The 144179-nt window shown below is 41.9% G+C and overlaps 8 protein-coding genes across 8 annotated transcripts; 3 read left to right on the top strand and 5 right to left on the bottom strand.

Moving 5' to 3' along the window:
* Positions 1 to 14405: 14405 nt before the first annotated feature.
* On the bottom strand, positions 14406 to 20053 carry LOC139421596 (toll-like receptor 13). Its single transcript, XM_071172648.1, has one exon. It carries the CDS (start codon positions 19681 to 19683, stop codon positions 16831 to 16833), a length of 2853 nt encoding a protein of 950 aa, XP_071028749.1. The 5' UTR covers positions 19684 to 20053; the 3' UTR covers positions 14406 to 16830.
* Positions 20054 to 27882: 7829 nt separating this feature from the next.
* LOC139421595 (toll-like receptor 13) lies at positions 27883 to 32579 on the top strand. The gene has a single exon (XM_071172646.1). It carries the CDS (start codon positions 28253 to 28255, stop codon positions 31145 to 31147), a length of 2895 nt encoding a protein of 964 aa, XP_071028747.1. The 5' UTR covers positions 27883 to 28252; the 3' UTR covers positions 31148 to 32579.
* An 8574-nt stretch (positions 32580 to 41153) lies between these two features.
* On the bottom strand, positions 41154 to 44658 carry LOC139421594 (toll-like receptor 13). The gene has a single exon (XM_071172645.1). The coding sequence runs from the start codon at positions 44308 to 44310 to the stop codon at positions 41416 to 41418; it is 2895 nt and encodes a 964-aa protein (XP_071028746.1). The 5' UTR covers positions 44311 to 44658; the 3' UTR covers positions 41154 to 41415.
* Positions 44659 to 58160: 13502 nt separating this feature from the next.
* On the top strand, positions 58161 to 59486 carry LOC139422587 (toll-like receptor 13). The gene is made up of 2 exons (XM_071173730.1): positions 58161 to 59069; positions 59151 to 59486. Exons 1-2 carry the CDS (start codon positions 58161 to 58163, stop codon positions 59484 to 59486), a joined length of 1245 nt encoding a protein of 414 aa, XP_071029831.1.
* A 3779-nt stretch (positions 59487 to 63265) lies between these two features.
* LOC139422586 (toll-like receptor 13) lies at positions 63266 to 79021 on the bottom strand. Its single transcript, XM_071173729.1, has 3 exons — positions 78545 to 79021; positions 64514 to 64933; positions 63266 to 64285 (listed from the first exon to the last, which is right to left on the bottom strand). Exons 1-3 carry the CDS (start codon positions 79019 to 79021, stop codon positions 63266 to 63268), a joined length of 1917 nt encoding a protein of 638 aa, XP_071029830.1.
* Positions 79022 to 92362: 13341 nt separating this feature from the next.
* Positions 92363 to 94173, bottom strand: LOC139422585 (toll-like receptor 13). Its single transcript, XM_071173727.1, has 2 exons — positions 93265 to 94173; positions 92363 to 93183 (listed from the first exon to the last, which is right to left on the bottom strand). Exons 1-2 carry the CDS (start codon positions 94171 to 94173, stop codon positions 92848 to 92850), a joined length of 1245 nt encoding a protein of 414 aa, XP_071029828.1. The 3' UTR covers positions 92363 to 92847.
* A 14787-nt stretch (positions 94174 to 108960) lies between these two features.
* On the top strand, positions 108961 to 110286 carry LOC139422584 (toll-like receptor 13). The gene is made up of 2 exons (XM_071173726.1): positions 108961 to 109869; positions 109951 to 110286. Exons 1-2 carry the CDS (start codon positions 108961 to 108963, stop codon positions 110284 to 110286), a joined length of 1245 nt encoding a protein of 414 aa, XP_071029827.1.
* Positions 110287 to 112318: 2032 nt separating this feature from the next.
* Positions 112319 to 117683, bottom strand: LOC139422344 (toll-like receptor 13). The gene has a single exon (XM_071173545.1). The coding sequence runs from the start codon at positions 117311 to 117313 to the stop codon at positions 114215 to 114217; it is 3099 nt and encodes a 1032-aa protein (XP_071029646.1). The 5' UTR covers positions 117314 to 117683; the 3' UTR covers positions 112319 to 114214.
* Positions 117684 to 144179: the final 26496 nt, after the last annotated feature.

Raw genomic sequence — 144179 nt, 5'->3', positions numbered from 1 at the left:
TACGGGTCTGGGCCATGTTACGGGTCTGAGCCATGTTACGGGTCTGGGCCATGTTACGAGTCTGAGCCATGTTACGGGTCTGAGCCATGTTACGGGTCTGGGCCATGTTACGGGTCTGAGCCATGTTACGGGTCTGAGCCATGTTACGGGTCTGAGCCATGTTACGAGTCTGCGCCATGTTACGGGTCTGAGCCATGTTACGGGTCTGAGCCATGTTACGGGTCTGAGCCATGTTACGGGTCTGAGCCATGTTACGGGTCTGAGCCATGTTACGGGTCTGAGCCATGTTACGGGTCTGAGCCATGTTACGGGGAAATGGGATGCGGGGGAGAGGGAGATTTATTTTTAATGCAGCCTAGTGCTGTTTCAATACACCTAGCTTCCACATAGGGGAGAAATTCAGAGAAATGTGTGTAGCACCTTATAACAGACAGATTTTGACAGGTGGCGTCAGTCGACTCTTAAGGATTCTCAACGGGCTTAGATGGCTCCTTCTCAAAATGTGAAACTAGGGAAGTCAACACATCAACACCATCAACACCAAACAACTCACAGACAGGTAACATGGGCCTCGACGAATGGGAGGAAAAAGCAACAGAAGACAGATGAAGGTCTTTTCTACTGTATCTGTGATCACCGTGACCTAGATACAACAACTCTCCTGTGACAACAAAGAGATTAGATAGATGGTATAGGCTTAAAGTATGATTCCTATCCATAACAGTCTTATCCCACTGAACTAAACTAAAGTATGATTCCTATCCATGACAGTCTTATCCCACTGAACTAAAGTTTGATTCCTATCCATGACAGTCTTATCCCACTAAACTAAAGTATGATTCCTATCCATGACAGTCTTATCCCACTGAACTAAAGTATGATTCCTATCCATGACAGTCTTATCCCACTGAACTAAAGTATGATTCCTATCCATGACAGTCTTATCCCACTAAACTAAAGTATGATTCCTATCCATGACAGTCTTATCCCACTGAACTAAACTAAAGTATGATTCCTATCCCCATGACAGTCTTATCCCACTGAACTAAACTAAAGTTTGATTCCTATCCATGACAGTCTTATCCCACTAAACTAAAGTAGGATTTCTGTCCATGACAGTCTTATCCCACTGAACTAAACTAAAGTATGATTCCTATCCATGACAGTCTTATCCCACTGAACTAAAGTTTGATTCCTATCCATGACAGTCTTATCCCACTGAAATAAAGTATGATTCCTATCCATGACAGTCTTATCCCACTGAACTAAAGTTTGATTCCTATCCATGACAGTCTTATCCCACTAAACTAAAGTATGATTCCTATCCATGACAGTCTTATCCCACTGAACTAAAGTATGATTCCTATCCATGACAGTCTTATCCCACTGAACTAAAGTATGATTCCTATCCATGACAGTCTTATCCCACTAAACTAAAGTATGATTCCTATCCATGACAGTCTTATCCCACTGAACTAAACTAAAGTATGATTCCTATCCCCATGACAGTCTTATCCCACTGAACTAAACTAAAGTTTGATTTCTATCCATGACAGTCTTATCCCACTAAACTAAAGTAGGATTTCTGTCCATGACAGTCTTATCCCACTGAACTAAACTAAAGTATGATTCCTATCCATGACAGTCTTATCCCACTGAACTAAACTAAAGTTTGATTCCTATCCAAGACAGTCTTATCCCACTGAACTAAAGTTTGATTCCTATCCATGACAGTCTTATCCCACTGAAATAAAGTATGATTCCTATCCATGACAGTCTTATCCCACTGAACTAAAGTTTGATTCCTATCCATGACAGTCTTATCCCACTGAACTAAAGTTTGATTCCTATCCATGACAGTCTTATCCCACTGAACAAAAGTTTGATTCCTATCCATGACAGTCTTATCCCACTGAACAAAAGTTGGATTCCTATCCATGACAGTCTTATCCCACTAAACTAAAGTTTGATTCCTATCCATGACAGTCTTATCCCACTAAACTAAAGTGTGATTCCTATCCATGACAGTCTTATCCCACTGAACTAAAGTTTGATTCCTATCCATGACAGTCTTATCCCACTGAACTAAAGTATGATTGCTATCCATGACAGTCTTATCCCACTGAACTAAACTAACGTATGATTCCTATCCATGACAGTCTTATCCCACTGAACTAAACTAAAGTATGATTCCTATCCATGACAGTCTTATCCCACTGAACTAAAGTATGATTCCTATCCATGACAGTCTTATCCCACTGAAATAAAATTTGATTCCTATCCATGACAGTCTTATCCCACTGAACTAAAGTATGATTCCTATCCATGACAGTCTTATCCCACTGAACTAAAGTATGATTCCTATCCATGACAGCCTTATCCCCCTAAACTAAAGTTTGATTCCTATCCATGACAGTCTTATCCCACTGAACTAAAGTATGATTCCTATCCCCATGACAGTCTTATCCCACTGAACTAAAGTTTGATTCCTATCCATGACAGTCTTATCCCACTGAACTAAAGTTTGATTCCTATCCATGACAGTCTTATCCCACTGAACAAAAGTTTGATTCCTATCCATGACAGTCTTATCCCACTGAACAAAAGTTGGATTCCTATCCATGACAGTCTTATCCCACTAAACTAAAGTTTGATTCCTATCCATGACAGTCTTATCCCACTAAACTAAAGTGTGATTCCTATCCATGACAGTCTTATCCCACTGAACTAAAGTTTGATTCCTATCCATGACAGTCTTATCCCACTGAACTAAAGTATGATTGCTATCCATGACAGTCTTATCCCACTGAACTAAACTAACGTATGATTCCTATCCATGACAGTCTTATCCCACTGAACTAAACTAAAGTATGATTCCTATCCATGACAGTCTTATCCCACTGAACTAAAGTATGATTCCTATCCATGACAGTCTTATCCCACTGAAATAAAATTTGATTCCTATCCATGACAGTCTTATCCCACTGAACTAAAGTATGATTCCTATCCATGACAGTCTTATCCCACTGAACTAAAGTATGATTCCTATCCATGACAGCCTTATCCCCCTAAACTAAAGTTTGATTCCTATCCATGACAGTCTTATCCCACTGAACTAAAGTATGATTCCTATCCCCATGACAGTCTTATCCCACTGAACTAAAGTTTGATTCCTATCCATGACAGTCTTATCCCACTGAACTAAACTAAAGTATGATTCCTATCCATGACAGTCTTATCCCACTGAACTAAACTAAAGTATGATTCCTATCCATGACAGTCTTATCCCACTCAACTAAACTAAAGTTTGATTCCTATCCATGACAGTCTTATCCCACTGAACTAAACTAAAGTTTGATTCCTATCCATGACAGTCTTATCCCACTGAACTAAACTAAAGTATGATTCCTAATGATGACAGTCTTATCCCACTGAACTAAAGTTTGATTCTTATCGATGACAGTCTTATCCCACTGAACTAAAGTTTGATTCCTATCCATGCCAGTCTTATCCCACTGAACTAAACTAAAGTATGATTCCTATCCATGACAGTCTTATCCCACTGAACTAAACTAAAGTTTGATTCCTATCCATGACAGTCTTATCCCACTAAACTAAAGTTTGATTCCTATCCATGACAGTCTTATCCCACTGAACTAAAGTATGAGTCCTATCCATGACAGTCTTATCCCACTGAACTAAAGTTTGATTCCTATCCATGACAGTCTTATCCCACTAAACTAAAGTTTGATTCCTATCCATGACAGTCTTATCCCACTGAACTAAATTATGAGTCCTATCCATGACAGTCTTATCCCACTCAACTAAAGTTTGATTCCTATCCATGCCAGTCTTATCCCACTGAACTAAAGTTTGATCCTATCCATGACAGTCTTATCCCACTGAACTAAACTAAAGTAGGATTTCTATCCATGACAGTCTTATCCCACTGAACTAAACTAAAGTATGATTCCTATCCATGACAGTCTTATCCCACTGAACTAAACTAAAGTTTGAGTCCTATCCATGACAGTCTTATCCCACTGAACTAAAGTATGATTCCTATCCATGACAGTCTTATCCCACTGAACTAAAGTATGATCCTGGTCTCCTGAGTGGCGCAGTGGTCTAAGACACTGCATCTCAGTGCAAGGGGCTTCACTGCCGTACCTGGTTTGAGTCCAGGCTGCATCACATCTGGAGTTTGCAATGCTGTCATCAAGGCAAAGGGTGGCTATTTGACGAAACTCAAATATATTTTGATTTTTTTTTGTTATTTCGTAGATTTGATGTCTTCACTATTATTCCACAATGTAGAAAATAGTAAAAATAAAGAATAACCCTTGAATGAGTATGTGATCTAAAACGTTTGACCGGTAGTGTAGATCTGTTAATGATATAGATCTGTTAATGATATAGATCTGTTAATGATATAGATCTGTTAATGATATAGAGCTGTTAATGATATAGATCTGTTAATGATATAGAGCTGTTAATGATATAGATCTGTTAATGATATAGATCTGTTAATGATATAGATCTGTTAATGATATAGATCTGTTAATGACAGGGTGGATGATAGGGCGATCTGTTAATGATATAGATATGTTAATTATATTTATATGTTAATGATATAGATATGTTAATTATATATATATATGTTAGTGATATAGAGCTGTTAATGAAATATATATTTTAATGATATAGATATGTTAGTGATATAGATGTGTTTATGATATAGATCTGTTATTGTCTACAGTGGTCATTTTATTTGAAATACTTTTAGCTGTGCTTTAGTGGGCTGGCATGGCTTGATGGAAACAATGGAATAGTCCCCAAAAGAGCAACCCATGCCTATCGGACACAACAGATAGGCTCAATCAAACACTCAAAGTATTTGAAAGAAAAGTTATGCTTTTTGAACCCACATCTGTATCCTACAAAACCTCCCCGTCCAGCTTGGTTTGAAAGGGAGGAAGGGAGGGTAGGAGGGAAGGAGCAAGAACCGAGAGAGAGAGAGAGAAGGAGGGGAATGGATAGAGAGAGGGATGGAGGAGAACAGAAAGAGAGAGAGAAGGAGGGGAATGGAGAGAGAGAGAGGGAAGGAGGGGAATGGAGAGAGAGAGAGGGAAGGAGTAGAACAGAAAGAGAGGGAAGGAGGGGAACGGAGAGAGAGAGGGAAGGAGGGGAACAGAGAGAGAGAGAAGGAGGGGAACGGAGAGAGAGAGAAGGAGGGGAATGGAGAGAGAGAGAGGGAAGGAGGAGAACAGAAAGAGAGAGGGAAGGAGGGGAACGGAGAGAGAGAGGGATGGAGGAGAACAGAAAGAGAGAGGGAAGGAGGGGAACGGAGAGAGAGGGAAGGAGGGGAATGGAGAGAGAGAGGGAAGGAGGGGGACAGAGAGAGAGGGATGGAGGAGAACAGAAAGAGAAAGGGATGGAGGAGAACAGAAAGAGAGAGGGATGAAGGAGAACAGAAAGAGAGAGGGATGGAGGAGAACAGAAAGAGAGAGTGAAGGAGGAGAACAGAGAGAGAGAGAGGGATGGAGGAGAACAGAAAGAGAGAGGGATGGAGGAGAACAGAAAGAGAGAGGGAAGGAGGGGAACGGAAAGAGAGAGGGAAGAAGGGGAACGGAGAGAGAGAGGGATGGAGGAGAACAGAAAGAGAGGGAAGGAAGGGAACGGAGAGAGAGAGGGAAGGAGGGGAACAGAGAGAGAGAGGGATGGAGGAGAACAGAAAGAGAGAGGGATGGAGGAGAACAGAAAGAGAGAGGGAAGGAGGGGAACGGAGAGAGAGGGAAGGAGGAGAACGGAGAGAGAGAGGGAAGGAGGGGAACGGAGAGAGAGAGGGATGGAGGAGAACAGAAAGAGAGGGAAGGAGGGGAACGGAGAGAGAGAGGGAAGGATTGGAATGGAGAGAGAGAGGGATGGAGGAGAACAGAAAGAGAGAGGGAAGGAGGGGAACAGAAAGACAGAAGGAAAGAGGGGAACAGAGAACGAGACAGGAGGGGAACTGAGAGAAACCATGGTAACTCTTGGAATTTGGCAGCATGCCTTCAGATGGAGTAAGACTGGGAGTAGTAAGAGGGGAGGAGGAAGGAGGGAGGAGGGAGTAGGGGAGGATGGAGGAGGGAGGAGGGGAGGAAGGAGTAGGGTAGGAAGGAAGGAGGGAAGTGGGGAGGAGGGAGGATGGATGGGAGAACGGAAGAGGGAGGATGGGCAGAAGGAAGATGGGAGGAGGGAGGAGGGATTGGAGCCCATTGAGTTTCCTCTTAAGGTTTGACCCTTTTTTCCCCCAATTTTTGCCTAAAACGACATAACAAAATCTAACTGCCTGTAGTTCAGGCCCTGAAGCAAGGATATGCATATTCTTGGTATCATTTGAAAGGAAACACTTTGACGTTTGTGGAAATTTGAAAGGAATGTAGAAGAATATAACACATTCGATCTGGTAAAAGATAATACAAAGAAAAAAAAAACGTTTTTTTGATTTTTTTTGGTAAAATCATTATTGAAATGCAAGAGAAAGTCCATAATGTATTATTCCAGCCCAGCTGAAATTTAGAATCTGGCCACTATATTGCAGCAGTGTACGTGCAAAGTTTTAGACTGATCCAATGAACCATTGCATTTCAGTTCAAGCTTTTGTGTCAAGACTGCCCAAATGTGCCTAATTTGTTTATTAATAACTTTTCATGTTCAAAACTGTGCACCCTCTTCAAACAATAGCATGGTATTATTTCACTGTAATTGCTACTGTAAATTGGACAGTCCATTTAGATTAACAACAATTTAAGCTTTCTGCCAATATCAAATATGTCTATGTCCTGGGAAACGTTCTTGTTACTTCCAACCTCATGCTAATCGCATTAGCCTACGTTAGCTCAACCGTCCCGCAGGGGACCCACCAATCCTTTATTTTAAGAATGTATTCATTATGTTCACAATCTAAGAATGAGAAAACATAACATTTAAGGCTCATGAAGCCTTTGCTAAACCTTTATATCAAATCAAATTAAAAATCATATTTGTCACATGCGTCGAATACAACAGGTAGACCTTACAGTGAAATGCTGAATACAACAGGTGTAGTAGACCTTACAGTGAAATGCTGAATACAACAGGTGTAGTAGACCTTACAGTGAAATGCTGAATACAACAGGTAGACCTTACAGTGAAATGCTGAATACAACAGGTAGACCTTACAGTGAAATGCTGAATACAACAGGTAGACCTTACAGTGAAATGCTGAATACAACAGGTAGACCTTACAGTGAAATGCTTACTTAACGGCTGTATAGATGCTTCATAAATCATTCATTACCAATTATCATGCTATATAAAGGTGGCAAAAGGGTTGAATTCATTTGTCTTATTATGAACTTCCATCAATCCAGAGTGTGATGGAACACAGTCACAGAGGTGAGGAGGAGTTGTCATTGTGATCAGAACTCTGCAAACATAGTTCTATTTCTCTGTCAACATGTTTGGAACCTCTTTGTCGTGGATACACATTCCGTTGACAACAACAACAGAAAGAACAACAACCAAACAAGAGCTACATCCTGAGATACAAAATGCAACAAAACATAAGCTATATATAGTGTGCTGTTTTGGGGCCAAGGTCCAACCCTGTCAGAAGAAAACAGAGAACGGACATGTGGAATATTCCAGGGGAAGATAGGGGATTCCACTGTCTGGTGAATACGAATACGAGATGAACAGAGAGTAGAGAGGCATCTTGGGAAATCTGCCTGCTTGTCTCTGGCATGGCTTTAATTTCCCTTTAATCCCATGCGGAGATGTTAAACAACCAGATGCATCATCAGATTCAAGTCCTTGAAGGCCTGAAATTATCCCGGTGTATTCATCCCAAATTGCCCTATTGGCCCTGGTCAAAAGTAGTGCACTATATAGGGAATAGGGTGTCATTCTGGTCAAAAGTATTTCACTACATAGGGAATAGTGTGCCATTGGTAACGCTCACTGTGTTAAGTGTTTGGGTTGCTCCAGCCACATATGAATATTATCTGCTAGGACTTTAGTTGTTACTGTAAGACATTGATTGGTACGGTGTCCATATTAGGAAAGCCTAACTTCTGCTGAGACCGTCCCAGCAAGACAAAGGAGCTGATTGTGGGCTACAGGAAACATTCACAGTGACGGGGTTGTAGTGGAGCGGGTCGAGAGCTTCAAGTTCTTCTGTGTCCACATCACTAAAGATCTGTCATGGTCCAAACACACCAACAGGTTGTTAAGAGGGTACGACAATGCCTCATCCCCCTCAGGAGGCTGAAAAAATTGGCACGGGCCCTCAGATGCCCAAAAAGGTTCTACAGCTGCATCATTGAGAGCATCTTGTCTGGCTGCATCACTGCATCTGACCGCAAGGCGCTACAGAGGGTAGTGAGTACAGCCCAGTGAGGGTAGTGCGTACGGCCCAGTGAGGGTAGTGCGTACAGCCCAGTGAGGGTAGTGCGTACGGCCCAGTGAAGGTAGTGCGTACGGCCCAGTGAGGGTAGTGCGTACGGCCCAGTGAGGGTAGTGCGTACGGCCCAGTGAGGGTAGTGATTACGACCCAGTGAGGGTAGTGAGTACAGCCCAGTGAGGGTAGTGTTATGACCCAGTGAGGGTAGTGCGTACGGCCCAGTGAGGGTAGTGAGTACAGCCCAGTGAGGGTAGTGCGTACGGCCCAGTGAGGGTAGTGATTACGACCTAGTGAGGGTATTGAGTACAGCCCAGTGAGGGTAGTATTGACGACCCAGTGAGGGTAGTGCGTACGGCCCAGTGAGGGTAGTGATTACGACGCAGTGAGGGTAGTGAGTACGGCCCAGTGAGGGTAGTGCGTACGGCCCAGTGAGGGTAGTGCGTACGGCCCAGTGAGGGTAGTGCGTACGGCCCAGTGAGGGTAGTGAGTACGGCCCAGTGAGGGTAGTGAGTACGGCCCAGTGAGGGTAGTGCGTACCGCCCAGTGAGGGTAGTGCGTACCGCCCAGTGAGGGTAGTGCGTACGGCCCAGTGAGGGTAGTGCGTACCGCCCAGTGAGGGTAGTGCGTACCGCCCAGTGAGGGTAGTGCGTACCGCCCAGTGAGGGTAGTGCGTACCGCCCAGTGAGGGTAGTGCGTACCGCCCAGTGAGCGTAGTGCGTACTGCCCAGTGAGGGTAGTGATTACGGCCCAGTGAGGGTAGTGCGTACGGCCCAGTGAGGGTAGTGCGTACGGCCCAGTGAGGGTAGGGCGTACGGCCCAGTGAGGGTAGTGATTACGACCCAGTGAGGGTAGTGCGTACGGCCCAGTGAGGGTAGTGATTACGACCCAGTGAGGGTAGTGATTACGGAACCAGTGAGGGTAGTGATTACGACCCAGTGAGGGTAGTGCGTACGGCCCAGTGAGGGTAGTGATTACGACCCAGTGAGGGTAGTGATTACGGAACCAGTGAGGGTAGGGAGTACGGCCCAGTGAGGGTAGTGCGTACGGCACATAGAGGGGAGGTGATAAACAGGGGATGAGTGAGTCCAGGTGATCAGAGCAGGGAACTGACACATAGAGGGGAGGTAATAAACAGGTGATGACTGAGTCCAGGTGATCAGAGCAGGGAACTGACACATAGAGGGGAGGTAATAAACAGGTGATGAGTCCAGGTGATCAGAGCAGGGAACTGACACATGGAGGGGAGGTAATAAACAGGTGATGACTGAGTCCAGGTGATCCGAGCAAGGAACTGACACATAGAGGGGAGGTAATAAACAGGTGATGAGTGAGTCCAGGTGATCAGAGCAGGGAACTGACACATAGAGGGGAGGTAATAAACAGGTGATGAGTCCAGGTGATCAGAGCAGGGAACTGACACATAGAGGAGAGGTGATAAACAGGTGATAAACAGGTGATGAGTCCAGGTGATCAGAGCAGGGAACTGACACATAGAGGAGAGGTGATAAACAGGTGATGAGTCCAGGTGATCAGAGCAGGGAACTGACACATAGAGGAGAGGTGATAAACAGGTGATGAGTCCAGGTGATCAGAGCAGGGAACTGACACATAGAGGAGAGGTGATAAACAGGTGATTAGTGAGTCCAGGTGATCAGAGCAGGGAACTGACACATAGAGGAGAGGTGATAAACAGGTGATGAGTGAGACCAGGTGATCAGAGCAGGGAACTGACACATAGAGGAGAGGTGATAAACAGGTGATGAGTCCAGGTGATCAGAGCAGGGAACTGACTCATAGAGGAGAGGTGATAAACAGGTGATGAGTGAGTCCAGGTGATCAGAGCAGGGAACTGACACATGGAGGGGAGGTAATAAACAGGTGATGAGTGAGTCCAGGTGAGTCCAATATCGCTGACACGTGTGACGAGGGAAGGCAGGTGTGCGTAATGCAGAGCAGCCTGGTGCTCATGAGCGCCAGGGGGGAAGAGCGGGAGAATGTTTGAGACAAGGGGCTGTAGTCCTCTTCAGAGCCCTGTGACATGCCTCTATAATGACATTATTACTCTGGGGCTGTAGTCAAATCAAATCAAATCAAATTTTATTTGTCACATACACATGGTTAGCAGATGTTAATGCGAGTGTAGCGAAATGCTTGTGCTTCTAGTTCCGACAATGCAGTAATAACCAACAAGTAATCTAACTAACAATTTCAAAACTACTGTCTTGTACACAGTGTAAGGGGATAAAGAATATGTACATAAGGACATATGAATGAGTGATGGTACAGAGCAGCATAGGCAAGATACAGTAGATGGTATCGAGTACAGTATATACATATGAGATGAGTATGTAAACAAAGTGGCATAGTTAAAGTGGCTAGTGATACATGTATTACATAAGGATACAGTCGATGATATAGAGTACAGTATATACGTATGCATATGAGATGAATAATGTAGGGTAAGTAACATTATATAAGGTAGCATTGTTTAAAGTGGCTAGTGATATATTTACATCATTTCCCATCAATTCCCATTATTAAAGTGGCTGGAGTTGAGTCAGTGTCAGTGTGTTGGCAGCAGCCACTCAATGTTAGTGGTGGCTGTTTAACAGTCTGATGGCCTTGAGATAGAAGCTGTTTTTCAGTCTCTCGGTCCCAGCTTTGATGCACCTGTACTGACCTCGCCTTCTGGATGATAGCGGGGTGAACAGGCAGTGGCTCGGGTGGTTGATGTCCTTGATGATCTTTATGGCCTTCCTGTGACATCGGGTGGTGTAGGTGTCCTGGAGGGCAGGTAGTTTGCCCCCGGTGATGCGTTGTGCAGACCTCACCACCCTCTGGAGAGCCTTACGGTTGAGGGCGGAGCAGTTGCCGTACCAGGCGGTGATACAGCCCGCCAGGATGCTCTCGATTGTGCATCTGTAGAAGTTAGTGAGTGCTTTTGGTGACAAGCCGAATTTCTTCAGCCTCCTGAGGTTGAAGAGGCGCTGCTGCGCCTTCTTCACAATGCTGTCTGTGTGAGTGGACCAATTCAGTTTGTCTGTGATGTGTATGCCGAGGAACTTAAAACTTGCTACCCTTTCCACTACTGTTCCATCGATGGGGATAGGGGGGTGTTCCCTCTGCTGTTTCCTGAAGTCCACAATCATCTCCTTAGTTTTGTTGACGTTGAGTGTGAGGTTATTTTCCTGACACCACACTCCGAGGGCCCTCAACTCCTCCCTGTAGGCCGTCTCGTCGTTGTTGGTAATCAAGCCTACCACTGTTGTGTCGTCCGCAAACTTGATGATTGAGTTGGAGGCGTGCGTGGCCACGCAGTCGTGGGTGAACAGGGAGTACAGGAGAGGGCTCAGAACGCACCCTTGTGGGGCCCCAGTGTTGAGGATCAGCGGGGAGGAGATGTTGTTGCCTACCCTCACCACCTGGGGGCGGCCCGTCAGGAAGTCCAGTACCCAGTTGCACAGGGCGGGGTCGAGACCCAGGGTCTCGAGCTTGATGACGAGCTTGGAGGGTACTATGGTGTTGAATGCCGAGCTGTAGTCAATGAACAGCATTCTCACATAGGTATTCCTCTTGTCCAGATGGGTTAGGGCGTTGTGCAGTGTGGTTGAGATTGCATCGTCTGTGTACCTAATTGGGCGGTAAGCAAATTGGAGTGGGTCTAGAGTGTCAGGTAGGGTGGAGGTGATATGGTCCTTGACTAGTCTCTCAAAGCACTTCATGATGACGGAAGTGAGTGCTACGGGGCGGTAGTCGTTTAGCTCAGTTACCTTAGCTTTCTTGGGAACAGGAACAATGGTGGCCCTCTTGAAGCATGTGGGAACAGCAGACTGGTATAGGGATTGATTGAATATGTCCGTAAACACACCGGCCAGCTGGTCTGCGCATGCTCTGAGGGCGCGGCTGGGGATGCCGTCTGGGCCTGCAGCCTTGCGAGGGTTAACACGTTTAAATGTCTTACTCACCTCGGCTGCAGTGAAGGAGAGACCGCATGTTTTCGTTGCAGGCCGTGTCAGTGGCACTGTATTGTCCTCAAAGCGGGCAAAACAGTTATTTAGTCTGCCTGGGAGCAGGACATCCTGGTCCGTGACTGGGCTGGATTTCTTCCTGTAGTCCGTGATTGACTGTAGACCCTGCCACATTATAGAGCCCTGTGACATGCCTCTATAATGACATTATTACTCTGGGGCTGTAGTCCTCTTCAGAGCCCTGTGACATGCCTCTATAATGACATTATTACTCTGGGGCTGTAGTCCTCTTCAGAGCCCTGTGACATGCCTCTATAATGACATTATTACTCTGGGGCTGTAGTCCTCTTCAGAGCCCTGTGACATGCCTCTATAATGACATTATTACTCTGGGACTGTAGTCCTCTTCAGAGCATTGAGAGTACACTACTGTACTCACTAAAAGCTATCTCTTCCACTCTGGTTAGATATCCTACTGTACTCACTAAAAGCTATCTCTCCCACTCTGGTTAGATATCCTACTGTACTCACTAAAAGCTATCTCTCCCACTCTGGTTAGATATCCTACTGTACTCACTAAAAGCTATCTCTCCCACTCTGGTTAGATATCCTACTGTACTCACTAAAAGCTATCTCTCCCACTCTGGTTGGATATCCTACGGTACTCACTAAAAGCCATCTCTCCCACTCTGGTTAGATATCCTACGGTACTCACTAAAAGCTATCTCTCCCACTCTGGTTAGATAGCTTTTAGTGAGTACAGTAGGATATCTCTCCCACTCTGGTTAGATATCCTACGGTACTCACTAAAAGCTATCTCTCCCACTCTGGTTAGATATCCTACTGTACTCACTAAAAGCTATCTCTTCCACTCTGGTTAGATACCCTACTGTACTCACTAAAAGCTATCTCTCCCACTCTGGTTAGATATCCTACTGTACTCACTAAAAGCTATCTCTTCCACTCTGGTTAGATACCCTACTGTACTCACTAAAAGCTATCTCTTCCACTCTATAGGAATGTACAGTAAGACAGAGCTACACTGTGTGGTTGAAAACACAGCAGAAGTCTTGTGATTTCTCTTCCTCCCCCTCACCTCTGTAATCCAACCCAACCAGGAAGCTCAGACATCTCCAGTCTCCTCCCCCCTGGCTTTCCCTGTGACAATGTCATATTTGTGTACCCCCCTGCTCTCTATGGAGCCCATAGTCAGTTTGATAATGACTGGGACCCCGGTGGGATTATAAACTGGTCTGTCTGCTGTCTGTATGGGACCTTCACCTACTTCATCCTTGACCTGTTCAGAAGACCTTGGGAGGTCTTGACCTTTGACCTAGAGAGATGTTCTCTCACACATTGGGTTTGTACCCTGATCTTCTTCATTTTTTTTTCATCCCCCCCCCATACCCCCCACATACGACCTGCGGAATAGTTACAGGGAAGTGAAATGTGCCAATTGGAAGCTGTGGATGATGATCATCCCCCCCACATACCATCATGGCCACCTAATCATCCACAGCTTCCAATTGGCACATTTCACTTCCCTGTAACTATTCCGCAGGTCGTTGCTGTAAAGGAGAATGTGTTCTCAGTCAACGTACCCGCTAAAATAAGGGTAAAATAAAATAAAAGCTTAGACCTCAAGCAGCAGAATTCTTCAGGTCTCAGTCGAGGTTACCACCGGTGAAAACCTGACCTTTAGCTGGAGGGATGATGCTTATCTGTGACTATAACTGATAAGGCTGGAGTCTCCATCATACACCATGATAATGGAGGTTAACCAGACATATCAGGCTTACTCTGTGGTCTACTGTAGTCAGAGCATTGATAGCCTGGGCAAGCTGCTGAAAGCTGGCCTCAGTTAGAGACAGTTATCTGTTCTGCATGTGTCAGATCTAAGAACTTATAGAATAGAGAATATGGAGGCATTCTAGAATAGAACAATACAATGAGTTATTCTAATGCAGGGATGCTCTTTATTTAAAAACACAAACACAAGCCAGTTTCCAACGTTTCGGCTGTATGTCTTTATCAAAAGCATAAACAGTAATGAAATAACACAACAAAAGTAGGTTTCCTCCAACTCACAACTGTCCAGAAAGGGGTGCCCCTCCCCACACCCATGAGTTAAGACATGTATCAAATACATGTGTGGTGAACTATATACAGGCTACACTCAAGCAGCACCTTTATCAAAACAACAAGCAACTACATTTTGTTAAACTGCTAGCAACACATTTAGATAAAGAACAAGCAACATATTTAGCTATACAACTAGAAACACATTTAGTTAAAGAAATAGCAACTACATTTCTATACAGAACTCTTTGATCGATGTTGAAATTTAAATCACTGCGTCGTGGTCATTAATAACAGGTTCATGGTCATTGGTCATTAATATATTGTCATTAATAACAGGTTCATGGTCATTGGTCATTAATATATTGTCATTAATAACTGGTTCATGGTCATTGGTCATTAATGTATTGTCATTAATAACTGGTTCATGGTCATTGGTCATTAATATATTGTCAATAATAACTGGTTCATGGTCATTGGTCATTATTATATTGTCATTAATAACTGCTTCATGGTCATTGGTCATTAATATATTGTCATTAATAACTGCTTCATGGTCATTGGTCATTAATATATTGTCATTAATAACTGCTTCATGGTCATTGGTCATTAATGTATTGTCATTAATAACTGGTTCATGGTCATTGGTCATTAATATATTGTCATTAATAACTGCTTCATGGTCATTGGTCATTAATATATTGTCATTAATAACTGGTTCATGGTCATTGGTCATTAATGTATTGTCATTAATAACTAGTTCATGGTCATTGGTCATTAATATATTGTCATTAATAACTGCTTCATGGTCATTGGTCATTAATATATTGTCATTAATAACTGGTTCATGGTCATTGGTCATTAATATATTGTCATTAATAACTGGTTCATGGTCATTGGTCATTAATATATTGCCATTAATAACTGCTTCATGGTCATTGGTCATTAATATATTGTCATTAATAACTGCTTCATGGTCATTGGTCAATAATGTATTGTCATTAATAACTGGTTCATGGTCATTGGTCATTAATGTATTGTCATTAATAACTGCTTCATGGTCATTGGTCATTAATGTATTGTCATTAATAACTGGTTCATGGTCATTGGTCATTAATATATTGTCATTAATAACTGCTTCATGGTCATTGGTCATTAATATATTGTCATTAATAACTGCTTCATGGTCATTGGTCATTAATATATTGTCATTAATAACTGCTTCATGGTCATTGGTCATTCATGTATTGTCATTAATAACTGCTTCATGGTTATTGGTCATTAATGTATTGTCATTAATAACTGCTTCATGGTCATTGGTCAATAATGTATTGTCATTAATAACTGCTTCATGGTCATTGGTCAATAATGTATTGTCATTAATAACTGCTTCATGGTCATTGGTCATTAATGTATTGTCATTAATAACTGCTTCATGGTCATTGGTCATTAATATATTGTCATTAATAACTTGTTCATGGTCATTGGTCATTAATATATTGTCATTAATAACTGGTTCATGGTCATTAGTCGTTAATGTATTGTCATTAATAACTGCTTCATGGTCATTGGTCATTAATATATTGTCATTAATAACTGCTTCATGGTCATTGGTCAATAATGTATTGTCATTAATAACTGCTTAATGGTCATTGGTCAATAATGTATTGTCATTAATAACTGCTTCATGGTCATTGGTCATTAATGTATTGTCATTAATAACTGCTTCATGGTCATTGGTCAATAATATATTGTCATTAATAACTGCTTCATGGTCATTGGTCAATAATGTATTGTCATTAATAACTGCTTCATGGTCATTGGTCATTAATGTATTGTCATTAATAACTGCTTCATGGTCATTGGTCAATAATATATTGTCATTAATAACTGGTTCATGGTCATTGGTCATGTATAGTTATTCACAGCAGCGTAAAGTAGTTGTTATCTGAAGTAAAACAGAGACAGAGCTAAACCCCTTTGTCAGTTCCTCTTAGCAACACATTTCCAAACAAAGACATGGGTCAGCGATTAGGTGTTGAAAAATACAAACAGAATCTGTTCAAACGTGAGGAAGTAAAAAAAAATGCATTGAATGTTTTTCTAAGAAGTTGAAACAGGATTATTTCAGAAGAATCATAAAAAGTACACTCCAGGTAGAATATTTAAAAGGACTTCACCAGGATTGTCAAAACAAATCACAAATAGTGGTTGACATTTGTACGGAGTACTTTAAACGACAAATGCCATACCTCAACATATGTGTCAACATTACATCTGCACTAACACAATGTCCCACATTAACCTCTGATGACACATTTCAGTCCAGAATGTCTCACAGTACATCAACCTCTGACCTCACGTTTCAGACAGAGGTTTCAGTTTAGCCCACAGTCTGTCCCAGAATGCCTGGTGCTGAAGGGGGTCCTGGGGCCAGTCCAGATAAGTCCTGGTTTTCAGCAGGCGAGCCAGCCTGTGGTGGGCAGACAGACGGCGAGGGGGGATCTTCTCAAGGAAGACCAGGAGGAGGATGTCCCTTTGTTCCACCTGCAGCCTGTAGGTGGCCAGCTTCATCTCCAGAGAGCACCAGTTACTGCGTAGGTAGTGGCGGCTGACTAGGCAGAGAGTGTGGCGGCTCCGGTAGAGGCTGTCTGTGATGTTCTCCACAATGTCCTTCCCCAGCTGGAAGTCCCTGCTGTGCAGACAGAGGCGCAGGAAAGGAGGACCCCTCTGCTCCAGGTTAGGTAGCAGCTCCTCCACCACCCAGCGCTCGTCCTTCCCGCTATAGGAGACAAACACATCGTAGTGGTAGCGCCCCCTGGTGTTGGATCGCATGTCCTCCGACAGCCAGCCAAGTGTGATGTTATGGACGAACACCACCAGCATGAAGAACAGGACTCCCAGGCCAGTCGCAGCAAAGAGCACAAAGCCAACCTCTGTTGTGCAGTTGGCTTCTGTGTACTTGACAAAATTAGGTGTGTCTATTCCATTGTCCGACAAGCATATCAAGTCTTCCAAAGCATACATAACGGGACTAGTATACGGAGTAAGCATGATGACTTCAACCTGCCTGCACCCCTTTGCCCATGTAATGAGCCAAGCATTGTCACAACTGCAAAACATCTGTAAATTATCAAATGTCAAAAGCTTAAGACTAGAGAGAGGTTCAGTAAAGCTGTAGAATACATTATAAATGTTCTCTATATGCAAATACACTCTTTTCAAAGATTTCAAGTCTTTAGTTAAACTCCCCTCTAAAGAGTAAATCCTGCAGTTGTCAAGTTCCAGAACCTCCAGTTTGGTCAAGTTGTGAAAAATGATGTCGGCAGAAAGCTGTATTAAAAGATCCACCTGTCGTAGAGTCAGTTTCCTCAGGTGAATCAGCTGATTAATTGATGTTAAATCAACCCTTTTAGCTGAAAGCTTCGATCTGTAGTCAAATGTCTCCACAGACGTGAAGTACTTTCCCATGAATTCAGATCCACAAAGGAATTCTTCAGCATCAGCATGAAGATGGGTTACAGACTGAAAGAAAGGTCTGTCACAGTCCTGAAATGACACCGTCTGGCCTTTGAGCTGGAGACTCAGGTTCTGTTTAGATGTGATGTTACTGCCGATAGTCAACTGCATTGGCCTCATAGCTGAACTAATGTACAGATGAGTCAGCTGACTCAGAATGCCACCAAATATAAGTGTCAGATTCAGCTTGATCACAGGTTCTGTTAGTGGATTGTGCACTTGCCCGAGAAACACTTGTCTAAGAGACATGAGGTGTGTGAAAGACATTGCCTCAATGTTGTGAATAAGTGGATTGTTCCTGAGGTCTAACCATGTCAAACTATGTAAACCATAAAATGTGTTTGCATTTATCTGTGTTATCTTATTACTTGTAATGTCCAAGGACTCCAGATTTGTCAATCCCAGGAAAGCAAAGTCTTCAATGTTTGAAATTAAATTCTGTGTCAAGTCCAGATCCTGCAGTTTAACAAGACAGCTAAATTGTTTTGCAAAAAGCATTTGAATATTGATGAACAAAGTGAGTTTTGTTAACCATGTGATTGGTTGTTTTTGGAATGAGCAAATCTCAGGGTTTTTATCTCTCAGGAAATCTATGTCTAATTGGTTAAGGTTTTTGAGACTGGAAATAAAATTCCATTCCAAATTGGGAGAAGGATGGACGGATCCAAGTCCACTTAAATACATATATTCTAGCCCAGTGCACAATTCAACACTGGACATGGAGAGGCTGCTTGTATTGAAATTGTTTACAAATATTTTCTTGATTGAAAGCAAAAACACTACATTACAGATACTTTCAATATCAATGACATTGATCCCAGAGCAACTGAAATCCTGGATTTGTTTAATCCCAGACAGGGGAAGGTCCAGTAGGACTTCCTGGCTGAAAACCCCTGTTAACATTGTGAGGTTCTGGAGCCAAGCCAGTGCACCTTCCTCTATATGTGTTATTTCACCAAATGAGAAGTCAGAGAATGCTAGATTGTTAAAAACAGGTTTCATGCTTTCGTTGGTTATTAAAAAGGAGCAGTTTGATTGGTTTATCGATTGTATCTCTGGTGCTTCTATTTTTAGCTCTACAAGTGACTTTATATTCATTATTCTGCATAGTATCTCTGACAAATCATCTACACAGGGTTCAATAATGATGAATCTTTGTAACTGAGGGATGCCATGGAAAACATCTGGGGACATTGCTGTTAACCTGTAACCCTGTATGGTCAAATCACATAACTTAACTAGATCTATGAATGTATGGGGCCCAATATGACAATCACAGCACCCAGAGCCTGTTCCCCATTTATCTATCAAGTACATATGTTGCAGATTTAGAAGGTGACTGTTCCCAGATGGAAGAATTTGAGTAAAACAGCCATCAATGTACAGGTACTCCAGATCCTGAAACTGAGAGAAAAAGCCCAGAGACATGGATCTATTTTCACCATGTGTCATAGATATGCAGAGGGTATTGATATTAGGGGGAAGTCCAAGTAGATCCTCCTCGATGGCTGTGACATCTTGACAGGCAGCAGTGTAACGTTCTGCATGATGAGGTATGTGGCTGCAGATCCAGGTGGGAAAGTGTTCCAAGTCTTCACTACTGTCATAAATCTGGCATTTAGGATGCATCCATCCACTAGAACTCTGAATCCACAGGAACAGGACGGCAGGGTGGGAAAACATAGATCTCATCTCTTCCAACGTCAGTCAAATCTACTGAGATAATTGTCAGAATAGTTTGGTTCTGGTGGATATCTCTAGGACGTTGGTTTGATACAGTAAAACCCTTATGAACGCTGTAAACAGTATGGAGTCTCTGGTCTTCTTGTTGTTTGTCAGATGGGTTCCTCCTTGGTAACTAACAGCAGTTCATACCTTTTGGTTGTTCCAGTGTTCTTCCCTTTCACCCTGCAGTTGAATTGTATCTCAAGGTAACAGGAGTAAATATTTAATGGTTAGTTTGGTTCCAAAAGTAAAGAAACTATAAAATGTCCCACAGACAATGAAGAAATGAATGCAGAGCTGCAACGTGTTCTCTGACCGCCACAGTTGATGTCTGCGTAGATACAAGGACCAGCATCCTGTTTGTACAGCACAGTAACACTGTATGTAAAACAGCTTGTGAAAGTCTATTTTGACCTGTTTTACATATCTCTCTTTCAGTTCCTGAAAACAAAAAAACTGTCTATAAAAAATGACAATTGACACGAAGGACCTGTTGGGACGGGATAGATTTCAGAAGACTGATTAGACTCATTCAAACGTCTGTAGATTGTAATGAAAAATGAATTGGATTACAGCACTTCTTAATTATTAATGAATTATCTAGTAGATATAAATATCAAAAGAGGAAGTGGGTAACTTCTTTAATGACGTTGTGCTGTTGACATTATTATTATTACTCTGGGGCTGTAGTCCTCTTCAGAGCCCTGTGACATGCCTCTATAATGTGGCATTATTACTCTATGGGCTGTAGTCCTCTTCAGAGCTCTGTGACATGCCTCTATAATGACATTATTACTCTGGGGCTGTAGTCCTCTTCAGAGCCCTGTGACATGCTTCTATAATGACATTATTACTCTGGGGCTGTAGTCCTCTTCAGAGCCCTGTCACATGCCTCTATAATGACATTATTACTCTGGGGCTGTAGTCCTCTTCAGAGCCCTGTGACATGCATCTATAATGACATTATTATTCTGGGGCTGCATGCTTTGTTCCACTCTTATTAGATATCCTACTGTACTCACTATCCTACTGTACTCCTCCTACTGTTTCAAATACATGTGTAATGAATCATATACAGGCAACACTCAAGCAACACATTTATTTGAACAACTTCCAACAAATGTTGCTCAAAATCTAGCAACACATTGAGCTGAACAACTAGCAAATACATTTAGTTAAACAACTAGCAACATATTTAGTTAATTAAAACTTCTTCGGGATCGGTGTCCCTTTATTGGCTAAAAGCTAAATTGCACCTAGCAACTGCATGCAACTACATGTAGTTAAACAACTAGCAACTGCATTTAGTTAAACAACTAGCAACTGCATTTAGTTAAACAACTAGCAACTGCATTTAGTTAAACAACTAGCAACACATTTAGTTAAACACCTAGCAACTACATTTAGTTAAACAACTAGCAACTACATTTAGTTAAACAACTAGCAACTACATTTAGTTAAACAACTAGCAACTGCATTTAGTTAAACAACTAGCAACTGTGTTTAGTTAAACAACTAGCAACTGCATTTAGTTAAACAACTAGCAACACATTTAGTTAAACACCTAGCAACTACATTTAGTTACATAACTAGCAACACATTTAGTTAAACACCTAGCAACTACATTTAGTTAAACAACTAGCAACTACATTTAGTTAAACAGCTAATAACTACACTTCTGTACAAATCTTGTTGATCCATGTTTAAATAAAAATTGCTTCGTGGTCGTTAATGTATTGTCATTAATAACTGGTTCATGGTCATTAGTCGTTAATGTATTGTCATTAATAACTGGTTCATTGTCATTGGTCGTTAATGTATTGTCTTTCACAGCAGCTGTTATCTGAAATAAAACAGATATTCACAAAATCCCACCCTTTTTCAGTTCCTCTTAGTAACATATATACAGTTGAAGTCGAAAGTTTACATACACTTAGGTTGGAATCATTAAAACTAGTTTTACAACCACTTCACAAATTTCTTGTTAATTAACCAATTATAGTTGTATCAAGTTGGTTAGGACATCTACCTTTTGCAGGACACAAGTAATTTGTTTCCAGACAGATTATTTCACTTATAATTCACTGTATCACAATTCCAGTGGGTCAGAAGTTTACATATACTAAGTTGACTGTGCCTATAAACAGCTTGGAAAATTCCAGAAAATGATGTCATGACTTTAGAAGCTAAATTACATTATTTGAGTCTATTGGAGGTGTACCTGTGGATGTATTTCAAGGCCTACCTTACTTAAACTCAGTGCCTCTTTGCTTGACATCATGGGAAAATCAAAAGATGTCAACCAAGACCTCAGAAAAAAAGTGTAGTCCTCCACAAGTCTGGTTCATCCTTGGGAGCAATTCCCAAACACCTGAAGGTGCCATGTTCATCTGTACAAACAATAGTACTGTCACAATCGTCGTCAAGGAAATGACCGGACCAAGGTGCAGGTTGGTGAGCGTAAATTTTTCTTTATTTTAAAGAATGTTGCCAACAAAACAATAAACAACAAAACGAACGTGAAGCTCCGTAAGGCAATACATGCATTCAACGAAGACAACAACCCACAAATGAGAAAAGGAAAAAAGACTGCCTAAGTATGATTCCCACTCAGAGACAACGAGAGACAGCTGCCCCTGATTGAGAATCATACCTGGCCAAAAAAAAAGATCCAGAAAGCATAGACATTCCCAACCGAGTCACAGCCTGACCAAACAAACATAGAGAATAAAAGGATCTCTACGGTCAGGGCGTGACAAATATGAGAGTATAAACAACATGGGACCACGCAGTCGTCATATGGCTCAGGAAGGAGATGCGTTCTGTCTCCTAGAGATGAACGTACTTTGGTGAGAAGAGTGCAAATCAATCCCAGAACAACAGCAAAGGACCTTGTGAAGATGCTGGAAGAAACAGGTACAAAAGTATCTACATCCACAGTAAAATGAGCCTTATCTCAACATATCATGAAAGGCCGCTCAGCAAGGAAAAAGCCACTGCTCAAAAACTCCCTTAAAAAACAGACTAGTTTGCAACTGCACACATGGACGAAGATCGTACTTTTTGGAGAAATGTCCTCTGGTCTGATGAAACAAAAATAGAACTGTTTGACCATAATGACCATCGTCATGTTTGGAGGAAAAAGGGGGAGGCTTGCAAGCCGAAGAACACCACCCCTACTGTGAAGCACCAGGGTGGCAGCATCATGATGTGCGGGTGCTTTGCTGCAGGAGGGACTGGTGCACTTCACAAAATAGATGACATCATGAGGTAGGAAAATTATGTGGATATATTCAAGCAACATCTCAAGACATCAGTCAGGAAGTTATAGCTTGGGCTTCCAAACGGACAATGACCCCAAGCATACTTCCAAAGTTGTGGCAAAATGACTTAAGGACAACCAAGTCAAGGTATTGGAGTGGCCATCACAAAGTCTTGACCTCAACCCTATAGAAAATGCGTGGGCAGAACTGAAAAAGCGTGTGCGAGCAAGGAGGCCTACAAACTCAACTCAGTTACACAAGCTCTGTCAGGAGGAATGGGCCAACACTCACCCAACTTATTGTGGGAAGCTTGTGGAAGGCTACCCGAACCATTTGACCCAAGTGAAACAAGTTAAAGGCAATGCTACCAAATACTAATTGAGTGAATGTAAACTTCTGACCCACTGGGAATGTGATGAAAGAAATAAAAGCTGCAATAAATCATTCTCTCTACTATTATTCTGACATTTCACATTCTTAAAATAAAGTTGTTATCCTAACTGACCTAAAACAGGGAATTATTACTGGGATTAAATCTCAGGAATTGTGAAAACTGAGTTTAAATGTAATTGGCTAAGGTGTTTGTAAACTTCCGACTTCAAATGTACATGCAAAGATTTGTGTTAGCGATTAGGTGTTGAAAAATACAAAAAGGATCTGATAAACAAATGTGGAAGAAAAAAATGTATAGGCTTTTTTCTAAGTAATTTAAATATAATTAATTCTAAATAAGATGTAATTAAGATGTAATTTAAAGATGTAAAATGTAATCTATGTAATTTAAATAGGATTATTTCGTTTTAATTTAAATCTGAATATTTCTAAGTAGTTGAAAAATTATTATTTCTAAGTAATTTCAAATGAATCAGAAAAAAATACACTCCCTATAAAGCATTTAAAAGGACTTCATCAGATTTGTCAGAACAAATCTCAAATACTAGTAGACATTTTGAACGACAAATATAATTCCGCAACATATGTGACCGAACTGCTTGATTCGGTCTTATGTAACAAGTTATGCTAAAACAGGGACCTGTGAAATATAGCATTTAACTTAGCTTAGCAATTTAGCATTTAACTTAAAAACAGAAACAGAAGCCAGTTTCCATATTTAGGTTGGATGCCATGGTCAAGAGCATAAACAATTACCAAATCAAATCAAACTTTTACTTACAAGCCCTTAACCAGCAGTGCAGTTCAAGAAGAGTTAAGAAAATATTTACCAAATAAACTGTAGTTTCTTACAATTTTATGGGCTTTCCTCTGACACCACCTATTATATAGGTCCTGCATTGCAGGAAGCTTGGCCGAAGTGATGTTCTGGGCCATACGCACTACCCTCTGTAGCGCCTTACGGTCAGATGCCAAGCAGTTGCCATATCAGGCGGTGATACAACCGGTCATGATGCTTTCGATGGTGCAGCTGTAGAACTAAAATTGGGGACCTATGCAAAATCTTTTCAGTCTCCAGAAGGGGAATATGTTTTGTCGTGCCCTCTTCACGACTGTCTTGGTGTATTTGGACCATGATAGTTTGTTTGCAATGTGGACATCAAGGAACTTGAAACTCTCGACCCGCTCCACTACAGCCCAGTTGATTTTAATGGGGGCCTGTTCAGCCCGCCTTTTCCTGTAGTCCACGATCAGCTCTGTTGTCTTGCTCACATTAAGGGAGAGGTTGTTTTCATGGCACCACACTGCCAGTTATCTTACCTCCTCCCTATAATCTGTCTCATTGGTGGTGAACACGTCCTGGTAATCCATCTGCCCCCGCAGCTTTGTGAATGTTGACCTGTTTAAAGGTCTTGCTCACATTGGCTACAGAGAGCGTTATCACAAAGTCATCCAAAACAGCTGGTGCTCTTGTGGATGCTTCAGTGCTGCTTTCCACGATGCATTTAGCTCATCTGGTAGGTTCCCTGGGCTCACTGGCTTTCCCTTTGTAGTCCGTAATAGTTTTCAAGCCCTGCCACATCCGACGAGCATCTTTTCTTGTTTGATGGTTCGGCTGAGGACATAGCAAGATTTCTTATAGGCGTCCGGAGTAGTATCCCGCTCCTTGAAAGCAGCAGCTCTAGCCTTTAGCTCAGTGCGGATGTTGCCTGTAATCCATGGTTTCTGGTTTGGATATGTACGGACGGTCATCTTGGGGACGACATTGTCGATGCACTTATTGATGAAGCCGATGACTGAGGTGTTATACTATTCAATGCCATAGGATGAATCCCGGAACATGTTCCAGTTTTTGCTAACAAAACAGTCCTGAAGCGTAGCATATATAGCCATATACAGTGCCTTGCGAAAGTATTCGGCCCCCTTGAACTTTGCGACCTTTTGCCACATTTCAGGCTTCAAACATAAAGATATAAAACTGTATTTTTTTGTGAAGAATCACAAGTGGGACACAATCATGAAGTGGAACGACATTTATTGGATATTTCAAACTTTTTTAACAAATCAAAAACTGAAAAATTGGGCGTGCAAAATAATTCAGCCCCCTTAAGTTAATACTTTGTAGCGCCACCTTTTGCTGCGATTACAGCTGTAAGTCGCTTGGGGTATGTCTCTATCAGTTTTGCACATCGAGAGACTGACATTTTTTCCCATTCCTCCTTGCAAAACAGCTCGAGCTCAGTGAGGTTGGATGGAGAGCATTTGTGAACAGCCGTTTTCAGTTCTTTCCACAGATTCTCGATTGGATTCAGGTCTGGACTTTGACTTGGCCATTCTAACACCTGGATATGTTTATTTTTGAACCATTCCATTGTAGATTTTGCTTTATGTTGTGGATCATTGTCTTGTTGGAAGACAAATCTCCGTCCCAGTCTCAGGTCTTTTGCAGACTCCATCAGGTTTTCTTCCAGAATGGTCCTGTATTTGGCTCCATCCATCTTCCCATCAATTTTAACCATCTTCCCTGTCCCTGCTGAAGAAAAGCAGGCCCAAACCATGATGCTGCCACCACCATGTTTGACAGTGGGGATGGTGTGTTCAGCTGTGTTGCTTTTACGCCAAACATAACATTTTGCATTGTTGCCAAAAAGTTCAATTTTGGTTTCATCTGACCAGAGCACCTTCTTCCACATGTTTGGTTTGTCTCCCAGGTGGCTTGTGGCAAACTTTAAACAACACTTTTTATGGATATCTTTAAGAAATGGCTTTCTTCTTGCCACTCTTCCATAAAGGCCAGATTTGTGCAATATACGACTGATTGTTGTCCTATGGACAGAGTCTCCCACCTCAGCTGTAGATCTCTGCAGTTCATCCAGAGTGATCATGGGCCTCTTGGCTGCATCTCTGATCAGTCTTCTCCTTGTATGATCTGAAAGTTTAGAGGGACGGCCAGGTCTTGGTAGATTTGCAGTGGTCTGATACTCCTTCCAATTCAATATTATCGCTTGCACAGTGCTCCTTGGGATGTTTAAAGCTTGGGAAATATTTTTGTATCCAAATCCGGCTTTAAACTTCTTCACAACAGTATCTCGGACCTGCCTGGTGTGTTCCTTGTTCTTCATGATGCTCTCTGCGCTTTTGACGGACCTCTGAGACTATCACAGTGCAGGTGCATTTATACGGAGACTTGATTACACACAGGTGGATTGTATTTATCATCATTAGTCATTTAGGTCAACATTGGATCATTCAGAGATCCTCACTGAACTTCTGGAGAGAGTTTGCTGCACTGAAAGTAAAGGGGCTGAAAATTTTGCACGCCCAATTTTTCAGTTTTTGATTTGTTAAAAAAGTTTGAAATATCCAATAAATGTCGTTCCACTTCATGATTGTGTCCCACTTGTTGTTGATTCTTCACACAAAAATACAGTTTTATATCTTTATGTTTGAAGCCTGAAATGTGGCAAAAGGTCGCAAAGTTCAAGGGGGCCGAATACTTTCGCAAGGCACTGTATGTCAAATGAAGGGCGTGGGAGAGCTTAGTACTCATCTCTGTGTGTGGAGTAGAAGTGGTACTTGAAATGTTTTCTCCTTGTTGTGACATGCTGGTAAAGATTTGGTAAAACTGATTTAAGTTTGCCTGCATTTTTTTAAATTTTATTTTACCTTTATTTAACTAGGCAAGAGTAATAATGTCATTATAGAAGCATGTCACAGGGCATTGAAGAGGACTACAGCTCCAGAGTAATAATGTCATTATAGAGGCATGTCACAGGGCTCTGAAGAGGACTACAGCCCCAGAGTAATAATGTCATTATAGAGGCATGTCACAGGGCTCTGAAGAGGACTACACCCCCAGAGTAATAATGTCATTATAGAGGCATGTCACAGGGCTCTGAAGAGGACTACAGCCCAAGAGTAATAATGTCATTATAGAGGCATGTCACAGGGCTCTGAAGAGGACTACAGCCCCAGAGTAATAATGTCATTATAGAAGCATGTCACAGGGCTCTGAAGAGGACTACAGCCCCAGAGTAATAATGTCATTATAGAGGCATGTCACAGGGCTCTGAAGAGGACTACAGCCCATAGAGTAATAATGTCATTATAGAGGCATGTCACAGGGCTCTGAAGAGGACTACAGCCAATAGAGTAACAGTAATAATAATAATAATTATAATAATGTCAACAGCACAACGTCATTAAAGAAGTTACCCACTTCCTCTTTTGATATTTATATCTACTAGAGAATTCATTAATAATTAAGAAGTGCTGTAATCCAATTCATTTTTCATTACAATCTACAGACGTTTGAATGAGTCTAATCAGTCTTCTGAAATCTATCCCGTCCCAACAGGTCCTTCGTGTCAATTGTCATTTTTTATAGACAGTATTTTTGTTTTCAGGAACTGAAAGAGAGATATGTAAAACAGGTCAAAATAGACTTTCACAAGCTGTTTTACATACAGTGTTACTGTGCTGTACAAACAGGATGCTGGTCCTTGTATCTACGCAGACATCAACTGTGGCGGTCAGAGAACACGTTGCAGCTCTGCATTCATTTCTTCATTGTCTGTGGGACATTTTATAGTTTCTTTACTTTTGGAACCAAACTAACCATTAAATATTTACTCCGGTTACCTTGAGATACAATTCAACTGCAGGGTGAAAGGGAAGAACACTGGAACAACCAAAAGGTATGAACTTCTGTTAGTTACCAAGGAGGAACCCATCTGACAAACAACAAGAAGACCAGAGACTCCATACTGTTTACAGCGTTCATAAGGGTTTTACTGTATCAAACCAACGTCCTACAGATATCCACCAGAACCAAACTATTCTGACAATTATCTCAGTAGATTTGACTGACGTTGGAAGAGATGAGATCTATGTTTTCCCACCCTGCCGTCCTGTTCCTGTGGATTCAGAGTTCTAGTGGATGGATGCATCCTAAATGCCAGATTTATGACAGTAGTGAAGACTTGGAACACTTTCCCACCTGGATCTGCAGCCACATACCTCATCATGCAGAACGTTACACTGCTGCCTGTCAAGATGTCACAGCCATCGAGGAGGATCTACTTGGACTTCCCCCTAATATCAATACCCTCTGCATATTTATGACACATGGTGAAAATAGATCCATGTCTCTGGGCTTTTTCTCTCAGTTTCAGGATCTGGAGTACCTGTGCATTAAGGGCTGTTTTACTCAAATCCTTCCATCTGGGAACAGTCACCTTCCAAATCTGCAACATATGTACTTAAGTAATTGGGGAATGGACTATGATTGCTGTGAATGTCATATTGGGCCCCATACATTCAGAGATCTCGTCAACCTAAGTTATTTGACTCTTTGGAGTTATAGACTGTCAGCAATGGCCCCGGATGTTTTTCATGGCATTCCTCTGTTACAAAGTCTCATCATTAGGGAACCCTATTTAGAGGATTTGTCAGAGATAGCATGCAGAATAATCAATATTAAGTCACTGGTTAGGTTATATGTAGACGCAACAAACATACAATCGTTAAACATTTCAAACTGCTCCGTCTTAAACACCAACGAAAGCATGACACCTGTTTTTATAAATCTAGCGAGGATTGACTTATCATTTGGTGAAATAACACATATAGAGGAAGGTTCACTGGCTTGGCTCCAGAACCTCACAAGGTTAACAGGGGTTTTCAGCCAGGAAGTCCTACTGGACCTTCCCCTGTCTGGGATTAAACAAATCCAGGACTTCAGTTGCTATGGGATCAATGTCATTGATATTGAAAGTATCTGTAATGTAGTGTTTTTGCTTTCAATCAAGAAATTATTTGTAAACAATGCCAATACAAGCAGCCTCTCTATGTCCAGTGTTGAATTGTGCACTGGGCTAGAATATATGTATTTAAGTGTACCTTTGTCTTTCCATCCTACTACCCATTTGGAATGGAATTTTATTTCCAGTCTTGAAAACCTTAATCAATTAAAAATAGACGGCCTGGAAGACAACAGACTAGATATTTGCTCTTTCCAAAAACAACCAATAACATGGTTAACAAAATTCACTTTAGGGTTGAAAAATCTAATGCCTTTTGCTAAACAATTTATCTGTCTTGTTAAACTGCAGTATCTGGATATTAAACATAATTTAATTTCAAACATTGAAGACTTTGCTTTCCTGGGATTAACGAATCTGGAGTCCTTAGACATTACAAGTAATAAGATAACACAGATAAATGCAAACACTTTTTATGGTTTACATAGTTTGACATGGTTAGACCTCAGGAACAATCCACTTATTCACAACATAGAGGCAATGTCTTTCACACACCTCATGTCTCTTAGACAAGTGTTTCTCGGGCAAGTGCACAACCCACTAACAGAACCTGTGATCAAGCTGAATCTGACACTTATATTTGGTGGCATTCTGAGTCAACTGACTCATCTGTACATTAGTTCAGCTATGAGGCCAATGCAGTTGACTATCGGCAGTAACATCACATCTAAACAGAACCTGAGTCTCCAGCTCAAAGGCCAGACGGTGTCATTTCAGGACTGTGACAGACCTTTCTTTCAGTCTGTAACCCATCTTCATGCTGATGCTGAAGAATTCCTTTGTGGATCTGAATTCATGGGAAAGTACTTCACGTCTGTGGAGACATTTGACTACAGATCGAAGCTTTCAGCTAAAAGGGTTGATTTAACATCAATTAATCAGCTGATTCACCTGAGGAAACTGACTCTACGACAGGTGGATCTTTTAATACAGCGTTCTGCCGACATCATTTTTCACAACTTGACCAAACTGGAGGATCTGGAACTTGACAACTGCAGGATTTACTCTTTAGAGGGGAGTTTAACTAAAGACTTGAAATCTTTGAAAAGAGTGTATTTGCATATAGAGAACATTTATAATGTATTCTATAGCTTTACTGAACCTCTCTCTAGTCTTAAGCATTTGACATTTGATAATTTACAGATGTTTTGCAGTTGTGACAATGCTTGGCTCATTACATGGGCAAAGGGGTGCATGCAGGTTGAAGTGATCATGCTTGGTCCGTATGCTAAAACCGGTATGTATGCTTTGGAGGACTTGATATGCTTGTCGGACAATGGAATAGACACACCTAATTTTGTCAGGTACACAGAAGCAAACTGCACAACCGAGGTTGGCTTTGTGCTCTTTGTTGCGACTGGCCTGGGAGTCCTGTTCTTCATGCTGGTGGTGTTGGTCCATAACCTGGCCGGCCCCTACCTCCTCCCCCTCTACCACATCACCCTTGGCTGGCTGTTAGAAGCCATGCGATCCAACACCAGGGGGCGCTACCACTACGATGCGTTTGTCTCCTATAGCGGGAAGGACGAGCGCTGGGTGGTGGAGGAGCTGCTTCCCAATCTGGAGCAGAGGGGTCCTCCTTTCCTGCGCCTCTGTCTGCACAGCAGGGACTTCCAGCTGGGGAAGGACATTGTGGAGAACATCACAGACAGCCTCTACCGGAGCCGCCACACTCTCTGCCTAGTCAGCCGTCACTACCTACGCAGTAACTGGTGCTCTCTGGAGATGAAGCTGGCCACCTACAGGCTGCAGCTGGAGCAAAGGGACATCCTCCTCCTGGTCTTCCTGGAGAAGATCCCCCCTCGCCGGCTTTCTGCCCACCACAGGCTGGCTCGCCTGCTGAAAACCAGGACTTATCTGGACTGGCCCCAGGACCCCCTTCAGCACCAGGCATTCTGGGACAGACTGTGGGCTAAACTGAAACCTCAGACTGAGCTTGAGATCAGAGGTTGATGTTGAACCTTGTGGACTGAAGCTAGACATCAGCTGTTGATGTAGAACCTTGTGAACTGAAAAGTGACATCAGAGGTTGATGTAGAACCTTGTGGTACTGAAGCATGAGATCAGCGGTTGATGTAGAACCTTGTGGACTGAAATGTGACATCAGAGGTTGATGTAGAACCTTGGGTATAGAAATTTGACCAGAGGTTGATGTAGGACTGTGTAGACTGAATTGTGTCTTCAGAGGTTGATGTAGAACCTTGTGGACTGAAATGTGACATGAGAAGATGATGTTTAACCTTGTGGACTGAAATGTGACATGCAATGTTGACACATATGTTGAGCTGTTGAATTTGTTGTTAAAAGTCCTCCGTACAAAATGTCTACCGCTGTTTGAAATTTGTTTTGTCAATTCCTTTTAAATGCTCTGTCTGGAGTGTACTTTTTGCGATTCATCTGAAATTACTTTTAATAGCCTTATTTAAATTGCTCATAAAAAAGCCTAAACATTTTATAAATTCCCTAAATTTTATCAGATCCTATTTGTATTTTTAAACACCTAATTGCTAACACATATCTTTGTTTGTATTGTATTGTATTGTTGCTAAGAGGAACTGAAAAAGGGTGTGACTACTGTGTACTGAAGTGAATGACTAAACATACATACAACATGTCCAATGACCATGAAGCAGTTATTAATGACTATACATGAATGACCAATGACCATGAAGCAGTTATTAATGACTATACATGAATGACCAATGACCATGAAGCAGTTATTAATGACTATACATGAATGTCCAATTACCATGAAGCAGTTATTAATGACTATACATGAATGACCAATGACCATGAACCAGTTATTAATGACTAAACATAAATGACCAATGACCATGAACCAGTTATTAATGACTATACATGAATGACCACGATGCAGATATTTTATTTGAACATCGATCGAAGAGATTTGTACAGAAACGTTGTTGCAAGTTGTTTACCAAAATGTTGTTGCTAGTTGTTTAACTAAATGTTGTTGCAAGTGTTTTAACTAAATGTGTTTGCTATTTGTTTACTAAAATGTAATTGCTAGTTGTTTAACTAAATGTTGTTGCTATTTGTTTACCAAAATGTTGTTGCTAGTTGTTTAGCTAAATGTAGTTGCTAGTTGTATAACTAAATGTAGTTGCTAGTTGATTAGCTAAATGTGTTGCTAGTTGTTTAACTAACGGTGTTGCTTGAGTGTAGCCTGTATATATGGTTCATGGCACATATATTTGATACATTTCCCCTTTCTGGACAATGAAGTAATTTCTGCGCAATATTGGAGGTAACATAGTTTTATTGAATTATTTCATTATTGTTTATGCTTTTGATAAAGACATACAGCCGTAACGTTGGAAACTGGCTTGTGTTTGTGTTTTTAAATAAAGAGCATCCCTGCATTAGAATAGCTCATTGTATTGTTCTATTCTAGAATGCCTCCATATTCTCTATTCTATAAGTTCTTAGATCTTACACATGCAGAACAGAACTGTCTAACTGAGGCCAGCTTTCAGCAGCTTGACCAGGCTATCAATGCTCTGACTACAGTAGACCACAGAGTAAGCCTGATGTGTCTGGTTAACCTCCATTATCATGGTGTATGATGGAGACTCCAGCATTATCAGTTCTAGTCACAGATAAGCATCATCCCTCCAGCTAAAGGTCAGGTCTTCCCCGGTGGTAACCTTTTCCGACCCCTGAAGAATTCTGCTGCTTGAGGCCTACAGTAGGCTTGAGTTGTGTTTTTATTTAACACTTATTTTACCGGGTAAGTTGACAGAGAACACATTCTCCTTTAAATCAACAACCTGGGGAATAGTTACCAGGGAGAGGATTGATGAGCTTGGTACGATTAGGTGGCCTTCATGGTACGAATGTGGTATGGGATGCAAGGGGGTATGGGATGAAGGGTGGTATGGGATGCAGGGTGTAATGGGATGCAAGGGGGTATGGGATGAAGGGTGGTATGGGATGCAGGGTGGTATGGGATGCAAGGGGGTATGGGATGAAGGGTGGTATGGGATGCAGGGTGGTATGGGATGCAAGGGGGTATGGGATGAAGGGTGGTATGGGATGCAGGGTGGTATGGGATGAAGGGTGTAATGGGATGCAGGGTGGTATGGGATGAAGGGTGTAATGGGATGCAGGGTGGTATGGGATAGAGGGTGTGGATTGCAGGGTGGTATGGGATGAAGGGTGGTATGGGATGAAGGGGGTAATGGGATGCAGGGTGGTATGGGATGAAGGGTGTAATGGGGGTGGTATGGGATGCAGGGTGGTATGGGATGAAGGGTGGTATGGGATGCAGGGTGGTATGGGATGAAGGGTGTGGATTGAAGGGTGGTATGGGATACAGGGTTATATGGGATATAGGTTGATATGGGATGCAGGGTGTGGATTGAAGGCTGGTATGGGATGCAGGGTTATATGGGATATAGGTTGATATGGGATGCAGGGTGTGGATTGAAGGCTGGTATGGGATGCAGGGTGTGGATTGAAGGCTGGTATGGGATGCAGGGTGTGGATTGAAGGGTGTAATGGGATGAAGGGTGTAATGGGATGAAGGGTGTAATGGGATGAAGGGTGGTATGGGATGCAGGGTGTGGATTGAAGGGTGGTATGGGATGCAGGGTTATATGGGATATAGGTTGATATGGGATGCAGGGTGTGGATTGAAGGGTGGTATGGGATACAGGGTTATATGGGATATAGGGTGGTATGGGATGCAGGGTGTGGATTGAAGGGTGGTATGGGATGCATCGTGTGGATTGAAGGCTGGTATGGGATGCAGGGTGTGGATTGAAGGGTGATATGGGATGCAGGGTGTGGATTGAAGGGTGGTATGGGATGCAGGGTGTGGATTGAAGGGTGGTATGGGATACAGGGTTATATTTGATATAGGTTGATATGGGATGCAGGGTGTGGATTGAAGGGTGGTATGGGATGCAGGGTGGTATGGGATATAGGTTGATATGGGATGCAGGGTGTGGATTGAAGGGTGGTATGGGATACAGGGTTATATGGGATATAGGTTGATATGGGATGCAGGGTGTGGATTGAAGGGTGTTATGGGATACAGGGTTATATGGGATATAGGTTGATATGGGATGCAGGGTGTGGATTGAAGGGTGGTATGGGATGCAGGGTGGTTTTCTGCAGGCAACAAATGAAGGAGACCAGGGTTCAAACCCAATGGCTGAAAGAACATCTCTCTAGGTCAAAGGTCAAGGCCTCCCAAGATCTTCTGAACAGGTCAAGGATGAAGTAGGTGAAGGTCCCATACAGACAGCAGACAGACCAGTTTATAATCCTACCGGGGTCCCAGTCATTATCAAACTGACTATGGGCTCCATAGAGAGAAGGGGGGTACACAAATATGACATTGTCACAGGGAAAGCCAGGGGGGAGGAGACTGGAGATGTCTGAGCTTCCTGGTTGGGTTGGATTACAGAGGTGAGGGGGAGGAAGAAGAATCACAAGACTTCTGCTTTGTTTTCAACCACACAGTGTAGCTCTGTCGTACTGTACATTCCTATAGAGTGGAAGAGATAGCTTTTAGTGAGTACAGTAGGATATCTAACCAGAGTGGAAGAGATAGCTTTTAGTGAGTACAGTAGGATATATAACCAGAGTGGAAGAGATAGCTTTTAGTGAGTACAGTAAGATATATAACCAGAGTGGAAGAGATAGCTTTTAGTGAGTACCGTAGGATATCTAACCAGAGTGGAAGAGATAGCTTTTAGTGAGTACCGTAGGATATATAACCAGAGTGGGTTCTCAAAGCATGCAGCCCCAGAGTAATAATGTCATTATAGAGATATGTCACAGGGCTCTGAAGGGGACTACAGCCCCAGAGTGATAATGTAATTATAGAAGCATGTCACAGGGCTCTGAAGAGGACTACAGCCCCAGAGTAATAATGTCATTATAGAAGCATGTCACAGGGCTCTGAAGAGGACTACATCCCCAGAGTAATAATGTCATTATAGAGGCATGTCACAGGGCTCTGAAGAGGACTACAGCCCCAGAGTAATAATGTAATTATAGAGGCATGTCACAGGGCTCTGAAGAGGACTACAGCCCCAGAGTAATAATGTCATTATAGAGGCATGTCACAGGGCTCTGAAGAGGACTACAGCCCCAGAGTAATAACGTCATTATAGAGGCATGTCACAGGGCTCTGAAGAGGACTACAGCCCCAGAGTAATAATGTCATTATAGAGGCATGTCACAGGGCTCTGAAGAGGACTACAGCCCCAGAGTAATAATGTCATTATAGAGGCATGCCACAGGGCTCTGAAGAGGACTACAGCTCCAGAGTAATAATGTCATTATAGAGGCATGTCACAGGGCTCTGAAGAGGACTACAGCCAATAGAGTAACAGTAATAATAATAATAATAATGTAAACATCAGAACGTCATTAAAGAAGTTACCCACTTCCTCTTTTGATATTTACATTTACTAGAGAATTCTATAAAGAAAAAAACTAAATTAAGTGCTGTACTCCAATTTATATTTTATTACAATCTACAGATATTTTAGTGAGACTCATGTATCTTTTGAAATCTGTCACATGCAATAAAGTCGTTCATGTCAATAGTATTTTTTACAGACTGAATGTTTCATTTCAGGAACTGAAAGAAAGACGTAAAAACATGCCAAAATAAACTTTCACGAGCTGTTAAACATACTAGTTGCTGTTAAACATACTAGTAGCTGTTAAACATACTAGTAGCTGTTAAACATACTAGTAGCTGTTAAACACACTAGTAGCTGTTAAACATACTAGTTAGTAGCTGTTAAACACACTAGTAGCTGTTAAACATACTAGTAGCTGTTAAACACACTAGTAGCTGTTAAACATACTAGTTAGTAGCTGTTAAACACACTAGTAGCTGTTAAACACACTAGTAGCTGTTAAACATAGTAGTAGCTGTTAAACATACTAGTAGCTGTTAAACATACTAGTTGCTGTTAAACATACTAGTTGCTGTTAAACATACTAGTTGCTGTTAAACATACTAGTAGCTGTTAAACATACTAGTTGCTGTTAAACACACTAGTAGCTGTTAAACATACTAGTTGCTGTTAAACACACTAGTTGCTGTTAAACATACTAGTTGCTGTTAAACATACTAGTTGCTGTTAAACACACTAGTTGCTGTTAAACATACTAGTTGCTGTTAAACATACTAGTTGCTGTTAAACATACTAGTTGCTGTTAAACATACTAGTTGCTGTTAAACATACTAGTAGCTGTTAAACATACTAGTTGCTGTTAAACACACTAGTTGCTGTTAAACACACTAGTTGCTGTTAAACACACTAGTTGCTGTTAAACACACTAGTTGCTGTTAAACATACTAGTTGCTGTTAAACATACTAGTTGCTGTTAAACACACTAGTAGCTGTTAAACATACTAGTTGCTGTTAAACACACTAGTTGCTGTTAAACATACTAGTAGCTGTTAATCACACTAGTTGCTGTTACACATACTAGTAGCTGTTAAACACACTAGTTGCTGTTAAACATACTAGTTGCTGTTAAACACACTAGTTGCTGTTAAACACACTAGTTGCTGTTAAACATACTAGTTTCTGTTAAACACACTAGTTGCTGTTAAACATACTAGTTGCTGTTAAACATACTAGTTGCTGTTAAACATACTAGTTTCTGTTAAACACACTAGTTGCTGTTAAACACACTAGTTGCTGTTAAACATACTAGTTGCTGTTAAACATACTAGTTGCTGTTAAACACACTAGTAGCTGTTAAACATACTAGTAGCTGTTAAACACACTAGTAGCTGTTAAACACACTAGTTGCTGTTAAACATACTAGTAGCTGTTAAACATACTAGTTGCTGTTAAACATACTAGTAGCTGTTAAACACACTAGTAGCTGTTAAACATACTAGTAGCTGTTAAACATACTAGTTGCTGTTAAACATACCAGTTGCTGTTAAACATACTAGTTGCTGTTAAACACACTAGTAGCTGTTAAACATACTAGTTGCTGTTAAACACACTAGTTGCTGTTAAACATACTAGTTGCTGTTAAACATACTAGTTGCTGTTAAACACACTAGTTGCTGTTAAACATACTAGTTGCTGTTAAACATACTAGTAGCTGTTAAACATACTAGTTGCAGTTAAACACACTAGTTGCTGTTAAACATACTAGTTGCTGTTAAACATACTAGTAGCTGTTAAACATACTAGTAGCTGTTAAACATACTAGTTGCTGTTAAACATACTAGTAGCTGTTAAACATACTAGTTGCTGTTAAACACACTAGTTGCTGTTAAACACACTAGTTGCTGTTAAACACACTAGTTGCTGTTAAACACACTAGTTGCTGTTAAACATACTAGTTGCTGTTAAACATACTAGTTGCTGTTAAACACACTAGTAGCTGTTAAACATACTAGTTGCTGTTAAACACACTAGTTGCTGTTAAACATACTAGTAGCTGTTAAACACACTAGTTGCTGTTAAACATACTAGTAGCTGTTAAACACACTAGTTGCTGTTAAACATACTAGTTGCTGTTAAACACACTAGTTGCTGTTAAACATACTAGTTGCTGTTAAACATACTAGTTTCTGTTAAACATACTAGTTGCTGTTAAACACACTAGTAGCTGTTAAACATACTAGTTGCTGTTAAACACACTAGTAGCTGTTAAACACACTAGTTGCTGTTAAACATACTAGTAGCTGTTAAACACACTAGTAGCTGTTAAACACACTAGTTGCTGTTAAACATACTAGTTGCTGTTAAACACACTAGTTGCTGTTAAACACACTAGTAGCTGTTAAACATACTAGTAGCTGTTAAACATACTAGTAGCTGTTAAACATACTAGTTGCTGTTAAACATACTAGTTGCTGTTAAACATACTAGTTGCTGTTAAACATACTAGTAGCTGTTAAACACACTAGTAGCTGTTAAACATACTAGTTGCTGTTAAACACACTAGTTGCTGTTAAACATACTAGTTGCTGTTAAACACACTAGTTGCTGTTAAACATACTAGTTGCTGTTAAACATACTAGTAGCTGTTAAACATACTAGTTGCTGTTAAACATACTAGTTGCTAGGTTACCAACTCAATCTTTTGTTATTTGTTTAAGAAATGTTTTTGCTAGTTGTTTAACTGAAGTAGTTGCTAGTTGTTTAACTCAATATAGCTGGTAGTTATTTAACTAAATATCATTGCTAGTTGTTTAACTCAATATAGCTGGTAGTTATTTAACTAAATGTAATTGCAAGTTATTTAACTAAATGTGTTGCTGGTTGTTTGACTAAGTATGTTGCTAATTGTTTAATTGTTTAATTGTTTGGGTGGCAGGTAGCCTAGTGGTTAGAGAGTTGGGCCAGTAACCGAAAGGCATTTAGGATGCATCCATCCACTTGATGTCACGACTCCGACCGAAGGTGGCTCCCCTTCAGGGCCGGCTTACTAGCTGCTTCCAGTGTTCTTCCCTTTCACCCTGCAGTTGAATTGTATCTCAAGTTAACCGGAGTAAATATGTAATGGTTAGTTTGGTTCCAAAAGTAAAGTAACAATAAACTGTTCCATGGTCATTGAAGAAATGGATGCAGAGCTAAAGAAAATATTTACCAGGTAGACTAAAATAAAAAGTAATAATTAAAAGTAACACAATTAGAATAACAATAATGAGGTTATATACAGGGGCACCGGTACTGAGTCAGTGTGCTGGGGCACCGGTACCGAGTCAGTGTGCGGGGCTACAGGTACTGAGTCAGTGTGCAGGGATACAGGTACTGAGTCAGTGTGCGGGGGTACAGGTACTTAGTCAGTGTGTGGGGTACTGGTACTGAGTCAGTGTGCAGGGGTACAGGTACTGAGTCAGTGTGCAGGGGTACAGGTACTTAGTCAGTGTGTGGGGGTATAGGTAATGAGTCATCAGTGTGCTGGGTACAGGTACTGAGTCAGTGTGCAGGGGTACAGGTACTGAGTCAGTGTGCGGGGCTACAGGTACTGAGTCAGTGTGCGAGGGTACAGGTACTTAGTCAGTGTGTGGGGTACAGGTACTGAGTCAGTGTGCAGGGGTACACGTACTGAGTCAGTGTGCGGGGGTACAGGTACTGAGTCAGTGTGTGGGGGTACAGGTACTTAGTCAGTGTGCAGGGGTACAGGTACTGAGTCAGTGTGCAGGGGTACAGGTACTGAGTCAGTGTGTGGGGGTATAGGTAATGAGTCATCAGTGTGCTGGGTACAGGTACTGAGTCAGTGTGCAGGGTTGCAGGTACTGAGTCAGTGTGCAGGGTTACAGGTACTGAGTCAGTGTGTGGGGGTACAGGTACTTAGTCAGTGTGTGGGGTACTGGTACTGAGTCAGTGTGCAGGGGTACAGGTACTGAGTCAGTGTGCAGGGGTACAGGTACTGAGTCAGTGTTTGGGGGTACAGGTACTGAGTCAGTGTGCAGGGGTATAGGTAATGAGTCGTCAGTGTGCGGGGTACAGGTACTGAGTCAGTGTGCAGAGTTACAGGTACTGAGTCAGTGTTTGGGGGTACAGGTAATGAGTCAGTGTGCAGGGGTAGTGGTACTGAGTCAGTTTTCACGGTTACAGGTTAGTTGAGGTTATTTGTACATGTAGGACTTATCATACGAGTAGAGGTGTTAACCCCGATATCCTGGCTATATTTCTAATCTGGACCTCATACCGTCATGACCATCTAACTCTCCCCAGCTTTGGCTCATCCCTCCTCTCCCCTGTAACTATTCCCCAGGTTGTTAATGTAAATGAAGATGTGTTCTCTGTCAAAATACCTGGTAAAATAAAGATGAAATTAAAACTGAACTCAAGCCTAGGACTCTAGTAGAATAATTCTTCAGGTCTCAGGCAAGGTTACCACCGGGGAAGACCTGACCTTTAGCTGGAGGGATGATGCTTATCTGTGACTAGAACTGATAATGCTGGAGTCTCCATCATACACCATGATAATGGAGGTTAACCAGACATATCAGGCTTACTCTGTGGTCTACTGTAGTCAGAGCATTGATAGCCTGGGCAAGCTGCTGAAAGCTGGCCTCAGTTAGAGACAGTTATCTGTTCTGCATGTGTCAGATCTAAGAACTTATAGAATAGAGAATATGGAGGCATTCTAGAATAGAACAATACAATGAGTTATTCTAATGCAGGGATGCTCTTTATTTAAAAACACAAACACAAGCCAGTTTCCAACGTTACGGCTGTATGTCTTTACCAAAAGCATAAACAATAATGAAATAACACAACAAAAGTAGGTTTCCTCCAATATTGCGCAGAAATTACTTCATTGTCCAGAAAGGGGAAATGTATCAAATATATGTGCCATGAACCATATACAGGCTACACTCAAGCAACACCGTTAGTTAAACAACTAGCAACACATTTAGTTAAACACCTAGCAACTACATTTAGGTAAACAAATAGAAACTACAATTGGTTAAAGAAATAGCAACTACATTTAATTAAACAACTAGCAACACATTTAGTTAAACAACTAGCAGCTAGATTTAGTTATACAACTAGCAGCTACATTTAGTTAAACAACTAGCATCTACAAAATGTTAAACAACTAGCAACTACCTTTAGTTAAACAGCTAAAAGATACATTTAGTTAAACAACTAGCAACACATTGAGTTAAACATCTAGCTACTGCATTTTAGTTAAACAACTAACAACACAAATAGGATCTGATAAAATTTTGGGAATTAACGTTTTTTTGGGGCTTTTTTATGAGCAATTTAAATAAGGCTATTAAAAGTAATTTCAGATTAATCACAAAAAGTAAACTCCAGACAGAGCATTTAAAAGGAATTGACACAACAAATTTCAAACAGTGGTAGACATTTTGTACGGAGGACTTTCAACAACAAATTCAACAGCTCAACATATGTGTCAACAATGCATGTCACATTTCAGTCCACAAGGTTCTACATCAACTTATGATGTCACATTTCAGTCCACAAGGTTAAACATCATCTTCTCATGTCACATTTCAGTCCACAAGGTCCTACATCAACCTCTGAAGACACAATTCAGTCTACACAGTCCTACATCAACCTCTGAAGTCAAATTTCTATACCCAAGGTTCTACATCAACCTCTGATCTCATGCTTCAGTCCACAAGGTTCAACATCAACCTCTGATGTCACATTTAGGTCCACAAGATTCTGCATCAACCTCTGATCTCATGCTTCAGTCCACAGGGTTCTACATCAACCTCTGATCTCATGCTCAGTCGGAGGTTTCAGTTTAGCCCACAGTCTGTCCCAGAATGCCTGGTGCTGATGGGGGTCTTGGGGCCAGTCCAGATAAGTCCTGGTTTTCAGCAGGCGAGCCAGCCTGTGGTGGGCAGAAAGCCGGCGAGGGGGGATCTTCTCAAGGAAGACCAGGAGGAGAATGTCCCTTTGCTCCAGCTGCAGCCTGTAGGTGGCCAGCTTCATCTCCAGAGAGCACCAGGTACTGTGTAGGTAGTGGCGGCTGACTAGACAGAGGGTGTGGCGGCTCCGGTAGAGGCTGTCTGTGATGTTCTCCACAATGTCCTTCCCCAGCTGGAAGTCCCTGCTGTGCAGACAGAGGCGCAGGAAAGGAGGACCCCTCTGCTCCAGATTGGGAAGCAGCTCCTCCACCACCCAGCGCTCGTCCTTCCCGCTGTAGGAGACAAACGCATCATAGTGGTAGCGCCCCCTGGTGTTGGATCGCATGGCTTCTAATAGCCAGCCAAGGGTTATGTGGTAGAGGGGGAGGAGGTAGGGGCCGGCCAGGTTATGGACCAACACCACCAGCATGAAGAACAGGACTCCCAGGCCAGTCGCAACAAAGAGCACAAAGCCAACCTCTGTTGTGCAGTTGGCTTCTGTGTACCTGACAAAATAAGGTGTGTCTATTCCATTGTCCGACAAGCATATCAAGTCCTCCAAAGCATACATACCGGTTTTAGAATACGAACCAAGCATGATCACTTCAACCTGCCTGCACCCCTTTGCCCATGTAATGAGCCAAGCATTGTCACAACTGCAAAACATCTGTAAATTATTAAACGTCAAATGCTTAAGACTAGAGAGAGGTTCAGTAAAGCTATAGAATACATTATAAATGTTCTCTATATGCAAATACACTCTTTTCAAAGATTTCAAGTCTTTAGTTAAACTCCCCTCTAAAGAGTAAATCCTGCAGTTGTCAAGTTCCAGATCCTCCAGTTTGGTCAAGTTGTGAAACATGATGTCGGCAGAACGCTGTATTAAAAGATCCACCTGTCGTAGAGTCAGTTTCCTCAGGTGAATCAGCTGATTAATTGATGTTAAATCAACCCTTTTAGCTGAAAGCTTCGATCTGTAGTCAAATGTCTCCACAGACGTGAAGTACTTTCCCATGAATTCAGATCCACAAAGGAATTCTTCAGCATCAGCATGAAGATGGGTTACAGACTGAAAGAAAGGTCTGTCACAGTCCTGAAATGACACCGTCTGGCCTTTGAGCTGGAGACTCAGGTTCTGTTTAGATGTGATGTTACTGCCGATAGTCAACTGCATTGGCCTCATAGCTGAACTAATGTACAGACGAGTCAGTTGACTCAGAATTCCACCAAATATAAGTGTCAGATTCAGATTGATCACAGGTTCTGTTAGTGGATTGTGCACTTGCCCGAGAAACACTTGTCTAAGAGACATGAGGTGTGCGAAAGACATTGCCTCAATGTTGTGAATAAGTGGATTGTTCCTGAGGTCTAACCATGTCAAACTATGTAAACCATAAAATGTGTTTGCATTTATCTGTGTTATCTTATTACTTGTAATGTCTAAGGACTCCAGATTTGTCAATCCCAGGAAAGCAAAGTCTTCAATGTTTGAAATTAAATTATGTTTAATATCCAGATACTGCAGCTTAACAAGACAGATAAATTGTTTAGCAAAAAGCATTTGATTTTTCAACCCTAAAGTGAGATTTGTTAACCATGTAATTGGTTGTTTTTGGAAGGAGCAAATATCAAGTCTGTTGTCTTCCAGGCCGACTATGTTTAATTGATTAAGGTTTTTGAGACTGGAAATAAAATGCCAATCCAAATGGGTAGTAGGATGGAAAGACAAAGGTACACTTAAATACATATATTCTAGCCCAGTGCACAATTCAATACTGGACATAGAGAGGCTGCTTGCATTGAAATTGTTTACTAATATTTTCTTGATTGAAAGCAAAAACACTACATTACAGATACTTTCAATATCAATGACATTGATCCCAGAGCAACTGAGGACCTGGATTTGTTTTATCCCAGACAGGGGAAGGTCCAGTAGGACTTCCTGGCTGAAATCCCCTGTTAATCTTGTGAGGTTCTGGAGCCAAGCCAGTGAACCTTCCTCTATATGTGTTATTTCATCAAATGATAACGCAACACTTGCTAGATTTATAAAAACAGGTGTCATGCTTTCATTGGTGTTTAAGACAGAGCAGTTTGAAATGTTTAACGATCGTATGTTTGCTGCGTCTACATATAACCTAACAAGTGATTTAATATTCATAATTCTGCATGCTATCTCTGACAAATCCTCTAAACAGGGGTCCCTAATGATGAGACTTTGTAACAGAGGAATGCCATGGAAAACATCCGGGGACATTGCTGGTAGTCTATAACTCCAAAGAGTCAAATGACTCAGCTTGACGAGATCTCTGAATGTATGGGGCCCAATATGACAATCACAGCAATCGGAGTCCATTTCCCATTTACCTAAGTACATATGTTGCAGATTTGGAAGGTAACTATTTGCAGTTGGAAGGATTTGAGTAAAACAGCCATCAATGTACAGGTACTCCAGATCCTGAAACTGAGAGAAAAAGCCCAGAGACATGGATCTATTTTCACCATGTGTCATATATATGCAGAGGGTATTGATATTAGGGGGAAGTCCAAGTAGATCCTCCTCGATGGCTGTGACATCTTGACAGGCAGCAGTGTAACGTTCTGCATGATGAGGTATGTGGCTGCAGATCCAGGTGGGAAAGTGTTCCAAGTCTTCACTACTGTCATAAATCTGGCATTTAGGATGCATCCATCCACTAGAACTCTGAATCCACAGGAACAGGACGGCAGGGTGGGAAAACATAGATCTCATCTCTTCCAACGTCAGTCAAATCTACTGAGATAATTGTCAGAATAGTTTGGTTCCGGTGGATCTCTGTAGGACGTTGGTTTGATACAGTAAAACCCTTATGAACGCTGTAAACAGTATGGAGTCTCTGGTCTTCTTGTTGTTTGTCAGATGGGTTCCTCCTTGGTAACTAACAGCAGTTCATACCTTTTGGTTGTTCCAGTGTTCTTCCCTTTCACCCTTCAGTTGAGTTGTATCTCAAGGTAACAGGAGTAAATATTTAATGGTTAGTTTGGTTCCAAAAGTAAAGAAACAATAAAATGTTCCACAGACAATGAAGAAATGAATGCAGAGCTGCAACACAGTTGATGTCTGAATGTGTCCGAGGAGCAGCATCCTGTTTGTACAGCACAGTCACACAGTATGTTAAACAGCTTGTGAAAGTCTATTTTTACCTGTTTTTTCTTTCAGTTCCTGAAAAGAAACTTACAGTCAATAAAAATACAATTGACATGAAGGACCTGTTTGGACATGATAGATTACAGAAGAACGTTGAGTCTCACTAAAACATCAGCAGATTGTAATGAAATATGAATTAGAGTACAGTACCTCATTTTAGTATTACTTTATTGAATTCTCTTGGACATGTAAATATAAATATCAAATGAGGAGGTGGGTATTGTAAGGGTTTTCCTCGTCCTCTTCATCTGTAGAGGAGAGGCGAGAAGGACCAATGCTCAGCGTGGTAAGTGTCCATGGTTTTTTAATAAGAGAAAACTCAAAACATGAACACACTACAAAACAATAAACGTTGCAAAACCCAAAAACAGTCCTATCTGGTGCAGAGAACACAAAGACAGGAAACAACCACCAACAAAACCCAACACAAAACAGGCTACCTAAATATGGTTCCCAATCAGAGACAATGACTAACACCTGCCTCTGATTGAGAACCATATCAGGCCATACATAGAAACGGACAAACTAGACACACAACATAGAATGCCCACCCAGCTCACGTCCTGTCCTGACCAACACTAAAATAAGGAAAACACACAACTATGGTCAGAACCTGACAGGTATACTCGTTAATGTATTTGTGCTGTTGACATTATTAATTATAATTTTAACATTTTAATTATTATTAGTTGTATTACTCTGGGGCTGAAGTCCTCTCCAAAGCCCTGTGACATGCCTCTATAATGACATTATTACTCTGGGGCTGAAGTCCTCTCCAAAGCCCTGTGACATGCCTCTATAATTACATTATTACTCTGGGGCTGTAGTCCTCTCCAAAGCCCTGTGATATGCCTCTATAATGACATTATTACTCTGGGGCTGAAGTCCTCTCCAAAGCCCTGTGATATGCCTCTATAATGGCATTATTACTCTGGGGCTGAAGTCCTCTCCAAAGCCCTGTGATATGCCTCTATAATGACATTATTACTCTGGGGCTGAAGTCCTCTCCAAAGCCCTGTGATATGCCTCTATAATGACATTATTACTCTGGGGCTGTAGTCCTCTCCAAAGCCCTGTGATATGCCTCTATAATGACATTATTACTCTGGGGCTGAAGTCCTCTTCAGAGCCCTGTGACATGCCTCTATAATTACATTATTACTATGGGGCTGAAGTCCTCTTCAGGGCCCTGTGACATGCCTCTATAATGACATTATTACTCTGGGGCTGAAGTCCTCTCCAAAGCCCTGTGACATGCCTCTATAATGACATTATTACTCTGGGGCTGAAGTCCTCTCCAAAGCCCTGTGATATGCCTCTATAATGGCATTATTACTCTGGGGCTGTAGTCCTCCTCAGAGCCCTGTGACATGCCTCTATAATGACATTATTACTCTGGGGCTGAAGTCCTCTCCAAAGCCCTGTGATATGCCTCTATAATGGCATTATTACTCTGGGGCTGTTGTCCTCCTCAGAGCCCTGTGACATGCCTCTATAATGACATTATTACTCGTGGGCTGTAGTCCTCATCAGAGACCAAGGCTCTATAATGACATCATTACTCTGGGGCTGTAGTCCTCTTCAGAGCCCTGTGACATGCCTCTATAATGACATTATTACTCTGGGGCTGTTGTCCTCTTCAGAGCCCATGCTTCTAGAATGACATTATTACTCTGGGACTGTAGTTATCAGACCTGAGGATAAGACCCAGATGAAGACAGTTAAGAATAATAAACGGTTATTACAAAAACAGGCGGCAGGCAAACGACAGGTCAAGGGCGGGCAGAGGTCAGTAATCCAGGGCAGAGTCCGTAAGGTTCAGAACTGCAGGCAGGCTGGGGATCAGTCTTGTTCTAAGCACTGGCAGTGAAGGCGGCGACGAACGCGGAGACGTCAGGGACCATGGTGTGACCCCAAAAGCGTTGTCGCACAAAGGCCAGGGTCTCACGGGAACCAGGGTGACAGGCAAGCCTGGAGGAACGAGCCCATTCCAGGACCGTGGAGCGGGCAGCATCTGAGGTAGGAGGATTGGTCTCTGGGTCCGAGGGTGTAGATGTGGGGCTAGAGGCATGAAAGTGTGTCCAGGAGATGGTGAATTTGAACCGGCCCACTGAGCTTGCCTGGAGTTGAGACGCTTGGCGATGCGAAAATATTCCAGGTTCTTGTGGTCCGTCCACACTATGAACGGACGTTCCGCCCCCTCTAACCAGTGTCTCCTCTCCTCTAATGCCATCTTCACCGCATGCAGTTCTCGATTCCACACATCATAATTCCCCTCTGTGGCGTAAAGACGATGGGAGAGGAATGCGCATGGATGTAGTTTAAGGCCCAGGGCAGAATGCTGGGACAGGACGGCCAGCACTCTCGCATCCGAGGCGTCTACCTCCACCACAAGCTGACGGGACGGATCCGGTTGGATCAATATGGGAGGGTTGGTGGAGAGGTGCTTAATGTGAACGGGACCTTGGAAGAGGTGGGTGCTCTTACCTTTCCTGGATCCATCTGCACAGTCCCAGCAGCTTTCACATATCCAAGGAAGGAGATGGTAGAGTGATGGGAATCACATTTTTCAGGTTTGACAAAAAGCTGGTTCTTCATGAGATGCTGGAGGACCTGTCGGACGTGGAAAACGTGTTCTTGAGCTGAGCGGGAAAAGACGAACACAAACCAGTTCAACATGTCATGGAGAACATCATTAACCAAGGCCTGCAACACAGCAGGAGCATTGGTCAGACCGAATGGCATCACCAGGTATTCATAGTGTCTGCTAGCAGTGTTGAAGGCTGTTTCAATCAATCAATCAAATGTATGTATTTATAAAGTCCATTTTACATCAGCCTATGTCACAAAGTGCTATACAGAAACCCAGCATAAAACCAGAAACTGCAAGCAACGCAGATGTAGAATCACGGTGGCTAGGAAAAACTCCCAAGAAAGGCAGGAACATAGGAAGAAACCTAGAGAGGAACCAGGCTCTGAGTGGTGGCCAGTCCTCTTCTGGCTGTGCCGGGTGGAGACTATAACAGTGCATGTCCAAGATGTTCAAGCGTTCATAGATGAGCAGCAGGGTCAAATAATAATAATAATAATCACAGTGGTTGTTGGAGGGTGCATCAGGTCAGCACCTCAGGAGTAAAATGTCAGTTGGTTTCTCATAGCCGATCATTCAGATTTAGAGACAGCAGGTGCGGTAGGTAGAGAGATAGTCGAAAACAGCAGGTTCGTGACAGGGTAGTACATCAGGTGAACAGGTCAGGGTTCCATAGACACAGGCAGAACAGTTGAAACTGGAGCAGCAGCACGGCCAGGTTAATTTGGGACAGCAAGGAGTCATCATGCCAGGTAATCCTGAGGCATGGTCCTAGGGCTCAGGTCCTCTGAGAGAAAGAGAGAATTAGAGAGGGGCTAATAAAAACCTCTTTATGGCCAGGGTGTGACAACAGCTGGTGCGCGATGTCTAATATTAAAGAAGTCTCGAGAACAGCGGTGTCTGGTAAGACATGGGGCGGAGGACTATGTCTTTTTGCAAATAACAGGTGGTGTTGCACGATATCGAAGGAAGTCTCGAGCTATTGCCCGCCTGAGGTAGAGTACCTTAAAGTAAGCTGTAGACTACACTATCTACCAAGATAGTTCTCATCTATATTGTTTATAGCCGTCTATTTACCACCACAGACCGATGCTGGCACTAAGACTGCACTCAACCAACTCTATAAGGCCATAAGCAAACAAGAAAATGCTCACCCAGGAGCGGCGCTCCTAGTGGCAGGGGACATTAATGCAGGCAAACTTAAATCAGTTTTACCTAATCTTTACCAGCATGTCACATGTGCAACAAGAGGAAATCAATTCAAGACCATTTTTACTCCACACACAGAGATGCGTACTAAGCTCTCCCCAGCCCTCCATTTGGCATATATGACAATAAGTCTATCCTCCTGATTCCTGCATACAAGCAAAAACTAAAGCAGGAAGCACCAGTGACTCGCTCAATACGGAAGTGGTCAGATGACGCGGATGCTACGCTTCAGGACTGTTTTGCTAGCAAAAACTGGAACATGTTACAGGATTCATCCAATGACATTCAAAAGTATACCACCTCAGTCATCGGCTTCATCAATAAGTGCATCGACAATGTCGTCCCCACAGTGACCGCACGTACATATCCAAACCAGAAACCATGGATTACAGGCAACATCCGCACCGAGCTAAAGGCTAGAGCTGCTGCTTTCAAGGAGCGGGACACTAATCTGACCGCCTTTAAGAAATCTTGCTATGCCCTCAGCCGAACCATCAAACAAGAAAAGATGCTCGTCTGATGTGGCAGGGCTTGAAAACTATTACGGACTACAAAGGGAAAGCCAGTGAGCCCAGGGAACCTACCAGATGAGTTAAATGCATTGTGGAAAGCAGCACTGAAGCATCCACAAGAGCACCAGCTGTTTTGGATGACTGTGATAACGCTCTCGGTAGCCAGTGTGAGCAAGACCTCTAAATATGCTAGCTGTTTAACTAAATGTAGTTGCTAGTAGTTTAACTAAATGTGTTGCTAGATTTTGAACAACATTTGTTGCTAGTTGTTGAAATAAATGTGTTGCTTGAGTGTTGCCTGTATATGGTTCATTACACATGTATTTGATACCGTAGGAGTATAGTAGGATAGTGAGTACAGTAGGATATCTAACAAGAGTGGAGCAAAGCATGCAGCCCAGAGTAATAATGTCATTATTGAGGCATGTCACAGGGCTCTGAAGAGGACTACAGCCCCAGAGTAATAATGTCATTATAGAGGCATGTCACAGGGCTCTGAAGAGGACTACAGGCCCAGAGTAATAATGTCATTATAGAGGCATGTCACAGGGCTCTGAAGAGGACTACAGCCCCAGAGTAATAATGGCATTATAGAGGCATGTCACAGGGCTCTGAAGAGGACTTCAGGCCCAGAGTAATAATGTCATTATAGAGGCATGTCACAGGGCTCTGAAGAGGACTACAGACCCCAGAGTAATAATGTCATTATAGAGGCATGTCACAGGGCTCTGAAGAGGACTTCAGGCCCAGAGTAATAATGTAATTATAGAGGCATGTCACAGGGCTCTGAAGAGGACTTCAGGCCCAGAGTAATAATGTCATTATAGAGGCATGTCACAGGGCTCTGAAGAGGACTACAGTCCCAGAGTAATAATGTCTTTATAGAGGCATGTCACAGGGCTCTGAAGAGGACTACAGCCCCAGAGTAATAATGTCATTATAGAGGCATGTCACATGGCTCTGAAGAGGACTACAGCCCATAGAGTAATAATGTCATTATAGAGGCATGTCACAGGGCTCTGAAGAGGACTACAGCCCATAGAGTAATAATGTCATTATAGAGGCATGTCACAGGGCTCTGAAGAGGACTACAGCCCCAGAGTAATAATGTCATTATAGAGGCATGTCACAGGGCTCTGAAGAGGACTACAGCCCCAGAGTAATAATGTCATTATAGAGGCATGTCACAGGGCTCTGAAGAGGACTACAGCCCCAGAGTAATAATGTAATTAGAGAGGCATGTCACAGGGCTCTGAAGAGGACTACAGCCCCAGAGTAATAATGTAATTAGAGAGGCATGTCACAGGGCTCTGAAGAGGACTACAGCCCCAGAGTAATAATGTCATTATAGAGGCATGTCACAGGGCTCTGAAGAGGACTACAGCCCCAGAGTAATAATGTCATTATAGAGGCATGTCACAGGGCTCTGAAGAGGACTTCAGCCCCAGAGTAATAATGTCATTATAGAGGCATGTCACAGGGCTCTGAAGAGGACTACAGCCCCAGAGTAATAATGTCATTATAGAGGCATGTCACAGGGCTCTGAAGAGGACTACAGCCCCAGAGTAATAATGTAATTAGAGAGGCATGTCACAGGGCTCTGAAGAGGACTACAGCCCCAGAGTAATAATGTCATTATAGAGGCATGTCACAGGGCTCTGAAGAGGACTACAGCCCCAGAGTAATAATGTCATTATAGAGGCATGTCACAGGGCTCTGAAGAGGACTACAGCCCCAGAGTAATAATGTCATTATAGAGGCATGTCACAGGGCTCTGAAGAGGACTACAGCCCCAGAGTAATAATGTAATTATAGAGGCATGTCACAGGGCTCTGAAGAGGACTACAGCCCCAGAGTAATAATGTCATTATAGAGGCATGTCACAGGGCTCTGAAGAGGACTACAGCCCATAGAGTAATAATGTAATTATAGAGGCATGTCACAGGGCTCTGAAGAGGACTACAGCCCCAGAGTAATAATGTAATTATAGAGGCATGTCACAGGGCTCTGAAGAGGACTACAGCCCATAGAGTAATAATGTAATTATAGAGGCATGTCACAGGGCTCTGAAGAGGACTTCAGCCCCAGAGTAATAATGTCATTATAGAGGCATGTCACAGGGCTCTGAAGAGGACTACAGCCCCAGAGTAATAATGTCATTATAGAGGCATGTCACAGGGCTCTGAAGAGGACTACAGCCCATAGAGTAATAATGTCATTATAGAGGCATGTCACAGGGCTCTGAAGAGGACTACAGCCCCAGAGTAATAATGTCATTATAGAGGCATGTCACAGGGCTCTGAAGAGGACTACAGCCCATAGAGTAATAATGTCATTATAGAGGCATGTCACAGGGCTCTGAAGAGGACTACAGCCCCAGAGTAATAATGTCATTATAGAGGCATGTCACAGGGCTCTGAAGAGGACTACAGCCCCAGAGTAATAATGTCATTATAGAGGCATGTCACAGGGCTCTGAAGAGGACTACAGCCCAGAGTAATAATGTAATTATAGAGGCATGTCACAGGGCTCTGAAGAGGACTTCAGCCCCAGAGTAATAATGTCATTATAGAGGCATGTCACAGGGCTCTGAAGAGGACTACAGCCCCAGAGTAATAATGTCATTATAGAGGCATGTCACAGGGCTCTGAAGAGGACTACAGGCCCAGAGTAATAATGTCATTATAGAGGCATGTCACAGGGCTCTGAAGAGGACTTCAGGCCCAGAGTAATAATGTCATTATAGAGGCAAGTCACAGGGCTCTGAAGAGGACTTCAGGCCCAGAGTAATAATGTCATTATAGAGGCATGTCACAGGGCTCTGAAGAGGACTACAGCCCCAGAGTAATAATGTCATTATAGAGGCATGTCACAGGGCTCTGAAGAGGACTTCAGCCCCAGAGTAATAATGTCATTATAGAGGCATGTCACAGGGCTCTGAAGAGGACTACAGCCCATAGAGTAATAATGTAATTATAGAGGCATGTCACAGGGCTCTGAAGAGGACTACAGCCCCAGAGTAATAATGTCATTATAGAGGCATGTCACAGGGCTCTGAAGAGGACTACAGCCCCAGAGTAATAATGTCATTATAGAGGCATGTCACAGGGCTCTGAAGAGGACTACAGCCCCAGAGTAATAATGTAATTATAGAGGCATGTCACAGGGCTCTGAAGAGGACTACAGCCCCAGAGTAATAATGTCATTATAGAGGCATGTCACAGGGCTCTGAAGAGGACTACAGCCCCAGAGTAATAATGTAATTATAGAGGCATGTCACAGGGCTCTGAAGAGGACTTCAGCCCCAGAGTAATAATGTCATTATAGAGGCATGTCACAGGGCTCTGAAGAGGACTTCAGCCCCAGAGTAATAATGTCATTATAGAGGCATGTCACAGGGCTCTGAAGAGGACTTCAGCCCCAGAGTAATAATGTCATTATAGAGGCATGTCACAGGGCTCTGAAGAGGACTTCAGCCCCAGAGTAATAATGTCATTATAGAGGCATGTCACAGGGCCCTGAAGAGGACTTCAGCCCCATAGTAATAATGTAATTATAGAGGCATGTCACAGGGCCCTGAAGAGGACTTCAGCCCCAGAGTAATAATGTCATTATAGAGGCATGTCACAGGGCTCTGAAGAGGACTTCAGCCCCAGAGTAATAATGTCATTATAGAGGCATGTCACAGGGCTCTGAAGAGGACTTCAGCCCCAGAGTAATAATGTCATTATAGAGGCATGTCACAGGGCCCTGAAGAGGACTTCAGCCCCATAGTAATAATGTAATTATAGAGGCATGTCACAGGGCCCTGAAGAGGACTTCAGCCCCAGAGTAATAATGTCATTATAGAGGCATGTCACAGGGCTCTGAAGAGGACTACAGCCCCAGAGTAATAATGTAATTATAGAGGCATGTCACAGGGCCCTGAAGAGGACTTCAGCCCCAGAGTAATAATGTCATTATAGAGGCATGTCACAGGGCTCTGAAGAGGACTACAGCCCCAGAGTAATAATGTCATTATAGAGGCATGTCACAGGGCTCTGAAGAGGACTTCAGCCCCAGAGTAATAATGTCATTATAGAGGCATATCACAGGGCCCTGAAGAGGACTTCAGCCCCAGAGTAATAATGTAATTATAGAGGCATGTCACAGGGCTCTGAAGAGGACTTCAGCCCCAGAGTAATAATGTCATTATAGAGGCATATCACAGGGCCCTGAAGAGGACTTCAGCCCCAGAGTAATAATGCCATTATAGAGGCATATCACAGGGCTTTGGAGAGGACTTCAGCCCCAGAGTAATAATGTCATTACAGAGGCATGTCACAGGGCTCTGAGGAGGACAACAGCCCCAGAGTAATAATGCCATTATAGAGGCATATCACAGGGCTTTGGAGAGGACTTCAGCCCCAGAGTAATAATGTCATTACAGAGGCATGTCACAGGGCTCTGAGGAGGACAACAGCCCCAGAGTAATAATGTCATTATAGAGGCATGTCACAGGGCCCTGAAGAGGACTTCAGCCCCAGAGTAATAATGTCATTATAGAGGCATGTCACAGGGCTCTGAAGAGGACTTCAGCCCCAGAGTAATAATGTCATTATAGAGGCATGTCACAGGGCTCTGAAGAGGACTTCAGCCCCAGAGTAATAATGTCATTATAGAGGCATGTCACAGGGCCCTGAAGAGGACTTCAGCCCCATAGTAATAATGTAATTATAGAGGCATGTCACAGGGCTCTGAAGAGGACTTCAGCCCCAGAGTAATAATGTCATTATAGAGGCATATCACAGGGCCCTGAAGAGGACTTCAGCCCCAGAGTAATAATGTAATTATAGAGGCATGTCACAGGGCTCTGAAGAGGACTTCAGCCCCAGAGTAATAATGTCATTATAGAGGCATATCACAGGGCCCTGAAGAGGACTTCAGCCCCAGAGTAATAATGCCATTATAGAGGCATATCACAGGGCTTTGGAGAGGACTTCAGCCCCAGAGTAATAATGTCATTACAGAGGCATGTCACAGGGCTCTGAGGAGGACAACAGCCCCAGAGTAATAATGCCATTATAGAGGCATATCACAGGGCTTTGGAGAGGACTTCAGCCCCAGAGTAATAATGTCATTACAGAGGCATGTCACAGGGCTCTGAGGAGGACAACAGCCCCAGAGTAATAATGCCATTATAGAGGCATGTCACAGGGCCCTGAAGAGGACTTCAGCCCCAGAGTAATAATGCCATTATAGAGGCATGTCACAGGGCCCTGAAGAGGACTTCAGCCCCAGAGTAATAATGTCATTATAGAGGCATGTCACAGGGCTCTGAAGAGGACTACAGCCCCAGAGTAATAATGTCATTATAGAGGCATATCACAGGGCTTTGAAGAGGACTTCAGCCCCAGAGTAATAATGTCATTATAGAGCCTTGGTCTCTGATGAGGACTACAGCCCACGAGTAATAATGTCATTATAGAGGCATGTCACAGGGCTCTGAGGAGGACTACAGCCCCAGAGTAATAATGTCATTATAGAGGCATATCACAGGGCCCTGAAGAGGACTTCAGCCCCAGAGTAATAATGTCATTATAGAGGCATGTCACAGGGCTCTGAGGAGGACTACAGCCCCAGAGTAATAATGCCATTATAGAGGCATATCACAGGGCTTTGGAGAGGACTTCAGCCCCAGAGTAATAATGTCATTATAGAGGCATGTCACAGGGCTCTGAAGAGGACTACAGCCCCAGAGTAATAATGTCATTATAGAGGCATGTCACAGGGCCCTGAAGAGGACTTCAGCCCCAGAGTAATAATGTCATTATAGAGGCATGTCACAGGGCTCTGAAGAGGACTACAGCCCCAGAGTAATAATGTCATTATAGAGGCATGTCACAGGGCTCTGAAGAGGACTTCAGCCCCAGAGTAATAATGTCATTATAGAGGCATGTCACAGGGCTCTGAAGAGGACTTCAGCCCCAGAGTAATAATGTCATTATAGAGGCATGTCACAGGGCTCTGAAGAGGACTTCAGCCCCAGAGTAATAATGTCATTATAGAGGCATGTCACAGGGCCCTGAAGAGGACTTCAGCCCCATAGTAATAATGTAATTATAGAGGCATGTCACAGGGCTCTGAAGAGGACTTCAGCCCCAGAGTAATAATGTCATTATAGAAGCATATCACAGGGCCCTGAAGAGGACTTCAGCCCCAGAGTAATAATGTAATTATAGAGGCATGTCACAGGGCTCTGAAGAGGACTACAGCCCCAGAGTAATAATGTCATTATAGAGGCATATCACAGGGCTTTGGAGAGGACTTCAGCCCCAGAGTAATAATGTAATTATAGAGGCATGTCACAGGGCTTTGGAGAGGACTTCAGCCCCAGAGTAATACAACTAATAATAATTAAAATGTTAAAATTATAATTAATAATGTCAACAGCACAAATACATTAACGAGTATACCTGTCAGGTTCTGACCATAGTTGTGTGTTTTCCTTATTTTAGTGTTGGTCAGGACAGGACGTGAGCTGGGTGGGCATTCTATGTTGTGTGTCTAGTTTGTCCGTTTCTATGTATGGCCTGATATGGTTCTCAATCAGAGGCAGGTGTTAGTCATTGTCTCTGATTGGGAACCATATTTAGGTAGCCTGTTTTGTGTTGGGTTTTGTTGGTGGTTGTTTCCTGTCTTTGTGTTCTCTGCACCAGATAGGACTGTTTTTGGGTTTTGCAACGTTTATTGTTTTGTAGTGTGTTCATGTTTTGAGTTTTCTCTTATTAAAAAACCATGGACACTTACCACGCTGAGCATTGGTCCTTCTCGCCTCTCCTCTACAGATGAAGAGGACGAGGAAAACCCTTACAATACCCACCTCCTCATTTGATATTTATATTTACATGTCCAAGAGAATTCAATAAAGTAATACTAAAATGAAGTACTGTACTCTAATTCATATTTCATTACAATCTGTGTATGTTTTAGTGAGACTCAACGCTCTTCTTTAATCTATCATGTCCAAACAGGTCCTTCCTGTCAATTGTATTTTTATTGACTATAAGTTTATTTTCAGGAACTGAAAGAGAGACATGAAAAAACATGTAAAAATAGAGTTTCACAAGCTGTTTAACATACTGTGTGACTGTGCTGTACAAACAGTATTCTGCTCCTCGGACACATTCAGACATCAACTGTGGCGGTCAGAGAACACGTTGCAGCTCTGCATTCATTTCTTCATTGTCTGTGGGACATTTGATTGTTTCTTTACATTTGGAACCAAACTAACCATTAAATATTTACTCCTGTTACCTTGAGATACAATTCAACTGCAGGGTGAAAGGGAAGAACATTGGAACAACCAAAATGTATGAACTGCTGTTAGTTACCAAGGAGGAACCCATCTGACAAACAACAAGAAGACGAGAGACTCCATACTGTTTACAGCGTTCATAAGGGTTTTACTGTATCAAACCAACGTCCTACAGAGATCCACCAGAACCAAACTATTCTGACAATTATCTCAGTAGATTTGACTGACGTTGGAAGAGATGAGATCTATGTTTTCCCACCCTGCCGTCCTGTTCCTGTGGATTCAGAGTTCTAGTGGATGGATGCATCCTAAATGCCAGATTTATGACAGTAGTGAAGACTTGGAACACTTTCCCACCTGGATCTGCAGCCACATACCTCATCATGCAGAACGTTACACTGCTGCCTGTCAAGATGTCACAGCCATCGAGGAGGATCTACTTGGACTTCCCCCTAATATCAATACCCTCTGCATATTTATGACACATGGTGAAAATAGATCCATGTCTCTGGGCTTTTTCTCTCAGTTTCAGGATCTGGAGTACCTGTACATTAAGGGCTGTTTTACTCAAATCCTTCCATCTGGGAACAGTCACCTTCCAAATCTGCAACATATGTACTTAAGTAATTGGGGAATGGACTATGATTGCTGTGATTGTCATATTGGGCCCCATACATTCAGAGATCTCGTCAACCTAAGTCATTTGATTCTTTGGAGTTATAGACTGTCAGCAATGTCCCCGGATGTTTTCCATGGCATTCCTCTGTTACAAAGTCTCATCATTAGGGAACCCTGTTTAGAGGATTTGTCAGAGATAGCATGCAGAATAATGAATATTAAGTCACTTGTTAGGTTATATGTAGACGCACCAAACATACAATCGTTAATCATTTCAAACTGCTCTGTCTTAAACACCAACGAAAGCATGACACCTGTTTTTATAAATCTAGCGAGGGTTGACTTATCATTTGGTGAAATAACACATATAGAGGAAGGTTCACTGGCTTGGCTCCAGAACCTCACAAGGTTAACAGGGGCTTTCAGCCAGGAAGTCCTACTGGACCTTCCCCTGTCTGGGATTAAACAAATCCAGGACTTCAGTTGCTCTGGGATCAATGTCATTGATATTGAAAGTATCTGTAATGTAGTGTTTTTGTTTTCAATCAAGAAAATATTTGTAAACAATTTCAATACAAGCAGCCTCTCTATGTCCAGTGTTGAATTGTGCACTGGGCTAGAATATATGTATTTAAGTGTACCTTTGTCTTTCCATCCTACTACCCATTTGGATTGGCATTTTATTTCCAGTCTCAAAAACCTTAGTCAATTAAACATAGTCGGCCTGGAAGACAACAGACTTGATATTTGCTCCTTCCAAAAACAACCAATAACATGGTTAACAAATCTCACTTTAGGGTTGAAAAATCAAATGCTTTTTGCTAAACAATTTATCTGTCTTGTTAAGCTCCTGTATCTGGATATAAAATATAATTTAATTTCAAACATTGAAGACTTTGCTTTCCTGGGATTGACAAATCTGGAGTCCTTAGACATTACAAGGAATAAGATAACACAGATAAATGCAAACACATTTTATGGTTTACATAGTTTGACATGGTTAGACCTCAGGAACAATCCACTTATTCACAACATTGAGGCAATGTCTTTCACACACCTCATGTCTCTTAGACAAGTGTTTCTCGGGCAAGTGCACAACCCACTAACAGAACCTGTGATCAAGCTGAATCTGACACTTATATTTGGTGGAATTCTGAGTCAGCTGACTCATCTGTACATTAGTTCAGCTATGAGGCCAATGCAGTTGACTATCGGCAGTAACATCACATCTAAACAGAACCTGAGTCTCCAGCTCAAAGGCCAGACGGTGTCATTTCAGGACTGTGACAGACCTTTCTTTCAGTCTGTAACCCATCTTCATGCTGATGCTGAAGAATTCCTTTGTGGATCTGAATTCATGGGAAAGTACTTCACGTCTGTGGAGACATTTGACTACAGATTGAAGCTTTCAGCTAAAAGGGTTGATTTAACATCAATTAATCAGCTGATTCACCTGAGGAAACTGACTCTACGACAGGTGGATCTTTTAATACAGCATTCTGCCGACATCATTTTTCACAACTTGACCAAACTGGAGGATCTGGAACTTGACAACTGCAGGATTTACTCTTTAGAGGGGAGTTTAACTAAAGACTTGAAATCTTTGAAAACGTTGTATTTGCATATAGAGAACATTTATAATGTATTCTACAGCTTTACTGAACCTCTCTCTAGCCTTAAGCTTTTGACATTTGATAATTTACAGATGTTTTGCAGTTGTGACAATGCTTGGCTCATTACATGGGCAAAGGGGTGCAGGCAGGTTGAAGTGATCATGCTTGGTCCGTATGCTAAAACCGGTATGTATGCTTTGGAGGACTTGATATGCTTGTCGGACAATGGAATAGAAACACCTAATTTTGTCAAGTACACAGAAGCCAACTGCACAACCGAGGTTGGCTTTGTGCTCTTTGTTGCGACTGGCCTGGGAGTCCTGTTCTTCATGCTATTGGTGTTGGTCCATATTCTGGCCGGCCCCTACCTCCTCCCCCTCTACCACATCACCCTTGGCTGGCTGTTAGAAGCCATGCGATCCAACACCAGGGGGCGCTACCACTACGATGCGTTTGTCTCCTATAGCGGGAAGGACGAGCGCTGGGTGGTGGAGGAGCTGCTACCTAATCTGGAGCAGAGGGGTCCTCCTTTCCTGCGCCTCTGTCTGCACAGCAGGGACTTCCAGCTGGGGAAGGACATTGTGGAGAACATCACAGACAGCCTCTACCGGAGCCGCCACACCCTCTGCCTAGTCAGCCGCCACTACCTACGCAGTAACTGGTGCTCTCTGGAGATGAAGCTGGCCACCTACAGGCTGCAGCTGGAGCAAAGGGACATCCTTCTTCTGGTCTTCCTGGAGAAGATCCCCCCTCGCCGGCTTTCTGCCCACCACAGGCTGGCTCGCCTACTGAAAACCAGGACTTATCTGGACTGGCCCCAGGACCCCCTTCAGCACCAGGCATTCTGGGACAGACTGTGGGCTAAACTGAAACCTCAGACTGAGCTTGAGATCAGAGGTTGATGTTGAACCTTGTGCTTATGAAGACGCAATGTTGACACATATGTTGAGGTATTGAATTTGTCGTTAAAATTCCTCTTTACAAAATGTCTTCCAGAATTTGTGATGTGTTTAGACAATTCTAATGAAGTCATTTTAAATGCTCTGTACTTTTCTGATTCATCTTCAACTAATATGTATATGTATTCCTATTTAAATTACATAGAAATAATCATAGTTAAATTACTTCAAAATAACCCTTTTTACATTTCATAAAATAATAGTATTTAAATGACATTTTTTTACTTCTACGAATTTTATGATATCCTTTTTGTACTTTTTTTATCACCTAATCGCTAACACATGTCTTTGCCTGTATATTTCTTGCCAAGAGTCACTGAAAAAGGGTGTGAACGACAATACATGAATGAATGAAACACATACAATGAAATACATGAATGAATGACCATGAAGCAGTAATTAATGATAATATGTGAATGACCACAAAGCAGTTACTTTATTTCAATATTGATCAAAGAGCTTTGTACTGAAATGTCCTTTTCAGTTATTTAACTAAATGTAGTTGCTAGTTGTTTAGCTAAATGTAGTTGCTAGTTGTTTAACTAAATGTAGTTGCTAGTTGTTTAACTAAATGTAGTTGCTAGTTGTTTAACTAAATGTAGTTGCTAGTTGTATAACTAAATGTAGTTGCTAGTTGTTTAGCTAAATGTGTTGCTAGTTGTTTAACTAAGGGTGTTGCTTGAGTGTAGCCTGTATATATGGTTCATGGCACATATATTTGATACATTTCCCCTTTCTGGACAATGAAGTAATTTCTGCGCAATATTGGAGGTAACATAGTTTTATTGAATTATTTCTTTACTGTTTATGCTTTTGATAAAGACATACAGCCGAAATGTTGGAAACTGTCTTCTGTTTGTGTTTTAAATAAAGAGCATCCCTGCATTAGAATAACTCATTGTATTGTTCTATTCTAGAATGCCTCCATATTCTCTATTCTATAAGTTCTTAGATCTGACACATGCAGAACAGATAACTGTCTCTAACTGAGGCCAGCTTTCAGCAGCTTGACCAGGCTATCAATGCTCTGACTACAGTAGACCACAGAGTAAGCCTGATATGTCTGGTTAACCTCCATTATCATGGTGTATGATGGAGACTCCAGCATTATCAGTTCTAGTCACAGATAAGCATCATCCCTCCAGCTAAAGGTCAGGTCTTCCCCGGTGGTAACCTTGCCTGAGACCTGAAGAATTATCCTACTAGAGTCCTAGGCTTGAGTTCTGTTTTAATTTCATCTTTATTTTACCAGGTATTTTGACAGAGAACACATCTTAATTTACATTAACAACCTAGGGAATAGTTACAGGGGAGAGGAGGGATGAGCCAAAGCTGGGGAGAGTTAGATGGTCATGACGGTATGAGGTCCAGATTAGAAATATAGCCAGGACATCGGGGTTAACACCTCTACTCGTATGATAAGTCCTACATGTACAAATAACCTCAACTAACCTGTACCCCTGCACACTGACTCAGTACCTGTAACCCTAGACACTGATGACTCATTACCTATACCCCTGCACACTGACTCAGTACTCAGGACTCTAGACTCTAAATTAAAACAGAACTCAAGCCTAGGACTCTAGTAGGATAATTCTTCAGGTCTCAGTCGAGGTTACCACCGGGGAAGACCTGACCTTTAGCTGGAGGGATGATGCTTATCTGTGACTAGAACTGATAATGCTGGAGTCTCCATCATACACCATGATAATGGAGGTTAACCAGACACATCAGGCTTACTCTGTGGTCTACTGTAGTCAGAGCATTGATAGCCTGGACAAGCTGCTGAAAGCTGGCCTCAGTTAGAGACAGTTATCTGTTCTGCATGTGTCAGATCTAAGAACTTATAGAATAGAGAATATGGAGGCATTCTAGAATAGAACAATACAATGAGTTATTCTAATGCAGGGATGCTCTTTATTTAAAACACAAACAGAAGACAGTTTCCAACATTTCGGATGAAAGCCTTTATCAAAAGCATAAACAGTAATGAAATAATTCAATAAAACTATGTTACCTCCAATATTGCGCAGAAATGACTTCATTGTCCAGAAAGGGGTACACCTCCCCACTCCCATGAGTTAAGAAATGTATCAAATATATGTGCAATGAACCATATACAGGCTACACTCAAGCAACACCGTTAGTTAAACAACTAGCAACACATTTAGCTAAACAACTAGCAACCCATTCAGTTAAAAAACTAGCAACACATTAAGTTAAACAACTAGCAACACATTTAGTTAAACACCTAGCAACACATTTAGCTAAACAACTAGCAACCCATTCAGTTAAAAAACTAGCAACACATTAAGTTAAACAACTAGCAACACATTTAGTTAAACACCTAGCAACACATTTAGTTAAACACCTAACAACTACATTTAGGTAAACAAATAGAAACTACAATTGGTTAAAGAAATAGCAACTGCATTTAATTAAACAACAAGCAACACATTTAGTTAAACAACTAACAACTAGATTTAGTTATACAACTAGCATCTTCAAAATGTTAAACAACTAGCTACCTTTAGTTAAACAGCTAAAAGATACATTTAGTTAACAACTAGCAACTACATTTAGTTGAACAAATAGCAACACATTTATTTAAACACATAGCAACATGATTTAGCTAAACAACTCACAATTAGATTTAGTTAAAAAACTTCAACACATTGAGTTAAACATCTAGCTACTGTATGTTAGTTAAACAACTAACAACACATTTAGTTAAACAACTAACAACACATTTAGTTAAACAACTAACAACACATTTAGCTAAACAACTAGCAACTACATTTTGGTAAACAAATAGCAAACACATTTAGTTAAAACACTTGCAACAACATTTAGTTAAACAACTAGCAACAACATTTCTGTACAAATATCTTCGATCGATGTTCAAATAAAATATCTGCATCGTGGTCATTAATAACTGCTTCATGGTCATTGGTCATTCATGTATAGTCATTAATAACTGCTTCATGGTCATTGGTCAATCATGTATAGTCATTAATAACTGCTTCATGGTCATTGGTCATTCATGTATAGTCATTAATAACTGCTTCATGGTCATTGGACATTCATGTTTTGTCATTCACTTCAGTACACAGTAGTCACACCCTTTTTCAGTTCCTCTTAGCAACAAATGTACAAACAAAGATATGTGTTAGCAATTAGGTGTTTAAAAATACAAATAGGATATATACAATTTTGGGAATTTAAAAAATGTTTAGGCTTTTTTATGAGCAATTTAAATAAGGCTATTAAAAGTAATTTCAGATGAATCGCAAAAAGTACACTCCAGACAGAGCATTTAAAAGGAATTGACAAGACAAACTTCAAACAGCGGTAGACATTTTGTACGGAGGACTTTTAACAACAAATTCAACAGCTCAACATATGTGTCAACATTGCATCTGCAATAACACAAGGTTCTACATCAACCTCTGATGTCACATTTCAGTCCACAAGGTTCTACATCAACCTCTGATGTCACATTTCAGTCCACAAGGTTCTACATCAACATCTGATGTCACGTTTCAGTCCACAAGGTTCTACATCAAAATCTTATGTCACATTTCAGTCCACAAGGTTCTACATCAACCTCTGATGTCACATTTCAGTCCACAAGGTTCTACATCAAAATCTGATGTCACATTTCAGTCCACAAGGTTCTACATCAACTTATGATGTCACATTTCTATACCCAAGGTTCTACATCAACATCTGATCTCATGCTCAGTCTGAGGTTTCAGTTTAGCCCACAGTCTGTCCCAGAATGCCTGGTGCTGAAGGGGGTCCTGGGGCCAGTCCAGATAAGTCCTGGTTTTCAGCAGGCGAGCCAGCCTGTGGTGGGCAGACAGACGGCGAGGGGGGATCTTCTCAAGGAAGACCAGGAGGAGGATGTCCCTTTGCTCCAGCTGCAGCCTGTAGGTGGCCAGCTTCATCTCCAGAGAGCACCAGTTACTGCGTAGGTAGTGGCGGCTGACTAGGCAGAGGGTGTGGCGGCTCCGGTAGAGGCTGTCTGTGATGTTCTCCACAATGTCCTTCCCCAGTTGGAAGTCCCTGCTGTGCAGACAGAGGCGCAGGAAAGGAGGACCCCTCTGCTCCAGGTTAGGTAGCAGCTCCTCCACCACCCAGCGCTCGTCCTTCCCGCTATAGGAGACAAACGCATCGTAATGGTAGCGCCCCCTGGTGTTGGATCGCATGGCTTCTAACAGCCAGCCAAGGGTGATGTGGTAGAGGGGGAGGAGGTAGGGGCCGGCCAGGTTATGGACCAACACCACCAGCATGAAGAACAGGACTCCCAGGCCAGTCGCAACAAAGAGCACAAAGCCAACCTCGGTTGTGCAGTTGGCTTCTGTGTACCTGACAAAATTAGGTGTGTCTATTCCATTGTCCGACAAGCATATCAAGTCCTCCAAAGCATACATAACGGGACTAGTATACGGAGTAAGCATGATCACTTCAACCTGCCTGTACCCCTTTGCCCATGTAATGAGCCAAGCATTGTCACAACTGCAAAAGATCTGGATCTGAGGAAGTATCAAATACTTAAGGCTAGAGAGAGGTTCAGTAAAGCTGTAGAATACATTATAAATGTTCTCTATATGAAAATACAATATTTTCAAAGATTTTAAGTCTTTAGTTAAACTCCCCTCTAAAGAGTAAATCCTGCAGTGGTACATTTCCAGAACCTCCAGTTTGGTCAAGTTGTGAAAAATGATGTCGGCAGAACGCTGTATTAAAAGATCCACCTGTCGTAGAGTCAGTTTCCTCAGGTGAATCAGCTGATTAATTGATGTTAAATCAACCCTTTTAGCTGAAAGCTTTGATCTGTAGTCAAATGTCTCCACAGACGTGAAGTACTTTCCCATGAATTCAGATCCACAAAGGAATTCTTCAGCATCAGCATGAAGATGGGTTACAGACTGAAAGAAAGGTCTGTCACAGTCCTGAAATGACACCGTCTGGCCTTTGAGCTGGAGACTCAGATTCTGTTTAGATGTGATGTTACTGCCAATAGTCAACTGCATTGGCCTCATAGCTGAACTAATGTACAGATGAGTCAGTTGACTCACAATTCCACCAAATATAAGTGTCAGATTCAGCTTGATCACAGGTTCTGTTAGTGGGTTGTGCACTTGCCCGAGAAACACTTGTCTAAGAGACATGAGGTGTGTGAAAGACATTGCCTCAATGTTGTGAATAAGTGGATTGTTCCTGAGGTCTAACCATGTCAAACTATGTAAACCATAAAATGTGTTTGCATTTATCTGTGTTATCTTATTTCTTGTAATGTCCAAGGACTCCAGATTTGTCAATCCCAGGAAAGCAAAGTCTTCAATGTTTGAAATTAAATTCTGTTTTATATCGAGATACAGGAGCTTAACAAGACAGCTAAATTGTTTAGCAAAAAGCATGTGTAGCTTGTTCAACCTTAAAGTCAGTTTTGTCAGTTGTAAACCATAAAATGTGTTTGTATTTATCTGTGTTATCTTATTTCTTGAAATGTCTAAGGATTTCAGATTTGTTAATCCCATGAAAGCAAAGTCGTCAATGTTTGAAATTGAATTATCTGCTAAATCTAAATACTGTAGGTTAACAAGACAGATAAATTGTTTAGCAAAAAGCATCTGTATATTGTTCAACCCTAAAGTCAGTTTTGTTAACCATGTTATTGGTTGTTTTTGGAAGGAGCAAATATCAAGTCTGTTGTCTTCTAGGCCGGCTATTGTTAATTGGTTAAGGTTTTTTAGACTGGAAATAAAATGCCAATCCAAATATGGAGTAGAACAGAAAATGCCATGTAAATACATATATTCTAGCCCAATGCACAATTCAACACTGGACATAGAGAGGCTGCTTGTATTGAAATTGTTTACAAATAATTTCTTGATTGAAAACAAAATAACTACATTACAGATACTTTCAATATCTATTTCATTGCTACCATAGCAACTGAAGTCCTGTATCTGCTGAATCCCAGACAGGGGAAGGTCCAGTAGGACTTCCTGGCTGAAAGCCCCTGTTAACATTGTGAGGTTCTGGAGCCAAGCCAGTGAACCTTCCTCTATATGTGTTATTTCACCAAATGAGACGTCAGAGAATGCTAGATTGTTAAAAACAGGTTTCATGCTTTCGTTGGTTATTGAAATGGAGCAGTTTGATTGGTTTATCGATTGTATCTCTGGTGCTTCTATTTTTAGCTCTATAAGTGACTTTATATTCATTATTCTGCATTGTATCTCTGACAAATCCTCTAAACAGGGTTCCCTAATGATGAGACTTTGTAACAGAGGAATGCCATGGAAAACATCTGGGGACATTGCTGATAGTCGATAACCCCATATGGTCAAATGACTCAGCTTGACTAAATCTCTGAATGTATGAGGCCCAAAATGACAATCACAGCACCCAAAGCCCAATCCATCCAAATGTAAATACTGCAGATTTGGAAGGTGGCTTTTCCCAATTGGAAGGATTTTAGTAAAACAGCCCTTAATGCACAGGTACTCCAGATCCTGAAACTGAGAGAAAAAGCCCAGAGACATGGATCTATTTTCACCATGTGTCATAGATATGCAGAGGGTATTGATATTAGGGGGAAGTCCAAGTAGATCCTCCTCGATGGCTGTGACATCTTGACAGGCAGCTGTGTAACATTCTGCATGATGAGGTAGTTGGCTGCAGATCCAGGTGGGAATGTGTCCCAAGTCTTCACTACTGTCATAAATCTGGCATTTAGGATGCATCCATCCACTAGAACTCTGAATCCACAGGAACAGGACGGCAGGGTGGGAAAACATAGATCTCATCTCTTCCAACGTCAGTCAAATCTACTGAGATAATTGTCAGAATAGTTTGGTTCCGGTGGATATCTCTAGGATGTTGGTTTGATACAGTAAAACCCTTATGAACGCTGTAAACAGTATGGAGTCTCTGGTCTTCTTGTTGTTTGTCAGATGGGTTCCTCCTTGGTAACTAACAGCAGTTCATACCTTTTGGTTGTTCCAGTGTTCTTCCCTTTCACCCTGCAGTTGAGTTGTATCTCAAGGTAACAGGAGTAAATATTTAATGGTTAGTTTGGTTCCAAAAGTAAAGAAACTATAAAATGTCCCACAGACAATGAAGAAATGAATGCAGAGCTGCAACGTGTTCTCTGACCGCCACAGTTGATGTCTGCGTAGATACAAGGACCAGCATCCTGTTTGTACAGCACAGTAACACTGTATGTAAAACAGCTTGTGAAAGTCTATTTTTACCTGTTTTACATATCTCTCTTTCAGTTCCTGAAAACAAAAATACTGTCTATAAAAAATGACAATTGACACAAAGGACCTGTTGGGACGGGATAGATTTCAGAAGACTGATTAGACTCATTCAAACGTCTGTAGATTGCAATGAAAAAGGAATTGGATTACAGCACATCTTAATTATTAATGAATTCTCTAGTAGATATAAATATCAAAAGAGGAAGTGGGTAACTTCTTTAATGACGTTGTGCTGTTGACATTATTATTATTACTCTGGGGCTGTAGTCCTCTTCAGAGCCCTGTGACATGCCTCTACAATGACATTATTACACTGGGGCTGTAGTCCTCTTCAGAGCCCTGTGACATGCCTCTATAATGTGGCATTATTACTCTATGGGCTGTAGTCCTCTTCAGAGCTCTGTGACATGCTTCTATAATGACATTATTACTCTGGGGCTGTAGTCCTCTTCAGAGCCCTGTCACATGCCTCTATAATGACATTATTACTCTGGGGCTGTAGTCCTCTTCAATGCCCTGTGACATGCCTCTATAATGACATTATTATTCTGGGGCAGCATGCTTTGTTCCACTCTTATTAGATATTCTACTGTACTCACTATCCTACTGTACTCCTCCTACTGTTTCAAATACATGTGTAATGAATCATATACAGGCAACACTCAAGCAACACATTTATTTGAACAACTTCCAACAAATGTTGCTCAAAATCTAGCAACACATTGAGCTGAACAACTAGCAAATACATTTAGTTAAACAACTAGCAACATATTTAGTTAATTAAAACTTCTTCGGGATCGGTGTCCCTTTATTGGCTAAAAGCTAAATTGCACCTAGCAACTGCATGCAACTACATGTAGTTGAACATCTAGCAACTGCATTTAGTTAAACAACTAGCAACTACATTTAGTTAAACAACTAGCAACTACATTTAGTTAAACAACTAGCAACTGCATTTTGTTAAACAACTAGCAACTGTGTTTAGTTAAACAACTAGCAACTGCATTTAGTTAAACAACTAGCAACTACATTTAGTTAAACAACTAGCAACTGCATTTTGTTAAACAACTAGCAACTGTGTTTAGTTAAACAACTAGCAACACATTTAGTTAAACACCTAGCAACTACATTTAGTTACATAACTAGCAACACATTTAGTTAAACACCTAGCAACTACATTTAGTTAAACAACTAGCAACTACATTTAGTTAAATAACTAGCAACACATTTAGTTAAACACCTAGCAACACATTTAGTTAAACAGCTAATAACTACACTTCTGTACAAATCTTGTTGATCCATGTTTAAATAAAAATTGCTTCGTGGTCGTTCATGTATTGTCATTAATAACTGGTTCATTGTCATTGGTCGTTAATGTATTGTCTTTCACAGCAGCATACAGTAGCTGTTATCTGAAATAAAACAGATATTCACAAAATCACACCCTTTTTCAGTTCCTCTTAGTAACATATATACAGTTGAAGTCGAAAGTTTACATACACTTATGTTGGAATCATTAAAACTCGTTTTACAACCACTTCACAAATTTCTTGTTAATTAACCAACTATAGTTTTATCAAGTTGGTTACGACATCTACCTTTTGCATGACACAAGTAATTTGTTTCCAGATAGATTATTTCACTTATAATTCACTGTATCACAATTCCAGTGGGTCAGAAGTTTACATACACTAAGATGACTGTGCCTTTAAACAGCTTGGCAAATTCCAGAAAATTATGTCATGACTTTAGAAGCTAAATTACATTATTTGAGTCTATTGGAGGTGTACCTGTGGATGTATTTCAAGGCCTACCTTAAACTCAGTGCCTCTTTGCTTGACATCATGGGATAATCTAAAGATGTCAACCAAGACCTCAGAAAAAAACTGTAGTCCTCCACAAGTCTGGTTCATCCTTGGGAGCAATTCCCAAACACCTGAAGGTGCCATGTTCATCTGTACAAACAATAGTACTGTCACAATCGTCGTCAAGGAAATGACCGGACCAAGGTGCAGTGTGGTGAGCGTAAATGTTTCTTTATTTTTGAAAGAATGTCGCCAAAAAAACAGTGAACAACAAAACGAACGTGAAGCTCCGTAAGGCAATACATGCATTCAACGAAGACAACAACCCACAAATGAGAAAAGGAAAAAAGGCTGCCTAAGTATGATTCCCACTCAGACACAACGATAGACAGCTGTCCCTGATTGAGAATCATACCTGGTCAAAAACAAAGAACCAGAAAGCATAGACTTTCCCAACCGAGTCACACCCTGACCAAACAAACAGAGAATAAAAGCATCTCTACGGTCAGGGCGTGACAAGTATGAGAGTATAAACAACATGGGACCACGCAGCCGTCATATGGCTCAGGAAGGAGATGCGTTCTGTCTCCTAGAGATGAACGTACTTTGGTGAGAAGAGTGCAAATCAATCCCAGAACAACTGCAAAGGACCTTGTGAAGATGCTGTAGGAAACAGGTACAAAAGTATCTATATCCACAGTAAAATGAGCCTTATCTCAACATATCATCAAAGGCCGCTCAGCAAGGAAAAAGCCACTGCTCAAAAACTCCCATAAAAAACAGACTACAGTTTGCAACTGCACACATGGACGAAGATCGTACTTTTTGGAGAAATGTCCTCTGGTCTGATGAAACAAAAATAGAACTGTTTGACCATAATGACCATCGTCATGTTTGGAGGAAAAAGGGGGAGTCTTGCAAGCCAAAGAACACCACCTCTACTGTGAAGCACCGGGGTGGCAGCATCATGATGTGCGGGTGCTTTGCTGCAGGAGGGACAGGTGCACTTCACAAAATAGATGACATCATGAGGTAGGAAAATTATGTGGATATTTTGAAGCAACATCTCAAGACATCAGTCAGGAAGTTAGAGCTTGGTCGCAAATGGGTCTTCCAAATGGACAATGACCCCAAGCATACTTCCAAAGTTGTGGCAAAATGGCTTAAGGACAACAAAGTCAAGGTATTGGAGTGGCCATCACTAAGCCTTGACCTCAACCCTATAGAAAATGTGTGGGCAGAACTGAAAAAGCGTCTGCGAGCAAGGAGGCCATACAAACCTGACTCAGTTACACCAGCTCTGTCAAGAGGAATGGGCCAAAATTCACCCAACTTATTGTGGGAAACTTGTGGAATGCTACCCAAAACATTTGACTCAAGTGAAACAATTTAAAGGCAATGCTACCAAATACTAATTGAGTGAATGTAAACTTCTGACCCACTGGGAATGTGATGAAAGAAATAAAAGCTGAAATAAATCATTCTCTCTACTATTATTCTGACATTTCACATTCTTAAAATAAAGTTGTTATCCAACTGACCTAAAACAGGGAATTGTTACTGGGATTAAATCTCAGGAATTGTGAAAACTGAGTTTAAATGTATTTGGCTAAGGTGTTTGTAAACTTCCGACTTCAAATGTATATGCAAAGATTTGTGTTAGCGATTAGGTGTTGAAAAATACAAAAAGGATCTGATAAACAAATGTGGAAGAAAAAAATGTATATATTCTAAATAAAATGTAATTTAAAGATGTAATCTATGTAATTTAAATATGATTATTTATAAGTAATTTAAATAGGATTATTTCTTTGTAATTTAAATCTGAATATTTCTAAGTAGTTGAAAAATGATTATTTCTAAGTAATTTCAAATGAATCAGAAAAAAATACACTCCCTATAAAGCATTTAAAAGGACTTCATCAGATTTGTCAAAACAAATGTAACGACGTTCGTCTGTAGAAGGAGAAGCGGACCAAAAAGCAGCGTGGTGGTTACTCATGTTTCTTTAATGGAAAATGAACGATACATGAAATAACTTAACTCTACAAAACAACAAACGGAACGTGAAAAACCTATACAGCCTATCCTGTGACAACAAACACAGGGACAGGAACAATCACCCACAAACACACAGTGAAACCCAGGCTACCTAAGAATGATTCTCAATCAGAGACAACTAATGACACCTGCCTCTGATTGAGAACCATACTAGGCCGAAAACATAGAAATGCCCCAAAACATAGAAAAACAAACATAGACTGCCCACCCAACTCACGCCCTGACCATACTAAATAAATACAAAACAACGAAAATCAAGGTCAGAACGTGACAACAAATCTCAAAGACTAGTAGACATTTTGAACGACAAATTCAATACCTCAACAAATGTGACCGAACTGCTTGATTCGGTCTTATGTAACAAGTTATGCTAAAACAGGGACCTGTGAAATATAGCATTTAACTTAAAAACAGAAACAGAAGCCAGTTTCCATATTTCGTTTGGATGCCTTGGTCAAGAGCATAAACAATTAAAACAATTGATCTCATCCCGTCAGTAGAGGATGCCTGGATATTTTTTTTAAATGCCTTCCTAACCATCTTAAATAAACATGCCCCATTCAAGAAATTTAGAACCAGGAACAGATATAGCCCTTGGTTCTCCCCAGACCTGACTGCCCTTAACCAACACAAAAACATCCTATGGCGTTCTGCATTAGCATCGAACAGCCCCCGTGATATGCAGCTGTTCAGGGAAGCTAGAAACCATTATACACAGGCAGTTAGAAAAGCCAAGGCTAGCTTTTTCAAGCAGAAATTTGATTCCTGCAACACTAACTCAAAAAAGTTCTGGGACACTGTAAAGTCCATGGAGAATAAGAACACCTCCTCCCAGCTGCCCACTCCACTGAAGATAGGAAACACCGTCACCACTGATAAATCCACCATAATTGAGAATTTCAATAACATTTTTCTACGGCTGGCCATGCTTTCCACCTGGCTACTCCTACCCCGGTCAACAGCACTGCACCCCCAACAGCAACTCGCCCAAGCCTTCCCCATTTCTCCTTCTCCCAAATCCATTCAGCTGATGTTCTGAAAGAGCTGCAAAATCTGGACCCCTACAAATCAGCCGGGCTAGACAATCTGGACCCTTTCTTTCTAAAATTATCTGCCGAAATTGCTGCCACCCCTATTACTAGCCTGTTCAACCTCTCTTTCGTGTCGTCTGAGATTCCCAAAGATTGGAAAGCAGCTGCGGTCATCCCCCTCTTCAAAGGGGGGGACACTCTTGACCCAAACTGCTACAGACCTATATCTATCCTACCATGCCTTTCTAAGGTCTTCGAAAGCCAAGTCAACAAACAGATACCGACCATTTCGAATCTCACCATACCTTCTCTGCTATGCAATCTGGTTTCAGAGCTGGTCATGGGTGCACCTCAGCCACGCTCAAGGTCCTAAACGATATCTTAACCGCCATCGATAAGAAACATTACTGTGCAGCCGTATTCATTGATCTGGCCAAGTCTTTCGACTCTGTCAATCACCACATCCTCATCGGCAGACTCGACAGCCTTGGTTTCTCAAATGATTGCCTCGCCTGGTTCACCAACTACTTCTCTGATAGAGTTCAGTGTGTCAAATCGGAGGGTCTGCTGTCCGGACCTCTGGCAGTCTCTATGGGGGTGCCACAGGGTTCAATTCTTGGACCGACTCTCTTCTCTGTATACATCAATGAGGTCGCTCTTGCTGCTGGTGAGTCTCTGATCCACCTCTACGCAGACGACACCATTCTGTATACTTCCGGCCCTTCTTTGGACACTGTGTTAACAACCCTCCAGGCAAGCTTCAATGCCATACAACTCTCCTTCTGTGGCCTCCAATTGCTCTTAAATACAAGTAAAACTAAATGCATGCTCTTCAACCGATCGCTACCTGCACCTACCCGCCTGTCCAACATCACTAGTCTGGACGGCTACGACTTAGAATACGTGGACAACTACAAATACTTAGGTGTCTGGTTAGACTGTAAACTCTCCTTCCAGAGAACATCAAACATCTCCAATCCAAAGTTAAATCTAGAATTGGCTTCCTATTTCACAACAAAGCATCCTTCACTCATGCTGCCAAACATACCCTTGTAAAACTGACCATCCTACCAATCCTCGACTTTGGCGATGTCATTTACAAAATAGCCTCCAAAACCCTACTCAACAAATTGGATGCAGTCTATCACAGTGCAATCCGTTTTGTCACCAAAGCCCCATATACAACCCACCATTGCGACCTGTACGCTCTCGTTGGCTGGCCCTCGCTTCATACTCGTCGCCAAACCCACTGGCTCCATGTCATCTACAAGACCCTGCTAGGTAAAGTCCCCCCTTATCTCAGCTCGCTGGTCACCATAGCATCTCCCACCTGTAGCACACGCTCCAGTAGGTATATCTCACTAGTCACCCCCAAAACCAATTCTTTCTTTGGCCGCCTCTCCTTCCAGTTCTCTGCTGCCAATGACTGGAACAAACTACAAAAATCTCTGAAACTGGAAACACTTATCTCCCTCACTAGCTTTAAGCACCAACTGTCAGAGCAGCTCACAGATTACTGCACCTGTACATAGCCCACCTATAATTTAGCCCAAACAACTACCTCTTTCCCAACTGTATTTAATTAATTTATTTATTTTGCTCCTTTGCACCCCATTATTTTTATTTCTACTTTGCACATTCTTCCATTGCAAAACGACCATTCCAGTGTTTTACTTGCTATATTGTATTTACTTTGCCACCATGGCCTTTTTTGCCTTTACCTCCCTTCTCACCTCATTTGCTCACATTGTATATAGACTTGTTTATACTGTATTATTGACTGTATGTTTGTTTTACTCCATGTGTAACTCTGTGTCGTTGTATCTGTCGAACTGCTTTGCTTTATCTTGGCCAGGTCGCAATTGTAAATGAGAACTTGTTCTCAACTTGCCTACCTGGTTAAATAAAGGTAAAATAAAAAAAATAAAAAAATGCTTACCGTGAAATGCTTTACTTACAAGCCCTTAACCAACAGTGTAGACTTTACAGTGAAACGCTTACTTACCAGCCCTTAACTAACAGTATAGACCTTACCGTGAAATGCTTTACTTACAAGCCCTTAACCAACAGTGTAGACCTTACCGTGAAATGTTTTACTTACAAGCCCTTAACCAACAGTGTAGACCTTACCGTGAAATGCTTACTTACAAGCCCTTAACCAACACTGTAGACCTTACCGTAAAATGCTTACTTACAAGCCCTTAACCAACAGTGTAGACCTTACCGTGAAATGCTTTTACTTACAAGCCCTTAACCAACAGTGCAGTTCAAGAAGAGTTAAGAAAATATTTACCAAATAAACTGTAGTCTCTTACAATTCTATGGGATTTCATCTATTATATAGGTCCTGCATTGCAGGAAGCTTGGCCGAAGTGATGTACTGGGCCATACGCACTACCCTCTGTAGCGCCTTACGATCAGATGCCAAGCAGTTGCCATATCAGGCGGTGATACAACCGGTCATGATGCTTTCGATGGTGCAGCTGTAGAACTAAAATTGGGGACCTATGCAAAATCTTTTCAGTCTCCAGAAGGGGAATAGGTTTTGTCGTGCCCTCTTCACGACTGTCTTGGTGTATTTGGACCATGATAGTTTGTTTGCAATGTGGACATCAAGGAACTTGAAACTCTCGACCCGCTCCACTACAGCCCAGTTGATTTTAATGGGGGCCTGTTCGGCCCGCCTTTTCCTGTAGTCCACGATCAGCGCCGTTGTCTTGCTCACATTAAGGGAGAGGTTGTTTTCCTGGCATCACACTGCCAGTTATCTTACCTCCTCCCTATAGGCTGTCTCATTGTTGGTGATCAGGCCTACCACTGTTGTTTCATCAGTAAACTTAATTGTGTTGTAGTCATGTTTTCCACGCAGTCGTGGGTGAACAGGGAGTACAGGAGGGGACTGCGGATGTTGCCTGTAATCCATGGTTTCTGGTTTGGATATGTACATACGTTCATCTTGGGGACGACATTGTCAATGCACTTATTGATGAAGCCGATGACTGAGGTGTTATACTATTCAATGCCATAGGATGAATCCCGGAACATGTTCCAGTTTTTGCTAACAAAACAGTCCTCAAGCGTAGCATATATGGCCATATATGCCAAATGGAGGGCGAGGGAGAGCTTAGTACTCATCTCCGTGTTTGGAGTAGAAGTGGTACTTGACATGTTTTCCATGCACATTTGACATGTTGGTAAAGGTTTGGTAAAACTGATATAATTTGCCTGCATTTTTAACATTTATTTTACCTTTATTTAACTAGGCAAGAGTAATAATGTCATTATAGAGGCATGTCACAGGGCTCTGAAGAGGACTACAGTCCCAGAGTAATAATGTCATCATAGAGGCATGTCACAGGGCTCTGAAGAGGACTACAGCCCCAAAGTAATAATGTCATTATAGAGGCATGTCACAGGGCTCTGAAGAGGGCTACAGTCCCAGACTAATAATATTAATATAAATAATAATATCAACAGCACAAATTCATTAAATAGGTTACCCACTTCCTATTTTTATATGTAAATGTACTAGAGAATTAACAAAAGTTATTGAAAAATTAGGTCTTGTCTCCAATTCATCCATCCTTCATTACTATCTGCAACTATTTTAGTGAAACTCATGTCTTCTGAAACCTCTCGTACAAACAGCATGTTTCATTGTTTAGCGGAACTGAAAGAGAGAGAGATGTGAAAATAATCAGCTTGTGAAAGTCTAATGGAGTGTCACTGTGCAAAACAAACAGGATGCTGCTCCTCCAATGTGTGCAGACATCAACTGTGACGGTGTCACGTCCTGACCTTAGTTCCTTTTTTATGTCTCTATTTTAGTTTGGTCAGGGTGTGAGTTGGGGTGGGCATTCTAGGTTTTGTAGTCTAGGTTTTGTATTTCTTTGTTTGGCCTGGTATGGTTCCCTCTCTGATTGAGACCCATACTTAAGCAGCCTGTTTTCCCACTATGGGTTGTGGGTAGTTGTTTTCTGTCTCTGCACCAGACAGAACTGTTTCGTGTTGGTCTATTTTTTGTTATTTTGTCTTAGTGTTCTGAGTTAAAATATATATGAAAATGGACACTTACCACGCTGCATATTGGTCCGATACTTTATATATCATCAGAAGAGGAAGACAGCCGTTACAGACGGTCAGAGAACACGTTGCAACAACGTTGCATTCATTCTTTCATTGTCTGTGTGACATTTTATAGTTTCTTTACTTTTGGAACCAAACTAACCATTAAATATTTACTCCTGTTACCTTGAGATACAATTCAACTGCAGGGTGAAAGGGAAGAACACTGGAACAACCAAAAGGTATGAACTGCTGTTAGTTACCAAGGAGGAACCCATCTGACAAACAACAACAAGAAGGGAGATGCCTGAAGAGAGATTTGCAGCATTCACAATGGTGTTATTGTATCAAACCAACGTTCTAGAGATGTCAACCGGAACCAAACTATTATGACAGGTCTCAGTAGATTTGACTGATGTTGGGAGAGAAAAGAGTTACAGTTGAAGTCTGAAGTTTACATGCACCTTAGCCAAATACTTTTAAACTCAGTTTTTCACAATATTTGACATTTAATCCTCATAAAAATCCCCTGTCTTACGTCAGTTAGGATCACCACTTTATTTTAAGAATGTGAAATGTCAGAATAATAGTAGAGAGAATGATTTATTTCAGCTTGTATTTCTTTCATCACATTCCCAGTGGGTCAGAAGTTAACATACACTCAATTAGTATTTGGTAGCATTGCTTTTAACTTGTTTAATGTGGGTTAAACATTTCGGGTAGCCTTCCACAAGCTTTTCACAGTACGTTGGGTGAATTTTGGCCCATTCCTCCTGACAGACCTGGTGTAACTGGCACACGCTTATTCAGTTCTGCCCACAAATTTTCTATAGAATTGAGGTCAAGACTTTGTGATGGCCACTCCAATACCTTGACTTTGTTGTCCTTAAGCCGTTTTGCCACAACTTTGGAAGTATGCTTGGGGTCATTGTCCATTTGGAAGACCCATTTGTGACCAAGCTATAACTTCCTGACTGATGTCTTGAGATGTTGCTTGAATATATCCACATACTTTTCCTACCTCATTTTGTGAAGTGCACCAGTCCCTCCTGCAGCAAAGCACCCACACAACATGATGCTGCCACCCCCGGTGCTTCACAGTTGGGACGGTGTTCTTCGGCTTGTAAGCCTCCCCCTTTTTCCTCCAAACATGCCGATGGTCATTATGGCCAAACAGTTCTGTTTTCATTTCATCAGACCAGAGGACATTTCTCCAAAGTGTACGATCTTTGTCCCCATGTGCAGTAGCAAACTGTAGTCTGGCATTTTTATGGTGGTTTTGGAGCAGTGACTTCTTCCTTGCTGAGTGGCCTTTCAGGTTTTGTCGATATAGGACTTGTTTTACTGTGGATATAGATACTTTTGTACCTGTTTCCTCCAACATCTTCACAAGGTCCTTTGCTGTTGGTCTGGGATTGATTTAAACTTTTCGCACCAAAGTATCTCTAGGAGACAGAATGCGTCTCCTTCCTGAGCGGTATATGACAGCTGCGTGGTCCCATGGTGTTTATATTTGCGTAATATTGTTTGAACAGATGAACGTGGTACCTTCAGGCGTTTGGAAATTGCTCCCAAAGATGAGCGAGAATTGTGGAGGTCTACAATTTTTTTCTGAGGTCTTGGCTGATAGCTTTTTTTCCCCCCCTGATTTCAAGCAAAGAGGCACTCAATTTGAAGGTAGGCCTTGAAAGACATCCACAGGTACACCTCCAATTGACTCAAATGATGTCAACTAGCCTATCAGAAGATTCTAAAGCCATGACATCATTTTCTGGAATTTTCCAAGCTGTTTAAAGGCACAGTCAACTTAGTGTATGTAAACTTCTGACCCATTGGAATTGTGATACAGTGAATTATAAGTGAAATAAGCTGTCTGTAAACAATTTTTTTTTTAATTACTTGTGTCATGCACAAAGTAGATGTCCTAACCGACTTGCCAAAACAATAGTTTGTTAACAAGAAATTTGTGGAGTGGTTGAAAAATGAGTTTTAACAACTCCAACATAAGTGTATGTAAACTTCTGACTTCAACTGTAAATGAGGAAGAAGAACCAGACACATTTTTGAAAAACAGTCTATGACAAGGATGGTGGTGTTACCAGAGGATTCAGGAAGGTCTGTGATGAACTCAACAGCTATGTGGGACAAGGGTCTGTGAGGGTTTGGCAAAGGTTGAAGCTTACCGGAAAGGAGATGACGAGGGCTTTTGGTTTGTGCACAGACTGGACAGTATGTAATCCCTTACGTCGGATGCTAGTGAGGACCACCAGAATTTACAGGCTAGAAAGTTAAGTGGTTTGTGTAATGCCCGGATGTCCTAACCCCAAGGACGTGACTCATTGCATCAGTTGGAGTTTAACAGCTGCTGGTATGTAACTCTTCCCAGCTGGTTTCTCAGGAGGAGCTGGGTCTGAGGTTAGGGCTTCTTGTATGGCAGAGTGAACCTCCCACTCTACTGGTCCCATAATGCAAGAGGAATGAATAATATGTGTAGGCTCTGAATTACTGGTCAGAAGGTCAATCTGGCAGCAGGGAGCACCAGCTTTTATGTTTTTCTTTCTAGGGATGTAAGTAGCATGAAAATGGAAGCGTGTGAAGAAGAGAGCCCAGCAGGCTTGTCTGAGTGTTTAACCTCTTTGCCCTCTGATATATTCCAGATCACGATGATTTGTAAGGACGAGAAAGGGATAGAAGGAGAAGGCACAGGGATGTGATTTTGGTGGTGTTCCCACCCGCTGAGAGAGTATGTCTCCTATTCCTACTGCAGAGGAATCCACCTCCAGGGTGAAAGGAAGGGTCTGATCAGGTTGGCAGAGGACAGGAGCTGAGGTGAAGAGGCGTTTCAAGTTGTTGAAAGCAGTCATGGAGGTATCAGTCCATTGAAGGGACTGGGTCTTTTGGCTGGTAAGGGCAGTGAGGGGTGCGGCAATAGAACTGAAGATCTGAATGAACTGGCGATAGTAGTTGGAGAACCCAATGAAATGTTGGAGTTCCTTAATGGTGGTGGGTTTGGGCCAGTTACTGACAGAGGTGACTTCACTAACGGCCCCTCCAGGTGTCAGTACGAAACCGTGGAACTTTACAGAGGTTACATGGAAGGTGCTCTTTTCAGTCTTAACTTTAAGGTTATGGTCAAGGAGCCGTTGAAGAAACTTTTGCACATGCTGTATGTGTTCCTTCAGGGAGTGGGAGTAAATCACAATGTCATCAATGTAGACAATGAGAAAGCGGTTGATCATATCCTGGAAACCTTGTTCATAATGGATTGGAAGATGGCAGTGGTGTTAGTAAGGCCATGACCGGGTATTCGTAGTGCCCTCGTGCGGTGATAAAGACAGTCTTCCATTCGTCGGCCTTCACGTATACGGACAAGGTTTTATGCACTTTGCAGGTCGAGTTTTGTATAGATGTTGGCTCGGCCCATTTATTCAAGGGTTGCTGGGATCAGAGGAAGAGGGAAACGGTTCTTGACGTCATTCAGGGAACGATAATCAATACATGGACGGAGACCACCGTCCTTTTTTTCCAACGAAGACGAATCTGACCGCAGCCGTGGAAGAAGAACGAATGAAATCGTTTGAGTGTTTCATCAATGTAGTTCTCCATTGCCTAATTTTCCGGGATAGATAGGGGGTAAACACAGCCCTTCGGTGGGGACGCTCCAGGGAGTAAGTCAATAGCACAGTCTCCTGGGCGATGTGGTGGCAGAGTAGAGGCCTTGATTTAGATGTTGCTGTCCTGGAGGAATTCAGATGGTATGGTGGGTGGCACTGCAGAGGCAGAGTCCTCAATGGTGGTGGCTCTGCAGGGTAGGCTGAGACAACTGCCGAAGTAGGTAGAAGACCAGGACAGTAGTTCACCTTGTCTCCACGAGTTGGCAAGGTCGTGACGACAAAGCCAGGGGTGTATGAGGATGAGTGGCTGTTTGAGGAATGAGAGTTTAGGGAGTTGAATGGTTTCGGTGTGTAAGACCCGGCTCTGCAGGGTGACGCTCTGTGTCAGGTGTGTAATGAGGCCTGTGCCCAATTGCTGCCCGTCCAGGGTGTTAATCCTTAAACGATTGGTGACAGGTGTTAGATCAATGTCAAGCTCTTGTACTAGCTGGAGATTGCTAAAATGACCTGCTGCTCCAGAATCTATCAAGCCCTCTATGTACTTAGTAACCCCCTTCACGGTTATCAATACTGGGATGGAGAATTGCTTCTGGGAGATGTTTAGAAATAAGGACACGCCTACCTTCATGGCAGCGGAGGGACACTTCTCATCTCTCCGTGGGAGGCGAACAGGGCAATGGCTGAGTAGATGATCTTTCCCTCCACAGTATAGGCAGAGCCCTTCTTGGATCCTCCTTTGACGTTCGATACACGGGAAGGGAGCATGGCCCAACTGCATGGGCTCTGGAAGACTTGGATGGGATGACGGAATCATGGAAAGGGACGTTTTTGGGTTCCTGGGTGGCAGAGTTCTTCGGCGGTCGGCCAATGAGGTGGTCGATTGAGATGGACATGCGAATATATTGATTTAAATCCTGAAGATCACCTCTACAGTCCAGCTCTGCCTTAAGTTCCCTGTTGAGCCCTCTTTGGTAGACGATAAGTAAATCAGCCTCACTCCATCCACTCCCTGCAGCCATGGTGCGGAACATCAGGGCATACTTGGCAGCTGAATGGCGTTCTTGTTGACGTTCTATGAGGAGGTCTCCGGAAGGAGAGTGATCAAATACCTCTTTGAAAAGGGTGTGGAAATGGGTCTCGGATCCGAGTTCTGTGCTGTAGGCAGTCCATATGGCAGTGGCCCAATCCAGGGCTTTGCCTGTGAGTAGAGACAACAAAATCTACCCTGCTCTTGTCGGTGGTGAAGTTAGTGGGGTTGTGCTCAATGTAATAATAATTTTAATTTAATTTTAAGAATAATTTTGCACGCCCAATTTTTCAGTTTTTGGTTTGTTAAAAAAGTTTGAAATATCCAATAAATGTCGTTCCACTTCATGATTGTGTCCCACTTGTTCTTGATTCTTCACAAAAAAATACAGTTTTATATCTTTATGTTTGAAGCCTGAAATGTGGCAAAAGGTCGCAAAGTTCAAGGGGGCCAAATACTTTCGCAAGGCACTGTATTTGCTGCATTGCATCAGAAATCCATGACATTTCCCAGGTGAACCGTCATATTTTCCAGGCATGGATATGAATGAAGGAGGGCTATGGGTTACAATACCTGTCATGGGAGGAGTAGGGATGGCAGATTTTCTCCATACGCTCCTCTTGCTGGGTTACGCGCGGCTGTAACTCCGCTGAATCCATTCCATATTAAAGTGAGGTATTCTGTAACATATACTCAGGGAGAAAAAGGTGTAGATTCACGCACAGAGCACAGCAGGTGTTTATTTTGCCTTTGCAGAAGGCAGGAATCGTGGGCACAGGCTGGCAATGGTCACACACAGGTAGGCAAACAGATAAGTGAATCAAAACTTGGACTGAAGGCTATAACTGGTTCTCACAAACGAGCTAGGAAAAGGCTTAGTAGAGTCAAAACCAACAATACCTCACAAAGGCACAAACAGAATGAACTGAACTAAATAAGGAGCTGATGACACCAGGTGAGTAACTAACACAGGTGAAATCAATGAACAAAAATGAACATAAAGAAACAGGGCTCCGTTCAAGAACACAACCAAACAGAACACGGGGTTGACTATGAAAATAAATACAGAACCTTACAGTATATTTGAGTTTAATGTTTGTTTGTTCTCGCTCTTTTTCTCGCATGGAATAGCCTTAATTTCTCAGAACAAAAATAAAATGATGAATTTCAGAAGAAAGGTCTTTGTTTCTGGCCATTTTGAGGCTGTAATCGATCCCACAAATGCTGATGCTCCAGATACTCAACTAGTCTAAAGAAGGCCAGTTTTATTGCTTCTTTAATCAGAACAATAGTTTTCAGCTGTGCTAACGTAATTGAAAAGGGTTTTCTAATGATCAATTAGCCTTTTAAAATGAAAAACTTGGACTAGCTAACACAATGTGCCATTGGAACCCAGGAGTGATGGTTGCTGATAATGGGCCTCTGTATGCCTATGTAGATATTCCAAAAATCTGCAGTTTCCAGCTAAAATAGTCATTTACAACATTACAATATTGACACTGTATTTCTGATCAATTTGATGTTATTTTAATGGACAAAAAATGTGCTTTTCTTCCAAAAAACAAGGACAGTTCTAAGTAACCCCAAACTTTTGAATCTTATAGTCTATTGCTCTTACAGAATTTCCTACGTGGGCGAGGATATTGGGATTTGAATCAAAGCCTACTGGATGATAACTTTTCTTTAACTAGGACTGAATCATTTATAACTGACTTTTTCCGACATAACATAGGTACAGCAGATCCCCTTATTATAGGGGACACTTTTAAATGTGCCTCCAGAGGCCATGCAATTCACTACTCACCTATTAAAGAAAAGCAATTTAGGTCAAAAGAGTCCATATTAAAACCTCTTAGGGATCAGCAACTTTTTTTAAATTGTCGCCTAAATTCTAACTGACTTTAGCTCATCTAATGGCCAAAATCTTAATTTCACCTTGGCTAGAATAATACATTCTCTTGCATTTCAAAGATGATGGTACAAAGAAAATGCAAAAGAACGGTTGTACTTTCTTTTACCAGATCTACAGTGTTGTATTCTCCTACACATTTCCACAAACTTCAAAGTGTTTCCTATCAAATGGTGTCAAGAATATGCAACAGGCAGTTAGATTTGGGTATATCAGTTTAGGGGAAATGGAAAAAATGGGTCCGATCGCTTGAACTAAATGTGTTGCTAGTTGTTTAACTAAATGTGTTGCTAGTTGTTTAACTAAATGTAGTTGCTAGTTGTTTAACTAAATGTAGTTGCTAGTTGTTTAATAACTAAATGTGTTGCTAGTTGTTTAACTAAATGTGTTGCTAGTTGTATAACTAAATGTGTTGCTAGTTGTTTAATAACTAAATGTGTTGCTAGTTGTTTAACTAGATGTAATTCCTAGTTGTTTAACTAAATGTCTTGCTATTCGTTTAACTAAATGTGTTGCTAGTTGTTTAACTAAATGTGTTGCTTGAGTGTTGCCTGAATATGGCTTATTACACGTGTATTTGATACAGGTTGAGGAGTACATTAGGATAGTGAGTACAGTAGAGTATCTAACAAAGTAGAACCGATAGCTTTTAGTGAGTACAGTAGAATATCTAACAAAGTAGAACCGATAGCTTTTAGTGAGTAGAGTAAGATATCTAACCACAGTGGAACAAAGCATGCAGCCCCAGAGTAATAATGTCATTATAGAGGCATGTCACAGGGCATTGAAGAGGACTACAGCCCCAGAGTAATAATGTAATTATAGAGGCATGTCACAGGGCTCTGAAGAGGACTACAGCCCCAGAATAATAATGTCATTATAGAGGCATGTCACAGGGCTCTGAAGGGGACTACAGCCCCAGAGTAATAATGTCATTATAGAGGCATGTCACAGGGCATTGAAGAGGACTACAGCCCCAGTGTAATAATGTCATTATAGAGGCATGTCACAGGGCATTGAAGAGGACTACAGCCCCAGTGTAATAATGTCATTATAGAGGCATGTCACAGGGCATTGAAGAGGACTACAGCCCCAGTGTAATAATGTCATTATAGAGGCATGTCACAGGGCTCTGAAGAGGACTACAGCCCCAGAGTAATAATGTCATTATAGAGGCATGTCACAGGGCTCTGAAGAGGACTACAGCCCCAGAGTAATAATGTCATTATAGAGGCATGTCACAGGGCTCTGAAGAGGACTACAGCCAATAGAGTAACAGTAATAATAATAATAATAATGTCAACATCACAACGTCATTAAAGAAGTTACCCACTTCCTCTTTTGATATTTACATTTACTAGAGAATTCTATAAAGAAAAAAACTAAATTAAGTACTGTACTCCAATTTATATTTTATTACAATCTACAGATGTTTTAGTGAGACTCGTGTATCTTTTGAAATCTGTCACATGCAATAAAGTCTTTCATGTCAATAGTATTTTTTACAGACTGAATGTTTCATTTCAGGAACAACATTTCACGAGCTGTTAAACATACTAGTTGCTGTTAAACATACTAGTGGCTGTTAAACATACTAGTAGCTGTTAAACATACTAGTAGCTGTTAAACACACTAGTAGCTGTTAAACACACTAGTAGCTGTTAAACACACTAGTTGCTGTTAAACATACTAGTTGCTGTTAAACATACTAGTAGCTGTTAAACATACTAGTTGCTGTTAAACACACTAGTTGCTGTTAAACATACTAGTTGCTGTTAAACATACTAGTTGCTGTTAAACACACTAGTTGCTGTTAAACATACTAGTAGCTGTTAAACATACTAGTTGCTGTTAAACACACTAGTTGCTGTTAAACATACTAGTTGCTGTTAAACATACTAGTTGCTGTTAAACACACTAGTTGCTGTTAAACATACTAGTTGCTGTTAAACATACTAGTAGCTGTTAAACATACTAGTTGCTGTTAAACACACTAGTTGCTGTTAAACATACTAGTTGCTGTTAAACATACTAGTAGCTGTTAAACATACTAGTAGCTGTTAAACATACTAGTTGCTGTTAAACACACTAGTTGCTGTTAAACACACTAGTTGCTGTTAAACACACTAGTTGCTGTTAAACATACTAGTTGCTGTTAAACATACTAGTTGCTGTTAAACACACTAGTAGCTGTTAAACATACTAGTTGCTGTTAAACACACTAGTTGCTGTTAAACATACTAGTTGCTGTTAAACATACTAGTTGCTGTTAAACACACTAGTTGCTGTTAAACATACTAGTTGCTGTTAAACATACTAGTTGCTGTTAAACACACTAGTTGCTGTTAAACATACTAGTAGCTGTTAAACAAACTAGTAGCTGTTAAACATACTAGTTGCTGTTAAACATACTAGTTGCTGTTAAACATACTAGTTGCTGTTAAACATACTAGTAGCTGTTAAAAATACTAGTAGCTGTTAAACATACTAGTTGCTGTTAAACATACTAGTAGCTGTTAAACATACTAGTTGCTGTTAAACATACTAGTTGCTGTTAAACACACTAGTTGCTGTTAAACATACTAGTTGCTGTTAAACATACTAGTTGCTGTTAAACACACTAGTTGCTGTTAAACACACTAGTTGCTGTTAAACACACTAGTTGCTGTTAAACACACTAGTAGCTGTTAAACATACTAGTAGCTGTTAAACACACTAGTAGCTGTTAAACACACTAGTTGCTGTTAAACATACTAGTTGCTGTTAAACATACTAGTAGCTGTTAAACATACTAGTTGCTGTTAAACACACTAGTTGCTGTTAAACATACTAGTTGCTGTTAAACATACTAGTTGCTGTTAAACACACTAGTTGCTGTTAAACATACTAGTAGCTGTTAAACATACTAGTTGCTGTTAAACACACTAGTAGCTGTTAAACATACTAGTTGCTGTTAAACACACTAGTTGCTGTTAAACATACTAGTTGCTGTTAAACATACTAGTTGCTGTTAAACACACTAGTTGCTGTTAAACATACTAGTTGCTGTTAAACATACTAGTAGCTGTTAAACATACTAGTTGCTGTTAAACACACTAGTTGCTGTTAAACATACTAGTTGCTGTTAAACATACTAGTAGCTGTTAAACATACTAATAGCTGTTAAACATACTAGTTGCTGTTAAACACACTAGTTGCTGTTAAACACACTAGTTGCTGTTAAACACACTAGTTGCTGTTAAACATACTAGTTGCTGTTAAACATACTAGTTGCTGTTAAACACACTAGTAGCTGTTAAACATACTAGTTGCTGTTAAACACACTAGTTGCTGTTAAACATACTAGTTGCTGTTAAACATACTAGTTGCTGTTAAACACACTAGTTGCTGTTAAACATACTAGTTGCTGTTAAACATACTAGTTGCTGTTAAACATACTAGTTGCTGTTAAACATACTAGTAGCTGTTAAACATACTAGTAGCTGTTAAACATACTAGTAGCTGTTAAACACACTAGTAGCTGTTAAACATACTAGTTAGTAGCTGTTAAACACACTAGTAGCTGTTAAACACACTAGTAGCTGTTAAACACACTAGTAGCTGTTAAACACACTAGTAGCTGTTAAACATAGTAGTAGCTGTTAAACACACTAGTAGCTGTTAAACATACTAGTGTTAAACACACTAGTAGCTGTTAAACACACTAGTTGCTGTTAAACATACTAGTAGCTGTTAAACATACTAGTTGCTGTTAAACATACTAGTTGCTGTTAAACATACTAGTTGCTGTTAAACATACTAGTTGCTGTTAAACATACTAGTTTCTGTTAAACATACTAGTTGCTGTTAAACATACTAGTAGCTGTTAAACATACTAGTTGCTGTTAAACATACTAGTAGCTGTTAAACACACTAGTAGCTGTTAAACATACTAGTTAGTAGCTGTTAAACACACTAGTAGCTGTTAAACACACTAGTAGCTGTTAAACACACTAGTAGCTGTTAAACACACTAGTAGCTGTTAAACATAGTAGTAGCTGTTAAACACACTAGTAGCTGTTAAACATACTAGTAGCTGTTAAACATACTAGTGTTAAACACACTAGTAGCTGTTAAACACACTAGTTGCTGTTAAACATACTAGTAGCTGTTAAACATACTAGTTGCTGTTAAACACACTAGTTGCTGTTAAACATACTAGTTGCTGTTAAACATACTAGTTGCTGTTAAACACACTAGTTGCTGTTAAACATACTAGTTGCTTTTAAATACACTAGTAGCTGTTAAACATACTAGTTGCTGTTAAACATACTAGTAGCTGTTAAACAAACTAGTAGCTGTTAAACATACTAGTTGCTGTTAAACATACTAGTTGCTGTTAAACATACTAGTTGCTGTTAAACATACTAGTAGCTGTTAAACATACTAGTAGCTGTTAAACATACTAGTTGCTGTTAAACATACTAGTAGCTGTTAAACATACTAGTAGCTGTTAAACATACTAGTTGCTGTTAAACACACTAGTAGCTGTTAAACATACTAGTTGCTGTTAAACACACTAGTTGCTGTTAAACATACTAGTTGCTGTTAAACATACTAGTTGCTGTTAAACACACTAGTTGCTGTTAAACATACTAGTTGCTGTTAAACATACTAGTAGCTGTTAAACATACTCGTTGCTGTTAAACACACTAGTTGCTGTTAAACATACTAGTGTTAAACACACTAGTAGCTGTTAAACACACTAGTTGCTGTTAAACATACTAGTAGCTGTTAAACATACTAGTTGCTGTTAAACATACTAGTAGCTGTTAAACACACTAGTTGCTGTTAAACATACTAGTTGCTGTTAAACATACTAGTTGCTGTTAAACATACTAGTTGCTGTTAAACATACTAGTAGCTGTTAAACACACTAGTAGCTGTTAAACATACTAGTAGCTGTTAAACACACTAGTAGCTGTTAAACATACTAGTTAGTAGCTGTTAAACACACTAGTAGCTGTTAAACATACTAGTAGCTGTTAAACACACTAGTAGCTGTTAAACATACTAGTAGCTGTTAAACATACTAGTAGCTGTTAAACATACTAGTAGCTGTTAAACACACTAGTAGCTGTTAAACACACTAGTAGATGTTAAACACACTAGTAGCTGTTAAACATAGTAGTAGCTGTTAAACACACTAGTAGCTGTTAAACATACTAGTAGCTGTTAAACATACTAGTGTTAAACACACTAGTAGCTGTTAAACACACTAGTCGCTGTTAAACACACTAGTAGCTGTTAAACATACTAGTTGCTGTTAAACATACTAGTAGCTGTTAAACATACTAGTTGCTGTTGAACACACTAGTTGCTGTTAAACACACTAGTTGCTGTTAAACACACTAGTTGCTGTTAAACACACTAGTTGCTGTTAAACATACTAGTTGCTGTTAAAAATACTAGTTGCTGTTAAACACACTAGTAGCTGTTAAACATACTAGTTGCTGTTAAACACACTAGTTGCTGTTAAACACACTAGTTGCTGTTAAACACACTAGTTGCTGTTAAACACACTAGTAGCTGTTAAACACACTAGTTGCTGTTAAACATACTAGTAGCTGTTAAACACACTAGTTGCTGTTAAACATACTAGTAGCTGTTAAACATACTAGTTGCTGTTAAACATACTAGTTGCTGTTAAACATACTAGTTGCTGTTAAACATACTAGTAGCTGTTAAACATACTAGTAGCTGTTAAACATACTAGTAGCTGTTAAACACACTAGTAGCTGTTAAACATAGTAGTAGCTGTTAAACACACTAGTAGCTGTTAAACATACTAGTAGCTGTTAAACATACTAGTGTTAAACACACTAGTAGCTGTTAAACACACTAGTTGCTGTTAAACATACTAGTAGCTGTTAAACACACTAGTCGCTGTTAAACACACTAGTAGCTGTTAAACATACTAGTTGCTGTTAAACATACTAGTTGCTGTTAAACATACTAGTTGCTGTTAAACATACTAGTAGCTGTTAAACATACTAGTTGCTGTTAAACACACTAGTTGCTGTTAAACATACTAGTTGCTGTTAAACATACTAGTAGCTGTTAAACATACTAGTTGCTGTTAAACATACTAGTAGCTGTTAAACATACTAGTTGCTGTTAAACACACTAGTTGCTGTTAAACACACTAGTTGCTGTTAAACACACTAGTTGCTGTTAAACACACTAGTTGCTGTTAAACATACTAGTTGCTGTTAAACATACTAGTTGCTGTTAAACACACTAGTAGCTGTTAAACATACTAGTTGCTGTTAAACACACTAGTTGCTGTTAAACATACTAGTAGCTGTTAAACACACTAGTTGCTGTTAAACATACTAGTAGCTGTTAAACACACTAGTTGCTGTTAAACATACTAGTTGCTGTTAAACACTCTAGTTGCTGTTAAACATACTAGTTGCTGTTAAACATACTAGTTTCTGTTAAACACACTAGTTGCTGTTAAACACACTAGTTGCTGTTAAACATACTAGTTGCTGTTAAACATACTAGTTGCTGTTAAACACACTAGTAGCTGTTAAACATACTAGTTGCTGTTAAACATACTAGTTGCTGTTAAACATACTAGTAGCTGTTAAACATACTAGTAGCTGTTAAACATACTAGTTGCTGTTAAACATACTAGTTGCTGTTAAACATACTAGTAGCTGTTAAACATACTAGTAGCTGTTAAACATACTAGTTGCTGTTAAACATACTAGTTGCTGTTAAACATACTAGTTGCTGTTAAACACACTAGTTGCTGTTAAACATACTAGTTGCTGTTAAACATACTAGTAGCTGTTAAACATACTAGTTGCTGTTAAACATACTAGTAGCTGTTAAACATACTAGTTGCTGTTAAACACACTAGTAGCTGTTAAACATACTAGTTGCTGTTAAACACACTAGTTGCTGTTAAACATACTAGTTGCTGTTAAACATACTAGTTGCTGTTAAACACACTAGTTGCTGTTAAACATACTAGTTGCTGTTAAACACACTAGTTGCTGTTAAACATACTAGTTGCTGTTAAACATACTAGTAGCTGTTAAACATACTAGTTGCTGTTAAACATACTAGTAGCTGTTAAACATACTAGTTGCTGTTAAACACACTAGTTGCTGTTAAACACACTAGTTGCTGTTAAACACACTAGTTGCTGTTAAACACACTAGTTGCTGTTAAACATACTAGTTGCTGTTAAACATACTAGTTGCTGTTAAACATACTAGTTGCTGTTAAACACACTAGTTGCTGTTAAACATACTAGTTGCTGTTAAACACACTAGTTGCTGTTAAACATACTAGTTGCTGTTAAACATACTAGTTTCTGTTAAACACACTAGTTGCTGTTAAACACACTAGTTGCTGTTAAACATACTAGTTGCTGTTAAACATACTAGTTGCTAGGTTACCAACTCAATCTTTTGTTATTTGTTTAAGAAATGTTTTTGCTATTAAATTACATCTTGTTTATTTTTGTTTAGCTAAATGTAGTTGCTAGTTGTTTAGCTAAATGTAGTTGCTAGTTGTTTAGCTAAATGTAGTTGCTAGTTGTTTAACTAAATGTAGTTGCTAGTTGTATAGCTAAATGTAGTTGCTAGTTGTTTAACTAAATGTGTTGCTAGTTGTTTAACTAAATATCATTGCTAGTTGTTTAACTAAATGTAGTTGCTAGTTGTTTAACTCAATATAGCTGGTAGTTATTTAACTAAATGTAATTGCAAGTTATTTAACTAAATGTGTTGCTAGTGATTTTACTAAATGTGTTGCTAGTTGTTTAACTAAATGTAGCTGGTAGTTATTTAACTAAATGTGTTGCTAGTTATTTAACTAAATGTGTTGCTGGTTGTTTGACTAAGTATGTTGCTAATTGTTTAATTGTTTAATTGTTTGGGTGGCAGGTAGCCTAGTGGTTAGAGAGTTGGGCCAGTAACCGAAAGGCATTTAGGATGCATCCATCCACTTGATGTCACGACTCCGACCGAAGGTGGCTCCCCTTCAGGGCCGGCTTACTAGCTGCTTCCAGTGTTCTTGCCTTTCACCCTGCAGTTGAATTGTATCTCAAGTTAACCGGAGTAAATATGTAATGGTTAGTTTGGTTCCAAAAGTAAAGTAACAATAAACTGTTCCATGGTCATTGAAGAAATGGATGCAGAGCTAAAGAAAATATTTACCAGGTAGACTAAAATAAAAAGTAATAATTAAAAGTAACACAATTAGAATAACAATAATGAGGTTATATACAGGGGCACCGGTACCGAGTCAGTGTGCTGGGGCACCGGTACCGAGTCAGTGTGCTGGGGTACAGGTACTGAGTCAGTGTGCAGGGGTACAGGTACTGAGTCAGTGTGCAGGGGTACAGGTACTGAGTCAGTGTGCAGGGGTACAGGTACTGAGTCAGTGTGCGGGGGTACAGGTACTGAGTCAGTGTGCAGGGGTACAGGTACTGAGTCAGTGTGCGGGGCTACAGGTACTGAGTCAGTGTGCGAGGGTACAGGTACTTAGTCAGTGTGTGGGGTACAGGTACTGAGTCAGTGTGCAGGGGTACAGGTACTGAGTCAGTGTGCGGGGGTACAGGTACTGAGTCAGTGTGTGGGGGTACAGGTACTTAGTCAGTGTGCAGGGGTACAGGTACTGAGTCAGTGTGCAGGGGTACAGGTACTGAGTCAGTGTGTGGGGGTATAGGTAATGAGTCATCAGTGTGCTGGGTACAGGTACTGAGTCAGTGTGCAGGGGTAGAGGTACTGAGTCAGTTTTCACGGTTACAGGTTAGTTGAGGTTATTTGTACATGTAGGACTTATCATACGAGTAGAGGTGTTAACCCCGATATCCTGGCTATATTTCTAATCTGGACCTCATACCGTCATGACCATCTAACTCTCCCCAGCTTTGGCTCATCCCTCCTCTCCCCTGTAACTATTCCCCAGGTTGTTAATGTAAATGAAGATGTGTTCTCTGTCAAAATACCTGGTAAAATAAAGATGAAATTAAAACTGAACTCAAGCCTAGGACTCTAGTAGAATAATTCTTCAGGTCTCAGGCAAGGTTACCACCGGGGAAGACCTGACCTTTAGCTGGAGGGATGATGCTTATCTGTGACTAGAACTGATAATGCTGGAGTCTCCATCATACACCATGATAATGGAGGTTAACCAGACATATCAGGCTTACTCTGTGGTCTACTGTAGTCAGAGCATTGATAGCCTGGTCAAGCTGCTGAAAGCTGGCCTCAGTTAGAGACAGTTATCTGTTCTGCATGTGTCAGATCTAAGAACTTATAGAATAGAGAATATGGAGGCATTCTAGAATAGAACAATACAATGAGTTATTCTAATGCAGGGATGCTCTTTATTTAAAAACACAAACACAAGCCAGTTTCCAACATTCCGGCTGTATGTCTTTATCAAAAGCATAAACAATAATGAAATAACACAACAAAAGTAGGTTTCCTCCAATATTGCGCAGAAATTACTTCATTGTCCAGAAAGGAGAAATGTATCAAATATATGTGCCATGAACCATATACAGGCTACACTCAAGCAACACCGTTAGTTAAACAACTAGCAACACATTTAGTTAAACACCTAGCAACTACATTTAGGTAAACAAATAGAAACTACAATTGGTTAAAGAAATAGCAGCTACATTTAGTTAAACAACTAGCATCTACAAAATGTTAAACAACTAGCAACTACCTTTAGTTAAACAGCTAAAAGATACATTTAGTTAACTAGCAACTACATTTAGTTGAACAAATAGCAAGACATTTATTTAAACAAATGGCAACATGATTTAGCTAAACAACTCACAATTAGATTTAGTTAAACAACTTAAACACATTGAGTTAAACATCTAGCTACTGTATGTTAGTTAAACAACTAACAACACATTTAGTTAAACATCTAGCTACTGCATTTTAGTTAAACAACTAACAACACAAATAGGATCTGATAAAATTTTGGGAATTAACGTTTTTTTTGGGCTTTTTTATGAGCAATTTAAATAAGGCTATTAAAAGTAATTTCAGATTAATCACAAAAAGTAAACTCCAGACAGAGCATTTAAAAGGAATTGACAAAACAAATTTCAAACAGTGGTAGACATTTTGTACGGAGGACTTTCAACAACAAATTCAACAGCTCAACATATGTGTCAACATTGCATGTCACATTTCAGTCCACAAGGTTCTACATCAACTTATGATGTCACATTTCAGTCCACAAGGTTAAACATCATCTTCTCATGTCACATTTCAGTCCACAAGGTCCTACATCAACCTCTGAAGACACAATTCAGTCTACACAGTCCTACATCAACCTCTGAAGTCAAATTTCTATACCCAAGGTTCTACATCAACCTCTGATCTCATGCTTCAGTCCACAAGGTTCAACATCAACCTCTGATGTCACATTTAGGTCCACAAGATTCTGCATCAACCTCTGATCTCATGCTTCAGTCCACAGGGTTCTACATCAACCTCTGATCTCATGCTCAGTCGGAGGTTTCAGTTTAGCCCACAGTCTGTCCCAGAATGCCTGGTGCTGATGGGGGTCTTGGGGCCAGTCCAGATAAGTCCTGGTTTTCAGCAGGCGAGCCAGCCTGTGGTGGGCAGAAAGCCGGCGAGGGGGGATCTTCTCAAGGAAGACCAGGAGGAGAATGTCCCTTTGCTCCAGCTGCAGCCTGTAGGTGGCCAGCTTCATCTCCAGAGAGCACCAGTTACTGTGTAGGTAGTGGCGGCTGACTAGACAGAGGGTGTGGCGGCTCCGGTAGAGGCTGTCTGTGATGTTCTCCACAATGTCCTTCCCCAGCTGGAAGTCCCTGCTGTGCAGACAGAGGCGCAGGAAAGGAGGACCCCTCTGCTCCAGATTGGGAAGCAGCTCCTCCACCACCCAGCGCTCGTCCTTCCCGCTGTAGGAGACAAACGCATCATAGTGGTAGCGCCCCCTGGTGTTGGATCGCATGGCTTCTAATAGCCAGCCAAGGGTTATGTGGTAGAGGGGGAGGAGGTAGGGGCCGGCCAGGTTATGGACCAACACCACCAGCATGAAGAACAGGACTCCCAGGCCAGTCGCAACAAAGAGCACAAAGCCAACCTCTGTTGTGCAGTTGGCTTCTGTGTACCTGACAAAATAAGGTGTGTCTATTCCATTGTCCGACAAGCATATCAAGTCCTCCAAAGCATACATACCGGTTTTAGAATACGAACCAAGCATGATCACTTCAACCTGCCTGCACCCCTTTGCCCATGTAATGAGCCAAGCATTGTCACAACTGCAAAACATCTGTAAATTATTAAACGTCAAATGCTTAAGACTAGAGAGAGGTTCAGTAAAGCTATAGAATACATTATAAATGTTCTCTATATGCAAATACACTCTTTTCAAAGATTTCAAGTCTTTAGTTAAACTCCCCTCTAAAGAGTAAATCCTGCAGTTGTCAAGTTCCAGAACCTCCAGTTTGGTCAAGTTGTGAAAAATGAAGTCGGCAGAACGCTGTATTAAAAGATCCACCTGTCGTAGAGTCAGTTTCCTCAGGTGAATCAGCTGATTAATTGATGTTAAATCAACCCTTTTAGCTGAAAGCTTTGATCTGTAGTCAAATGTCTCCACAGACGTGAAGTACTTTCCCATGAATTCAGATCCACAAAGGAATTCTTCAGCATCAGCATGAAGATGGGTTACAGACTGAAAGAAAGGTCTGTCACAGTCCTGAAATGACACCGTCTGGCCTTTGAGCTGGAGACTCAGGTTCTGTTTAGATGTGATGTTACTGCCGATAGTCAACTGCATTGGCCTCATAGCTGAACTAATGTACAGATGAGTCAGTTGACTCAGAATTCCACCAAATATAAGTGTCAGATTCAGCTTGATCACAGGTTCTGTTAGTGGATTGTGCACTTGCCCGAGAAACACTTGTCTAAGAGACATGAGGTGTGCGAAAGACATTGCCTCAATGTTGTGAATAAGTGGATTGTTCCTGAGGTCTAACCATGTCAAACTATGTAAACCATAAAATGTGTTTGCATTTATCTGTGTTATCTTATTACTTGTAATGTCTAAGGACTCCAGATTTGTCAATCCCAGGAAAGCAAAGTCTTCAATGTTTGAAATTAAATTATATTTTATATCCAGATACAGGAGCTTAACAAGACAGATAAATTGTTTAGCAAAAAGCATTTGATTTTTCAACCCTAAAGTGAGATTTGTTAACCATGTTATTGGTTGTTTTTGGAAGGAGCAAATATCAAGTCTGTTGTCTTCCAGGCCGACTATGTTTAATTGATTAAGGTTTTTGAGACTGGAAATAAAATGCCAATCCAAATGGGTAGTAGGATGGAAAGACAAAGGTACACTTAAATACATATATTCTAGCCCAGTGCACAATTCAATACTGGACATAGAGAGGCTGCTTGCATTGAAATTGTTTACTAATATTTTCTTGATTGAAAGCAAAAACACTACATTACAGATACTTTCAATATCAATGACATTGATCCCAGAGCAACTGAGGACCTGGATTTGTTTTATCCCAGACAGGGGAAGGTCCAGTAGGACTTCCTGGCTGAAATCCCCTGTTAATCTTGTGAGGTTCTGGAGCCAAGCCAGTGAACCTTCCTCTATATGTGTTATTTCATCAAATGATAACGCAACACTTGCTAGATTTATAAAAACAGGTGTCATGCTTTCATTGGTGTTTAAGACAGAGCAGTTTGAAATGTTTAACGATCGTATGTTTGCTGCGTCTACATATAACCTAACAAGTGATTTAATATTCATAATTCTGCATGCTATCTCTGACAAATCCTCTAAACAGGGGTCCCTAATGATGAGACTTTGTAACAGAGGAATGCCATGGAAAACATCCGGGGACATTGCTGGTAGTCTATAACTCCAAAGAGTCAAATGACTCAGCTTGACGAGATCTCTGAATATATGGGGCCCAATATGACAATCACAGCAACCGGAGTCCATTTCCCATTTACCTAAGTACATATGTTGCAGATTTGGAAGGTGACTATTTGCAGTTGGAAGGATTTGAGTAAAACAGCCATCAATGTACAGGTACTCCAGATCCTGAAACTGAGAGAAAAAGCCCAGAGACATGGATCTATTTTCACCATGTGTCATATATATGCAGAGGGTATTGATATTAGGGGGAAGTCCAAGTAGATCCTCCTCGATGGCTGTGACATCTTGACAGGCAGCAGTGTAACGTTCTGCATGATGAGGTATGTGGCTGCAGATCCAGGTGGGAAAGTGTTCCAAGTCTTCACTACTGTCATAAATCTGGCATTTAGGATGCATCCATCCACTAGAACTCTGAATCCACAGGAACAGGACGGCAGGGTGGGAAAACATAGATCTCATCTCTTCCAACGTCAGTCAAATCTACTGAGATAATTGTCAGAATAGTTTGGTTCTGGTGGATATCTGTAGGACGTTGGTTTGATACAGTAAAACCCTTATGAACGCTGTAAACAGTATGGAGTCTCTCGTCTTCTTGTTGTTTGTCAGATGGGTTCCTCCTTGGTAACTAACAGCAGTTCATACCTTTTGGTTGTTCCAGTGTTCTTCCCTTTCACCCTGCAGTTGAGTTGTATCTCAAGGTAACAGGAGTAAATATTTAATGGTTAGTTTGGTTCCAAAAGTAAAGAAAGAATAAAATGTTCCACAGACAATGAAGAAATGAATGCAGAGCTGCAACACAGTTGATGTCTGAATGTGTCCGAGGAGCAGCATCCTGTTTGTACAGCACAGTCACACAGTATGTTAAACAGCTTGTGAAAGTCTATTTTTACCTGTTTTTTCTTTCAGTTCCTGAAAAGAAACTTACAGTCAATAAAAATACAATTGACATGAAGGACCTGTTTGGACATGATAGATTACAGAAGAACGTTGAGTCTCACTAAAACATCAGCAGATTGTAATGAAATATGAATTAGAGTACAGTACCTCATTTTAGTATTACTTTATTGAATTCTCTTGGACATGTAAATATAAATATCAAATGAGGAGGTGGGTATTGTAAGGGTTTTCCTCGTCCTCTTCATCTGTAGAGGAGAGGCGAGAAGGACCAATGCTCAGCGTGGTAAGTGTCCATGGTTTTTTAATAAGAGAAAACTCAAAACATGAACACACTACAAAACAATAAACGTTGCAAAACCCGAAAACAGTCCTATCTGGTGCAGAGAACACAAAGACAGGAAACAACCACCAACAAAACCCAACACAAAACAGGCTACCTAAATATGGTTCCCAATCAGAGACAATGACTAACACCTGCCTCTGATTGAGAACCATATCAGGCCATACATAGAAACGGACAAACTAGACACACAACATAGAATGCCCACCCAGCTCACGTCCTGTCCTGACCAACACTAAAATAAGGAAAACACACAACTATGGTCAGAACCTGACAGGTATACTCGTTAATGTATTTGTGCTGTTGACATTATTAATTATCATTTTAACATTTTAATTATTATTAGTTGTATTACTCTGGGGCTGAAGTCCTCTCCAAAGCCCTGTGATATGCCTCTATAATGACATTATTACTCTGGGGCTGAAGTCCTCTCCAAAGCCCTGTGATATGCCTCTATAATGGCATTATTACTCTGGGGCTGAAGTCCTCTCCAAAGCCCTGTGATATGCCTCTATAATGACATTATTACTCTGGGGCTGTAGTCCTCTCCAAAGCCCTGTGATATGCCTCTATAATGACATTATTACTCTGGGGCTGTAGTCCTCTTCAGAGCCCTGTGACATGCCTCTATAATTACATTATTACTCTGGGGCTGAAGTCCTCTTCAGGGCCCTGTGATATGCCTCTATAATGACATTATTACTCTGGGGCTGAAGTCCTCTTCAGAGCCCTGTGACATGCCTCTATAATTACATTATTACTATGGGGCTGAAGTCCTCTTCAGGGCCCTGTGACATGCCTCTATAATGACATTATTACTCTGGGGCTGAAGTCCTCTCCAAAGCCCTGTGACATGCCTCTATAATGACATTATTACTCTGGGGCTGAAGTCCTCTCCAAAGCCCTGTGATATGCCTCTATAATGGCATTATTACTCTGGGGCTGTAGTCCTCCTCAGAGCCCTGTGACATGCCTCTATAATGACATTATTACTCTGGGGCTGAAGTCCTCTCCAAAGCCCTGTGATATGCCTCTATAATGGCATTATTACTCTGGGGCTGTTGTCCTCCTCAGAGCCCTGTGACATGCCTCTATAATGACATTATTACTCGTGGGCTGTAGTCCTCATCAGAGACCAAGGCTCTATAATGACATCATTACTCTGGGGCTGTAGTCCTCTTCAGAGCCCTGTGACATGCCTCTATAATGACATTATTACTCTGGGGCTGTTGTCCTCTTCAGAGCCCATGCTTCTAGAATGACATTATTACTCTGGGACTGTAGTTATCAGACCTGAGGATAAGACCCAGATGAAGACAGTTAAGAATAATAAACGGTTATTACAAAAACAGGCGGCAGGCAAACGACAGGTCAAGGGCGGGCAGAGGTCAGTAATCCAGGGCAGAGTCCGTAAGGTTCAGAACTGCAGGCAGGCTGGGGATCAGTCTTGTTCTAAGCACTGGCAGTGAAGGCGGCGACGAACGCGGAGACGTCAGGGACCATGGTGTGACCCCAAAAGCGTTGTCGCACAAAGGCCAGGGTCTCACGGGAACCAGGGTGACAGGCAAGCCTGGAGGAACGAGCCCATTCCAGGACCGTGGAGCGGGCAGCATCTGAGGTAGGAGGATTGGTCTCTGGGTCCGAGGGTGTAGATGTGGGGCTAGAGGCATGAAAGTGTGTCCAGGAGATGGTGAATTTGAACCGGCCCACTGAGCTTGCCTGGAGTTGAGACGCTTGGCGATGCGAAAATATTCCAGGTTCTTGTGGTCCGTCCACACTATGAACGGACGTTCCGCCCCCTCTAACCAGTGTCTCCTCTCCTCTAATGCCATCTTCACCGCATGCAGTTCTCGATTCCACACATCATAATTCCCATCTGTGGCGTAAAGACGATGGGAGAGGAATGCGCATGGATGTAGTTTAAGGCCCAGGGCAGAATGCTGGGACAGGACGGCCAGCACTCTCGCATCCGAGGCGTCTACCTCCACCACAAGCTGACGGGACGGATCCGGTTGGATCAATATGGGAGGGTTGGTGGAGAGGTGCTTAATGTGAACGGGACCTTGGAAGAGGTGGGTGCTCTTACCTTTCCTGGATCCATCTGCACAGTCCCAGCAGCTTTCACATATCCAAGGAAGGAGATGGTAGAGTGATGGGAATCACATTTTTCAGGTTTGACAAAAAGCTGGTTCTTCATGAGATGCTGGAGGACCTGTCGGACGTGGAAAACGTGTTCTTGAGCTGAGCGGGAAAAGACGAACACAAACCAGTTCAACATGTCATGGAGAACATCATTAACCAAGGCCTGCAACACAGCAGGAGCATTGGTCAGACCGAATGGCATCACCAGGTATTCATAGTGTCTGCTAGCAGTGTTGAAGGCTGTTTCAATCAATCAATCAAATGTATGTATTTATAAAGTCCATTTTACATCAGCCTATGTCACAAAGTGCTATACAGAAACCCAGCATAAAACCAGAAACTGCAAGCAACGCAGATGTAGAATCACGGTGGCTAGGAAAAACTCCCAAGAAAGGCAGGAACATAGGAAGAAACCTAGAGAGGAACCAGGCTCTGAGTGGTGGCCAGTCCTCTTCTGGCTGTGCCGGGTGGAGACTATAACAGTGCATGTCCAAGATGTTCAAGCGTTCATAGATGAGCAGCAGGGTCAAATAATAATAATAATAATCACAGTGGTTGTTGGAGGGTGCATCAGGTCAGCACCTCAGGAGTAAAATGTCAGTTGGTTTCTCATAGCCGATCATTCAGATTTAGAGACAGCAGGTGCGGTAGGTAGAGAGATAGTCGAAAACAGCAGGTTCGTGACAGGGTAGTACATCAGGTGAACAGGTCAGGGTTCCATAGACACAGGCAGAACAGTTGAAACTGGAGCAGCAGCACGGCCAGGTTAATTTGGGACAGCAAGGAGTCATCATGCCAGGTAATCCTGAGGCATGGTCCTAGGGCTCAGGTCCTCTGAGAGAAAGAGAGAATTAGAGAGGGGCTAATAAAAACCTCTTTATGGCCAGGGTGTGACAACAGCTGGTGCGCGATGTCTAATATTAAAGAAGTCTCGAGAACAGCGGTGTCTGGTAAGACATGGGGCGGAGGACTATGTCTTTTTGCAAATAACAGGTGGTGTTGCACGATATCGAAGGAAGTCTCGAGCTATTGCCCGCCTGAGGTAGAGTACCTTAAAGTAAGCTGTAGACTACACTATCTACCAAGATAGTTCTCATCTATATTGTTTATAGCCGTCTATTTACCACCACAGACCGATGCTGGCACTAAGACTGCACTCAACCAACTCTATAAGGCCATAAGCAAACAAGAAAATGCTCACCCAGGAGCGGCGCTCCTAGTGGCAGGGGACATTAATGCAGGCAAACTTAAATCAGTTTTACCTAATCTTTACCAGCATGTCACATGTGCAACAAGAGGAAATCAATTCAAGACCATTTTTACTCCACACACAGAGATGCGTACTAAGCTCTCCCCAGCCCTCCATTTGGCATATATGACAATAAGTCTATCCTCCTGATTCCTGCATACAAGCAAAAACTAAAGCAGGAAGCACCAGTGACTCGCTCAATACGGAAGTGGTCAGATGACGCGGATGCTACGCTTCAGGACTGTTTTGCTAGCAAAAACTGGAACATGTTACAGGATTCATCCAATGACATTCAAAAGTATACCACCTCAGTCATCGGCTTCATCAATAAGTGCATCGACAATGTCGTCCCCACAGTGACCGCACGTACATATCCAAACCAGAAACCATGGATTACAGGCAACATCCGCACCGAGCTAAAGGCTAGAGCTGCTGCTTTCAAGGAGCGGGACACTAATCTGACCGCCTTTAAGAAATCTTGCTATGCCCTCAGCCGAACCATCAAACAAGAAAAGATGCTCGTCTGATGTGGCAGGGCTTGAAAACTATTACGGACTACAAAGTGAAAGCCAGTGAGCCCAGGGAACCTACCAGATGAGTTAAATGCATTGTGGAAAGCAGCACTGAAGCATCCACAAGAGCACCAGCTGTTTTGGATGACTGTGATAACGCTCTCGGTAGCCAGTGTGAGCAAGACCTCTAAATATGCTAGCTGTTTAACTAAATGTAGTTGCTAGTAGTTTAACTAAATGTGTTGCTAGATTTTGAACAACATTTGTTGCTAGTTGTTGAAATAAATGTGTTGCTTGAGTGTTGCCTGTATATGGTTCATTACACATGTATTTGATACCGTAGGAGTATAGTAGGATAGTGAGTACAGTAGGATATCTAACAAGAGTGGAGCAAAGCATGCAGCCCAGAGTAATAATGTCATTATTGAGGCATGTCACAGGGCTCTGAAGAGGACTACAGCCCCAGAGTAATAATGTCATTATAGAGGCATGTCACAGGGCTCTGAAGAGGACTACAGGCCCAGAGTAATAATGTCATTATAGAGGCATGTCACAGGGCTCTGAAGAGGACTACAGCCCCAGAGTAATAATGGCATTATAGAGGCATGTCACAGGGCTCTGAAGAGGACTTCAGGCCCAGAGTAATAATGTCATTATAGAGGCATGTCACAGGGCTCTGAAGAGGACTACAGACCCCAGAGTAATAATGTCATTATAGAGGCATGTCACAGGGCTCTGAAGAGGACTTCAGGCCCAGAGTAATAATGTAATTATAGAGGCATGTCACAGGGCTCTGAAGAGGACTTCAGGCCCAGAGTAATAATGTCATTATAGAGGCATGTCACAGGGCTCTGAAGAGGACTACAGTCCCAGAGTAATAATGTCTTTATAGAGGCATGTCACAGGGCTCTGAAGAGGACTACAGCCCCAGAGTAATAATGTCATTATAGAGGCATGTCACATGGCTCTGAAGAGGACTACAGCCCATAGAGTAATAATGTCAGTATAGAGGCATGTCACAGGGCTCTGAAGAGGACTACAGCCCATAGAGTAATAATGTCATTATAGAGGCATGTCACAGGGCTCTGAAGAGGACTACAGCCCCAGAGTAATAATGTCATTATAGAGGCATGTCACAGGGCTCTGAAGAGGACTACAGCCCCAGAGTAATAATGTCATTATAGAGGCATGTCACAGGGCTCTGAAGAGGACTACAGCCCCAGAGTAATAATGTAATTAGAGAGGCATGTCACAGGGCTCTGAAGAGGACTACAGCCCCAGAGTAATAATGTAATTAGAGAGGCATGTCACAGGGCTCTGAAGAGGACTACAGCCCCAGAGTAATAATGTCATTATAGAGGCATGTCACAGGGCTCTGAAGAGGACTACAGCCCCAGAGTAATAATGTCATTATAGAGGCATGTCACAGGGCTCTGAAGAGGACTTCAGCCCCAGAGTAATAATGTCATTATAGAGGCATGTCACAGGGCTCTGAAGAGGACTACAGCCCCAGAGTAATAATGTCATTATAGAGGCATGTCACAGGGCTCTGAAGAGGACTACAGCCCCAGAGTAATAATGTAATTAGAGAGGCATGTCACAGGGCTCTGAAGAGGACTACAGCCCCAGAGTAATAATGTCATTATAGAGGCATGTCACAGGGCTCTGAAGAGGACTACAGCCCCAGAGTAATAATGTCATTATAGAGGCATGTCACAGGGCTCTGAAGAGGACTACAGCCCCAGAGTAATAATGTCATTATAGAGGCATGTCACAGGGCTCTGAAGAGGACTACAGCCCCAGAGTAATAATGTAATTATAGAGGCATGTCACAGGGCTCTGAAGAGGACTACAGCCCCAGAGTAATAATGTCATTATAGAGGCATGTCACAGGGCTCTGAAGAGGACTACAGCCCATAGAGTAATAATGTAATTATAGAGGCATGTCACAGGGCTCTGAAGAGGACTACAGCCCCAGAGTAATAATGTAATTATAGAGGCATGTCACAGGGCTCTGAAGAGGACTACAGCCCATAGAGTAATAATGTAATTATAGAGGCATGTCACAGGGCTCTGAAGAGGACTTCAGCCCCAGAGTAATAATGTCATTATAGAGGCATGTCACAGGGCTCTGAAGAGGACTACAGCCCCAGAGTAATAATGTCATTATAGAGGCATGTCACAGGGCTCTGAAGAGGACTACAGCCCATAGAGTAATAATGTCATTATAGAGGCATGTCACAGGGCTCTGAAGAGGACTAAAGCCCCAGAGTAATAATGTCATTATAGAGGCATGTCACAGGGCTCTGAAGAGGACTACAGCCCATAGAGTAATAATGTCATTATAGAGGCATGTCACAGGGCTCTGAAGAGGACTACAGCCCCAGAGTAATAATGTCATTATAGAGGCATGTCACAGGGCTCTGAAGAGGACTACAGCCCCAGAGTAATAATGTCATTATAGAGGCATGTCACAGGGCTCTGAAGAGGACTACAGCCCAGAGTAATAATGTAATTATAGAGGCATGTCACAGGGCTCTGAAGAGGACTTCAGCCCCAGAGTAATAATGTCATTATAGAGGCATGTCACAGGGCTCTGAAGAGGACTACAGCCCCAGAGTAATAATGTCATTATAGAGGCATGTCACAGGGCTCTGAAGAGGACTACAGGCCCAGAGTAATAATGTCATTATAGAGGCATGTCACAGGGCTCTGAAGAGGACTTCAGGCCCAGAGTAATAATGTCATTATAGAGGCATGTCACAGGGCTCTGAAGAGGACTTCAGGCCCAGAGTAATAATGTCATTATAGAGGCATGTCACAGGGCTCTGAAGAGGACTACAGCCCCAGAGTAATAATGTCATTATAGAGGCATGTCACAGGGCTCTGAAGAGGACTTCAGCCCCAGAGTAATAATGTCATTATAGAGGCATGTCACAGGGCTCTGAAGAGGACTACAGCCCATAGAGTAATAATGTAATTATAGAGGCATGTCACAGGGCTCTGAAGAGGACTACAGCCCCAGAGTAATAATGTCATTATAGAGGCATGTCACAGGGCTCTGAAGAGGACTACAGCCCCAGAGTAATAATGTCATTATAGAGGCATGTCACAGGGCTCTGAAGAGGACTACAGCCCCAGAGTAATAATGTAATTATAGAGGCATGTCACAGGGCTCTGAAGAGGACTACAGCCCCAGAGTAATAATGTCATTATAGAGGCATGTCACAGGGCTCTGAAGAGGACTACAGCCCCAGAGTAATAATGTAATTATAGAGGCATGTCACAGGGCTCTGAAGAGGACTTCAGCCCCAGAGTAATAATGTCATTATAGAGGCATGTCACAGGGCTCTGAAGAGGACTTCAGCCCCAGAGTAATAATGTCATTATAGAGGCATGTCACAGGGCTCTGAAGAGGACTTCAGCCCCAGAGTAATAATGTCATTATAGAGGCATGTCACAGGGCTCTGAAGAGGACTTCAGCCCCAGAGTAATAATGTCATTATAGAGGCATGTCACAGGGCCCTGAAGAGGACTTCAGCCCCATAGTAATAATGTAATTATAGAGGCATATCACAGGGCCCTGAAGAGGACTTCAGCCCCAGAGTAATAATGTCATTATAGAGGCATGTCACAGGGCCCTGAAGAGGACTTCAGCCCCATAGTAATAATGTAATTATAGAGGCATGTCACAGGGCCCTGAAGAGGACTTCAGCCCCAGAGTAATAATGTCATTATAGAGGCATGTCACAGGGCTCTGAAGAGGACTACAGCCCCAGAGTAATAATGTAATTATAGAGGCATGTCACAGGGCCCTGAAGAGGACTTCAGCCCCAGAGTAATAATGTCATTATAGAGGCATGTCACAGGGCTCTGAAGAGGACTACAGCCCCAGAGTAATAATGTCATTATAGAGGCATGTCACAGGGCTCTGAAGAGGACTTCAGCCCCAGAGTAATAATGTCATTATAGAGGCATATCACAGGGCCCTGAAGAGGACTTCAGCCCCAGAGTAATAATGTAATTATAGAGGCATGTCACAGGGCTCTGAAGAGGACTTCAGCCCCAGAGTAATAATGTCATTATAGAGGCATATCACAGGGCCCTGAAGAGGACTTCAGCCCCAGAGTAATAATGCCATTATAGAGGCATATCACAGGGCTTTGGAGAGGACTTCAGCCCCAGAGTAATAATGTCATTACAGAGGCATGTCACAGGGCTCTGAGGAGGACAACAGCCCCAGAGTAATAATGCCATTATAGAGGCATATCACAGGGCTTTGGAGAGGACTTCAGCCCCAGAGTAATAATGTCATTACAGAGGCATGTCACAGGGCTCTGAGGAGGACAACAGCCCCAGAGTAATAATGCCATTATAGAGGCATGTCACAGGGCCCTGAAGAGGACTTCAGCCCCAGAGTAATAATGTCATTATAGAGGCATGTCACAGGGCTCTGAAGAGGACTTCAGCCCCATAGTAATAATGTAATTATAGAGGCATGTCACAGGGCTCTGAAGAGGACTTCAGCCCCAGAGTAATAATGTAATTATAGAGGCATGTCACAGGGCTCTGAAGAGGACTACAGCCCACGAGTAATAATGTCATTATAGAGGCATGTCACAGGGCTCTGAGGAGGACTACAGCCCCAGAGTAATAATGTCATTATAGAGGCATATCACAGGGCCCTGAAGAGGACTTCAGCCCCAGAGTAATAATGTCATTATAGAGGCATGTCACAGGGCTCTGAGGAGGACTACAGCCCCAGAGTAATAATGCCATTATAGAGGCATATCACAGGGCTTTGGAGAGGACTTCAGCCCCAGAGTAATAATGTCATTATAGAGGCATGTCACAGGGCTCTGAAGAGGACTACAGCCCCAGAGTAATAATGTCATTATAGAGGCATGTCACAGGGCCCTGAAGAGGACTTCAGCCCCAGAGTAATAATGTCATTATAGAGGCATGTCACAGGGCTCTGAAGAGGACTACAGCCCCAGAGTAATAATGTCATTATAGAAGCATGTCACAGGGCTCTGAAGAGGACTTCAGCCCCAGAGTAATAATGTCATTATAGAGGCATGTCACAGGGCTCTGAAGAGGACTTCAGCCCCAGAGTAATAATGTCATTATAGAGGCATGTCACAGGGCTCTGAAGAGGACTTCAGCCCCAGAGTAATAATGTCATTATAGAGGCATGTCACAGGGCCCTGAAGAGGACTTCAGCCCCATAGTAATAATGTAATTATAGAGGCATGTCACAGGGCTCTGAAGAGGACTTCAGCCCCAGAGTAATAATGTCATTATAGAAGCATATCACAGGGCCCTGAAGAGGACTTCAGCCCCAGAGTAATAATGTAATTATAGAGGCATGTCACAGGGCTCTGAAGAGGACTACAGCCCCAGAGTAATAATGTCATTATAGAGGCATATCACAGGGCTTTGGAGAGGACTTCAGCCCCAGAGTAATAATGTAATTATAGAGGCATGTCACAGGGCTTTGGAGAGGACTTCAGCCCCAGAGTAATAATGTAATTATAGAGGCATGTCACAGGGCTCTGAAGAGGACTACAGCCCCAGAGTAATAATGTCATTATAGAGGCATATCACAGGGCTTTGGAGAGGACTTCAGCCCCAGAGTAATAATGTCATTATAGAGGCATATCACAGGGCTTTGGAGAGGACTACAGCCCCAGAGTAATAATGTCATTATAGAGGCATATCACAGGGCTTTGGAGAGGACTTCAGCCCCTGAGTAATAATGCCATTATAGAGGCATATCACAGGGCTTTGGAGAGGACTTCAGCCCCAGAGTAATACAACTAATAATAATTAAAATGTTAAAATGATAATTAATAATGTCAACAGCACAAATACATTAACGAGTATACCTGTCAGGTTCTGACCATAGTTGTGTGTTTTCCTTATTTTAGTGTTGGTCAGGACAGGACGTGAGCTGGGTGGGCATTCTATGTTGTGTGTCTAGTTTGTCCGTTTCTATGTATGGCCTGATATGGTTCTCAATCAGAGGCAGGTGTTAGTCATTGTCTCTGATTGGGAACCATATTTAGGTAGCCTGTTTTGTGTTGGGTTTTGTTGGTGGTTGTTTCCTGTCTTTGTGTTCTCTGCACCAGATAGGACTGTTTTTGGGTTTTGCAACGTTTATTGTTTTGTAGTGTGTTCATGTTTTGAGTTTTCTCTTATTAAAAAACCATGGACACTTACCACGCTGAGCATTGGTCCTTCTCGCCTCTCCTCTACAGATGAAGAGGACGAGGAAAACCCTTACAATACCCACCTCCTCATTTGATATTTATATTTACATGTCCAAGAGAATTCAATAAAGTAATACTAAAATGAAGTACTGTACTCTAATTCATATTTCATTACAATCTGTGTATGTTTTAGTGAGACTCAACGCTCTTCTTTAATCTATCATGTCCAAACAGGTCCTTCATGTCAATTGTATTTTTATTGACTGTAAGTTTCTTTTCAGGAACTGAAAGAGAGACATGAAAAAACATGTAAAAATATACTTTCACAAGCTGTTTAACATACTGTGTGACTGTGCTGTACAAACAGTATTCTGCTCCTCGGACACATTCAGACATCAACTGTGGCGGTCAGAGAACACGTTGCAGCTCTGCATTCATTTCTTCATTGTCTGTGGGACATTTGATTGTTTCTTTACATTTGGAACCAAACTAACCATTAAATATTTACTCCTGTTACCTTGAGATACAATTCAACTGCAGGGTGAAAGGGAAGAACATTGGAACAACCAAAATGTATGAACTGCTGTTAGTTACCAAGGAGGAACCCATCTGACAAACAACAAGAAGACGAGAGACTCCATACTGTTTACAGCGTTCATAAGGGTTTTACTGTATCAAACCAACGTCCTACAGAGATCCACCAGAACCAAACTATTCTGACAATTATCTCAGTAGATTTGACTGACGTTGGAAGAGATGAGATCTATGTTTTCCCACCCTGCCGTCCTGTTCCTGTGGATTCAGAGTTCTAGTGGATGGATGCATCCTAAATGCCAGATTTATGACAGTAGTGAAGACTTGGAACACTTTCCCACCTGGATCTGCAGCCACATACCTCATCATGCCGAACGTTACACTGCTGCCTGTCAAGATGTCACAGCCATCGAGGAGGATCTACTTGGACTTCCCCCTAATATCAATACCCTCTGCATATTTATGACACATGGTGAAAATAGATCCATGTCTCTGGGCTTTTTCTCTCAGTTTCAGGATCTGGAGTACCTGTACATTAAGGGCTGTTTTACTCAAATCCTTCCATCTGGGAACAGTCACCTTCCAAATCTGCAACATATGTACTTAAGTAATTGGGGAATGGACTATGATTGCTGTGATTGTCATATTGGGCCCCATACATTCAGAGATCTCGTCAACCTAAGTCATTTGATTCTTTGGAGTTATAGACTGTCAGCAATGTCCCCGGATGTTTTCCATGGCATTCCTCTGTTACAAAGTCTCATCATTAGGGAACCCTGTTTAGAGGATTTGTCAGAGATAGCATGCAGAATAATGAATATTAAGTCACTTGTTAGGTTATATGTAGACGCACCAAACATACAATCGTTAATCATTTCAAACTGCTCTGTCTTAAACACCAACGAAAGCATGACACCTGTTTTTATAAATCTAGCGAGGGTTGACTTATCATTTGGTGAAATAACACATATAGAGGAAGGTTCACTGGCTTGGCTCCAGAACCTCACAAGGTTAACAGGGGCTTTCAGCCAGGAAGTCCTACTGGACCTTCCCCTGTCTGGGATTAAACAAATCCAGGACTTCAGTTGCTCTGGGATCAATGTCATTGATATTGAAAGTATCTGTAATGTAGTGTTTTTGTTTTCAATCAAGAAAATATTTGTAAACAATTTCAATACAAGCAGCCTCTCTATGTCCAGTGTTGAATTGTGCACTGGGCTAGAATATATGTATTTAAGTGTACCTTTGTCTTTCCATCCTACTACCCATTTGGATTGGCATTTTATTTCCAGTCTCAAAAACCTTAGTCAATTAAACATAGTCGGCCTGGAAGACAACAGACTTGATATTTGCTCCTTCCAAAAACAACCAATAACATGGTTAACAAATCTCACTTTAGGGTTGAAAAATCAAATGCTTTTTGCTAAACAATTTATCTGTCTTGTTAAGCTCCTGTATCTGGATATAAAATATAATTTAATTTCAAACATTGAAGACTTTGCTTTCCTGGGATTGACAAATCTGGAGTCCTTAGACATTACAAGGAATAAGATAACACAGATAAATGCAAACACATTTTATGGTTTACATAGTTTGACATGGTTAGACCTCAGGAACAATCCACTTATTCACAACATTGAGGCAATGTCTTTCACACACCTCATGTCTCTTAGACAAGTGTTTCTCGGGCAAGTGCACAACCCACTAACAGAACCTGTGATCAAGCTGAATCTGACACTTATATTTGGTGGAATTCTGAGTCAGCTGACTCATCTGTACATTAGTTCAGCTATGAGGCCAATGCAGTTGACTATCGGCAGTAACATCACATCTAAACAGAACCTGAGTCTCCAGCTCAAAGGCCAGACGGTGTCATTTCAGGACTGTGACAGACCTTTCTTTCAGTCTGTAACCCATCTTCATGCTGATGCTGAAGAATTCCTTTGTGGATCTGAATTCATGGGAAAGTACTTCACGTCTGTGGAGACATTTGACTACAGATCGAAGCTTTCAGCTAAAAGGGTTGATTTAACATCAATTAATCAGCTGATTCACCTGAGGAAACTGACTCTACGACAGGTGGATCTTTTAATACAGCATTCTGCCAACATCATTTTTCACAACTTGACCAAACTGGAGGATCTGGAACTTGACAACTGCAGGATTTACTCTTTAGAGGGGAGTTTAACTAAAGACTTGAAATCTTTGAAAACGTTGTATTTGCATATAGAGAACATTTATAATGTATTCTACAGCTTTACTGAACCTCTCTCTAGCCTTAAGCTTTTGACATTTGATACTTTACAGATGTTTTGCAGTTGTGACAATGCTTGGCTCATTACATGGGCAAAGGGGTGCAGGCAGGTTGAAGTGATCATGCTTGGTCCGTATGCTAAAACCGGTATGTATGCTTTGGAGGACTTGATATGCTTGTCGGACAATGGAATAGACACACCTAATTTTGTCAAGTACACAGAAGCCAACTGCACAACCGAGGTTGGCTTTGTGCTCTTTGTTGCGACTGGCCTGGGAGTCCTGTTCTTCATGCTATTGGTGTTGGTCCATATTCTGGCCGGCCCCTACCTCCTCCCCCTCTACCACATCACCCTTGGCTGGCTGTTAGAAGCCATGCGATCCAACACCAGGGGGCGCTACCACTACGATGCGTTTGTCTCCTATAGCGGGAAGGACGAGCGCTGGGTGGTGGAGGAGCTGCTACCTAATCTGGAGCAGAGGGGTCCTCCTTTCCTGCGCCTCTGTCTGCACAGCAGGGACTTCCAGCTGGGGAAGGACATTGTGGAGAACATCACAGACAGCCTCTACCGGAGCCGCCACACCCTCTGCCTAGTCAGCCGCCACTACCTACGCAGTAACTGGTGCTCTCTGGAGATGAAGCTGGCCACCTACAGGCTGCAGCTGGAGCAAAGGGACATCCTCCTTCTGGTCTTCCTGGAGAAGATCCCCCCTCGCCGTCTGTCTGCCCACCACAGGCTGGCTCGCCTGCTGAAAACCAGGACTTATCTGGACTGGCCCCAGGACCCCCTTCAGCACCAGGCATTCTGGGACAGACTGTGGGCTAAACTGAAACCTCAGACTGAGCTTGAGATCAGAGGTTGATGTTGAACCTTGTGCTTATGAAGACGCAATGTTGACACATATGTTGAGGTATTGAATTTGTCGTTAAAATTCCTCTTTACAAAATGTCTTCCAGAATTTGTGATGTGTTTAGACAATTCTAATGAAGTCATTTTAAATGCTCTGTACTTTTCTGATTCATCTTCAACTAATATGTATATGTATTCCTATTTAAATTACATAGAAATAATCATAGTTAAATTACTTCAAAATAACCCTTTTTACATTTCATAAAATAATAGTATTTAAATGACATATTTTTACTTCTACGAATTTTATGATATCCTTTTTGTACTTTTTTTATCACCTAATCGCTGACACATGTCTTTGCCTGTATATTTCTTGCCAAGAGTCACTGAAAAAGGGTGTGAACGACAATACATGAATGAATGAAACACATACAATGAAATACATGAATGAATGACCATGAAGCAGTAATTAATGATAATATGTGAATGACCACAAAGCAGTTACTTTATTTCAATATTGATCAAAGAGCTTTGTACTGAAATGTCCTTTTCAGTTATTTAACTAAATGTAGTTGCTAGTTGTTTAACTAAATGTAGTTGCTAGTTGTTTAACTAAATGTAGTTGCTAGTTGTTTAACTAAATGTAGTTGCTAGTTGTTTAACTAAATGTAGTTGCTAGTTGTATAACTAAATGTAGTTGCTAGTTGTTTAGCTAAATGTGTTGCTAGTTGTTTAACTAAGGGTGTTGCTTGAGTGTAGCCTGTATATATGGTTCATGGCACATATATTTGATACATTTCCCCTTTCTGGACAATGAAGTAATTTCTGCGCAATATTGGAGGTAACATAGTTTTATTGAATTATTTCATTACTGTTTATGCTTTTGATAAAGGCATACAGCCGAAATGTTGGAAACTGTCTTCTGTTTGTGTTTTTAAATAAAGAGCATCCCTGCATTAGAATAACTCATTGTATTGTTCTATTCTAGAATGCCTCCATATTCTCTATTCTATAAGTTCTTAGATCTGACACATGCAGAACAGATAACTGTCTCTAACTGAGGCCAGCTTTCAGCAGCTTGTCCAGGCTATCAATGCTCTGACTACAGTAGACCACAGAGTAAGCCTGATATGTCTGGTTAACCTCCATTATCATGGTGTATGATGGAGACTCCAGCATTATCAGTTCTAGTCACAGATAAGCATCATCCCTCCAGCTAAAGGTCAGGTCTTCCCCGGTGGTAACCTTGCCTGAGACCTGAAGAATTATCCTACTAGAGTCCTAGGCTTGAGTTCTGTTTTAATTTCATCTTTATTTTACCAGGTATTTTGACAGAGAACACATCTTCATTTACATTAACAACCTGGGGAATAGTTACAGGGGAGAGGAGGGATGAGCCAAAGCTGGGGAGAGTTAGATGGTCATGACGGTATGAGGTCCAGATTAGAAATATAGCCAGGATATCGGGGTTAACACCTCTACTCGTATGATAAGTCCTACATGTACAAATAACCTCAACTAACCTGTAACCGTGAAAACTGACTCAGTACCACTACCCCTGCACACTGACTCATTACCTATACCCCTGCACACTGACTCAGTACCTGTACCCCTGCACACTGATTCAGTACCTGTACCCCACACACTGATGACTCATTACCTATACCCCTGCACACTGACTCAGTACTCAAGACTCTAGACTCTAAATTAAAACAGAACTCAAGCCTAGGACTCTAGTAGGATAATTCTTCAGGTCTCAGTCGAGGTTACCACCGGGGAAGACCTGACCTTTAGCTGGAGGGATGATGCTTATCTGTGACTAGAACTGATAATGCTGGAGTCTCCATCATACACCATGATAATGGAGGTTAACCAGACATATCAGGCTTACTCTGTGGTCTACTGTAGTCAGAGCATTGATAGCCTGGACAAGCTGCTGAAAGCTGGCCTCAGTTAGAGACAGTTATCTGTTCTGCATGTGTCAGATCTAAGAACTTATAGAATAGAGAATATGGAGGCATTCTAGAATAGAACAATACAATGAGTTATTCTAATGCAGGGATGCTCTTTATTTGAAAACAGAAGACAGAAGACAGTTTCCAACATTTCGGATGAAAGCCTTTATCAAAAGCATAAACAGTAATGAAATAATTCAATAAAACTATGTTACCTCCAATATTGCGCAGAAATGACTTCATTGTCCAGAAAGGGGTACACCTCCCCACTCCCATGAGTTAAGAAATGTATCAAATATATGTGCAATGAACCATATACAGGCTACACTCAAGCAACACCGTTAGTTAAACAACTAGCAACACATTTAGCTAAACAACTAGCAACCCATTCAGTTAAAAAACTAGCAACACATTAAGTTAAACAACTAGCAACACATTTAGTTAAACACCTAGCAACACATTTAGCTAAACAACTAGCAACCCATTCAGTTAAAAAACTAGCAACACATTAAGTTAAAAAACTAGCAACACATTAAGTTAAACAACTAGCAACACATTTAGTTAAACACCTAGCAACTACATTTAGGTAAACAAATAGAAACTACAATTGGTTAAAGAAATAGCAACTGCATTTAATTAAACAACAAGCAACACATTTAGTTAAACAACTAACAACTAGATTTAGTTATACAACTAGCATCTTCAAAATGTTAAACAACTAGCTACCTTTAGTTAAACAGCTAAAAGATACATTTAGTTAACAACTAGCAACTACATTTAGTTGAACAAATAGCAACACATTTATTTAAACACATAGCAACATGATTTAGCTAAACAACTCACAATTAGATTTAGTTAAAAAACTTCAACACATTGAGTTAAACATCTAGCTACTGTATGTTAGTTAAACAACTAACAACACATTTAGTTAAACAACTAACAACACATTTAGTTAAACAACTAACAACACATTTAGTTAAACAACTAACAACACATTTAGCTAAACAACTAGCAACTACATTTTGGTAAACAAATAGCAAAGACATTTAGTTAAAACACTTGCAACAACATTTAGTTAAACAACTAGCAACAATTGTTCTGTACAAATATCTTCGATCGATGTTCAAATAAAATATCTGCATCGTGGTCATTAATAACTGCTTCATGGTCATTGGTCATTTATGTTTAGTCATTAATAACTGCTTCATGGTCATTGGTCATTCATGTATAGTCATTAATAACTGCTTCATGGTCATTGGTCAATCATGTATAGTCATTAATAACTGCTTCATGGTCATTGGTCATTCATGTATAGTCATTAATAACTGCTTCATGGTCATTGGACATTCATGTTTTGTCATTCACTTCAGTACACAGTAGTCACACCCTTTTTCAGTTCCTCTTAGCAACAAATGTACAAACAAAGATATGTGTTAGCAATTAGGTGTTTAAAAATACAAATAGGATATATACAATTTTGGGAATTTAAAAAATGTTTAGGCTTTTTTATGAGCAATTTAAATAAGGCTATTAAAAGTAATTTCAGATGAATCGCAAAAAGTACACTCCAGACAGAGCATTTAAAAGGAATTGACAAGACAAACTTCAAACAGCGGTAGACATTTTGTACGGAGGACTTTTAACAACAAATTCAACAGCTCAACATATGTGTCAACATTGCATCTGCAATAACACAAGGTTCTACATCAACCTCTGATGTCACATTTCAGTCCACAAGGTTCTACATCAACCTCTGATGTCACATTTCAGTCCACAAGGTTCTACATCAACATCTGATGTCACGTTTCAGTCCACAAGGTTCTACATCAAAATCTTATGTCACATTTCAGTCCACAAGGTTCTACATCAACCTCTGATGTCACATTTCAGTCCACAAGGTTCTACATCAAAATCTGATGTCACATTTCAGTCCACAAGGTTCTACATCAACTTATGATGTCACATTTCTATACCCAAGGTTCTACATCAACATCTGATCTCATGCTCAGTCTGAGGTTTCAGTTTAGCCCACAGTCTGTCCCAGAATGCCTGGTGCTGAAGGGGGTCCTGGGGCCAGTCCAGATAAGTCCTGGTTTTCAGCAGGCGAGCCAGCCTGTGGTGGGCAGACAGACGGCGAGGGGGGATCTTCTCAAGGAAGACCAGGAGGAGGATGTCCCTTTGCTCCAGCTGCAGCCTGTAGGTGGCCAGCTTCATCTCCAGAGAGCACCAGTTACTGCGTAGGTAGTGGCGGCTGACTAGGCAGAGGGTGTGGCGGCTCCGGTAGAGGCTGTCTGTGATGTTCTCCACAATGTCCTTTCCCAGCTGGAAGTCCCTGCTGTGCAGACAGAGGCGCAGGAAAGGAGGACCCCTCTGCTCCAGGTTAGGTAGCAGCTCCTCCACCACCCAGCGCTCGTCCTTCCCGCTATAGGAGACAAACGCATCGTAATGGTAGCGCCCCTTGGTGTTGGATCGCATGGCTTCTAACAGCCAGCCAAGGGTGATGTGGTAGAGGGGGAGGAGGTAGGGGCCGGCCAGGTTATGGACCAACACCACCAGCATGAAGAACAGGACTCCCAGGCCAGTCGCAACAAAGAGCACAAAGCCAACCTCGGTTGTGCAGTTGGCTTCTGTGTACCTGACAAAATTAGGTGTGTCTATTCCATTGTCCGACAAGCATATCAAGTCCTCCAAAGCATACATAACGGGACTAGTATACGGAGTAAGCATGATCACTTCAACCTGCCTGTACCCCTTTGCCCATGTAATGAGCCAAGCATTGTCACAACTGCAAAAGATCTGGATCTGAGGAAGTATCAAATACTTAAGGCTAGAGAGAGGTTCAGTAAAGCTGTAGAATACATTATAAATGTTCTCTATATGAAAATACAATATTTTCAAAGATTTTAAGTCTTTAGTTAAACTCCCCTCTAAAGAGTAAATCCTGCAGTGGTACATTTCCAGAACCTCCAGTTTGGTCAAGTTGTGAAAAATGATGTCGGCAGAACGCTGTATTAAAAGATCCACCTGTCGTAGAGTCAGTTTCCTCAGGTGAATCAGCTGATTAATTGATGTTAAATCAACCCTTTTAGCTGAAAGCTTTGATCTGTAGTCAAATGTCTCCACAGACGTGAAGTACTTTCCCATGAATTCAGATCCACAAAGGAATTCTTCAGCATCAGCATGAAGATGGGTTACAGACTGAAAGAAAGGTCTGTCACAGTCCTGAAATGACACCGTCTGGCCTTTGAGCTGGAGACTCAGATTCTGTTTAGATGTGATGTTACTGCCAATAGTCAACTGCATTGGCCTCATAGCTGAACTAATGTACAGATGAGTCAGTTGACTCACAATTCCACCAAATATAAGTGTCAGATTCAGCTTGATCACAGGTTCTGTTAGTGGGTTGTGCACTTGCCCGAGAAACACTTGTCTAAGAGACATGAGGTGTGTGAAAGACATTGCCTCAATGTTGTGAATAAGTGGATTGTTCCTGAGGTCTAACCATGTCAAACTATGTAAACCATAAAATGTGTTTGCATTTATCTGTGTTATCTTATTTCTTGTAATGTCCAAGGACTCCAGATTTGTCAATCCCAGGAAAGCAAAGTCTTCAATGTTTGAAATTAAATTCTGTTTTATATCGAGATACAGGAGCTTAACAAGACAGCTAAATTGTTTAGCAAAAAGCATGTGTAGCTTGTTCAACCTTAAAGTCAGTTTTGTCAGTTGTAAACCATAAAATGTGTTTGTATTTATCTGTGTTATCTTATTTCTTGAAATGTCTAAGGATTTCAGATTTGTTAATCCCATGAAAGCAAAGTCGTCAATGTTTGAAATTGAATTATCTGCTAAATCTAAATACTGTAGGTTAACAAGACAGATAAATTGTTTAGCAAAAAGCATCTGTATATTGTTCAACCCTAAAGTCAGTTTTGTTAACCATGTTATTGGTTGTTTTTGGAAGGAGCAAATATCAAGTCTGTTGTCTTCTAGGCCGGCTATTGTTAATTGGTTAAGGTTTTTTAGACTGGAAATAAAATGCCAATCCAAATATGGAGTAGAACAGAAAATGCCATGTAAATACATATATTCTAGCCCAATGCACAATTCAACACTGGACATAGAGAGGCTGCTTGTATTGAAATTGTTTACAAATAATTTCTTGATTGAAAACAAAATAACTACATTACAGATACTTTCAATATCTATTTCATTGCTACCATAGCAACTGAAGTCCTGTATCTGCTGAATCCCAGACAGGGGAAGGTCCAGTAGGACTTCCTGGCTGAAAGCCCCTGTTAACATTGTGAGGTTCTGGAGCCAAGCCAGTGAACCTTCCTCTATATGTGTTATTTCACCAAATGAGACGTCAGAGAATGCTAGATTGTTAAAAACAGGTTTCATGCTTTCGTTGGTTATTGAAATGGAGCAGTTTGATTGGTTTATCGATTGTATCTCTGGTGCTTCTATTTTTAGCTCTATAAGTGACTTTATATTCATTATTCTGCATTGTATCTCTGACAAATCCTCTAAACAGGGTTCCCTAATGATGAGACTTTGTAACAGAGGAATGCCATGGAAAACATCTGGGGACATTGCTGATAGTCGATAACCCCATATGGTCAAATGACTCAGCTTGACTAAATCTCTGAATGTATGAGGCCCAAAATGACAATCACAGCACCCAAAGCCCAATCCATCCAAATGTAAATACTGCAGATTTGGAAGGTGGCTTTTCCCAATTGGAAGGATTTTAGTAAAACAGCCCTTAATGCACAGGTACTCCAGATCCTGAAACTGAGAGAAAAAGCCCAGAGACATGGATCTATTTTCACCATGTGTCATAGATATGCAGAAGGTATTGATATTAGGGGGAAGTCCAAGTAGATCCTCCTCGATGGCTGTGACATCTTGACAGGCAGCTGTGTAACATTCTGCATGATGAGGTAGTTGGCTGCAGATCCAGGTGGGAATGTGTCCCAAGTCTTCACTACTGTCATAAATCTGGCATTTAGGATGCATCCATCCACTAGAACTCTGAATCCACAGGAACAGGACGGCAGGGTGGGAAAACATAGATCTCATCTCTTCCAACGTCAGTCAAATCTACTGAGATAAATGTCAGAATAGTTTGGTTCCGGTGGATATCTCTAGGATGTTGGTTTGATACAGTAAAACCCTTATGAACGCTGTAAACAGTATGGAGTCTCTGGTCTTCTTGTTGTTTGTCAGATGGGTTCCTCCTTGGTAACTAACAGCAGTTCATACCTTTTGGTTGTTCCAGTGTTCTTCCCTTTCACCCTGCAGTTGAGTTGTATCTCAAGGTAACAGGAGTAAATATTTAATGGTTAGTTTGGTTCCAAAAGTAAAGAAACTATAAAATGTCCCACAGACAATGAAGAAATGAATGCAGAGCTGCAACGTGTTCTCTGACCGCCACAGTTGATGTCTGCGTAGATACAAGGACCAGCATCCTGTTTGTACAGCACAGTAACACTGTATGTTAAACAGCTTGTGAAAGTCTATTTTTACCTGTTTTACATATCTCTCTTTCAGTTCCTGAAAACAAAAATACTGTCTATAAAAAATGACAATTGACACGAAGGACCTGTTGGGACGGGATAGATTTCAGAAGACTGATTAGACTCATTCAAACGTCTGTAGATTGCAATGAAAAAGGAATTGGATTACAGCACATCTTAATTATTAATGAATTCTCTAGTAGATATAAATATCAAAAGAGGAAGTGGGTAACTTCTTTAATGACGTTGTGCTGTTGACATTATTATTATTACTCTGGGGCTGTAGTCCTCTTCAGAGCCCTGTGACATGCCTCTACAATGACATTATTACACTGGGGCTGTAGTCCTCTTCAGAGCCCTGTGACATGCCTCTATAATGTGGCATTATTACTCTATGGGCTGTAGTCCTCTTCAGAGCTCTGTGACATGCTTCTATAATGACATTATTACTCTGGGGCTGTAGTCCTCTTCAGAGCCCTGTCACATGCCTCTATAATGACATTATTACTCTGGGGCTGTAGTCCTCTTCAATGCCCTGTGACATGCCTCTATAATGACATTATTATTCTGGTGCTGCATGCTTTGTTCCACTCTTATTAGATATCCTACTGTACTCACTATCCTACTGTACTCCTCCTACTGTTTCAAATACATGTGTAATGAATCATATACAGGCAACACTCAAGCAACACATTTATTTGAACAACTTCCAACAAATGTTGCTCAAAATCTAGCAACACATTGAGCTGAACAACTAGCAAATACATTTAGTTAAACAACTAGCAACATATTTAGTTAATTAAAACTTCTTCGGGATCGGTGTCCCTTTATTGGCTAAAAGCTAAATTGCACCTAGCAACTGCATGCAACTACATGTAGTTAAACAACTAGCAACTGCATTTAGTTAAACAACTAGCAACTACATTTAGTTAAACAACTAGCAACTACATTTAGTTAAACAACTAGCAACTGCATTTAGTTAAACAACTAGCAACTACATTTAGTTAAACAACTAGCAACTACATTTAGTTAAACAACTAGCAACACATTTAGTTAAACAACTAGCAACTACATTTAGTTAAACAACTAGCAACTACATTTAGTTAAACAACTAGCAACTGCATTTTGTTAAACAACTAGCAACTGTGTTTAGTTAAACAACTAGCAACTGCATTTAGTTAAACAACTAGCAACTACAATTAGTTAAACAACTAGCAACACATTTAGTTAAACACCTAGCAACACATTTAGTTAATTAAAGTTAATTAAATTTAAAGTTAATTAAAACTTCTTCGGGATCGGTGTCCCTTTATTGGCTAAAAGCTAAATTGCACCTAGCAACTGCATGCAACTACATGTAGTTAAACAACTAGCAACTGCATTTAGTTAAACAACTAGCAACTACATTTAGTTAAACAACTAGCAACTACATTTAGTTAAACAACTAGAAACTGCATTTTGTTAAACAACTAGCAACTGTGTTTAGTTAAACAACTAGCAACTGCATTTAGTTAAACAACTAGCAACTGTGTTTAGTTAAACAACTAGCAACTGCATTTAGTTAAACAACTAGCAACACATTTAGTTAAACAACTAGCAACACATTTAGTTAAACACCTAGCAACACATTTAGTTAAACAGCTAATAACTACACTTCTGTACAAATCTTGTTGATCCATGTTTAAATAAAAATTGCTTCGTGGTCATTCATGTATTGTCATTAATAACTGGTTCATGGTCATTAGTCGTTAATGTATTGTCTTTCACAGCAGCATACAGTAGCTGTTATCTGAAATAAAACAGATATTCACAAAATCACACCCTTTTTCAGTTCCTCTTAGTAACATATATACAGTTGAAGTCGAAAGTTTACATACACTTAGATTGGAATCATTAAAACTCGATTTTCAACCACTTCACAAATGTCTTGTTAATTAACCAACTATAGTTTTATCAAGTTGGTTAGGACATCTACCTTTTGCATGACACAAGTCATTTGTTTCCAGACAGATTATTTCACTTATAATTCACTGTATCACAATTCCAGTGGGTCAGAAGTTTACATACACTAAGATGACTGTGCCTTTAAACAGCTTGGAAGATTCCAGAAAATGATGTCATGACTTTAGAAGCTAAATTACATTATTTGAGTCAATTGGAGGTGTACCTGTGGATGTATTTCAAGGCCTAACCCTCGCTGCAGGCCCCGGACTGGGGACCCTCGCCGCAGGCCCCGGACTGGGGACCCTCGCTGCAGGCCCCGGACTGGGGACCCTCGCTGCAGGCCCCGGACTGGGGACCCTCGCCGCAGGCCCCGGACTGGGGACCCTCGCCGCAGGCCCCGGACTGGGGACCCTCGCCGCAGGCCCCGGACTGGGGACCCTCGCCGCAGGCCCCGGACTGGGGACCCTCGCCGCAGGCCCCGGACTGGGGACCCTCGCCGCAGGCCCCGGACTGGGGACCCTCGCCGCAGGCCCCGGACTGGGGACCCTCGCCGCAGGCCCCGGACTGGGGACCCTCGCCGCAGGCCCCGGACTGGGGACCCTCGCCGCAGGCCCCGGACTGGGGACCCTCGCCGCAGGCCCCGGACTGGGGACCCTCGCCGCAGGCCCCGGACTGGGGACCCTCGCTGCAGGCCCCGGACTGGCCCGTGGAGCAGGCACAGGACTCACCAGGCTGGGGAGACCTACTGGAGGCCTGGATCTTGGAGCAGGCACAGGATTCACCAGGCTGGGGAGACATATTGGAGGCCTGGTTCTGGGAGCAGGCAAAGGACTCACCAGGCTGGGGAGACATATTGGAAGCATGGTCTGTGGAGTAGGCACAGGTCGAACCAGGCTGTGGGGGAGCACTGGAGATCTGGTGCTTAAAGCTGTCCCCACTCGTCCTGGCTGAATGCCCACTTTGACCCGGCACGTGCGGAGCGCAGGCACAGGGCGCACTGGGCTGTGATTGCGCACCGGAGACACAGTGATCAGAGCCGGCGCAAGATACCCTGGGCCGAAGACGCGCACCGGAGACCAGGAGCGCTGTGCTGGCACAATCCGTCCTGGCTGGATGCCCACTCTAGCACGACACATGCGGAGCGCTGGCTCCGGGCTGTGAACGCACACTGGAGACACTGCACTTCACCGCATAACATGGTACCTGACCAGTACCATGCTCCCGACCGTGAGCACGGGGAGTGAGCTCCGCCAACCTCCCCGTGTGCCCCCCCAAAAAATAATATTTTGGAGTGGCCTCCCGGTCTTCCTTGCCAGCCGTGACCCTGTGCAACGCTGTGCCCCTTTACTAGCTGCCTCCGCCTTCCTCGTTGCTTCCACCTGCTTCCACGTCAGGCGATCCTTTCCAGCCAGGATCTCCTCCCACGTCCAGGATCCCTTTCCTTCCAGAATGTATTCCCATGTCCACTCTGTCTGCTCCTCCTGGCCACGCTGCTTGGTCCGTTTGAGGTGGGTTGTTTTGTCACAATCGTCTTCAAGGAAATGACCGGACCAAGGTGCAGGTTGGTGAGCGTAAATTTTTCTTTATTTTAAAGAATGTTGCCAACAAAACAATAAACAACAAAATGAACGTGAAGCTCCGTAAGGCAATACATGCATTCAACGAAGACAACAACCCACAAATGAGAAAAGGAAAAAAGACTGCCTAAGTATGATTCCCACTCAGAGACAACGAGAGACAGCTGCCCCTGATTGAGAATCATACCTGGCCAAAAAGGTGTTTAAAAATACAAATAGGATATATACAATTTTGGGAATTTAAAAAATGTTTAGGCTTTTTTATGAGCAATTTAAATAAGGCTATTAAAAGTAATTTCAGATGAATCGCAAAAAGTACACTCCAGACAGAGCATTTAAAAGTAATTGACAAGACAAACTTCAAACAGCGGTAGACATTTTGTACGGAGGACTTTTAACAACAAATTCAACAGCTCAACATATGTGTCAACATTGCATCTGCAATAACACAAGGTTCTACATCAACCTCTGATGTCACATTTCAGTCCACAAGGTTCTACATCAACCTCTGATGTCACATTTCAGTCCACAAGGTTCTACATCAACATCTGATGTCACGTTTCAGTCCACAAGGTTCTACATCAAAATCTTATGTCACATTTCAGTCCACAAGGTTCTACATCAACCTCTGATGTCACATTTCAGTCCACAAGGTTCTACATCAAAATCTGATGTCACATTTCAGTCCACAAGGTTCTACATCAACTTATGATGTCACATTTCTATACCCAAGGTTCTACATCAACATCTGATCTCATGCTCAGTCTGAGGTTTCAGTTTAGCCCACAGTCTGTCCCAGAATGCCTGGTGCTGAAGGGGGTCCTGGGGCCAGTCCAGATAAGTCCTGGTTTTCAGCAGGCGAGCCAGCCTGTGGTGGGCAGACAGACGGCGAGGGGGGATCTTCTCAAGGAAGACCAGGAGGAGGATGTCCCTTTGCTCCAGCTGCAGCCTGTAGGTGGCCAGCTTCATCTCCAGAGAGCACCAGTTACTGCGTAGGTAGTGGCGGCTGACTAGGCAGAGGGTGTGGCGGCTCCGGTAGAGGCTGTCTGTGATGTTCTCCACAATGTCCTTCCCCAGCTGGAAGTCCCTGCTGTGCAGACAGAGGCGCAGGAAAGGAGGACCCCTCTGCTCCAGGTTAGGTAGCAGCTCCTCCACCACCCAACGCTCGTCCTTCCCGCTATAGGAGACAAACGCATCGTAATGGTAGCGCCCCCTGGTGTTGGATCGCATGGCTTCTAACAGCCAGCCAAGGGTGATGTGGTAGAGGGGGAGGAGGTAGGGGCCGGCCAGGTTATGGACCAACACCACCAGCATGAAGAACAGGACTCCCAGGCCAGTCGCAACAAAGAGCACAAAGCCAACCTCGGTTGTGCAGTTGGCTTCTGTGTACCTGACAAAATTAGGTGTGTCTATTCCATTGTCCGACAAGCATATCAAGTCCTCCAAAGCATACATAACGGGACTAGTATACGGAGTAAGCATGATCACTTCAACCTGCCTGTACCCCTTTGCCCATGTAATGAGCCAAGCATTGTCACAACTGCAAAAGATCTGGATCTGAGGAAGTATCAAATACTTAAGGCTAGAGAGAGGTTCAGTAAAGCTGTAGAATACATTATAAATGTTCTCTATATGAAAATACAATATTTTCAAAGATTTTAAGTCTTTAGTTAAACTCCCCTCTAAAGAGTAAATCCTGCAGTGGTACATTTCCAGAACCTCCAGTTTGGTCAAGTTGTGAAAAATGATGTCAGCAGAACGCTGTATTAAAAGATCCACCTGTCGTAGAGTCAGTTTCCTCAGGTGAATCAGCTGATTAATTGATGTTAAATCAACCCTTTTAGCTGAAAGCTTTGATCTGTAGTCAAATGTCTCCACAGACGTGAAGTACTTTCCCATGAATTCAGATCCACAAAGGAATTCTTCAGCATCAGCATGAAGATGGGTTACAGACTGAAAGAAAGGTCTGTCACAGTCCTGAAATGACACCGTCTGGCCTTTGAGCTGGAGACTCAGATTCTGTTTAGATGTGATGTTACTGCCAATAGTCAACTGCATTGGCCTCATAGCTGAACTAATGTACAGATGAGTCAGTTGACTCACAATTCCACCAAATATAAGTGTCAGATTCAGCTTGATCACAGGTTCTGTTAGTGGGTTGTGCACTTGCCCGAGAAACACTTGTCTAAGAGACATGAGGTGTGTGAAAGACATTGCCTCAATGTTGTGAATAAGTGGATTGTTCCTGAGGTCTAACCATGTCAAACTATGTAAACCATAAAATGTGTTTGCATTTATCTGTGTTATCTTATTTCTTGTAATGTCCAAGGACTCCAGATTTGTCAATCCCAGGAAAGCAAAGTCTTCAATGTTTGAAATTAAATTCTGTTTTATATCGAGATACAGGAGCTTAACAAGACAGCTAAATTGTTTAGCAAAAAGCATGTGTAGCTTGTTCAACCTTAAAGTCAGTTTTGTCAGTTGTAAACCATAAAATGTGTTTGTATTTATCTGTGTTATCTTATTTCTTGAAATGTCTAAGGATTTCAGATTTGTTAATCCCATGAAAGCAAAGTCGTCAATGTTTGAAATTGAATTATCTGCTAAATCTAAATACTGTAGGTTAACAAGACAGATAAATTGTTTAGCAAAAAGCATCTGTATATTGTTCAACCCTAAAGTCAGTTTTGTTAACCATGTTATTGGTTGTTTTTGGAAGGAGCAAATATCAAGTCTGTTGTCTTCCAGGCCGGCTATTGTTAATTGGTTAAGGTTTTTTAGACTGGAAATAAAATGCCAATCCAAATATGGAGTAGAACAGAAAATGCCATGTAAATACATATATTCTAGCCCAATGCACAATTCAACACTGGACATAGAGAGGCTGCTTGTATTGAAATTGTTTACAAATAATTTCTTGATTGAAAACAAAATAACTACATTACAGATACTTTCAATATCTATTTCATTGCTACCATAGCAACTGAAGTCCTGTATCTGCTGAATCCCAGACAGGGGAAGGTCCAGTAGGACTTCCTGGCTGAAAGCCCCTGTTAACATTGTGAGGTTCTGGAGCCAAGCCAGTGAACCTTCCTCTATATGTGTTATTTCACCAAATGAGACGTCAGAGAATGCTAGATTGTTAAAAACAGGTTTCATGCTTTCGTTGGTTATTGAAATGGAGCAGTTTGATTGGTTTATCGATTGTATCTCTGGTGCTTCTATTTTTAGCTCTATAAGTGACTTTATATTCATTATTCTGCATAGTATCTCTGACAAATCCTCTAAACAGGGTTCCCTAATGATGAGACTTTGTAACAGAGGAATGCCATGGAAAACATCTGGGGACATTGCTGATAGTCGATAACCCCATATGGTCAAATGACTCAGCTTGACTAAATCTCTGAATGTATGAGGCCCAAAATGACAATCACAGCACCCAAAGCCCAATCCATCCAAATGTAAATACTGCAGATTTGGAAGGTGGCTTTTCCCAATTGGAAGGATTTTAGTAAAACAGCCCTTAATGTACAGGTACTCCAGATCCTGAAACTGAGAGAAAAAGCCCAGAGACATGGATCTATTTTCACCATGTGTCATAGATATGCAGAGGGTATTGATATTAGGGGGAAGTCCAAGTAGATCCTCCTCGATGGCTGTGACATCTTGACAGGCAGCTGTGTAACATTCTGCATGATGAGGTAGTTGGCTGCAGATCCAGGTGGGAATGTGTCCCAAGTCTTCACTACTGTCATAAATCTGGCATTTAGGATGCATCCATCCACTAGAACTCTGAATCCACAGGAACAGGACGGCAGGGTGGGAAAACATAGATCTCATCTCTTCCAACGTCAGTCAAATCTACTGAGATAATTGTCAGAATAGTTTGGTTCCGGTGGATATCTCTAGGATGTTGGTTTGATACAGTAAAACCCTTATGAACGCTGTAAACAGTATGGAGTCTCTGGTCTTCTTGTTGTTTGTCAGATGGGTTCCTCCTTGGTAACTAACAGCAGTTCATACCTTTTGGTTGTTCCAGTGTTCTTCCCTTTCACCCTGCAGTTGAGTTGTATCTCAAGGTAACAGGAGTAAATATTTAATGGTTAGTTTGGTTCCAAAAGTAAAGAAACTATAAAATGTCCCACAGACAATGAAGAAATGAATGCAGAGCTGCAACGTGTTCTCTGACCGCCACAGTTGATGTCTGCGTAGATACAAGGACCAGCATCCTGTTTGTACAGCACAGTAACACTGTATGTTAAACAGCTTGTGAAAGTCTATTTTTACCTGTTTTACATATCTCTCTTTCAGTTCCTGAAAACAAAAATACTGTCTATAAAAAATGACAATTGACACGAAGGACCTGTTGGGACGGGATAGATTTCAGAAGACTGATTAGACTCATTCAAACGTCTGTAGATTGCAATGAAAAATGAATTGGATTACAGCACATCTTAATTATTAATGAATTCTCTAGTAGATATAAATATCAAAAGAGGAAGTGGGTAACTTCTTTAATGACGTTGTGCTGTTGACATTATTATTATTACTCTGGGGCTGTAGTCCTCTTCAGAGCCCTGTGACATGCCTCTACAATGACATTATTACACTGGGGCTGTAGTCCTCTTCAGAGCCCTGTGACATGCCTCTATAATGTGGCATTATTACTCTATGGGCTGTAGTCCTCTTCAGAGCTCTGTGACATGCTTCTATAATGACATTATTACTCTGGGGCTGTAGTCCTCTTCAGAGCCCTGTCACATGCCTCTATAATGACATTATTACTCTGGGGCTGTAGTCCTCTTCAGAGCCCTGTGACATGCCTCTATAATGACATTATTACTCTGGGGCTGTAGTCCTCTTCAGAGCCCTGTGACATGCTTATATAATGACATTATTACTCTGGGGCTGTAGTCCTCTTCAGAGCCCTGTCACATGCCTCTATAATGACATTATTACTCTGGGGCTGTTGTCCTCTTCAATGCCCTGTGACATGCCTCTATAATGACATTATTATTCTGGGGCTGCATGCTTTGTTCCACTCTTATTAGATATCCTACTGTACTCACTATCCTACTGTACTCCTCCTACTGTTTCAAATACATGTGTAATGAATCATATACAGGCAACACTCAAGCAACACATTTATTTGAACAACTTCCAACAAATGTTGCTCAAAATCTAGCAACACATTGAGCTGAACAACTAGCAAATACATTTAGTTAAACAACTAGCAACATATTCAGTTAATTAAAACTTCTTCGGGATCGGTGTCCCTTTATTGGCTAAAAGCTAAATTGCACCTAGCAACTGCATGCAACTACATGTAGTTAAACAACTAGCAACTGCATTTAGTTAAACAACTAGCAACTACATTTAGTTAAACAACTAGCAACTGCATTTTGTTAAACAACTAGCAACTGTGTTTAGTTAAACAACTAGCAACTGCATTTAGTTAAACAACTAGCAACTGCATTTAGTTAAACAACTAGCAACTGCATTTAGTTAAACAACTAGCAACTACATTTAGTTAAACAACTAGCAACTACATTTAGTTAAACAACTAGCAACTACATTTAGTTAAACAACTAGCAACTGCATTTTGTTAAACAACTAGCAACTGTGTTTAGTTAAACAACTAGCAACACATTTAGTTAAACAACTAGCAACTACATGTAGTTAAACAACTAGCAACTGTGTTTAGTTAAACAACTAGCAACTACATTTAGTTAAACAACTAGCAACTACATTGAGTTAAACAACTAGCAACTACATGTAGTTAAACAACTAGCAACTGCATTTAGTTAAACAACTAGCAACTACATTTAGTTAAACAACTAGCAACTGCATTTTGTTAAACAACTAGCAACTGTGTTTAGTTAAACAACTAGCAACTACATTTAGTTAAACAACTAGCAACTACATGTAGTTAAACAACTAGCAACTGCATTTTGTTAAACAACTAGCAACTGTGTTTAGTTAAACAACTAGCAACTGCATTTAGTTAAACAACTAGCAACTACATTTAGTTAAACAACTAGCAACTACATTTAGTTAAACAACTAGCAACTGCATTTTGTTAAACAACTAGCAACTGTGTTTAGTTAAACAACTAGCAACACATTTAGTTAAACAACTAGCAACTACATTTAGTTAAACAACTAGCAACTGCATTTTGTTAAACAACTAGCAACTGTGTTTAGTTAAACAACTAGGAACTACATTGAGTTAAACAACTAGCAACTACATGTAGTTAAACAACTAGCAACTGCATTTAGTTAAACAACTAGCAACTACATTTAGTTAAACAACTAGCAACTGCATTTTGTTAAACAACTAGCAACTGTGTTTAGTTAAACAACTAGCAACTGCATTTAGTTAAACAACTAGCAACTGCGTTTAGTTAAACAACTAGCAACACATTTAGTTAATCAACTAGCAACTACATGTAGTTAAACAAATATCAACTGCGTTTAGTTAAACAACTAGCAACACATTTAGTTAAACAACTAGCAACTACATGTAGTTAAACAACTAGCAACTGCATTTAGTTAAACACCTAGCAACACATTTAGTTAAACAACTAGCAACTACATGTAGTTAAACAACTAGCAACTACATTTAGTTAAACAACTAGCAACTGCATTTAGTTAAACAACTAGCAACTGCGTTTAGTTAAACAACTAGCAACACATTTAGTTAAACACCTAGCAACACATTTAGTTAAACAACTAGCAACTGCATTTAGTTAAACAACTAGCAACTGCATTTAGTTAAACAACTAGCAACTGCATTTAGTTAAACAACTAGCAACTGTGTTTAGTTTAACAACTAGCAACTGCATTTAGTTAAACAACTAGCAACACATTTAGTTAAACACCTAGCAACTACATTTAGTTACATAACTAGCAACACATTTAGTTAAACACCTAGCAACTACATTTAGTTAAACAACTAGCAACTACATTTAGTTAAATAACTAGCAACACATTTAGTTAAACAACTAGCAACACATTTAGTTAAACACCTAGCAACACATTTAGTTAAACAGCTAATAACTACACTTCTGTACAAATCTTGTTGATCCATGTTTAAATAAAAATTGCTTCGTGGTCATTCATGTATTGTCATTAATAATTGGTTCATGGTCATTAGTCCTTAATGTATTGTCTTTCACAGCAGCATACAGTAGCTGTTATCTGAAATAAAACAGATATTCACAAAATCACACCCTTTTTCAGTTCCTCTTAGTAACATATATACAGTTGAAGTCGAAAGTTTACATACACTTAGATTGGAATCATTAAAACTCGATTTTCAACCACTTCACAAATTTCTTGTTAATTAACCAACTATAGTTTTATCAAGTTGGTTAGGACATCTACCTTTTGCATGACACAAGTAATTTGTTTCCAGACAGATTCTTTCACTTATAATTCACTGTATCACAATTCCAGTGGGTCAGAAGTTTACATACACTAAGATGACTGTGCCTTTAAACAGCTTGGAAGATTCCAGAAAATGATGTCATGACTTTAGAAGCTAAATTACATTATTTGAGTCAATTGGAGGTGTACCTGTGGATGTATTTCAAGGCCTAACCCTCGCCGCAGGCCCCGGACTGGGGACCCTCGCTGCAGGCCCCGGACTGGGGACCCTCGCCGCAGGCCCCGGACTGGGGACCCTCGCCGCAGGCCCCGGACTGGGGACCCTCGCTGCAGGCCCCGGACTGGCCCGTGGAGCAGGCACAGGACTCACCAGGCTGGGGAGACCTACTGGAGGCCTGGATCTTGGAGCAGGCACAGGATTCACCAGGCTGGGGAGACATATTGGAGGCCTGGTTCTGGGAGCAGGCAAAGGACTCACCAGGCTGGGGAGACATATTGGAAGCATGGTCTGTGGAGTAGGCACAGGTCGAACCAGGCTGTGGGGGAGCACTGGAGATCTGGTGCTTAAAGCTGTCCCCACTCGTCCTGGCTGAATGCCCACTTTGACCCGGCACGTGCGGAGCGCAGGCACAGGGCACACTGGGCTGTGATTGCGCACCGGAGACACAGTGATCAGAGCCGGCGCAAGATACCCTGTGCCGAAGACGCGCACCGGAGACCAGGAGCGCTGTGCTGGCACAATCCGTCCTGGCTGGATGCCCACTCTAGCACGACACATGCGGAGCGCTGGCTCCGGGCTGTGAACGCACACTGGAGACACTGTGCACTTCACCGCATAACATGGTACCTGACCAGTACCATGCTCCCGACCGTGAGCACGGGGAGTGAGCTCCGCCAACCTCCCCGTGTGCCTCCCCCCAAAAATAATATTTTGGAGTGGCCTCCCGGTCTTCCTTGCCAGCCGTGACCCTGTGTAACGCTGTGCCCCTTTACTAGCTGCCTCCGCCTTCCTCGCTGCTTCCACCTGCTTCCACGTCAGGCGATCCTTTCCAGCCAGGATCTCCTCCCACGTCCAGGATCCCTTTCCTTCCAGAATGTATTCCCATGTCCACTCTGTCTGCTCCTCCTGGCCACGCTGCTTGGTCCGTTTGAGGTGGGTTGTTTTGTCACAATCGTCTTCAAGGAAATGACCGGACCAAGGTGCAGGTTGGTGAGCGTACATTTTTCTTTATTTTAAAGAATGTTGCCAACAAAACAATAAACAACAAAATGAACGTGAAGCTCCGTAAGGCAATACATGCATTCAACGAAGACAACAACCCACAAATGAGAAAAGGAAAAAAGGCTGCCTAAGTATGATTCCCACTCAGAGACAACGAGAGACAGCTGCCCCTGATTGAGAATCATACCTGGCCAAAGAAAAAGAAGCAGAAAGCATAGACATTCCCAACCGAGTCACAGCCTGACCAAACAAACGTAGAGAATAAAAGGATCTCTACGGTCAGGGCTTGACAAGTATGAGAGTATAAACAACATGGGACCACGCAGTCGTCATATGGCTCAGGAAGGAGATGCGTTCTGTCTCCTAGAGATGAACGTACTTTGGTGAGAAGTGTGCAAATCAATCCCAGAACAACTGCAAAGGACCTTGTGAAGATGCTGGAAGAAACAGGTACAAAAGTATCTATATCCACAGTAAAATGAGCCTTATCTCAACATATCATGAAAGGCCGCTCAGCAAGGAAAAAGCCACTGCTCCAAAACTCCCATAAAAAACAGACTACAGTTTGCAACTGCACACATGGATGAAGATCGTACTTTTTGGAGAAATGTCCTCTGGTCTGATGAAACAAAAATAGAACTGTTTGACCATAATGACCATCGTCATGTTTGGAGGAAAAAGGGGGAGGCTTGTAAGCCAAAGAACACCACCCCTACTGTGAAGCACCGGGGTGGCAGCATCATGATGTGCGGGTGCTTTGCTGCAGGAGGGACTGGTGCACTTCACAAAATAGATGACATCATGAGGTAGGAAAATTATGTGGATATATTGAAGCAACATCTCAAGACATCAGTCAGGAAGTTAGAGCTTGGTCGCAAATGGGCTTCCAAACGGACAATGACCCCAAGCATACTTCCAAAGTTGTGGCAAAATGGCTTAAGGACAACAAGTCAAGGTATTGGAGTGGCCATCACAAAGCGCTGACCTCAATCCTATAGAAAAATTGTGGGCAGAACTGAAAAAGTGTGTGCGAGCAAGGAGGCCAACAAACCCAACACAGTTACACCAGCTCCGACAGGAGGAATGGGCCAACACTCACCCAACTTATTGTGGGAAGCTTGTGGAAGGCTACCCAAAACATTTGACCCAAGTGAAACAATTTAAAGGCAATGCTACCAAATACTAATTGAGTGAATGTAAACTTCTGACCCTCTGGATGTGATGAAAGAAATAAAAGCTGAAATAAATCATTCTCTCTACTATTATTCTGACATTTCACATTCTTAAAATAAAGTTGTTATCCTAACTGACCTAAAACAGGGAATTATTACTGGGATTAAATCTCAGGAATTGTGAAAACTGAGTTTAAATGTATTTGGCTAAGGTGTTTGTAAACTTCCGACTTCAAATGTACATGCAAAGGTTTGTGTTAGCGATTGTTGAAAAATACAAAAAGGATCTGATAAACAAATGTGGCAGAAAAAAATGTATAGGCTTTTTTCTAAGTAATTTAAATATAATTAATTCTAAATAAGATGTAATTAAGATGTAATTTAAAGATGTAAAATGTAATCTATGTAATTTAAATAGGATTATTTCTTTGTAATTTAAATCTGAATATTTCTAAGTAGTTGAAAAATGATTATTTCTAAGTAATTTCAAATGAATCAGAAAAAAATACACTCCCTATAAAGCATTTAAAAGGACTTCATCAGATTTGTCAGAACAAATCTCAAATACTAGTAGACATTTTGAACGACAAATTCAATACCGCAACATATGTGACCGAACTGCTTGATTCGGTCTTATGTAACAAGTAATGCTAAAACAGGGACCTGTGAAATATAGCATTTAACTTAAAAACAGAAACAGAAGCCAGTTTCCATATTTCGGTTGGATGCCTTGGTCAAGAGCATAAACAATTACCAAATCAAATCAAACTTCATTTGTCACATACAAGTGTAGACCTTACCGTGAAATGCTTACTTACAAGCCCTTAACCAACCGTGTAGAATTTACAGTGAAATGCTTACTTACAAGCCCTTAACCAACAGTGTAGACCTTACCGTGAAATGCTTTACTTACAAGCCCTTAACCAACAGTGTAGACCTTACCGTGAAATGCTTTTACTTACAAGCTCTTAACCAACAGTGCAGTTCAAGAAGAGTTAAGAAAATATTTACCAAATAAACTGTAGTCTCTTACAATTTTATGGGCTTTCCTCTGACACCACCTATTATATAGGTCCTGCATTGCAGGAAGCTTGGCCGAAGTGATGTACTGGGCCATACGCACTACCCTCTGTAGCGCCTTATGGTCAGATGCCAAGCAGTTGCCATATCAGGCGGTGATACAACCGGTCATGATGCTTTCGATGGTGCAGCTGTAGAACTAAAATTGGGGACCTATGCAAAATCTTTTCAGTCTCCAGAAGGGGAATAGGTTTTGTCGTGCCCTCTTCACGACTGTCTTGGTGTATTTGGACCATGATAGTTTGTTTGCAATGTGGACATCAAGGAACTTGAAACTCTCGACCCGCTCCACTACAGCCCAGTTGATTTTAATGGGGGTCTGTTCAGCCCGCCTTTTCCTGTAGTCCACGATCAGCTCTGTTGTCTTGCTCACATTAAGGGAGAGGTTGTTTTCATGGCACCACACTGCCAGTTATCTTACCTCCTCCCTATAATCTGTCTCATTGGTGGTGAACACGTCCTGGTAATCCATCTGCCCCCGGAGCTTTGTGAATGTTGACCTGTTTAAAGGTCTTGCTCACATTGGCTACAGAGAGCGTTATCACAAAGTCATCCAAAACAGCTGGTGCTCTTGTGGATGCTGCAGTGCTGCTTTCCACGATGCATTTAGCTCATCTGGTAGGTTCCCTGGGCTCACTGGCTTTCCCTTTGTAGTCCGTAATAGTTTTCAAGCCCTGCCACATCCGACGAGCATCTTTTCTTGTTTGATGGGTCGGCCGAGGACAAAACAAGATATCTTATAGGCGTCCGGATTAGTGTCCCGCTCCTTGAAAGCAGCAGCTCTAGCCTTTAGCTCAGTGTGGATGTTGTCTGTAATCCATGGTTTCTGGTTTGGATATGTACGTACGGTTATCATGGGGACGACATTGTCGATGCACTTATTGATGGAGCCGATGACTGAGGTGTTATACTATTCAATGCCATTGGATGAATCCCGGAACATGGTCCAGTTTTTGCTAGCAAAACAGTCCTGAAGAGTAGCATATATGGCCATATGTGCCAAATGGAGGGCGGGGGAGAGCTTAGTACTCATCTCCGTGTTTGGAGTAGAAGTGGTACTAGACATTTTTTCCCCTTGTTGCACATTTGACATGCTGGTAAAGATTTGGTAAAACTGATTTAAGTTTGTCTGCATTTTTACAATTTATTTCACCTTTATTTAACTAGGCAAGAGTAATAATGTAATTATAGAGGCATGTCACAGGGCTCTGAAGAGGACTACAGCCCCAGAGTAATAATGTCATTATAGAGGCATGTCACAGGGCTCTGAAGAGGACTACAACCCAGGAGTAATAATGTCATTATAGATGCATGTCACAGGGCTCTGAAGAGGACCACAGCCCCAGAGTAATAATGTCATTATAGAGGCATGTAACAGGGCATTGAAGAGGACTACAGCTCCAGAGTAATAATGTCATTATAGAGGCATGTCACAGGGCTCTGAAGAGGACTACAGCCCCAGAGTAATAATGTCATTATAGAGGCATGTCACAGGGCTCTGAAGAGGACTACAGCCCCAGAGTAATAATGTTATTATAGAGGCATGTCACAGGGCTCTGAAGAGGACTACAGCCCCAGAGTAATAATGTAATTATAGAGGCATGTCACAGGGCTCTGAAGAGGACTACAGCTCCAGAGTAATAATGTCATTATAGAGGCATGTCACAGGGCTCTGAAGAGGACTACAGCCCCAGAGCAATAATGTCATTATAGATGCATGTCACAGGGCTCTGAAGAGGACCACAGCCCCAGAGTAATAATGTCATTATAGAGGCATGTAACAGGGCATTGAAGAGGACTACAGCACCAGAGTAATAATGTCATTATAGAAGCATGTCACAGGGCTCTGAAGAGGACTACAGCCCCAGAGTAATAATGTCATTATAGAAGCATGTCACAGGGCTCTGAAGAGGACTACAACCCCAGAGTAATAATGTCATTATAGAAGCATGTCACAGGGCATTGAAGAGGACTACAGCTCCAGAGTAATAATGTCATTATAGAGGCATGTCACAAGGCTCTGAAGAGGACTACAGTCCCAGAGTAATAATGTCATTATAGAAGCATGTCACAGGGCATTGAAGAGGACTACAGCTCCAGAGTAATAATGTCATTATAGAAGCATGTCACAGGGCATTGAAGAGGACTACAGCCCCAGAGTAATAATGTTATTATAGAGGCATGTCACAGGGCTCTGAAGAGGACTACAGCCCCAGAGTAATAATGTAATTATAGAGGCATGTCACAGGGCTCTGAAGAGGACTACAGCCCCAGAGTAATAATGTCATTATAGAAGCATGTCACAGGGCTCTGAAGAGGACTACAGCCCCAGAGTAATAATGTCATTATAGAAGCATGTCACAGGGCTCTGAAGAGGACTACAGCCCCAGAGTAATAATGTCATTATAGAAGCATGTCACAGGGCTCTGAAGAGGACTACAGCCCCAGAGTAATAATGTCATTATAGAGGCATGTCACAGGGCTCTGAAGAGGACTACAGCCCCAGAGTAATAATGTCATTATAGAGGCATGTCACAGGGCTCTGAAGAGGACTACAGCCCCAGAGCAATAATGTCATTATAGAGGCATGTCACAGGGCTCTGAAGAGGACTACAGCCCCAGAGTAATAATGTCATTATAGAGGCACGTCACAGGGCTCTGAAGAGGACTACAGCCCCAGAGTAATAATGTTATTATAGAGGCATGTCACAGGGCTCTGAAGAGGACTACAGCTCCAGAGTAATAATGTCATTATATAAGCATGTCACAGGGCTCTGAAGAGGAATACAGCCCCAGAGTAATAATGTCATTATAGAAGCATGTCACAGGGCTCTGAAGAGGACTACAGCCCCAGAGTAATAATGTCATTATAGAAGCATGTCACAGGGCTCTGAAGAGGACTACAGCCCCAGAGTAATAATGTCATTATAGAGGCATGTCACAGGGCTCTGAAGAGGACTACAGCCCCAGAGCAATAATGTCATTATAGATGCATGTCACAGGGCTCTGAAGAGGACCACAGCCCCAGAGTAATAATGTCATTATAGAGGCATGTAACAGGGCATTGAAGAGGACTACAGCTCCAGAGTAATAATGTCATTATAGAAGCATGTCACAGGGCTCTGAAGAGGAATACAGCCCCAGAGTAATAATGTCATTATAGAAGCATGTCACAGGGCTCTGAAGAGGACTACAGCCCCAGAGTAATAATGTCATTATAGAAGCATGTCACAGGGCATTGAAGAGGACTACAGCTCCAGAGTAATAATGTCATTATAGAGGCATGTCACAGGGCTCTGAAGAGGACTACAGCCCCAGAGTAATAATGCCATTATAGAGGCATGTCACAGGGCTCTGAAGAGGACTATAGCCCCAGAGTAATAATGTCATTATAGAAGCATGTCACAGGGCTCTGAAGAGGACTATAACCCCAGAGTAATAATGTCATTATAGAGGCATGTCACAGGGCTCTGAAGAGGACCACAGCCCCAGAGTAATAATGTCATTATAGAGGCATGTCACAGGGCTCTGAAGAGGACTACAGCCCCAGAGTAATAATGTTATTATAGAGGCATGTCACAGGGCTCTGAAGAGGACTACAGCCCCAGAGTAATAATGTAATTATAGAGGCATGTCACAGGGCTCTGAAGAGGACTACAGCCCCAGAGTAATAATGTCATTATAGAGGCATGTCACAGGGCTCTGAAGAGGACTACAGCCCCAGAGTAATAATGTCATTATAGAGGCATGTCACAGGGCTCTGAAGAGGACTACAGCCCCAGAGCAATAATGTCATTATAGATGCATGTCACAGGGCTCTGAAGAGGACCACAGCCCCAGAGTAATAATGTCATTATGGAGGCATGTAACAGGGCATTGAAGAGGACTACAGCTCCAGAGTAATAATGTCATTATAGAAGCATGTCACAGGGCTCTGAAGAGGACTACAGCCCCAGAGTAATAATGTCATTATAGAAGCATGTCACGGGGCTCTGAAGAGGACTACAGCCCCAGAGTAATACTGTCATTATAGAGGCATGTCACAGGGCTCTGAAGAGGACCACAGCCCCAGAGTAATAATGTCATTATAGAGGCATGTCACAGGGCTCTGAAGAGGACTACAGCCCCAGAGTAATAATGTTATTATAGAGGCATGTCACAGGGCTCTGAAGAGGACTACAGCCCCAGAGTAATAATGTAATTATAGAGGCATGTCACAGGGCTCTGAAGAGGACTACAGCCCCAGAGTAATAATGTCATTATAGAGGCATGTCACAGGGCTCTGAAGAGGACTACAGCCCCAGAGTAATAATGTCATTATAGAGGCATGTCACAGGGCTCTGAAGAGGACTACAGCCCCAGAGCAATAATGTCATTATAGATGCATGTCACAGGGCTCTGAAGAGGACCACAGCCCCAGAGTAATAATGTCATTATAGAGGCATGTAACAGGGCATTGAAGAGGACTACAGCTCCAGAGTAATAATGTAATTATAGAAGCATGTCACAGGGCTCTGAAGAGGAATACAGCCCCAGAGTAATAATGTCATTATAGTAGCATGTCACAGGGCTCTGAAGAGGACTACAGCCCCAGAGTAATAATGTCATTATATAAGCATGTCACAGGGCATTGAAGAGGACTACAGCTCCAGAGTAATAATGTCATTATAGAGGCATGTCACAGGGCTCTGAAGAGGACTACAGCCCCAGAGTAATAATGTCATTATAGAAGCATGTCACAGGGCTCTGAAGGAGACTACAGCCCCAGAGTAATAATGTCATTATAGAGGCATGTCACAGGGCTCTGAAGAGGACTACAGCCCCAGAGCAATAATGTCATTATAGAAGCATGTCACAGGGCTCTGAAGAGGACTACAGCTCCAGAGCAATAATGTCATTATAGAGGCATGTCACAGGGCTCTGAAGAGGACCACAGCCCCAGAATAATAAGGTCATTATAGAGGCATGTAACAGGGCATTGAAGAGGACTACAGCTCCAGAGTAATAATGTCATTATAGAGGCATGTCACAGGGCTCTGAAGAGGACCACAGCCCCAGAGTAATAATGTCATTATAGAGGCATGTCACAGGGCTCTGAAGAGGACTACAGCCCCAGAGTAATAATGTTATTATAGAGGCATGTCACAGGGCTCTGAAGAGGACTACAGCCCCAGAGTAATAATGTAATTATAGAGGCTTGTCACAGGGCTCTGAAGAGGACTACAGCCCCAGAGTAATAATGTCATTATAGAGGCATGTCACAGGGCTCTGAAGAGGACTACAGCCCCAGAGTAATAATGTCATTATAGAGGCATGTCACAGGGCTCTGAAGAGGACTACAGCCCCAGAGCAATAATGTCATTATTGATGCATGTCACAGGGCTCTGAAGAGGACCACAGCCCCAGAGTAATAATGTCATTATAGAGGCATGTAACAGGGCATTGAAGAGGACTACAGCTCCAGAGTAATAATGTCATTATAGAAGCATGTCACAGGGCTCTGAAGAGGAATACAGCCCCAGAGTAATAATGTCATTATAGAAGCATGTCACAGGGCTCTGAAGAGGACTACAGCCCCAGAGTAATAATGTCATTATATAAGCATGTCACAGGGCATTGAAGAGGACTACAGCTCCCGAGTAATAATGTCATTATAGAGGCATGTCACAGGGCTCTGAAGAGGACTACAGCCCCAGAGTAATAATGTCATTATAGAAGCATGTCACAGGGCTCTGAAGGAGACTACAGCCCCAGAGTAATAATGTCATTATAGAGGCATGTCACAGGGCTCTGAAGAGGACTACAGCCCCAGAGCAATAATGTCATTATAGAAGCATGTCACAGGGCTCTGAAGAGGACTACAGCCCCAGAGCAATAATGTCATTATAGAGGCATGTCACAGGGCTCTGAAGAGGACCACAGCCCCAGAATAATAATGTCATTATAGAGGCATGTCACAGGGCTCTGAAGAGGACTACAGCTCCAGAGTAATAATGTCATTATAGAAGCATGTCACAAGGCTCTGAAGAGAAATACAGCCCCAGAGTAATAATGTCATTATAGAAGCATGTCACAGGGCACTGAAGAGGACTACAGTCCCAGAGTAATAATGTCATTATAGAGGCATGTCACAGGGCACTGAAGAGGACTACAGCCCCAGAGTAATAATGTAATTATAGAGGCATGTCACAGGGCTCTGAAGAGGACAACAGCCCCAGAGTAATAATGTCATTATAGAGGCATGTCACAGGGCTCTGAAGAGGACTACAGCCCCTGAGTAATAATGTCATTATAGAGGCATGTCACAGGGCTCTGAAGAGGACTACAGCCCCAGAGCAATAATGTCGTTATAGATGCATGTCACAGGGCTCTGAAGAGGACCACAGCCCCAGAGTAATAATGTCATTATATAAGCATGTCACAGGGCATTGAAGAGGACTACAGCTCCAGAGTAATAATGTCATTATAGAGGCATGTCACAGGGCTCTGAAGAGGACTACAGCCCCAGAGTAATAATGTCATTATAGAAGCATGTCACAGGGCTCTGAAGGAGACTACAGCCCCAGAGTAATAATGTCATTATAGAGGCATGTCACAGGGCTCTGAAGAGGACTACAGCCCCAGAGCAATAATGTCATTATAGAAGCATGTCACAGGGCTCTGAAGAGGACTACAGCCCCAGAGCAATAATGTCATTATAGAGGCATGTCACAGGGCTCTGAAGAGGACCACAGCCCCAGAATAATAATGTCATTATAGAGGCATGTCACAGGGCTCTGAAGGAGACTACAGCCCCAGAGTAATAATGTCATTATAGAGGCATGTCACAGGGCTCTGAAGAGGACTACAGCCCCAGAGCAATAATGTCATTATAGAAGCATGTCACAGGGCTCTGAAGAGGACTACAGCCCCAGAGCAATAATGTCATTATAGAGGCATGTCACAGGGCTCTGAAGAGGACCACAGCCCCAGAATAATAATGTCATTATAGAGGCATGTAACAGGGCATTGAAGAGGACTACAGCTCCAGAGTAATAATGTCATTATAGAAGCATGTCACAAGGCTCTGAAGAGAAATACAGCCCCAGAGTAATAATGTCATTATAGAAGCATGTCACAGGGCTCTGAAGAGGACTACAGCCCCAGAGTAATAATGTCATTATAGAAGCATGTCACAGGGCATTGAAGAGGACTACAGCTCCAGAGTAATAATGTCATTATAGAGGCATTTCACAGGGCACTGAAGAGGACTACAGTCCCAGAGTAATAATGTCATTATAGAGGCATGTCACAGGGCACTGAAGAGGACTACAGCCCCAGAGTAATAATGTAATTATAGAGGCATGTCACAGGGCTCTGAAGAGGACAACAGCCCCAGAGTAATAATGTCATTATAGAGGCATGTCACAGGGCTCTGAAGAGGACTACAGCCCCTGAGTAATAATGTCATTATAGAGGCATGTCACAGGGCTCTGAAGAGGACTACAGCCCCAGGGCAATAATGTCGTTATAGATGCATGTCACAGGGCTCTGAAGAGGACCACAGCCCCAGAGTAATAATGTCATTATTGAGGCATGTAACAGGGCATTGAAGAGGACTACAGCTCCAGAGTAATAATGTCATTATAGAAGCATGTCACAGGGCTCTGAAGAGGAATACAGCCCCAGAGTAATAATGTCATTGTAGAAGCATGTCACAGGGCATTGAAGAGGACTACAGCTCCAGAGTAATAATGTCATTATAGAGGCATGTCACAGGGCTCTGAAGAGGACTACAGCCCCAGAGTAATAATGTCATTATAGAAGCATGTCACAGGGCTCTGAAGAGGACTACAGCCTCAGAGTAATAATGTCATTATAGAAGCATGTCACAGGGCATTGAAGAGGACTACAGCTCCAGAGTAATAATGTCATTATAGAGGCATGTCACAGGGCTCTGAAGAGGACTACAGCCCCAGAGTAATAATGTCATTATAGAGGCATGTCACAGGGCTCTGAAGAGGACCACAGCCCCAGAGTAATAATGTCATTATAGAGGCATGTCACAGTGCTCTGAAGAGGACTACAGCCCCAGAGCAATAATGTCATTATAGATGCATGTCACAGGGCTCTGAAGAGGACCACAGCCCCAGAGTAATAATGTCATTATAGAGGCATGTAACAGGGCATTGAAGAGGACTACAGCCCCAGAGTAATAATGTCATTATAGAAGCATGTCACAGGGCTCTGAAGAGGACTACAGCCCCAGAGTAATAATGTCATTATATAAGCATGTCACAGGGCATTGAAGAGGACTACAGCTCCAGAGTAATAATGTCATTATAGAGGCATGTCACAGGGCTCTGAAGAGGACTACAGCCCCAGAGTAATAATGTCATTATAGAAGCATGTCACAGGGCTCTGAAGGAGACTACAGCCCCAGAGTAATAATGTCATTATAGAGGCATGTCACAGGGCTCTGAAGAGGACTACAGCCCCAGAGCAATAATGTCACTATAGAAGCATGTCACAGGGCTCTGAAGAGGACTACAGCCCCAGAGCAATAATGTCATTATAGAGGCATGTCACAGGGCTCTGAAGAGGACCACAGCCCCAGAGTAATAATGTCATTATAGAGGCATGTAACAGGGCATTGAAGAGGACTACAGCTCCAGAGTAATAATGTCATTATAGAAGCATGTCACAGGGCTCTGAAGAGGAATACAGCCCCAGAGTAATAATGTCATTATAGAAGCATGTCACAGGGCTCTGAAGAGGACTACAGCCCCAGAGTAATAATTTTATTATAGAAGCATGTCACAGGGCATTGAAGAGGACTACAGCTCCAGAGTACTAATGTCATTATAGAGGCATGTCACAGGGCACTGAAGAGGACTACAGTCCCAGAGTAATAATGTCATTATAGAGGCATGTCACAGGGCACTGAAGAGGACTACAGCCCCAGAGTAATAATGTAATTATAGAGGCATGTCACAGGGCTCTGAAGAGGACAACAGCCCCAGAGTAATAATGTCATTATAGAGGCATGTCACAGGGCTCTGGAGAGGACTACAGCCCCTGAGTAATAATGTCATTATAGAGGCATGTCACAGGGCTCTGAAGAGGACTACAGCCCCAGAGCAATAATGTCATTATAGATGCATGTCACAGGGCTCTGAAGAGGACCACAGCCCCAGAGTAATAATGTCATTATAGAGGCATGTAACAGGGCATTGAAGAGGACTACAGCTCCAGAGTAATAATGTCATTATAGAAGCATGTCACAGGCCTCTGAAGAGGAATACAGCCCCACAGTAATAATGTCATTGTAGAAGCATGTCACAGGGCTCTGAAGAGGACTACAGACCCAGAGTAATAATGTCATTATATAAGCATGTCACAGGGCATTGAAGAGGACTACAGCTCTAGAGTAATAATGTCATTATAGAGGCATGTCACAGGGCTCTGAAGAGGACTACAGCCACAGAGTAATAATGTCATTATAGAAGCATGTCACAGGGCTCTGAAGGGGACTACAGCCCCAGAGTAATAATGTCATTATAGAGGCATGTCACAGGGCTCTGAAGAGGACTACAGCCCCAGAGCAATAATGTAATTATAGATGCATGTCACCGGGCTCTGAAGAGGACCACAGCCCCAGAGTAATAATGTCATTATAGAGGCATGTAACAGGGCATTGAAGAGGACTACAGCTCCAGAGTAATAATGTCATTATAGAAGCATGTCACAGGGCTCTGAAGAGGAATACAGCCCCAGAGTAATAATGTCATTATAGAAGCATGTCACAGGGCTCTGAAGAGTACTACAGCCCCAGAGTAATAATGTCATTATAGAAGCATGTCACAGGGCATTGAAGAGGACTACAGCTCCAGAGTAATAATGTCATTATAGAGGCATGTCACAGGGCTCTGAAGAGGACTACAGTCCCAGAGTAATAATGTCATTATAGAAGCATGTCACAGGGCATTGAAGAGGACTACAGCTCCAGAGTAATAGTGTCATTATAGAGGCATGTCACAGGGCTCTGAAGAGGACTACAGCCCCAGAGTAATAATGTCATTATAGAGGCATGTCACAGGGCTCTGAAGAGGACTACAGCCCCAGAGCAATAATGTCATTATAGAGGCATGTCACAGGGCTCTGAAGAGGACTACAGCCCCAGAGTAATAATGTCATTATAGAAGCATGTCACAGGGCTCTGAAGAGGACTACAGCCTCAGAGTAATAATGTCATTATAGAAGCATGTCACAGGGCATTGAAGAGGACTACAGCTCCAGAGTAATAATGTCATTATAGAGGCATGTCACAGGGATCTGAAGAGTACTACAGCCCCAGAGTAATAATGTCATTATAGAAGCATGTCACAGGGCTCTGAAGAGGACTACATCCTCAGAGTAATAATGTCATTATAGAAGCATGTCACAGGGCATTGAAGAGGACTACAGCTCCAGAGTAATAATGTCATTATAGAGGCATGTCACAGGGCTCTGAAGAGGACTACATCCCCAGAGTAATAATGTCATTATAGAGGCATGTCACAGGGCTCTGAAGAGGACTATAGCCCCAGAGTAATAATGTCATTATAGAAGCATGTCACAGGGCTATGAAGAGGACTACAGCCCCAGAGTAATAATGTCATTATAGAGGCATGTCACAGGGCTCTGAAGAGGACTACAGCCCCAGAGTAATAATTGCATTATAGAGTCATGTCACAGGGCTCTGAAGAGGACTACAGCCCCAGAGTAATAATGTTAATATAGAGGCGTGTCACAGGGCTCTGAAGAGCACTACAGCCCCAGAGTAATAATGTAATTATAGAGGCATGTCACAGGGCTCTGAAGAGGACTACAGCCCCAGAGTAATAATGTCATTATAGAGGCATGTCACAGGGCTCTGAAGAGGACTACAGCCCCAGAGTAATAATGTCATTATAGAGGAATGTCACAGGGCTCTGAAGAGGACTACAGCCCCAGAGCAATAATGTCATTATAGATGCATGTCACAGGGCTCTGAAGAGGACCACAGCCCCAGAGTAATAATGTCATTATAGAGGCATGTAACAGGGCATTGAAGAGGACTACAGCTCCAGAGTAATAATGTCATTATATAAGCATGTCAGAGGACTCTTAAGAGGAATACAGCCCCAGAGTAATAATGTCATTATAGAAGCATGTCACAGGGCTCTGAAGAGGACTACAGCCACAGAGTAATAATGTCATTATAGAAGCATGTCTCAGGGCATTGAAGAGGACTACAGCCCCAGAGTAATAATGTCATTATAGAGGCATGTCACAGGGCTCTGAAGAGGACTACAGCCCCAGAGTAATAATGTCATTATAGAGGCATGTCACAGGGCTCTGAAGAGGACTACAGCCCCAGAGCAATAATGTCATTATAGATGCATGTCACAGGGCTCTGAAGAGGACCACAGCCCCAGAGTAATAATGTAATTATAGAGGCATGTAACAGGGCATTGAAGAGGACTACAGCTCCAGAGTAATAATGCCATTATATAAGCATGTCAGAGGACTCTTAAGAGGAATACAGCCCCAGAGTAATAATGTCATTATAGAAGCATGTCACAGGGCTCTGAAGAGGACTACAGCCCCAGAGTAATAATGTCATTATAGAAGCATGTTTCAGGGCATTGAAGAGGACTACAGCTCCAGAGTAATAATGTCATTATAGAGGTATGTCACAGGGCTCTGAAGAGGACTACAGTCCCAGAGTAATAATGTCATTATAGAAGCATGTCACAGGGCATTGAAGATGACTACAGCTCCAGAGTAATAATGTCATTATAGAGGCATGTCACAGGGCTCTGAAGAGGACTATAGTCCCAGAGTAATAATGTCATTATAGAGGCATGTCACAGGGCTCTGAAGAGGACTACAGCCTCAGAGTAATAATGTCATTATAGAAGCATGTCACAGGGCATTGAAGAGGACTACAGCTCCAGAGTAATAATGTCATTATAGAGGCATGTCACAGGGCCCTGAAGAGGACTACAGCCCCAGAGTAATAATGTCATTATAGACGCATGTC

Source organism: Oncorhynchus clarkii, chromosome 12 (genome assembly GCF_045791955.1).
Source record: "Oncorhynchus clarkii lewisi isolate Uvic-CL-2024 chromosome 12, UVic_Ocla_1.0, whole genome shotgun sequence".
NCBI classification, from domain to species: Eukaryota; Metazoa; Chordata; class Actinopteri; order Salmoniformes; family Salmonidae; genus Oncorhynchus; species Oncorhynchus clarkii.
Note: the sequence above shows the minus strand (reverse complement) of the source record. Positions and strands in the feature narration are given on the sequence as shown.

Bases quoted from the DNA above. Each gene is read 5' to 3' on its own strand.
- LOC139422586 (XM_071173729.1), bottom strand. From the start codon at position 79,021: ATGATCAACCGCTTTCTCATTGTCTACATTGATGACATTGTGATTTAC. The intron at 64,934-78,544 runs GTAGGAATAGGA...TGTCTTGTTAAG, and splicing joins TGGAGGTGGATTCCTCTGCA to CTCCTGTATCTCGATATAAA. The intron at 64,286-64,513 runs GTGTCATTTCAG...CTTTTAATACAG, and splicing joins TCCAGCTCAAAGGCCAGACG to CGTTCTGCCGACATCATTTT.
- LOC139421595 (XM_071172646.1), top strand. From the start codon at position 28,253: ATGAGATCTATGTTTTCCCACCCTGCCGTCCTGTTCCTGTGGATTCAG.
- LOC139421596 (XM_071172648.1), bottom strand. From the start codon at position 19,683: ATGAGATCTATGTTTTCCCACCCTGCCGTCCTGTTCCTGTGGATTCAG.
- LOC139422587 (XM_071173730.1), top strand. From the start codon at position 58,161: ATGAGGCCAATGCAGTTGACTATCGGCAGTAACATCACATCTAAACAG. The intron at 59,070-59,150 runs GTGGTGGAGGAG...AGGGACTTCCAG, and splicing joins GCGGGAAGGACGAGCGCTGG to CTGGGGAAGGACATTGTGGA.
- LOC139422585 (XM_071173727.1), bottom strand. From the start codon at position 94,173: ATGAGGCCAATGCAGTTGACTATCGGCAGTAACATCACATCTAAACAG. The intron at 93,184-93,264 runs GTGGTGGAGGAG...AGGGACTTCCAG, and splicing joins GCGGGAAGGACGAGCGCTGG to CTGGGGAAGGACATTGTGGA.
- LOC139422344 (XM_071173545.1), bottom strand. From the start codon at position 117,313: ATGAGATCTATGTTTTCCCACCCTGCCGTCCTGTTCCTGTGGATTCAG.
- LOC139421594 (XM_071172645.1), bottom strand. From the start codon at position 44,310: ATGAGATCTATGTTTTCCCACCCTGCCGTCCTGTTCCTGTGGATTCAG.
- LOC139422584 (XM_071173726.1), top strand. From the start codon at position 108,961: ATGAGGCCAATGCAGTTGACTATCGGCAGTAACATCACATCTAAACAG. The intron at 109,870-109,950 runs GTGGTGGAGGAG...AGGGACTTCCAG, and splicing joins GCGGGAAGGACGAGCGCTGG to CTGGGGAAGGACATTGTGGA.